The sequence below is a fragment of the Neolamprologus multifasciatus genome, chromosome 10 (genome assembly GCF_963576455.1).
Source record: "Neolamprologus multifasciatus chromosome 10, fNeoMul1.2, whole genome shotgun sequence".
NCBI lineage: Eukaryota > Metazoa > Chordata > Actinopteri > Cichliformes > Cichlidae > Neolamprologus > Neolamprologus multifasciatus.
Window position 1 is genome coordinate 27,265,940 of NC_140448.1, and position 144,179 is coordinate 27,410,118.

At 40.1% G+C, this 144,179-nt stretch overlaps 5 protein-coding genes and 1 non-coding gene across 9 annotated transcripts in view; 3 read left to right on the forward strand and 3 right to left on the reverse strand.

Annotated features, from left to right (window-relative positions):
- Positions 1-698: 698 nt before the first annotated feature.
- On the reverse strand, positions 699-15,812 carry scimp (SLP adaptor and CSK interacting membrane protein). The gene is made up of 5 exons (XM_085175888.1): positions 15,630-15,812; positions 14,786-14,907; positions 9,430-9,478; positions 5,891-5,967; positions 699-2,479 (listed from the first exon to the last, which is right to left on the reverse strand). The coding sequence occupies exons 1-5, from the start codon at positions 15,638-15,640 to the stop codon at positions 1,827-1,829; spliced, it is 912 nt and encodes a 303-aa protein (XP_085032014.1). The 5' UTR covers positions 15,641-15,812; the 3' UTR covers positions 699-1,826.
- A 705-nt stretch (positions 15,813-16,517) lies between these two features.
- Positions 16,518-61,477, forward strand: rabep1 (rabaptin, RAB GTPase binding effector protein 1). Of its 2 annotated transcripts, XM_085175881.1 has the most exons (18): positions 16,518-16,678; positions 23,931-24,059; positions 24,425-24,628; positions 28,385-28,545; positions 30,442-30,561; positions 32,576-32,711; positions 35,159-35,337; positions 36,489-36,599; positions 38,140-38,601; positions 39,423-39,527; positions 39,638-39,754; positions 43,537-43,635; positions 46,273-46,413; positions 50,020-50,209; positions 54,112-54,167; positions 57,659-57,757; positions 58,139-58,255; positions 60,425-61,477. In XM_085175881.1, the coding sequence occupies exons 1-18, from the start codon at positions 16,633-16,635 to the stop codon at positions 60,524-60,526; spliced, it is 2,574 nt and encodes an 857-aa protein (XP_085032007.1). In that variant the 5' UTR covers positions 16,518-16,632; the 3' UTR covers positions 60,527-61,477. The 2 variants fall into 2 exon arrangements, with proteins under 2 accessions (XP_085032007.1, XP_085032008.1); XM_085175882.1 differs by lacking the exons at positions 54,112-54,167; positions 57,659-57,757; positions 58,139-58,255; positions 60,425-61,477 and adding an exon at positions 50,340-51,706.
- A 7,044-nt stretch (positions 61,478-68,521) lies between these two features.
- On the forward strand, positions 68,522-90,648 carry mpzl1l (myelin protein zero-like 1 like). Its single transcript, XM_085175889.1, has 6 exons — positions 68,522-68,679; positions 75,068-75,249; positions 78,897-79,107; positions 81,962-82,091; positions 86,604-86,709; positions 89,201-90,648. The coding sequence occupies exons 1-6, from the start codon at positions 68,607-68,609 to the stop codon at positions 89,294-89,296; spliced, it is 798 nt and encodes a 265-aa protein (XP_085032015.1). The 5' UTR covers positions 68,522-68,606; the 3' UTR covers positions 89,297-90,648.
- A 3,776-nt stretch (positions 90,649-94,424) lies between these two features.
- On the forward strand, positions 94,425-111,701 carry LOC146510415 (transforming growth factor beta activator LRRC32-like). 2 transcript variants are annotated; one of them, XR_014876611.1, is made up of 4 exons: positions 94,425-100,481; positions 102,062-102,155; positions 105,813-107,926; positions 108,026-111,701. XR_014876611.1 is itself a non-coding variant. In XM_085175883.1 (3 exons), the coding sequence occupies exons 1-3, from the start codon at positions 100,438-100,440 to the stop codon at positions 107,643-107,645; spliced, it is 1,971 nt and encodes a 656-aa protein (XP_085032009.1). In that variant the 5' UTR covers positions 94,425-100,437; the 3' UTR covers positions 107,646-111,701. The 2 variants fall into 2 exon arrangements, 1 of the variants encoding a protein (XP_085032009.1); XM_085175883.1 differs by having other exon boundaries at positions 105,813-111,701.
- A 4,031-nt stretch (positions 111,702-115,732) lies between these two features.
- The window catches only part of emsy (EMSY transcriptional repressor, BRCA2 interacting), a 41,062-nt gene continuing 12,615 nt past the window's right edge, over positions 115,733-144,179 (reverse strand). For both annotated transcript variants that reach the window (XM_085174304.1, XM_085174305.1), the window contains exons 14-20: positions 139,618-139,828; positions 139,313-139,480; positions 136,852-137,007; positions 136,474-136,622; positions 134,034-134,612; positions 132,273-132,677; positions 115,733-130,688 (exon numbers count right to left, since the gene is read on the reverse strand). In XM_085174304.1, coding sequence (XP_085030430.1) covers positions 130,506-130,688; positions 132,273-132,677; positions 134,034-134,612; positions 136,474-136,622; positions 136,852-137,007; positions 139,313-139,480; positions 139,618-139,828 — 1,851 coding nt within the window. In that variant the 3' untranslated portion in view covers positions 115,733-130,505. The remainder of the gene's footprint in view (positions 130,689-132,272; positions 132,678-134,033; positions 134,613-136,473; positions 136,623-136,851; positions 137,008-139,312; positions 139,481-139,617; positions 139,829-144,179) is intronic.
- Positions 116,086-116,163, reverse strand: trnay-gua (transfer RNA tyrosine (anticodon GUA)). The gene is given in 2 exon segments: positions 116,086-116,121; positions 116,127-116,163. It is a non-coding gene; the product is annotated as a tRNA-Tyr (tRNA).

Consider the following 144,179-nt stretch of genomic DNA (forward strand, 5'->3'; position numbering starts at 1 on the left):
TTCTCAGCTGCATTTGAATAAAGCACCAAATCTGCACTGTTTTACTTTTAAGCTTAAATTTCAAAACTTACATTTTAACTACTGATTTTATCTACTGTTCCTTTTTTTCTCATTTTATTCATGCTTTTTATTTGTTTTTGTTTTTTAATGTCCCTGTAAAGCACTTTGAATCACCTTGCTGTTGAATTGTGCTATATAAATAAACTTGCCTTGCCAACAGTTAGAAAAAGACTGAACAAGTATGGTTTGTTCAAAAAGTTGCCAGAAGAAAGTCTCTTCTGTCTAAAATAAACATGGTGGCATGGATTAGGGTTACAAAGTTTCAAGAACAATGTCCTTGCAAATGTAAGGACATTGTGCAAAAGTACATCTGGCAAAAACCAACACACTATAGTAACTGTGAAGCACGGTGGTGGAGGGATGATGATTTGGGCTTGTTTCACAGCCACAGGACACCTTTCAGTCTCCCATGAACTCCTCTGTGTGCCAAAGTATTTTCCAAAGTATTCTAGAGTCAAATGTGAGGCCATCTGTCCAGCAGTTAAAGCGTGGCCCAAATTCACTGTCTCAGCAGAACAATGATCCCAAGCACAGCAGCAAATCTACAACATCATGGTGAATAAAAGAAAAAAATTAAAGTGCAGACCTGACCCCGACTGAAATGCTGTGGCGGATCCTCAAGAGAGCTGTGTGTAAACAAAAGACGTGAAGCAACGTTTTTTCACAACCATGACAAAGTCATACACAAAACAGTTACTCTGAGTTATTGCTGCTGAAGGGGAATCTATAAGCTACTGAATCACAAATCAATCCTTAGTTTTTCACAGGACTGTATAGTTACTGTGCATACATATAACCAACCACTGTAATCACTGTCCCTGTGCCCCACTCACTCACTGCTCGGGATCTGATCATGCAAATATGTCATCACTGCCTGCTGATTCCCCCACTTGTTAACCACTCAAATGGACCAACTGATATACAAAAGTAAACAAACCCACCATGTGATCGATAGTCAGACGCCTCACTGATAATGTTTGGGATCTGGACAGGGAGAGACCCCCTTTACACTGATATTTAGTTTAGAAAAGAAGCAAAAAAAACCCCAAAAAATTACATATTAATCTTATATCAATGTTCATGTGTATAAATAAATCAACAAACACATAAAGAAAGAAAAACATCTCAGGCTCTTGCAGCTACAGACTTTCAGATTTCATGTCTTATGTTTAGTTTGGATGAAATTTGAAGTTCCAATAGTTTTTTGTGTTTCATACAGCAAAAACCTAACTTACACTGTTGATCTAGTTGATTCAGCTCATTAAAAAAGTACCAAATCTCGCCAAACTGAGCATAATGAAAGCCTCCAGCAACATGGCCTGTCCTTCTCAAAAAGCATGGGAATGATCTACACATGATATATGCAAAAGCTTCATGTTTAAAACTAAAGATCTTAAATGTCAGAAGAAGACAAAGAAATATAGTTTGATTGCTTTCATGTGTAGTTTGCAAACCCAAATATCATCCTAATCTGGGATCTTGTGCAAGTCACTGCTTGTTAATGTATTCAGTAAAAAAAAACAAACGATTACAACATTCAGATGAAAAACAGAATTTTTTGATATATTAAAAAGAATCACCGTCTTAAAGATCAAACCAGTTGTCTCGACACCACTCGGCAGATTTCAGTGTCTTCAGTACTTCAATTATTTTCTTTTTTTTAATGAATGTTATTAAAAAAATACAAAATGACAAGAGAAATCTTCAGTAAGGATAATCTCTGCTCAGCAGAATTCAAAAGTGTTTCCATCTCGTTGTGTCGGGTTTTATCCCACATCATCATAGTCCTCATCCTCTTCTTCACCCCCGATGTCATCATAGTCTTCCGTGGAGGTGTTGTCTCCTGCTTGATCTTCCTCGTCCATCTTCACATAGTCTGGCTGATTGTCCACGCTCTCCACATAGTCGTTCTCTTCAGCCAGGTTCTCATAGCTTTGGGCCTCCAAAACACTACCGCTCATGCTGTTGACGACTGGAGGAGGAGGAAACATTATGTCTCCCTCCATCTTGACGTAGTCAGCCTGGAGTTCTGTGCTCTCCTCGTAGTCGTGGATGCTTTCCTCGTGGTTGCTTACATTCTGCTCACAGTTGCCATCCTCGTAGTCATGGATGCTCTGGCTCTCCTCAGCCAGGTTCTCGTAGCTTTGGGCCTCCAAAACACTACCGCTCATGCTGTTGAAGATTGGAGGAGGAGGAAACATGATGTCTCCCTCCATCTTGATGTAGTCAGCCTGGGGTTCTGTGCTCTCCTCGTAGTCGTGGATGCTTTCCTCGTGGTTGCTTACATTCTCCTCACAGTTGCCATCCTCGTAGTCGTGGATGCTTTCCTCGTGGTTGCTTACATTCTGCTCACAGTTGCCATCCTCGTAGTCGTGGTTGCTCTGGCTCTCCTCAGCCAGGTTCTCGTAGCTTTGGGCTTCTGAAACAGCAAATTCCATATTTAAGGTTAATTTTATTGCTGCAGTGCATATAGGTAGCTGGTCAGTAGAAGATTGTTACAGATAGACTTGGCACTTGGCAACAGTGGGGAGGAAGAACATCCCTTTAACAGGAAGAGACCCTCAACAGAAAAATACTCAGGGAGCGGCAGTGGGCAGCAATGGTGGTGAGGGGAAAGAGAAGACAGAATTATTCAAGATGTGCTCAGTGGCTAACAATCACACATGTACCGTTCCAGAATCAGATCGGATATCCAGGCACCGTTGTTCCTGCATAATCATTATTAATATTAGTCAAGGATCAACAATCCAATCGACCAATCATGATGTCAAAGCTTTGTAAAGTAGGGAAAATGTTGTTGTTGTTTTAACAATAAAAAATAAATAAATTGTTGTCTACATAGACCTTTCTTCTGGAACAAACCGTAAGGATTTCAGGTGTTATTTTTATTCATTTCTACATTATAATGAATATATTACAAAGTTTAGCTTGCTGTTAGCTTGCTGTTAGCTTACTGTTAGCTTGCTGTTAGCTTTCTCGTGATACCTTTCAATTGCATTAGCTAACTTCTTGGTTAATGCAAACTGAGTTCTCCAAACAGTTGACCAGTCTATGGCAGTGTTGATTCGGGACCAACATTTATTATAATAATGCAGGAAAACCACTAACACAAAGATATCAGATCATACATAAAATCCAATTTCAACACTCCTTTATCAACCAATAACTGCCAGAGTGACTACATCCATCTTATGTACTACCTATGGTTTTATTTAGTGAAGCCCTTCTGGTTGAATATGAACAAAGCTGGGCAAAGTTACTGACAGCCTCAGCAAAATGTTTGACTAGTTTGTTTGGTTTTGTGGCTAAAAACCAAAACTATGAGCTTCCATAGACTCCTTATGGAAGCTTGTTTCCACCACTGGAAAAAACAAAACAGAACATAACATAGATTTTTGGGTTTTAATCTTAAAATTTAGGCTTACTAAACAAAATAACCTCAACTTCTGACTTGCTAATGCCAAAAAAGGACTTTTTCAGTGGTGGAAACAAGCTTGCATAAAACATTAACTAAGCTAGTAAAGTCTGTCACGATGAATGCTTTACCATCAAGGTAAGGAAGCTCCACTAAGTTGATTCTGTTCATCTGAACGCAGCATCTTCAATCCCAGTACTATGGGCAAGAACATGGGTGCACCATGGATTCCTTAGTTTCGCTCAGTGTAGCTAACTTGTAAATGGAAAAAGTAGAAAATAGGGCTCTGTTATTCTTTCCTGGAACACCACTGAGCCATTAGTTCAGGTATGTGGACATGGCTGAAAACCAAACCTCAGCACATATCAGGATTCACTGATTTCATTAACTTGGTGGACAAACATATCAAGTTCTCAAGGGTGGAGTAAAAAAATGACAGGGTAGTTTTCTTAGATGGTGAGCTTTCCATCAGCAATGGGGGACATTTGAAAGTCTGTGTGTACCATAAACCAACAATACTGATCAGTATTTAAAGTTTGAGTCTCATCATCTACTGGAGGACAAACTGCGTGTCATCAGGATGTTACAACATCATCTTCACAGACTTAGCAACCAGAAAAGCAGAAGGGTTCATCTTTCACCATCCTACACTGCTGTGATTGCAGTCATTTCCTAACTCTCTGTGAATGGTACTGATGACCAATGATGAGCAAGTCATGAGCAACGGTAATGACGACTGGCATACCAACAGTAGCGGTTTTTGATACCGGCGACACGGGCGGTTGCCCGGGGCGGCATCAAGGTGGGGGGCGGCATCACGGGCATCGGCAAAAAACCCAAAATTGCTCGTACTCAAGCTGCCCCGACATCAGCCAGCGCATATTGGGAATGGCATAGGCACCGATCGGTTTTCTATCGCCCATTTGCTGGGAGTAAGGGCGCCCTCCGTTTGCCCAGGGCGCCAAACAGGCTAGGACCGCCACTGCATACCAATCATCCAATCATAATGAAACTGACCTCACAGCCCATCGTTAGTCAAAGGTGCTAGTTTTGTTCGTTATGAAATTTTTTATAAGGTTGGGGAAACCTGCAGTTAGCCAAGACTGAAGAAGTCACTCGGATGAGAGACAAAAGCATTTCTTCTGCTGAAAACGCTGCATTCAGATCAACAGAATCAACTTTCTCAGCTTGTTTAACGAGAAAACTCTCTGTTGACCCCTCAGTTTTTTTCTTAAGTGCAATTCTTATTAATAGTAGTAATACTTTAATATTACTACTTGCAAACTGCTGATGTCACATAAAAATTAACATATCGAACTGGAAAAATTTTAATGAGAAGCAAACCTATCTATTGCTGTTGGCCCAATGACTTACGGGACTGTATACGTGATGTTTATGTGTTCTAGGCTTTAGTGCTATACGGCAATTACAGTTATCCGGTGTTGATTTGCCATGTTTGTGTTACTGTATAACATTACTGCAGCCGTATGTGTTCTGTGTTTTATGTGGTTAGCGGAGCACTGTGATTAAGATGGCTGTTTCTGTGCACCACCTCTTGCTGCTGTTGTGGGTGAAGGGGCATTCTTAATAAACAGCTGTGCTTCCTGTAGCTTTGCATTACAGCTAAGGCAGGCATAGCAAGTCAAAATAGAAGTTTTTCTCTCTTCCTTGCCTGAGCTTGCCATATCATTGATGTTTGTCAGCTGCTGGCTGGGCTAAACATCCTGAGGTTATTACTTGTTTTGTGAAGTTCACCAGTTTGACTTTACATTTTTAAAACTCATAAATGTTTTCTGTTATTCAATTCAGCTCAGTTCAGTTTCACAGCAACAGCCGCCTGAAAGGGTTATCAAGAAGATAAAGATGGTCCCTGATCGAACCCTTTATCAAAAAAGAACATTTTAACCCTTATCTTAAAGTTAGCGTCTCTCAAATCCAAACTGGGAGGTGGGATCTTAAAGGTGAAGGCTCTGACTCCTATTCTACTTTTAATAAGTCTGAATTTAAAAATGAGAAGGAGCAGACTGCTGTGTATCCTTCCGCAGTTTGTGGTACAGTTACAATGTCATCATCAAGCCAAAAATATTCTTCGTTTTGGTCTGACTTGTAAAATAAGGAGCACTTTCCTTGTTTGGCCCAAATCCTTGACAAAACAGACATCATAAACACTTCTCAGTAAGTTTGAAACCTTAGCTTGGATCAGAATATGTGGTGCTGTCTTGGATCTGAATCTTGTGCATAAAACTGTCACTGCCATGTAAACTGGTGAACACGCGCTGCCCTTTAGTTTGTGGTTTATGGTCAAATGGCAGACTGGATGAGGCTTTAATTTCAAAGATCTGAAAGTGAGAGAAGGAAGCGCGGTTTCATAAGAGGAGGGGCAATCTGTAGGAGCCAAATATAATAAAGTCTTGCCTGCTATGAGAAACTGTGTCCGCGGAGGTAGAGGTGGAGTGCCCGTTTCAATGTTTCTCTCATGGTATTTGTTGCTCCTGCAAATTTGCAGACAAGAGAAAATGTCAAGCGAAAAAATCTACGTTAAAGAACATAAAGTCTGCAATGTCTGAATCTGGATGTGAGCACACAGTAGTGTAAGGTCAGCAGAGCTTACTTTGGTACAACAGACATGTTTAAGCTACATGGTCCCTTAAATATGGGGAAACATAAATGTTTAAATGCATCATTTGTTTAAATGAATATTGATTATGATAATAATAATATTAATATTAATAATGTATATGGGATGACTTGTACAGACTGAAATGTGGCAACAGAGAGAAAGCTGAGTAAATAACATAAAGAACTAGAATTTATAAATGAAACTCAAAACACAAAATTCCCAACACAGTCTGATGGTAGTTCATGAAGTCACAACTTTTAATTCCTGCTTTTGGACAGGAACTTTCCACTGAACATAATTTTCCATCTGTCTGTGGAAAAGCCAGCTGCTGCTGCTTTAAAAGATCCTTCACAATTTGTGGTACAGTTGCTGTTAAAGAGCCAATAGAATTCTTTGTTTTGGACTTATTTGTGAATTAACAGCACTTTTCTGGTTTGGCCCAAATCTGATTTGTATCCATGTGAACAAAATTATACTTTTTTTTCACTTGCACAAATTTTGTAGGTTGGAGGAATAGGTAGTGGAGCAAGCCAATTTGCTGTGCACGCTAGAGACCTAACTTTGAATACTGCATGTCACAGACTTTCATACTCATTTAACTTTTAAATCTATTATTAAGTGAAAAAACTATCCATTTTTAAATTTTAGCCATTAAAACTGCTGAGATTTAGCACATAACTGTTTTTAACCTACTTATATAACCAACTTTCTTACCTTTGCCTATTAAACCTATTTGGTTTAGAAAAGAATCAAGTGTTTGAGTTAAAATACAATGTTTAACACAATAGTACTTTTAAAGCTCTGGTTCCTTGTTTTTTCTCATTTTCTTGGTTTGGATACATGATGCAGACATGAATTATACTTTCTACTGAAATATATCAGTTACAAAGTCTTGCTGTCATTTTAAGTTTTGTGGTAAGAGCGAGCTGCTAGTTCAATGTTACATTTGGTCACAAGTTTGTAACATTATCAACTGGTTACACTGCTGTGAATAAACAGACACACAGAGATTTTTTTGGAAGCCTTGCAGAAAAAAGTTTCCAAATAGTACAACATAAATGTCATATACTGTATGTTATGCTAACACTCCTATGCTGATCAATACGTGGACTTCCAACTAATGCACAGTACACAGTGTAATAGTTACACATCCTCTAGGGTGAAAATAACAAGGTTTTACTGTTTAAAGTAAAATAGCAATCATAATTAAATCGCTGTAATTTTCTGGATATTTATAATTGTGTTATTTGTATATATTACCGTTATTTCTTATATTTTGTAATTTAGTTCAATCTGCTACTGTTCTTATTGTCTTGGAGCAACTATAACCCCATAATTTCCTTGGGGTTTAATAAAGTATTCTGATTCTGACCTCTGGTTTTCTCCCTATATCTCCTGCCCCATGGCTCTATTGAGTGTCACCGGTGAGTCCTTTTCTGTGGACATGGACAGTCTAGCACAGTATGCCCACTGTCACCAATTTGGGTTTTAAAATGGATAGGAATTTTAGATTTGACGGTCAAGTCAGAGCAGTAGTGAAATCCAGCTTATTTCATCTGAGGCAGCTGGTCAAAACCCATCCTGTCAAAAGATAAATTCAGAACAGTAATGTATGCTTTTATTACAACTGAGCTGGATTACTGTAACTCGTTGTACCTTGGTATTAGAGAGTCATCTTTGACATGAAAAATTACAGGTAACCATGGAAATCTGCTAGCAACCAAAACAATCACTGGGAGGTTTTTGGTTTCAGTGACATCTCTGCAATCAATTTCACCCAGTGACAGCCAGAAACCTCAAAGAACCACTGCTAACCAGTTGGAGAAGGCACACACTTCCCTAGCATCCGCTGACTGTATCATGCCTAGTATGACGGACAACTCTCAAGGAATGTTTGCATGTAAGCGCAATTGAAATCCATCAGTTACAAGCTCATGTAGAACACCCACCCCCCAATAAAAAAAAAAACCCAAGAAATTCATCTCTATGAACACAAAAAGACTGTGTTTTTTTTGTTTTTTGTTTTTTGTTTTGTTTTGTTGTTGTTGTTGTTGTTGTTTTGTTTTTTTTGGGGGGGGGGGGTCCTAAGAGCAGATTGTTATAACAGTGTTATAACACTGGTCATAATTTGGTAATTTTGTAACATTACTGGCTTTTACAGTGCCATGCTTGGAAAGTAACCAAACCACATAGAGATTTTTCTGCAACCTTGTAAAAATGTAACAGAACACCATAAATGTGACATATAAACTTTTAAAGTCTAAATGTAACATATGCTGACATATTTTGTAGCCCTAAGGCAGCTGGGATAGGCTCTGCCCCCCGTGACCCTAACAAGGATAAGAGGAAGAGAATGTGTGGATGGTACTGCAGTGGGGAACTGGTTACTTTTTGTATGTTTCTACGCTACATGAATGGTTACACAGATGTCAGGGAACAGGGACAATGATTTTGATACTATACTTGCCCAGCCACGTTTTTTCATCCCCTTGAAAGGAAAGAAAAAAAAAACGACATTTATAATGTATCATATTTTTATACTGGTTACATCCTGGATGTGTCAGAACATCACAGCCCACAGAGTGAATGGTGGGAGTAGTTTAGCTAATACACTATTTTTAGCATGTTTGCTGTATGTATTATCATATTTGCTTGTGATTTTTTATTCCAAGGAATATTAACCCTCTCGAGGCAGGCGTTGCCGATTTGCAACAGTTAAAAACTAACAACCTGATTACCCCACATACATATTTTATGAGGTTTTTTTACTCAGAAGTACCACTGCAGGACTTGGTTGTGCATTAGCAACTAAAACTTAATTTGAGCCTGAGAGGGTTAAAACAGCTGTAATTCAGTAAGAACTCATGTCTGAAAGTTTGTTTTTGCTATAGACTGTATATATACTGTGTGGTTGTTAAAAATGCAGCTTACAGTTAGCATTATAGCTAGCTATGCAGAGACAATTTAAACACAATATATAACAATCCAATTTGTGCTAATAAAGTTGGTTTAAAATTAGTTTTGCTTGTTGAAAACGCCGTCAGCTGTGTTGGGAATTTCATGATTCAGCACTGAAGCCCTTTTTCTGGTTAGTTTAGCTTAGCGTTGCAAATGAAAAAGGGAGAAATAGCTCCCCGTTTGATAAAAACACTGCTTAATAATAAATACAATAAACATAGAAGCGACATAGACTTCTCACTGAAGCATAAGTCAGACAATAGCAATAAAAACAACAAGTCTGATTCTTTAAATGTAAACCTGCTCCTGTTTTTAGTACAGTACAATCCATTGTGTACAGTCACTGTTATATGATAAGTATACATTTATGCATTACTCAGTTTTGAAGTTGAATTCCTTTTTCGAATTGTGGATTTTGTGTTGGCCTGTTGGGGGGGAAAAAAAGAAAACACAGTTAATTCAAGGTCAATTTGGCAAAAAGATCAATATATTTGCACCTAAAGGCTATTTAAATGGATTTATTCACAGCTCAGCAAGAACAGATTTGGATTGTGTTGCTACAAACAAAGGAGAAAAATAAATGCAAATATGATATAAGAGTATTTAAATAGGATAAAATGGGAAAAAAAGTACTTTTAAGTATGTTTAAAGCATCTAAACAAACCATATTTAAATGCATACATGAATAAACAAACAGCTCTGCTGTTTTCAAACAGTGTTCTTTTATCTCCACATGCTGTTACCTATGATTAGTGTTTGTGTTGTATTTTATTAGCTCTTTATATGTGCATACGCTCAACCAGCACGAAGCCCCGCTTTGTGGTGATGCAGCCCAGTTTCCCCACAGGGATCATTAAAGTTTCATCTAAGCTAATCAGATCCGGAGGGCACCCCCTAATAATAGTAATTCATACAATTATAATAGTTTTTCTTCTGGCTTGCAACGAACCCTTAAAGTAAGTAGTTTAGCTTCTATAGTGTGTCATGGTTTGGTTTCTCTTCCCTTTCCGGCTTATGATTTGTGGTGAACATGTGCATGTGTTGGTTTAGCAGTGAGTTTTTAAAAAAGGAGGTAGTTGAATTAAAAATGAAACTGGTGTCTGACGGTCATTTCAGTTTGCTCTAACTTATTTTGAATCTGAGGGTATAGTAAATAAGTGGAATGAACCAATCCTGTGTGTCAGGTGTCCAGATTTCTGTTTAATGATGCTGGTCGCCAACAGCTTGAAACCCATCAAGGAAAAAAACAACATGAAAGGATTCATAAAATAATGGAGGACATTTGATGCAAAGATGTCCTTATTTTTTCTTCTTGTCAAGATAACATATACCTTCTATAAGATCTTATAACCACTCTGATCTGTCTTGAGGGGCCCCATAAAACTGCTGAGAACAAAAAAAGTTATCTCTGCAGTACAATGTCAGGTCACAGGACTTAGCATTAGCTGGACCGCTTAGTGACACTGAACTTGGAAAACTAGATTTAGATACTATGAAGCTACTTTCTCCGATTTCTGGGGGGTTCAGGCTTTAGAATTTAAACAATATTGCATTTTGACACTTATAATAATGTAACAGCTTAGTTACTTTTACAATGATGTGTACAAAAACCCTGCAGTATACTGAAAATGAGACACACGGGGGGAAAGGGATAACACACCTGTGAAAGCAATCAGCATGGTCCAAACGGTACGAAACATAACTGACACAGGAAACGAAGCAACGCTAAACACCGGGACAAGAAGCTCACAGCAGCCACAGAGGCAGAGGAACAGGTGCTAACAAAAGATGAGACAGTGAAACACAGAGGAAACTTCTTTTTTCAGATGCTCCCTTAGAGGTCATGACCGCAGATCATCTGCCTCCATCTCACCCTATCCCTAACATCCTCACCCCATGCCCTCCTTCATTACATCCATGAACCTCATCTGTGGGCTTCCTCTTTGACTCCTGCCTGGCAAACCTCACATCACAGCAGGTCATGTAAACTGCCTCTTTCAATCTTGCTGATCATCTCATATCACAAATAAAAGACAAAATATCACCACAAAGAACTAGAAAAAACAAAGAAACCACTAGTTTGTCTAGCTCTTTGACTACTGTCCATCTGTCCAAGATTTTCCCCAGCGTCAAACCCCCTGACACCTGCTTTTAGAGGAGCTATTTAAACATTTCATACACTCTAGTGGTTTCTGGTTTGTTTGTTTTTTTTTAAAAATTCTGTATGTTTCTGGTTTCATCATTTTTTTTTTGCAAAACATTTTGTAACGTCTCCTTTCCTGCTTCTGCTCAGTTCGTCCTGACTGTATCTGAATATACAGCCCTGTCCTTCCCCTTAGTCTTTGTTACAGGGAGGACTTGTTGGTTTCTGCCTGTACATTTTTTGTACTCTGTGTTAGACTTTTCAGGATGAATAAAGGTTTGCTGTTATTTGTGGAAGGTCCTGCCTTTGGATCTCTCGCCTCAACACTGATGCAATGCATTTCCAATGGCGAAGTCTCAATGCTGCCCTCATGTTCTGCGTGATTCTGGTGAATCAAGCCTGAAGATGCGTGGCTTCAACTCTTAACTTCCACAAATCTGACCGCAGCTTTCTCTGGAAGGAGCTACGTTTTTCTGAACCGGGTGTTTATTCATAAAGCCTAAAAATCCCAGGCTTGCTTTACAGTCTGTACAGTACATGAGTCATGACCTGGATAAAGAAAAACCTTCCTTCACTGAGAAACAATTTTATGAATGTCTCTGACATAACAGACAGGCACACAACATGACCTAATGTACAGAGTGTACATTTCAAACTCATTTTATTCTCACCCACAGGAGATGGTTGCAATGCCAGATCTTCAGAAATCGGTTATTTAAAAAAAGAAAACAAGCCAGTCAAATAAAAAAAACCCAAAAAAAACCAAACAGTCAAATAAAAGACCAAACCATGAGTGACTAAAAGGAACTAAAAAGAGGAAGGTGATTCAAAACGGCCAGTTGGTGGGCAGATTCTTATGTGGAAGGAAGATTATTCCTAAGTCCAGGATAAATAACAGTAAAGCCCAGGTCACTGAGAGAGGTTCTTGGGCTCATAACCTCAGTTACCTGAGGGCATAATACAGAGGTGAGACCGTACAATACCATCACAGGACAAGTAGTATACTGTAAATATACTGTAAGCAGTATATTTACAGTAAAAAAACAGTAGCACTTTCTATTATAGCTCGGTAATGAAGGGATAATAGTAACAAGGGGGAAACAAGAGGGTTATAATGTGGTAATTTCTAAGTTATTACTATGCAATTAGCAAAGTAATAACTATGTAATATTCAAGTAATATCATGGTAGCAATAGTGATTACAGTTGAGTAATATTATCCTGAAATGTATGTAATAGTATAATAAGAGCCCCAAAACTGGGGGTAATAAAGGGGTAATAGTAGGGTAACAAGGAAGAAAGAAGAACGTAATAATGTGGTAATTTCTAAGTTATTACTACTGAATTACCCATGGTAGTTTCTGTGTAATAAGCAGGAAACAGAGCTGCAAAATGCAAAACTGCCTGTTTCTCTTTAATAACATATGAATAACCTATTAAAGCTAACTTAAAGTGTGGTTATTACCTAGAAATATCTCAGGTAGTTTCTGTGTAATAAAAAGGAAACAGAGCTGCAAAATGCAAACTGCTCGTTTCTATTTAATAACATAATAATTCCATAATATTAATTCCAGGTAACAATCAAACACATTTATTAATAGGTTATTAACAGGTTATTGATGTGCTATTAAATAGATGCAGACAGTTTTGCATTTTGCAGCGCTGTTTTGTGCTTATTACACAGAAACTACCGCAGGTAAAGTGGTAATAATTTATAAATGATCACATTATTACATCATTGTCACTTCCTTTTTACCTTACTATTACCACTTTATTACCGAGCTCTATTGCCACATTGTTACCCACAGTTTTGGGGCCCTTATTATCCAATTACACAAATTTCTGTGTAATATTACTTGGATATTACATGGTTATTACTTTGGTAATTGCATAGCAATAACTTAGAGATTACCACATTATTACCCCTTTATTACCATGCTGTAATAGAAAGTGCTACCAAAAACACATTTAAAGTATCAGAAAAAAAAATAGTGTATGCATTATTATACAGGGATTCCTGTAACTCCATATTTTTTTATTTTTGAACTAGAGTAACTTTGCATCACTCACAGCTCAAAAAAATCTCATTCTGACCAGTCTTACGGTCCCTTAGTTATTTCCTCTGTTTAAATAAGGCATTTTAACTCTTCTCTCTTTAAGTTATCCTACATCTGATTGACTGCCCCTCTTAAACAGAAAGCATTGGTGTAGAGCTATGTCCCTTAGATGACCATATTAGGATGTGACAAAAGTAGAGGGCTACCTACACGTTACACCTACAGGAGCTGTTCAGCCACGGACACCCCCATGCCATGGAGCTCTCGGGACACTCTGAGGAGGCTGCATCAGCAGGGCGTTGGTGAGTTTTAGACACCACACGCCTCAGCACTTAGTGACTACACTCTATAAATGTATGTGGTCTGCCACTTTGTGGCTTCATTGCTGAGGCTCTTAGATGGTGTCATACTTGCAATGATAAGACCTACAACTGATCATGCAGGGAAGAAATTTCACAGGTTGACATGTTGCAATGATGTCATCTTATTACTGTATCAGTCTTGAATTCAGTAAGTGCCATATAACGTTTCCTCTCACTGTCATCACATAGCATCTTAAGACTAGAAAGTGAGTTTAGCTCTATTCTGTTTTGTTCTGGCTTGTTCCAAATCACAAACTGAACTAAGCTCTAAGGTTGCTGAATGAATATATTTTAAAAACACTTTTTGTGCAGATAAAATTACTGGAAATGACACGAGTATGCAAAATATATTGAGGTGTTGTTTCCCAATCTTGCTTTACTTCTAGGAATTTTTTCTTTTTCTCTTTTAAAAAAATACTTTTAGTAAGTTTCATTTTGCTGTGCATATATAGTTAAATAATGTCATATGTGAACATCCAGACTCACGAGCAGAGTTAAGGCCACCACAGATTAAAGCCTCTTAGCGATTTAACACTGCAGAATGGTGGGGTTCTGCACAAGCTCACATCTGGAATTAGATCTTTCTACTTGTGACAGGGAAAAAAATTAAAAGCACATGCATAATTTTTAAGTGTTACCTTATGAGCTTTATCAGCAATTTAAAAAGAATAACAAGAAATTATTTAAGTTGTTTTAATACCGGTAAAAAATCTTAACATACATGGCTTAAAATAGCAGTCATGCCTAAAAAAAGCAAATACGAATGACAAAAATACTGGACTGTTTGGCTACAGGGTGTACACAGTGTATACAGAAAAAAAGGCATCGGTTCCTGAACCACACAACCAGTTTCAGTCTGTCCACACCTTAAAAAAGCTGTCTGACAGCTCACACAACCAAATGGACAAACACCATTCCTGAAATGAACTTTTCTACACAAACTTACAGGAAAACACCTTCACGCACTCTCTAAAGCTCCCAAACACTTGTTGCATAATGTTTTGACATTTCGCTTATCAGGGTTTCAATTCAACATTTCTGCTATAAGAAGGGGAAGACAATAAATCTGTGTGAGAACAGGAAAAAAGCGGCAAAAATGTATGTCGTTGATGTGCAGATGAAGGCTTGTTCAGTATTTAGTGGCAGGTGTGCTGCAGAGATTCAAACCTACCTCTTTTTCTTGATATGCACTTGCAGATGAACATGAAGATGATGCTGATCACCACAGACACGAAAACCATGCCAACGGCCACCCATAACCATAGGTACTTGCGGATAAATGCCATGATCGCACTGTTTGAAGGATTTAAAAAAAGAAACAAAAAAGTCTGAACACTTCACCACGACAAGCACATCTGAGCCGCTGCTTTTCAGTATACACAGAGCTGGGGATCGGAAAGAAGGCCATTCAACCACTTCCTCTTTTTTTCTGTGTTGACTAAGTCCTGGGGTTATTTTTGTGTTAAGATTAGCATTCTGAGAATCAAACAGGCACCTCAATAACCTCCAGGGACTCTTCTGAGCCAACTGCACTGCCAACCATCAAAACGTCTCAGTTTTTGTTCTCACTTCAGACAACCTCAGCCAAAGTATCTGAGCTACTTAAAGCTGAAAGAGAAGGTCAGCTTTAAAGTGAATTGTTTACTCCAGCTGGACGGATGTATTTATGTGCCTTTATCGCTGTGAACGGAATGATATAAATACTCGTTCCCCAGTTTATCTTCATGCCCGGCATCCTCTCTACACAGCCGCTTCCTGCCAACTTCCAGTTACAAATACTGCTGATTCAGAATACAGCCATGCAAGATAAAGTGATATTCGGACATGAAAGCACATAACAGTTTACTGTCTGCTTTGACACATGACACCTTTCACTGCAGTTAGACCTGATAACCACTTTTTAAGTATTATCTCTAATTATGGATAAGAATAGAATGACTTTTATCACAAAAAAAATGCAATTAAAGTGTTATTTCAATACATGTCAACTTCCAAATACTCCAAATACGCCTTACCTTTCTTCCATATCTCTGGTTTAAGAAGGACGGCAGTTTCAGCAAACAGAAGGTGAAAGCGGATGGTGTCTAGATATGACAGGACTCATCATGTGCTGCATCTTTGCATGCCATCGTCTAATTTTCTTACCTAACCAAAGAAACATGAAGGCTGAGACTGGATTATCCCCACCCCCTGTCATGCTCCAGTGACCAAATCATGTGGGTGTTTGTGTGAGGCTATAAGAAGAGTCAGACACGCATGACAAATTTACACATCTGTGTTAATACTTCAGTTGGAGAAAATTGTTTTTGTTTTATTTATTTGGTCGGAATAGAAATGTCATCACACATTTTTGATGTTTTAAAGAGGTTCAAATTAACATTTTTAATACATATTCCTTAAACTACAAGACAACATTGCCAGTGTCAGCACTGAACATTGGACTCTTGTGTAGGTCTCTCACATTTTCAGTTCCTCTTATAAATCATGACTTTACAGCAGTTTATCATAGTGTAATCTTCAGGGAGGTGTTTTCCTGTGCAGCTGCACATTCACAATAATTGGGATTTATATCACCTGTTGATAAATATCTCTTTTGTTTTCTGTTAAGAATTAATTGTTGAAAGCGAGATTTAGTTTGGGGGAAAAAATCAAGTCGATTTTATTTTAAAAAGGTGACACCGGAATTGGGAAACTAACGCTGTTTAGGAAAATGACTCTGTGCCTTCAAAATATTAGCACAAAACTGCTAAGTGGTGGACAGATATGAAAATAACTTTCGAAATAAGTAAATACATGATTATTTTGTCTTGTATTTATTTCTATGTTGGTTTACATTACGAATAAACGCAGGCCTTTTGGAGCGTTCACAAGTTTTGATTTTATTTTGAAAGACAAACCAGAAGTCGCAATCTTTCGTCGCTAGCTTGACACTAGTTGTGATGTTAGCTTGTTTTCTTGGACGCTCCTAGCTCTGATCTCACCGCCCTGCAAATTGCCTCACGCCCCCCTCAGGAAACCATGGCCTCGGAGGCCTCGGGATCCCCTCAGTCGTCCCAACATGACGGTAAATTTCTTGTGTCTTTGGCGGTTTGTGGCGGGTGTGTTGAGGGGCTGGGAGCAGCGAAGCCAGCGACGGCCTCTGCATCACTGGCAACATTAGCTAGTTAGCATCCTCAATGCGACGTGTCACTGCCTCATGCTGGGCATTTAACATTGCGCAGTGGTTCACAAATTTGTGGAAACTTACTGAAGCTCTGTATAGCTGAACATGAGGTGCATGTGTGACATATCCAAGCTAACGTGGTTGTCTCTTTAGTAATGTTACACCTAGCTGGTTAGCTCCTAGCTCTGGCTAGTCTGACTAATTTGATCTAAAGGTCGGCTCTGGCCTCTGGCAGTCCGGCCCTGCACTGACAGGGTCAGTCATATGGGTCGCATCGGTGGCCGTGCTCTGTGGTGTGTACGGGATACTGATAAATCCTGCAGGAGACTTTCCCTTTGGTTATCAACCCGAGGTCCAGGGACCCAGAGGCGGCATTGAGAGCATCTGGAGCTTCAGGAGCTGAACGTGGGGCTCCCACTTTCTACAAACTGTGTGAAGAATTCCAGTCCAGGTTTATGTTAAACAAAACAGACTGCGACAACGCTAATACATGCAAAACAATCTAAGCTTTATGCGTCCTCGGAGGTAATATTACAGACACTCTGTAGCTTGAGAGTCTGTCACAAATCCACACACACATTAGAGAGGGATGGGTGCATCTCCTAGTGGTTACCTTTGTTTTTATGCCGTATAAATAGACCTGTACATAATGTTTTAAGATGGCACTTGGTGAGGTGTGTGGTAGGAGCGATAGATGGGTTCAAGGTGGGATTACATCAGGGATATGCTCTGAGCTGCTTCTGATGATGGACAGGCTGACAGATGAGGTCGGGCAGGATTTTCAATGGACTGTGATGTTTGCCACAGATCCACATAGTGATCTGTAAGGAGAATAGGGTGCAGCCTGGAGAGGTGGAGGTATGCTCTGGAGAGAAAGGAATAGAAATTGTATGTGAATGAGAGGGAGACAGGTGTAACAATGAAAATGCAACAAGTAGAAATAGTGACGGTCGAGGAGTTTACCTGGAATCAACAATCCAAAACAATGAGTACACAAGAGCGATGAAGATGAGAGTGCAACAAGGGTGGTGCCGATGGAGACGAGGGTGGGAGTGAATTTTGACAGAAGGATAAAAGCAAGAGCGAAGGGGAAGATTTACAAGATGACCGTGCTGACTGACAAAAAGAGATGTTTCATGGATGTACTGAGGGAGGACATGAAGAGTGTTGGTGTAACAGAGGAGGGTACTAGGGGCTGGGTGAGATGGGTGCAGATGATCTCCTGTGACGACCCATAAATGTAGCCTCTGAAAAAAAAGGTGGCTGTTTTATTTATTATTTAATTTGGCCCACATGCACCTCTACAAATAATGGAAAGGTCTTGCATATTCGCTGGCGTACAAGCACTTTGTGTTCGGCATCATCTGGTGTGATGCAAAATTGTGTTGTTGGTATTGCTTCGGTTGTGTTAATGACTTCTCAACAAAGCTGTTTTTTTTTTCAATATCATTTTTTTTGGCATTTGACTTTAGGCAGAGAGAGAAAGACATGCAGCAAAGGGCTATGGTCACCTGCTCACCCACTGAGCTGCAGATACCTGTAGATTTTTGAAGAGCCAGGTGTTAGTAATGGTGCTGCTTTGAGCTGAGCAGTCATACACATGTCATTACTTCTTGACAATGGCACCTGTTGAGCAAAAGTTGCTGTGGGAGTGGGTTACAAAGGGTGGTGGTAAAATACACTGAAAGAAACTGCTTCGTTGCGCTTTGATTTTTATCTTAATATATATTAAAAGCAGCCAGAGAAAAGACGGTGTCTGTTCAAAGTGCAAAGCGCTGCCTGCAGTGAGTAAAAGGAGGATTTGAATATTTGAAACAGTAATTAGTAACAGGCCTACCTTCATTCAGTCGTGAGGTTTGAGGGAATTACTTACTTCTGAAAATGCAGGGGCTGTTTCACTTGAAACTGGTATAAAATAGCTTTGACCGCCAATGTGGGTCGCCTGGGGTGACTTTAACTGGTTTACTAGTGTGGGTAAGACAATAGAAAGTTTTGTGGAAGTGCATCAGGGTTCAATATAATGGCTTAGTGGAATGGGAACAGTAAAAATGTACATTTGGCAAGTTGACTGGCCAATGACAGTGTTTCTACTGATCAGTTCACCTGTGAAGCAGACTGACTCACTAATGATTAGTTTTTTTCCCCCACCAGACAATATTTTCACATGAAATTAACATTTAAACAGTCTGGATAGTTAAAATATGAAGGGAAGCCCTGTTTTCTAACTGTATGCAAGGGGTGAGTCAAGGACAGATAGCATTTACTCAGTTTTGTTTTAAAGGTTTAGCAACAATTTTTTTATTCTGATTTAAGTTCTAGAATTGTTTAAATATAATCATGTGACATCAAATCATGTTTATTTGAAAGAAACAGCATAAATGCAGAAGCAGTGTGTGAAAAACTGAGTACACACTCTGATTCAGTAGCTTGCAGAACAACCTTTAGCAGCATTAACGTGAAGTAATTGTTTTTGGTATCACTGTATCAGTCTCTGACTGTGGTGTGGAGGATTTTTGGTCCACTCTCCTTTTCAATGTTGCGTCAGTCCATTGAGGTTGGAATTAAGGTGGCTGGAATTAATTCAATGCATTTCATTGTGAGGTCTGGACCGTTGCAGCACCTTGATTGTTTTCTTTTTCAGCCATTCTCTTATAGACTTGCTGCTTTTTTGGGATCATTTTCCTGTTGCAGGAAAGTTAAGTCAAGTTTCAACTTTCAGCTAGATGCCATCACATCTGACTCTAGAATACAGAGAAGACTGGATTATCATGGTGGATTGCAAGCCCAAATCATCACCCCTCCATCACCGTAATGTGGCGTGATGTGGCGCTGTTCATTGTGGTCACCTCCACATTGATCTCGTATGTCCAAAGGACATTGTTCTTGCAGCTTTGCAAACCTAAGAAGAGACTTTCTCCTGGCAACCCTTCTAAACAAGCCATACCTGTTCAGTCTTTTTCTAATTGTAGTGTTATGAATTAGCATTTAACATGCTAACTGAGCCCTGTAGTCTGAGATGTATTTCTTGGGTGTTTTTGCAGTTTCTCTGAGAATTGCACCACCATTTGACGTTTGGTGAATTTGCTGGGACGTCCACTCCTTGGATTGTCATGGCATTAACACACACCTGAACACCACAGACCAGCAAACAGCCAAGTCTTTTATAGAAGTTGTCACACATGCTGCTGATCAATTAAACAACTGCATTTGATTAGCAGTACTTGGCTACTACTTACCCTTAACTTGTGGAGCAGTAAGGACAAACTTAGGTTTTCACAGAACTGCTTAGAGTACTGTGAAAACTTAAGTTGTATGTCAGCAGGAACTAGGATTATAGCCTTATGTGTGTTTATATTTTGGATTACTCAGCACAGGTTAGGAAGTTACCACCCTGTTTACCTGTGCTTATTTAGGAGGATGCAGGTGAGGCTGGAGCAGGGGTGGGCAATTCCAGGCCCCGAGGGCCGGTGTCCTGCAGGTTTTAGATCTCACCTTGGGTCAACACACCTGAATCACATGATTAGTTTGTTACCAGGCCTCTGGAGAACTGCAGGAGCTAATTTAGGCATTTAAATCAGCTGTGTTGGTTCAAGGACACATCTAAAACCTGCAGGGACACCGGCCCTCGAGTCCCTGGAGTTGCCCACCCCTGGGCTGGAGAGACATACGAAATAGATGAAGTGGTGGATTGCTGCAAGGCTGTCTTTTGTCTTTATTTCAGCTTCCTGTAATGTGTTATTACATTTTTTGTTATTAAATGTCACTTTTTTCCAATACCCCTGCATCAAGACTTGCTTCTTAAACACTCCTTCCTTTGCGGTGTCACATGATATCAGCCACCTTCTGTGTGGGATCTGGTTATGAAGCCTTGATCATTTTTGCCTTTGCTTTCTTGGCATTTTGAACATGGATGTGATAAAGCAAGGTGTGGACCTGACTGTGAAACTGTTGAAAATGAAACCGGACATCTCCTCTTTAGTCCTATTAGCTTTGGACAGATTTCCAGAAGTCTTGTCGTTTGGTCAGATACAACTTTGCCGTTCTGCCATGTTTTTTTTTCTTGGTGAGAAGACACTTTCTACTGGCAGCCCTTTCAATTAAGCCATATTTGGCCCGTTTTTTTTCTAATTATGTTGTTATGAACTTTAACATTTAAGGTGCGAACTGAGGCCTGCTTCTGCATTTTTGGCTTACTTACTAACAAATAGATAGAGAAACGGTGGGATATGTCACATGCTGTTGTTAATCTCTTAGAATTTAAAGTGGGTGTGCTTCCTTTTTACAATAGTAATCTGTTGCCGGGCGTCGGTTTAACTCACCTTGTTCGGCAGATGATCTTATGCCGCTTGGCTTGGTGTTTGAGTCCAACCCAGGGCCCTCTGCTGTGTGCCTTCCCTCACTCTGTCCCCACTTTTCTGTCTCAAACCGTCACTGTTTTATCAAGCAAAGGCAGAAACGCTGCTGTGAGGTTGAGCCTCTGTTATATTTGCATCATCATGAACTGGCGTTGCTGTTAAATTGGTTAATTACTGACTTTCTTTATGCGCTCTATCATGTGATCTTTGTGGCTTCCTGACGTGATCGGTTACACACCAGAGCAGTCGGCTTTTATTTCAATACCAAGAAGGAAAAGATGCAGAGCTTTTGAGCTGAGGTAAGTGTGAGAAAAGGAGCTTGATATACGCTGTGCTTAAATACAACACAAACTTATGAATACGTGGCGATGGAGTTAGTGTTTCCTTTTGTTTGGCTGTCACATGATCATGGTGGAATTGAGCTGAACCGTCCGGCTGCTCGTAAATGTTTCCGTTTGGCTGTCTGGCTTTAAGGATTTTATCTGTATCGCTGCGGTTTTAAATAAGAGATGAAGAAGTAGGAAAATGTAGGACCGTAGGAAAACCAGTGACTGGTTGTGTTTGCTGGCGGGAGGTTTTTATACTTCATTTTATGTGTCGCCTGACTGATATATTGGTGGGCACAATTTATCAGCTGATATTAGTATTGGCCTATTTATAATGGATGGCTAAACAAACAGAAAGGCCCTTTAACTAGGTTCTACATCTCGATGTTGGATAGTTTGCCCACAAGACTGCACTTTGCAACTTTGCTGATGGCAGCATGTGTTTGTAACGCTTCAATATCCAGCTCATCCGAGTTAAGCAGAGCAAGATTTTTAACAAATATCGATTATGGTTTACCATACCATAGAGCGGGTTACAGCTCATTGAGGTCACGTCTACTTAGATTTTTCTGGGAGTTATCCATGTTTGTTTTTTACCTTTTATGATTCAGATAAATCCACATTTCAAATAATTAGCCGTAACAGACTTGGTAAATTCAAAAAGGCTGCAAGTAAGTATTGATTTGTGACAGCTTTTTATGCTATTTTGTGTTTTCCCAACAAATATTGCCTTTATTTTGTTGATGTTTTTATGTGGATAAATCCTTGAGGGGCAAACTTATAAACTGAATAACAGTTAAAAATTTGAAATAAGGGATGTCAATCATGAAAATTGTCCCAGCAGTTCAGTGGATGGCTAAAATATCTTGCACTGCACGTAGCTGTGCTCGGTGAGGTGATGCCAACAATAAAAAAACATTTGAAGGTCTTGTCAAGTTTGAGTTAAAGTTTGATAATGGAGTGAAATATGTTATTCATTTGACGCTGAAGGTTTTGTGCTTTAGTAGATCCACTGTGCATTGTAGCACACATGTAATAAGATGTGCTGTTTTTAATTTAAATGTGGGTGTTCGTCAAGATGGTTCATTAAATGCAAGTGTGTAAGTAATAAAGGTGAGTCTGTAAAATAATCTTTCAGGGGCGTACTTATCGGTTTTATTATACTAGATATATTAAATGATAAAATGATGTGAAGATGTTTTTCATAGTTAATAAGAACCAGATTTATCTGAAAAACAGGGATGACACCACTCATTATTATTAGAAAGAACCAAGTTTTTGTTAACATTACATTCAAAATTTTCTAAATATTTTCTACATATAGATTTTTTAAATACTTATTTGTCCACAGTATCGTGATAGTCCATATTCATAAAGCTATAGTTTTAGATTCTTACCCCCCAAAATAGTAAGTAGCTTTCTCCATATTGAAAATTTTGTGAAAACTTGTGACAGTAATGACCTGAAATATTTCATTATTTCATTTAAGAAGTGTATCTTTCCCCTGGATTTTTTTTCAGTCAAATTGGTGATGGTCACGTGGAAAGTTAAAAAGGTTAAAAGGTTAAAAACAATCAGTAAATGTGATTGTTTATGAAATGTTTATAAACGACTAATGCAACATACATTATATTTATTTTTCCTCACACTTCTCTTATGAGCTTCTACATATGATATCTCTAGAAGTTATTTAAAATTATCTAAGAAAAAGTTTCCATTTAGCTGACTGTTGACAGCCTTGTAAAAGAGGCCACTGGTGGACTTTACTCTGTTTTTAAAGGTGTCACGAGCTGAAACTTGCTGGTATAATAAAAGTTAAGTAACTGACCACATGAAACCACATGAGCTCTCTTATATTAATAAATGACTCTGCAAAAATCACTATTTAGAACTTTTGTTTAAAGTAAAAAGTAGTCTCCAGTTCAAGTTCCCAAATTTTGCAGATTTGCTACTTCGTAATAATAAATTATTTGTTAATGTTTTCATTTCTGTATCGCTATCCAGAGACATTTAGTCTGTAATTTGTGAGTTCTGTACTGTTTTGTCACATTATTACATTAATGATCAGTAGATTAGATAGTACTGGATGTAATAACACATGTTTCAGCCTAATTACATTTAACATTTGCGTAACATTATGGCTGAACCAAACAAGGAATTCAGTGATTTAATCGTTGTACTTATTGGTTTTGTTATATTAGATATATTTAATCATAAAATTGAAAGTTGTCATAATTTCTAAGAACCACATTTATCCCCAAAAGCATCAATAATAATTTGTATTCATATCATTTTAGGGCTTGTTAGCTTTTATTCACCCTCTGATTTGAGTCCTTAGTAATGAGATAAACGACGTAATGAGTGCACTGATTTTTGTGGATGTTTGCCCTTTGACTTGAATGATTTCTTTTCAACTACATGTAATCAGCAGCTGATTTTGTTTTGCTTTTTTCCTCCTTCATTATCATTCAGCGGTGCTACAGCAGCGAGTGGCAGCTCTGGAGCAGGAGAGGGCCGAGTTCATCAAACTCAAGCAGCAACTGGAGGTGGAGTTCAACCAGAAGCGGGCCAAGTTCAAAGAGCTTTACCTCACCAGGGAAGGTGTGGATGGTCATAAAACTCTACACAATGTAAAGTGTCTTGTTGGACATAGCTGTGGAGCATCTTTGGCCTTTTAAACTGTCTGTTTGAATTGAACTCATGCATGCTGAGGTGCAACACTGGTTGCCTGCTAGCTGGCACAGTGGGAGATTCTGTGAAATTCCCCACAGAGAGACTAAACAGGCCTTGTAAATGACTCCAAGGCTCGCACAGTAGAAAGAGGTTCTTCTTTTGAAATATATAAACAATTTTTTTCTGTAATAAATTGTGCTGAATAAGGAAAAAAGTCTGAAATACACAAGTGTCCCATTGTGCATTTTTCCTCTCTCCTCCCATCATTCATTTCATGTCTCACCTCTCTCCAGAGGAGCTGAAGAGGCAGACAGCTGCACTGGAGGACGCCCATTCCGAGCTGAGCTCCGTCCAGACCCAGCTCTCTCAGGCCCGGGCTGAGATAGAGACCATCAAAGCTGTGGCCACCGTGTCGGAAAACACCAAACAGGAAGCCATCGACCAGGTCCGCAGCCAATGGCAGGAGGAGGTGGCCTCCCTGCAGGCCATAATGAAAGGTAAATGGAGCCTGACGCTATGTGAGCAGTGAAAACCTCTATTCCTAATATCATTGCTCTTTTGCTTATTATTCGGGTATTTACTTAGATTGATAACACTATGAATATATATTCTCTAAAAGATTGTTTGCATTTAAGTGGTGTGATCAAAACATTTCTGAAGGCAGGTCCAAAAAACAAAAACAAAAGCTTTACCTGATTTAAAGCTTGTTGATTTCACCTTCAAGGTCCCCTTTATGTCTGGTTGGCTTCCCGTGCAGCTTCTATTCATAGATCAATCCCTGGAAGTCCACTTGGCGCTGTGCAGCCTAGGATCAACTTATGTTTCAAAGTGACTCGGTCTCCCCCTGTGACTCTGTGATTTTCAGTCAACAAGTCCACAGTTTGCAAACTTCTTGTTCGTTCTTTAAAAACGTTCATCAGGTTATGCTCTGTGAATTCATCCTCTAAGTTCAGATTGTCAACATGGACTTCTACCACAAGTTCATGATTCACATGTTTGCCATGTTATGCTGGCTCAGACAGCATTGAAAGCAAATCTTTTTTTGGCCATACTAAAACAATTTGTACTCACCAGCTGGACTAGAGGAACAAGTACAAGGCCACACACAAGACTTCAACTGAGAGTATTAAAACCAGCATCCCTGTTGTAAACCACCTGCAGTGTCCTGCAGGTTTTAGATATCACCCTGGGTCAACACACCTGAGTGTTTAGTTCATTACCAGGCCTCTGGAGAACTTCAAGACATGCTGAGGAAGTAATTTGGCCATTTAAATCAGCTGTGATTGGATCCAGGTCACATCTAAAACCTGCAGGACACCGGCCCTGGAGGCCTGGAGTTCCCCCACCCCTGTTCTAGAGCGTGATCTTTGGTGGTACATCAGACACCTTTTAGTCAGACTTTGACTTTGACATTTTACGATCATATCTCAAACAAATCAAAGTGAGCATATCTGCAACGTGCAGGGACCAACCTGTGCATGAGAGCTGTGCATGTAATAGGAATAAAGATTAACGTAGAATAACATGACCTGATTGTAGTGCAGTCACAGTGGGGTTATTAACCGCTGCTCCAAAATTTAAATTAGATGATATAATCAATGCTTAAACTCAGTCTCGATGTGCTGTTGGTCACAAGAAGCACTCCTAAAGTTTTGTGGAATATTTACATTTTCGTTTTAATCTTTGACTCGACTTTTTTCTTTAGTTGTGAAGTAAATCTAATTGATGTAATCCAGTTTTCTTGTTTTTAGCACTTGTTGATTTTTACTTATTTAAAACATAAAACAATGTTGAAAATATTCATTATATGTATGTTGGAATCGATCTTTTAATACAATGTAATATTGATACATGTTTAACCTTTTTAACAGTTCATTTTCAGTAATTGTTGCTGCTGCAGAAGTATCAAAATGTCATTTATAGTGAGGCAAGTTCCTATAATCCATTGTACACACCAAGAAAAAAACATGTAATTTGAGGAACGTCTAGTTCTACTTCAATAAAACTTTTAATTTAGCGCCTAGATGGATCCAATGTGAGATGCACTGAAAGTTTGTTTGATTTTAAAGTAAATTGCACAAGAACAGTACTATCAACATGCTGAAATAAGCTCCAGTAGATCCTCTGAATATTTGTGATTATGAATGAAGCTGTCCTGTGATTGTCTGTGCAGCAGTAAAGTGTAAATGAAAGCTGTTAACTGTGAAAACAGTGCATACTTATGCCAGGTGTGCTTAATGTAATTAAAGAGGGAGGGACCGAGGCTTCAGGTAGATAATGATCATTTGATTTTAAAGGCATGAAGAGATATATAAAAGCTGCTAATTCGTGAGCAGATTTTTATAACCAGTGGCCTTACTGATGCAACAGCCAGAGGATTTGTGTCAACCCCTGGAACTGAACTAGGGACCTTTGCATTTGTAGATGAATATTTTAAACCACTACACTCCATCACTCTGGTTGTTCCAGGGTTTTTCCCATACTTTAACACACTATACTGGGAAACTCATTTTCAAACTTTATTTGGAATAATTCTAATACACACAACCATAAATTTGGTGTTCTTTTCTAATGTTACCCAAGCTGCCAGGGTTTCTATGAAACACAGACTACACACACACACACACACAATCCATACACTGCATACAATTTCAACTCATCTGTCGCCTCAGCCTGACTGAAGCGGTGTGCAGCTCATCTGTACACAGGCAGACAAACCAGTTAGACAAGGCTTGCTGTCTCAGCTGTTTGTTCGCTACATTAACTGTGAGGTCGCAGTGAAACCATAACACAAACAAATGCGAATAAGTAACTATTGATTTAAAAATATTTTTTATCTTTGTGCTGCCAGACAGCTCTCTCTGAGGGGGAACTGTTATACTGTTCAGTCTCCTTGGATTACAGCAGTAATTTAACATCTCAGATCACTTAATTTGTTGCTTCACAGCTGATTTCCTTGATTTCTTATGCGTCTTTTAACATTTGAATGAATGAGGTAAAACCAGAAAGTTGTATTCTGGTTTTTGTTTTCTGTCAAGCGAAGTTCCACTTTTTGTAAAGTAGTCTGGTGGCCTTAAAAGGCTGTAAAAGTTACGTAGGCATAATCAGGTGTCATAGTAAGGTGTTACTGCCTCTGTTGATGTTCCTTGTGTCTTACTGAAGAACACCCCGGGTAGTCCTTACAAAAAAAATTCAACAAATATGATGACATTGCACCTCATAGAACCAAATTTGCACATCAGTAGTAAAAACCAATCAGAAATCTCCTCCTTCATCATGTCATCATTGCTCTGCATTCACACTGGAAGCATGACCAGTCTGTGCACTAACAACTCCTGAAACTACAGGAAGTGATCTTCAGACAGTGTTGGGGATGCTACTCTAAGAAAAAGGATGTTATTTACACAAAATTTGTTAATTTTTAGTGCGCTTTAACAAATTTAGAAAGGTTACACTTAAAACTTCTAATGACTGCAGTATTACAGACATTGTCATATAACTATCATTTAACAGTTTGGTCATTCCATATAAATTCAACCAAATATGAATATTGTCTCTTCAGATTGAGACAATTTTTCTTTTACTCACTTATCTCAACTTCACAGTGAGAACTACCTGCGACGTTTGTGTGTAGTGTAGTGTCTTCATCTGCTGGCTCATACTCATACTCAGCCCTCTGATCCAGGCCAGTGTCAGATCAGAGGGCTGTAGCGAAAAGATTTTTTCGGCATGGAGGAAATCTTGGCTAGATGATAAACTTTCTATTAAACATGTAGGTAAAAAGGAGATAATTCACGTGCTATCACACAGTTGCTGCAGATTTGTCGGCTGCACATCCAGGATGTGAATGCCCACCGCATCCCAAAAGTGCTCTATTGGACTGAGACCTGGTGACTGCAGAGGTCATTTGAGTACGGTGAACTCCCTGTCAAGTTCAAGAAACCAGTTTGAAATGAGTTGTACAAAACAAGGGTATTATAGACTTTTTGTAAGTAAATTTGAACTAGTTTAAGACAGTAAACCAAGAAAATAGTTGAAAGATTAACTGATTTTAAAAAATAAATGCAACCCTAAAAATCTGTTGTCTACTTGTTTATCATGAATAACCATCACAAAAACATTTCGAAATGAAAATTGTCCCCCACCTATATCAGAAATATTGTTCCTGTTTTTATGTCTTCACGCTTGACTGCATGACTCGATATGGATGTGCTATTGTTTGGTTTCATCGCCTGCTTCCTCTCCCCGTGCAGACACGGTGTGTGAGTATGAGGTCCAGTTCCACCAACGCCTGGAGCAGGAGCGTGCCCAGTGGAACCAGTATCGCGAGGCGGTGGAGAGGGAGCTGGGCGAGCTGAGGCGCCGGCTCTCCGAGGGTCAAGAGGAGGAGAACCTGGAGGATGAAATGAAGAAAGTATGTCTGCTGCGTGCATTTTTCAAAGTTTTGTCTACTCCCTTAAATAGAGAGTTGTTATTTTCTGCTAATATGGAATCTTAACTTTCTGAAGTTTGTTTGCTTCCTCTCAAGTTTCCTCCCCCCCAAAAAATAAAATAAAAAATACAAGATGGATACCAGAGAACAGAACGCAATGTCCCAGATGCTTCAGCCAGCTGGACTCCTTCCTGTGTCTTAAGCAATACTGAGTCTTGCAGGCCAGTTCCAACATTCATATCAGAGCTTTCAAGTTTCACACTGCTCATGGCTGGGACTGTGTGTCACTTGTTGTCAGATGCATTTTTAACTGTGTTTCATTGCCAGGAAGAAACATTCATCCAAATGGTAGCATTATTTTCACATGCTGCAATTTTGACTGGCTGTCTTAAAGATCTGCCCATGCTTAGTAAAAATGGAGTGAGGACTGCTGGCCCTCTCCCTCACCCACGTTCTAAGAGACATCTTAATTAAGACAGGGAAACATTTTTAAGAAGAGCTCTGTAATCAAGATCTGTGCCATTTGTAGTTGCAGAGGAAGCTGTGAAATCTGATAAATATCTCCCAGTGATGTGAGTTCAGTCATTGAGGTGAAGAGTTGGTAATAATTCTTCATTTATTGTAACAAGGTTTTGGTTAACAGTGCAAATGAATGTGTTTCAAATCTTTTTTTTAACATTAAAATATATGTTATCATATTTGTAATGTCCAAATTAATCAACAAATCTTTGTGACTTCAGAGGAATAACATCCCAACTTGGGAGTTGTGATCATCTGAGGAGCACATAGCTGCAGGAACATGCAAATGTTTGAATTGTTGATCATCTGGTTGGATCAGATTATTATTATTCTATTATTATTATTATTTCGGGGTGGCTGTAGCTCAGGTGGGAGAGCAGGTCATCTACTGATCGGAAGGTTGGTGGTTCGATTCCTGGCTTCCCCTAGTCTGCATGCCAAATATCCTTGGGCAAGATACTAACCCCAAATTGCTCTCCGATGCATCCATCGGAGTATGAATGTGTGTGAATGTTATCTAGAAAGCACCTAGAGAAATGTGCTTGTGCGAATGGGTGTGAATGGGTGAATGCACAAGTTGTGTAAAGCGCTTTGAGTGCTCAGAAGAGTAGAAAAGCGCTATATAAGAACCAGTCCATTTACCATTTACCATTATTAATCAGATTATGGACACATTTGCTTTGAGCCCTTAAATGTCTAAAAGCTGAAGAGCTGAAAATAGCTAAAACTCAAGGAGCTGATCTATTGGAATAAATTAAAGCTAATTTTAAATGACCTGGAGGCAGGTATGTTTTCCTGTGTTCTTTAGCGTGATACAAATAAGCTGATGTTTTAGGCTTTATTTGCATTGAAGTTCATGAATTTAGGTGTTGTACTTTGTATTTCCTGTTGATTGGGTATTTTTTCTATATTGTTTTGTGCATTTGTGTGTGTGTTAAGTGTCTGTGAAACTACTGTGGATTTGTACAGTCTTAGGAAACAGATTTTTAACCTCCAGACTCGTATTATCCTGGTTAAATAAAAAGCTTAATAAAAACAATATGCCATTAGAAGACCAGAGTGGGAAAGTGCATGTTTTAAAGTTGGTTTGTTTGTCATTTACTGACTGGCAGCTCTTTTTAGGAGATGCTTTGATGATTTTCAGGTTCATGATTTACCAAATTGAACAAAAATGTATCAAAATAACAACAAAAACTAAAAAAAAAATCATCCAGCCTCTCAACACTCCATCTCTGGTTCTTTTTTTTTATCATCTACATCTACAGATCTAACTAATGATCTGCTGTTTAAAGGAAATAATGTTTCCAGATGTTTCCATGTGTGCACATTTCTAATTATCTTATGCAAATTATTTTGAAGGCCCAGGAGGATGCAGAGAAGCTGCGTTCAGTAGTGATGCCTATGGAGCACGAGATCGCAGCCCTGAAGGCCAAACTGGCCACAGCCGAGGAGAAGGTGAAGGAGTTGGAGGCCTCGAAGGTTAGTTAGCAAGAAATTGATGCTTTTGCATCTTGTTTTTGTTTTTATTTAAATAGGTTTCAGTCCCCCATAAAGGGGAGAATCACAAAAATTGCAATAAAGACATTAATAACTGTTTATTTTTAAGCTGTGAAATAATTTTTAAATAACTTTTGGGGGGGAAAAAAGCACAGACTTTTGATTTGGTAAGATAACAGATAATTGTTGCTTTAAGTAAACTCTGCATGTGCTTAGCTGGACATCTTATTAAGCACTCTGTAAGTGAATTTAATTTGAAATGGCTCATTATGTCATAAGCACAGCTTGCTTTTTAAACCAGTTTATCTTCAGTATTCAGTATTGAGGGTGCTCTTCACTGTTTTCAATATTGGCCAGTTGATTAATCGATTGAGCGTTTTTGTTCTCACTAGTCGGCAATAGAAATACTCTGTGGTTCATATTTTAAACCTGAGGCGTGAAAGACAGCTGTGCATAATCAGGGTGGTAAATGGTAATTTACTGATTCTTATATAGCGCTTTTCTACTCTCCTGGAGTACTCAAAGCGCTCTATACAACATGCCTCATTCACCCATTCACACCCACTCACAAGCACTTCTAAACTCAAGTGCAACCTAAACTACATTCACACACATTCATACTCCGATGAACGCATCGGAGGGCAACTCGGGGTTAGTATCTTGCCTAAGGATATTTGGCATGCAGGCTGGGGAAGCCAAGGATCGAACCACCAACTTTCAGATCAGTAGCTGATCTGCTCTACCAACTGAGCCACAGCCACCCACTGGTGCTGCAGTAAAGTGATGTAGGTCGTGAGTGGGTGTATGTCAGCTGTAACTGCTCGTCCGGAGTGATACATAACCTGCATCATCCGTAAAGCACAGATGTGTGGACGCTAATAAGGAAACGAAGGCTACTGCTGCTGCTAGCACTGCTAATGTTGACTACCCTAGGCCAAACTATTATTATTTTTATATAAAAAACAATAATGGACTGTGTGCGTGTGTGCTGTCGTATACATGGCATCACAGATTTCAGCGACATTTAAAATACTGTTTGATTAGTGGCGCTTTTGATTAATTGTCTTAATGGCTCATTTTTATGTGGGCAGTGTTTGACCTCGTCTTTTCTCGGTGTTTTCAGACTAATGGATTTTGATTGGTGCTTTCTTTCGTTTTTACCATGGGGGGTCCCTAATTTGCACTCGCATAGAAAGTGAGATTTTTATTTAGTGTACAGTAGCAAAAAGAGAAATGAAATTGTACAGCACCTGTAATAAGTACTCAGCAGTCAAAAACAACTGCCAGTTGAAATTTTCATACACAGGCTTGGCTGTGGTTGCTGTATGACTGCTGTACTCTTACTTATCACTAACTCTGCAGTTTCCACTGAGTCGATGGAGTATTTCAGCTTCTTATGGTCGGACGATGTCATTCCAGTTTATTTGAGCCTGTGTTAGAAGGCTCAAATAAGTTGAAAAGTTACTGATTCAGGACAAAAAAAGAAAAATCCCTATAGCTTTCAAAAGTGTTTGAAAGGGGGGTGAGAATGCTGAAAAACCAACACGTTTCTCACCCAGTTGAAGAAATTAAGCTCCATATCTGCTGGATATGTCCGCTGACAACAGTAGCTTCAGTTTGTAGATTTGAATTTGTTCTGACAAAACGGACCGTCATCATGGAGCTGAGTGAATTCACATTTATTTCAATTTGGTAATTCAGAGTGCTTTACAGAGAAGATTACATAAATGAACCCACAGATTAATGAAGAAACATAATCATGAATAAAATATAACAAAGGATTAAAACAAATAAAAAACGAGGCACAGTTTCTTGATAAATCACGTTAAGTAGTGAAGTTTTGAGACTTCATGTAAGTAACTTTTTAGCTGATTTCTGGTGTTCAGCTAAAATTGTTGTAACCTTAGATTATTAGACTCTCAGCTCCTGTTTATATTCCAGGATTTGTTTATGTGCTCTCAATCGTATAAATAATTTTTCTCGTTGTCTTTCACAGGTCAAGGAGCTCAATCACGTTCTGGAGGCTGAGAAGTCGTGTCGTACGGACCTGGAGATGTATGTCGCTGTGCTGAACACGCAGAAGTCCGTCTTGCAGGAGGATGCGGAGAAACTACGGAAGGAGCTTCATGACGGTAATTTCTTGTGGAATTAAAAAAATTAGATGCTTTGTGAAGTCATATCACTGCTGTTCATGCCAGCAGTCACACAACAGCTTATCTCAGAGGTCCTTGTATTGTAAGGCAGGGTGGCCCCCAGTCATTAAAATGTTCTGAAAACACTTTACTAATAAAAGGCTTTCAAAAATAGTAAATTATTTTAGATTAACTTTGGAAAGGTGGTTTTTTTTTTTGTTTGTTTGTTTTTTATTTCCATGCCTATTTTTCTGCACACAGTGCCGCTTTAGTCGCGACTGCATCATTAAGACAAATGTGCTTTTCTGGAAATGAGCTAAACTCCAGCAGCAAAGCACCGAATCACGATTAACCTCTCAAAAACAGCGCTGAATGATTTAGTCTGCTGTAATTAGTGAGCGTGCGAGTCTGGACATATCAGCTGGACAACTTAAAGGTAACATTAAAGAAATTCATGAACTACCTGGTTAAAATAATAGTTCGACTGTCTCTGTCAATGTGTTTTTATATATGTAAAGCTGTAGCCTAATAACCTACACTCACTGGACACTTCATTAGGAACATCTTGTTATTTCTGGGTTGGACGCTCTTTTGTCTTCAGAACTGCCTTAATTCTTGGTGGCAGAGAGCAACACAGTGTTGGAAACACTCCTGAGAGATTTCAGTCCATATTGACATGATAGCATCACAAAGCTGCTGCACATCCAAGATGGTAATTTCTCATTCCACCACATCCCAAAGATGCTCTGTTGGATTGAGAGCTGGTGACTGTGAAGCTCATTTGAGTACAGCGAACTTACTTTAAGTTCACTGCATTGCCATGTGTAATGGGTACAGTATGGTCAAAAAGGGATAAACATGGTCAGCAATGGTGTTTAAACGATGCTCAGAAAATATGCCCCACACCATTACACCACTAATAACCTCAACTGTTAATACAAGGCAGGATGCATCCATGCCTCATGTTGTTTCCTACAAATCCTGACCCAAACATCAAAATGTTGCAGCAGAAATCGAATCTCAACAGACCAGCCAACATTCTCCCGTCTTCTTGGTCCAATTTAGGTGAGGCATGTGAATTTTAGCCTCAGGTTCCTCAGAGAGGCACGCAGTGGCGTCTTCTGCTGCTGTAGATCATCTGCTTCAATGCATTCAGAGATGCATTTCTGCATACCTTGGTTGTAACAAGTGGTTATTTGAGTTACTGTTGCCTTCCTACCAACTTGAAGCAATCTGTTTTTTGTTTTTTCCCATATTTTTGCCCCGAGGACTACCACTCACTGGATATTCTCTGTTTTTCTGCACAATTTTCTTTCAACCTAAAGATGGTTGTGTGGGAAAAATCCCAGCAGATCAGCAGTTTCTCAAGTAGTCAGAGCAGCCCGTCTGGTTCAGAGTCACTTAAGCCAGCTTCCTTCCTTATTCTAATGCTCAGCTTCAACTTCAGCTGATCATCTTGACCATGTCCGCATGCCTACATGCATTTAATTACTACAGTGTGATTGGCTGATTAGATATTTTCATTAACAAACAGTTGAAGAGGTGTACCTAATGAAGTGGCAAGTGAATATGAGTTGTTATGCTATGTCTAAAAAAATACAAACTTCCCCAGTGCTCATATTCAGCGAGCAGTCATGTTGACGACAGAGGTGACAAAAACACTCTTAATTTTTCCTCTTTTTACTGTAAAAAACAATATTCAAAAATGTTTGAGTCATCCACTTTATAAAAAAATGATAAATTGCCTGAGATGTCTCTAGAAAAATAAACCGCAGTAATATATTTCAGCTTTTCCACATTCAGTGACTCTGCTCTAAGTATGTGCACATTACAACTGAGAGATGGAGTGGAAAAGTGGAAAACCTTCCCATGCAGACTTTTTGGATGACTCCAATAATTTATCTTATTCATAACTTCACTGCAACTTTCACACTTAGCAAGGCCATCCAGCTGGAAGGCCAACTCTGATCCTCTTATAGGCCGGTTCTGGCCCCTGGACTGCTTGTTAGACAACCCTGATTTAGTGTTTTCAGTACAACGATGGAAACCCTGAACATGATGAAGCAGAAAGGTTTTCTAGCCAGGCTGCTCGTTGTTGTTGCTTGAGAGTCATGATTACTCTCTCTGGTTAAAGCTGGTGCTTGGAAATGCTTGCAGAGCAAACTGTGTTGTAGCTTAAAGGTGTTCCTTTGTTTGCTTTTCACATTAATAAACATTCACAAGCTCCTTTTACCATTGTGTTCATTTTGAACTGATGCCAGTTTGCATTTCCATTGCAAATTTGGTCTTAAATTAGATTTAAAACGCCAGTAAAAGGGTTTTAAATGTTTTGTATATGATTTCTGTATAGCTGCAGACTCCATGGAGGACGTGTGTGTGTGTGTTCGTGTTTAGTCTGCAGCTCCAACTTTGTCTTTCGCCTTTCTCTCTGCTGTTTATGACCTCAGTCTGTCACAAGCTGGAGTTGGAGCGGCAGCAGCACAACCAGCTGAAGCACACATGGCAGCGAGCTAACGACCAATTCCTGGAGTCTCACCGCCTCCTTATGAGGGACATGCAGAGGATCGAGAGCGTGCTGTCATCAGAACAGCTCCGCCAGGTGGAGGAGATGAAGAGGAAAGACCAGGTACATAACATAACCTAACAAGAGTGTCAGCTCTGCAGACAGTTTAAAGAGGCTTGGCTTTCCACTTGGGAAGCATAATCGTCTTTGCAGTGGTTAGAGTTAACAGAATTATTGGGTTTATCTGCTGTGGAAGTGGGGAAAGGCCAAACAGGCCAGAAAAAGTTGCCAAGAACAAGAGTGTTCACAAACTGTAGCTCAGAGGACTGAAAAAAGCCAAAATCACCACCTTTTAAAGGAGATCTTTTATGTGTTTCCTTATTTTCTGTTAAATATATACAGTTATAAATCTGCATGCTGATGTTAAGCATGGCCAACATTTCAAATAATGAGGCTCAGATTGCTCTAAACACTCAGTTTCAGGCAGTTTGTTTCAGAGAGAAGATAAACTGAGCATGTGCACCAAATACCAGTGCTACATCATGCAAAGCTACTCCAGAAATTAAAACATGGAACTGGGAGTGATCATAACAGTCCATCTTTAATCGTTTCGGGCAGTTTGGGTGGATGCTGATGTAAGGTTTTGAGGTTTTGAGGATGCTCTTGGTCAGGAGCTGGCTCCGACTTGCAGCTTCCACGTTTAAAATCAAGCGTCTGTTAAATGTCTCACCTCACTCTGTGCCCTTTGTCACTAAAGCAGGAATAGTCCAGATCGATCTAGAACCAGTTGCATGTGTTTCAACTAGAAAAATGGCTTTGGTGACAAAAACGTTACGCGGGCACGACGCCACAAAGCTGCTGAGCCAACACTGTTGCGAGTTGCCGTAGGAACAAATTCACCATCGTGTCTCAGATTCTGTCCACCATGACGCACAAAAGCAGAAGTGGTTGTGCGCCATCACGGGCACCGTGTTGTTGACAACGAGGTAGTGGAGTCCACACTTTGGTAAAACTGAGCTGCTTTTGGCACATAAAAGACTAGCTGCGTACCGGGCTGTGGTGGTCATGTGTTACAGATTTAGGACTGTGCTAAGGAAACAAATATATCCTTATAACAATAAAATGTGATGATGATGTCAGTAAAACTCAGTATTATTTTATTTATTAAGGTAGAATCTAAGATTTTAAAGGAGTATCTATTTAAGTGTACACTGAGTGGGAATTTAATCGATGTAAAACAAAATGTGACCAAACATTTTGTCTCTCCATCCAAGGAGGATGACGAAAAGGAGCGCCTGAGTCAAGTGAAGGACCTGCAGGAGGACAACGGAGGAGACAACACCGAGCCTTTGGAGGACTTATTCCTCGGCCTCAGCGTCGAGGAGGTAAGAGCAGAGAGTAATCTGATACGTCCCCACTGAGCAGTCTGTAATTGGATTAGTCTGTAATATATTCGCTTTGAGCCATCTTCACATTCAAGTACCAGGTTATGTGTTGTGTCTTTATCGGTCCTAAATTGGGGAAAAATGGCAACAATATCTTCTGAGAAATATACATTTATGATTCAGTTTAATCTCAGTGTAAATATTTGATCTGATTGCACAATTTCAGTCATCCCTGTTTCTGAAAAACATGTTTACTGAGACATGCTGTAAATCCTGTTGTAACGATGCCATTGTTTTATGCCTTCGAGCTACATCAGCTTTGCAGACACTGGAATAAGTTTGAATCTGGATTTCGTTTTGCAGTTTTCGAGAGTTGTGATATATAGTTGATCTGCTTTTGGAGAGAATCTGTTGGATGTCAGAAATTTATGTTCACTGTTTAAAGTTAGAGCAGCTTGAGCTCGTTTTCCAAAGACCTGTCAGATTGTCGGGAAACTTGTCTTCGCGTTAGTAACGTTTTACACATTACAGCCCAGCTGACCTTGAAGAAAATGGTATTAACTTTGCAGCAGAATCAGGACAGAATCGTGATAAAAATCAGCATCTGAGCCATCTTTATATTGTTGGAGCTGTCGATGGATCAAGTGCCAGTTGACTGGTCCGTGTTGTAAGGCCGCTCAAAAATCAGACTTTAAAATCATGATGTTGTCAATAGTCTCATGTTTTTCCAACATGATTATTTATTTACTTCCCAAACTGCTCAGCATGTGAAATGCCACATTGCTGCTGTTCAAGGAACTTAATTGTTTTTTGGTTTATTTTTAACTTGTAAAGCCGAACACAAATTTTGGAACAGGAAATGCTGGCAAAAACAAAATAAAAAAGAGGAAGCTCACACCTCTGATCATCAGGTTTCTCACTTCATCTTGCACTGGGAAACTAAACCAATAAAACCAAACCCTCACCCCCTTAAAAAGTGAATAATTAATAAGCAGCAAAGCTACAGAAGAAAAATGATATTAGCTTTATATGCACGCGAGTGATCGTCCAATGCCAACTGGCATTAAGAACGAACCAGAGAAGGAAAGCAGGTTAATAACAATGATAGAAAAGGACCAGATGCTGAATATGTGGCAGGCTTGGGCACATGGAACAATGAACTTTAAAAATGGCAACATTGTTACAGGGGATTTCCTTGAACTTGAGTTATTATTCAAATGAAAATGAATAAATAAATGTGGGTCAAAAGAGGTGGAGGCGGTCGGGGATCATGTTGTTTTTGCTAGCCAGCAGCCACCACGTAGAAAGGTCTTTGGGTGCAGATGTGGGCACTGAGAGGCCCACGCTGTGGGAGACTAACACATTAACCACTGGCTTTACAGTAGAAGTGTGGACACTCTGGCGAGTGTTACTGTAAATTATATATTTAAAAGATGAATTAAAAATATTGTCTGCCCAGCTTCATCCCACTTATTAAATAAATCTGATACTATGAAAGATTTTTTTCCTGAAGGATGCCTTTTTCCGCTTTTTCCTCCAGCCCCATGTGAACCACAGCGCCCACGGCTCTATGCACTCCTTAGACACTGATGTGGTGACGGGCAGCCCCATGGACCCTTACAAGGACAACCTGCGGCGAGTTCAGTCCACAGACAGCCTCGGTTCCTCGCTGTCCATCCAGCAGGGTCTTGGCGGCCAGAACCACAAGGCCAAATCAGCAGGCCACTTAGACGAGTCGGACTTTGGGCCCTTGGTTGGGGCCGACAGCGGGGTGACAGACAGTAGTTTTGGAGACACTGCTTCAATCAGCTCAATCAAGCTGCCGACAAGTCACTTCCTGCTGACTAAAGACCAGGAGAAGGCGATCAAAGCCATGACCCCGGAGCAGGAGGAGACGGCGTCGCTGCTGTCCAGCATCTCTCACGCCCCAGACACCGCTTACTTACCGCCTGCCGGCTACCGGCTCGTCAGTGACAGCGAGTGGAACCTACTACAGCAAGAGGTGCTTCACCAAGGCTTTACAACAGCTTTAATGGTCTGAGCGCTGCAGGGGTCAAAGGTGGTTCAAAGGGTTTAATGGTTATGACTGGACGTAACATTTTTACAGCGCATAAGGTTTTTACTTCACTTTAGGATCTTTACTTCCTGACTAGTTCTTCTTTGTACCTCGACACTAGAGCAGCATATGCACGTTGTAGTGCAATTTTGAGTGTTTCTCATTTTTATTTACCAGCATTTAGAAAAGAAAACACATTTTCCTCCTTTTTCTTCAAATTTTTCACCAAAGTTGGGAAAGCTTAAAGTGGCTTAAAGTAAAATGATGGTGATAATGAAATATAATAAATGCTAAACACAGTGAACATGGCTGACTAAATGTAATAAAACAAGAACAGCAAATATCAGATGAGTAGTGTGGCCATGTCACCTGCTTGATATATTTTTAATGGTCTTAATTAAGTTTTTTAGTTTGTTGTAGCGCAATAGTGCAGTCGTTGACACAGCCGCCTAACGAGTGAAAGATCCGTGGCAGATCCCGTTGGGCATTGAAGGCCATGTGGTGTAAAAATCTGCCAAGTCATACATGAAAGCTACCAGCCGTGAAGCGACCACTTGTGAAAACAGCTTCCGACTGAAGCATCCTGACGGATATCAGGAGATGAGCCTTCTCCACTTAGCGCTTTCCCTCTGTGAAATCTGCAAGACTCATTTTTTCATGTTTTCAGTCATAACAAAGTCTTAATTTGTTACATCCTAGAGCTGAGCATCGTTATTGAGTATTAAATAGTTTTTTATCACATGGGTTTCTTGTTTGTCTGTCGCCAGTTAAAAAATGCTGGCAGGAAGCTCGGACGAAGGTGCGACATGTGCTCAAACTATGAGAAGCAACTTCAGGCCATCCAAGGACAGGAGGCTGAGACGAGAGATCAGGTTCGGGTTTTTCTTTTTCATGCCATTGCTTTTTAATCACATCAAGCAGATATTTAAGGTTTGACTTGCAATGTTCATCAGAGGGGTTCTCAATTCTTACTGTCCTACAGGTGAAGAAGCTGCAGGTGATGCTACGTCAGGCCAACGATCAGCTGGAGAGGACGATGACTGAGAAGCAGAATTTGGAAGATTCGGTCAAAGCAGGAAACGAGGAAACCGCTGCTAAGGTCAGGACCATTTGTTCTCTTGGTTCTGATATCCGTGTGGATTTAAAGACTTTAAACCCCCATTTTTTATTCCAGTGTGTCATACTCAAGTCAGAGTTGATGGCATTAGAATAATTACTGTAGAAAAATCATTCATTTGGAGTCTAATGGGATTTATTTGAGTTGCTTTTAGCTATGTTTGTTCATTCGTTGGTTAAATTTGGTGTGAGGTCTGGCAGATTATTTCTCACAGACAAAGCCAACGGTGCAGAGATGGAGGCTATCCCAGCTGTCATACTCAAGAAAGATCTAAAACAGCTCAAGCAAGTTCTTCAGTTTAGTGGTCCCAGCATGGCACTGGTGCTGTGCCGAGCTTTGTAAACACACGTCTACATGTGGTGCCTGTGTGAGGTCAGCTGGAGGCAGTGCCAAAAACATAACTTTAGATTAAGAATTTCTTTCTAGCAAAAACGTCCCACTGCACCTTCTGTCTGAGCTTATTGGTGGGGTTTTTCCACACTTCTTCCTCTTTGTGGTGAACAACACTTTTAATCTCTTTCCTGTTCAAGCCAACTTTTCAGCCAGTCAGCAATCAGCGTACACGTAGCTGCTGTTTGTTTTGTTTTTTTGTCTTTTTGAGACTTCAAAGTTCACACGATGCACGCTCAAGGAAGGGTAGCCATCTAGAGGGGTGAGGGGAACGAGAAGAGAGCGTTGTGTGCTCTGCTGCACGTCCAGTAAGTTGTGCAGAGGGTTGTCAGATCCACTCATTATCTACAGGCTTTCACCATAGCCACAGATGACGACTGCTTCATCGCTCAAATTAACATCGCTGTCCACCCGAAAAAAGCCCCGAAGCCAGGTACAGTCACATGTTTGTCCAGGAAGTGTGAGCTTAGCAACATCTCCATGAAAGAACATCTTACTGTAAAAGGACCCATTTTCTCAGCTAACAATGGCCGGAACAGTTTATCTTCTTATCTCCTACTCTTGGCTTTTCCCCGATATCTCCTCCGGAGCAACTCAGGAAGTATTCAGTAGGATCAAATCACAACAGCAGTCACTTTTAGACACTTTTTATTATAAGGTAAACACCATTGGAACCACAAGTAAACCTGCAATGTGAGAGCAAAGGGCTCTATTCAGAGGTTACAGGCTACCACTCAGAATAGTGGGAGAAAGAAAATGTATAAAAAGTAAAGCAAATTATTCAATTAAAATTATGGATCTACTCAATAAATACGTATTAATATAAGTTAATAATATCTTCAGAAAGCAACTTTTGGAAACAGGAACTCGCCGAAGTAATTAAAAACTAGTGACCCTGATTTAGGTGATTATTATAAGAAAGATGAAAGGTCTACTGTGAACAAGGCAACTGGTGAATAACAAGCTAGTTATTCAAATTATTTAGTGTCACCACCAAAAATGTTGTTACTGTGTAATTATTAAGGCCGTCTTCCTCGGTGTAGTGTATTGGCTCAGTGGAAAGGAAGTTTAGTACTTCCGAACAGTAATGTGTCGATACATGTGAAGGTGCTAACATCCTGTGTGATAAAATGGGCACCATCTGTGTGCAGGTGGTGCAGCTTTGCATCAGCACTGCTTTGATGTTTGGATGACTTGCCACAGCGGGAGGAGAGATAACTGGCAATGAAACTGTGAAACACAGTTTTTAACAGTTTAGCACCGTGCACCTGCTCAATCCAGGGCACCCATACTCACTGTTGCTGTCGCTGTAGTTCACAGATCCACAGAAAGTCAGCTTCATACGTGTTTGTCTGTTCATGTACAAGATCCAAAAAAGTCCTAAATTTAACTTCTGTATACTTGTAGATGCCCTGTTGACCAAATAAATCTTATACATCTGTATTTCTATATGCCCAGTCCCATCAGCTCTCTCATCTGTTGCCAAGGCAACAGCAGCATGGCCAGCAGTTGTGAGCCTGAAGCTTTTAGCCTCTTTATTCAATCCTGTGAGTGCGATGATGAGAAGAACCACAACTGCATCTTTGATTTTACAACACTGAGGTGGTGGTTTACAGGTGGCAGTGTAATGTTATTACATCTCTTAACACTTATTGCTCTCTGTATAATTTTCTTGGGTAATTTAACAGACATTACAATTATAGGGGAAATTTTTGGTATGAATCTATCGAGCCCTGAGGAACACCTCGTTCGGTCAGTGATTGACTAATTTTTTCTGCGAATAGTCGCCTCATGGTGCTGTATATTAAACAAACTCTGGGTTGTCTTTGTAGAGCCTACGATGTAACCAACGTAAGTGGCCAACATTGTAACCGGCGTTTATGCTTGTGCTGTTGCATTGTATATTAATTACCGAGTGGTTACTGGCCTTTTTGTGCCCCTCTCAGTGAGCTAGAGCCCAGCCACTATCTGATTCCTTCAGGTATAACTGGATTAACTGACATCTTCGCCTTTATTCTGCTCTCTCTTCACCACAACACATCTTCATGAATGCTACACCCATCAGTCTGCTGCTTACCTGCTCCATCCCTCCCTCACTTGTGAGGAACACCCTGGGAGATACTTAAACTCCTCCAGTTAAAGCAGCATCTCATCCTTTTCCCTATTCTGCCTGAGAATCATCACTGATCACATGATTGGGTAGCCTCTGCATCAAACTATGTCTGCATACATGTAAAGAGGCGTTCGCACACATTTGAATTAAATAAGTGATAGATATGACTTAACACTTGTTATATTAAGTGTATTTCCTTTGTTTACTTAAAACTGCAGCGTCACTGTGAACGAGATCTGTTTGGGTCAAAGCTTCCACGGCACATTTTCCGAATTTCATCCCTGCTTAATGAGTAATAACAGCCCTGCAGATATTCTGCATATTATGGCCTCACACTTTGACTGAACTCGTTTCTACATTGAGATTTTCCACCCGTTTTACCAGTTACGCTCCGTAGAAATGCAACATCCAGTATGTCCAAAATGTTTACACATCACTAGATGTCACTGGTTCAGACAAATATTCTTGCACTTTAAGAAAACATGAGAGCGGTAATGTAGAAAAGCTTTCCCAGAATCTGCTTCATTACTTATCTGTCTCTGCCCAAATGAGAAAAGGGAAGCTTTTAAGTGTTGAGTGGAGCGGATGTGATCGCCCTTCATTGTTAATATCCTCGAACACACTGTTGTTGCTAACTTGCCCACAGATGATGTGTGATAATGGATTCTTTCTTATCTAACGCTGCTGCTCTGCACACCCCAGGGTGCAGCTCAAGCCTCCAGCAAATCAGTTCAACAAACTGTGCAGTCATGCTCTCTGCACACACATATGCACTTTTCAGAGAGTCATGAAGATGCACTGTTTGCCTTCAGTATGAAGGTGTTTTATTGGGTTTACTTCTAAAAACAAATGCAGTTTGTAGGAAAGGCAGTTCTTTTGCAGAAAGTAATGGAGAAATATAATTTTTTTTTTTTGTTCTTTGAGATCTGATTGCATTTGTGCAGCCATCCTGCAGCGTACCTGAGCGCGGCATGTTGCTTCTGTGTTGCCCCAACATGAAACTCGTTATTTTCTTGTTGCAGAATGTGTCACATTGACCACCAACTTAAAAAAAAAAAGTGTGTGAATGCATTTTGTCACTTCTCAAACCAGAAGTTAATTTAGTGCAGCACGAACTAGTGTACTAGTTCCTGAACCTATGATTTCACTATTTCAAGTAATTTGTGCCCTGTGCAGAACTATTGCATGTCTGCGTAACTGTGGCCTGCTTGCTTTTGTCTTATTGATGGGTTGTTGTTTTTTTTGTGCATGTGTGTTGTAGGTATCTGGCCTCATGCAGAGAGTCCAGGAATCAGAAACACTGCTCAGCACACTACAGCAAGCCTTCAGTGACGCTAAGAGGAACACGCAGGAACAGATGGTGAGCAGCATATTCATTTGTGAGCTCTGTATCGCCTGTTCCTGCCAGCTGTGTCTGGATCTTAATATCAGCTCTGGCAAGTCTGCACATATTCAAATAAATGCTCAGATAACAGACTCTGGGTCACTTATTCGACGTGTTGCCAGACTGAATTGCACCTCAGAGGCACTGATGATTGGATTTGCATTTTTCTGCCTCTACAGAAGTAACTTCACTGTTCCTCCCCAACTACAAATATTTGCTGATGTGACAGAGCTTGTGGCTAAAGAATATTTTGCTTCAGTGTCAAAAAGTTGCTCCTGTCTGCAGCAAAAGTGCACAGCTGAAGAAAATGTTATTTGCATTACTAAGTAAAATTAAAGAGTGTTAAGTCAGCACTGAATCCTAAGAAGACCCAATATTTGCCCAATCAAAAACAGTGCTAAGCCCCAAGATATTTGATTTAAAACAGTCAAAAACACAAAAATATTAAGAAATTTTAGTGTTTTTGAAGTACAGCACAACATTTATCAGTTAAACTAACCAGTTAACTACCCAATGGCTTATTTAATAACCAGTTTAATCTTGAATGATTAAGAAATGTCAGCACATGAATATTATGTATTCAAGGTGTTAATTGGTCACAATTGAGCGTGACGTGTTCATTTAAACGTGACATCCAAAAGGTTGGATCAGATATAGGTGACAATCTGCCGCAAGCAGCAACAATTTGGTGGTATTTCACATCTGCTGCACCAGCAGCTTTTATTTGTGTATTTGCAGCATTTGTTTTACTTTACTGCAAACTGTCACAGTGAACTCACAAGACTGAAAAGACTGAAAACAATTACGCTTTTTCCTTTCTGGTTACATTGGTTCTGTGTATTGCTTGCTGGGAAGCTTTTACGGCACTTAGGTAACAAACATGTTGCCGTTGTCTTGATTAACATGATTTAATTTCTGCTCTCTCTGTCAGCTCCACGTGCCGGCGTGTGTGTGTGAGGATGTGCAGGAAACTGAGATGCTGGTGTGACTGTAAATAACAGCAGTGTGGAGAATCCCGGTGAAATTAGCACTTGCAAAGCGTAACGAGCGTAATGAGCTCGTACTGTGGCAAAGCATCCATCTGACCCTCCACAGTTCACAAGAATCGCTGCTCCTCCTACAGCATCGATCAGATTTTAGAGACCTTGATCACCCAAACTGTGCTCAAGATAGAATTAATTGTTGCAAATACAGCCAACCAGTGACAAAAAGCCTTACCACTGTCTCTCTGCATTTCCCACCTTACAATAACAAGTGAATTATGATGGATCCTGGGCCTGTTGTCATTTATTACTGCACTTTATTCTCTCTAATAAAACCCAACTCAATAAATTTACATTATTTGATGTATTTATGGTTGATTTTATTTTATGAAGAATTGCTGAGTCTCAGACTGGTGTCGCTCTAAACATTAAGACTGACTGAGTCCATGTCAGCAGATAAAATTGAATCAGTGCGTCCCTGCTCACAAATAACTAAATCCATTTTATCAAACTGGTATTTCTTAGTATAATATCTTTTAATGAACTGAATCCGGATGTTAATTACGGTCTTGTTAGTTTCTTCTTTCATTGCCCTCATAAACGCACCGTGTGTGGAACGGAGATGACAAGAGACACAAGAAAGTAAAGTGAAATATTGTGCGAGGTGCTGACAGCATGTTATGTTACTATCAGCGCTCTAAAAGCTTCCTGCAAGTGTTACATGAACGTGATGAGAGTGTGAGAGAAAGCATTGTCTCATCCGAGCCCGTCACTCACGTTGATTCACTTTGACCACAGTTTGCAGTTAATTAACAAAAACATACAAAGAAAAAGTGTAGCAGGTGTAAAATATCTCCCCACTGATGTCTTGTTGTTGTTAGCTCTCTGCTCTGTTAGCTCACAGTCAATGATTTCTAGGTCGGGATCAGACGCATATCCGATCCACATATTGGAGCTTTATATTCACAAGTGGAAACCCTGAAAAGTCATTAAATCAGCCGACGTTTTCCCAGATTGCTTTTTTTTTTTTTTTGTAAGTAAATTTGAATAAACATGTAACATCAGTTGTCGTCCCTACCTCCGTATTTGCAGTTGAGATGCAGTTATTTAGTCTTCTATAAAGGAAATTTAAATACATCTGTCATATCAGCTCATGTACAGAGGTTTTGCAAAAAATCTCTGTGTCAATATGTGAAGTGCATTTCTAAACAAGGTACATTTCTTCTCCGAGCTTATTGTCCAAAAGGAAAAGCAGGAAGCACCTGAAACATGAAGCACTCTCAATAATGAATGTGCCTCTGCAAGCCGCATCAGCACAGGCATCAAAGTAACTTGAAAGACTTTGCAAACAGTCTTGTCTTCGACTGATGAGAGGCATCCCCTTTGCTTCTTGTGGCTTTGATGTGCAGAAGTCTTAGTGTCATAAATTAATTTATAGAGCTACACCTAGCTGAATATTAGCTCTGCTGGGAGATTTAGGTGGAGGTGGCTCTAAAAGCAGACACTAGCCTGTGAGTCACTCTTCACATGGGTTCACGGGCTGATGGTTTCATATGGCAGGAGGCGCCAAAAAAAAAAAAAAAAGTGACACATGACGAGATGATTTATTCTTTGTGCTTGTTTGTTTCAGGCGGTGCTGCTGAAGTCCAGGGAGCAGGTGGCAGATGAGCTAAGTCGACTACAGAGAGATAACGAGAGTCTGCAGGGGAAGCACAGGCTGCATTTAGAACTGCAGCAGCAAGAAGACTTCCAAATGCCCACTACTGTTCACGTACGTGAAGCCTCAGCACCATCCATAACACGTCAGTGGTACTTATTGAAATGTGTCTGAAAGGAGGCATCCAAAGACCAGTTTAAAGTCTAGATTTGTAGTTTTGTTTACTCTGAAATTATTCATGGTTATAGCTTTTATGCAGTTCTTTGCACTTGGACAGACTTTAAGTAAAAAACAAACAAACAGTATTTCTCTGGCTCCTAAAACGAGATCACTACCATCACCTACCATCATGAGCTCTGGGTGATGACTGAAAAATGGGGTTGCAGATGCAAGCAGGGGAAATGAGTTTAGTTTGAATGGTGGCTGAACTCTCCCTTAGAGATGAGGTGGGGAGCCGGGCATTCAAGAGGGAATAGAGCCGGATGCCTGGATGCCTCATCGTGAAGTGTTTCGGGCATGTCGTACTGGGAGAGGACCCTGGAGGACAACCCAGCATTTGCTAGAGGATTAGAAGACGAGGCCGGGATGAGGGAAGTCTGCACTTGTGCTTAGATGGAACAACCTTATCACCTGCTCCCATTCGCTGCTGGTTTGCTGAAGACAGTTTCTGTACGGGGAAAAGTATTGGGTTGAAATCTGAAGAGTCCAGATAGCTCAGTGAATGTTAGTTCGACTGCACTTATTAAACCAAAAGACTAAAGAATTAAAACAATCCCCTCCAAAAAAATCATCTTGTAAAAATCTGAGCCTGTCTTCGATAGCCCCATATGCAAGCCTTTCTGTTAAGTGCTTTTAGTGGACGGTGCTAGAGCAGGGCGATATGACCAAAAATATCTATCACGATATAATTTGAAAATTTGCGATAACGATATAACTGATGATATAATTGACACTAGACAAAATACTTTACAACTCCACATCAAAACCCCATCAATGTATTTTCACTTAAACAAGCAGCTGTTTTTTTATGTGCATTAAAGTTATATAAAAATGTAACAGTGCAAATTCATTGCTGACAGTTTAAGCAAAAGGCATTTCCAGTAGAAATTGGCCGACATATCCTCAGCATAACCATGTAGACTATCCACAAAACTTAAAGAGGTTATACACACAATACGGTAATATTATGTTGAAGCACAGTACGTATCACTCCGCGAGACTCCTGCGTAATATAGCCGTAATGCTCCGACAATCCATCAAGCGGTGCGGGTTTGTAGCTTAGCAAAGTCGTACTAAAACATTTGACAGATTTTTGAGCGCCGTGTACGGCATAAAATCGTTTCGAGGTCAGTAAACACAACCAGAATTCATACATAAGGCACACGGGATTATAAGGGGCACTGTCGATTTTCAGAAAAATCAAAGGATTGATTTTAAGTGTGCCGTATTTTCCAAACAACACGGTAATAACGACGGCCCGCTAGCATGCGCTACCAAAAATAGTGCTTTGTTGTGTATCTGACGGACGAAAGCTAAACCAGTTCCACACCACTGAAGTTGCAGCATTTTTACAAACCAATTCTGGTTCATCCGTTTCATTTAACGATCCGCGTTCGCTCTTCTCATTCTGCGTCGCCGCCATGTGCGTATGTAAACCTAGGCACTGCGCATGCGCGTTTTACCCATATTCTATCGCGATATTTCATTTTCCTATCATTGCCCAAAATTACACCGGTATTACCGTGAACGGTATGATATAGCCCAGCCCTAGACGGTGCTTCTTAATACATCAGCAGGCTGGATGCTGCTGCTTGATGTTCAAATCTAAACTTTGTGCCAGGTTTTAAGAAGACAGACTAAGCATTTTCCTTGTATAAAGTTCCTCCACATTTACGCCGGGTTTCTCCAACTTTTAAGTAAATCATCTCCACCCAGCCTGAGCTGGTAAAGAATACAGATGATGCAGGGTTTAAATATAAAAGCACCTTCACAGCCTGCTGCTCTCGGTCAGTAGAGTCAACTGTTCATTTAAAAGCTGTCGCAGCGTGAGCAGCTCTGTCCGCTCTCACGCCACAGACAGCGATAAAAGTGACACAGACTAATCCCTGCAGTGAAGCGCTCGGCTAATTGCTTCAGTGGTAACACCTCTGTGGCTCCACCAGCTCATATTCAGTGATTAACAGCAGTGCTGGTTACTTTGAGCTGATCTGATGAGGTGAAAAAAAAGTCTGCTGCACACATAAATCTATTATACGTCCGTGGGCTGCCCTCCCGCCTCAAACACACATCTCCTCCCACACTGTTACTCTCAGCCTCACGCTGAGTTACTCTTCAGCATTACAAAAGAGAGCGGACTCATGCTTTAGCGGAGGCTGATGATCTTGTGACATTCGCAACATGTTGGTGGTTAAAACGTAATCGTTTAAATCTGCTTTGTGAGAGCCAGAACTCCTCCAGTTATAGTAGGTGTGCATTCTTTTTCAGCTACTGTTGGATACCAGAAATCATGTTAATGTGATGGGCAATTCATTCAGTGGTTTTCCACTTCTAAATGTGCTTCTAAGCATTCATCATGATGCGAGCAGAGGCAGATTTATGCATTCAAAAGCCTCGTGGATATCCATTACTGCAATCGTTAATTTGCAGTAACTACTAGTTGGATTCAGAGTCGCATCGTTTAAATATAAACGTGTCTTATCTTGTAAAAAACCTCCACAATGAGAAACATCTGTGGCACCATCCAGTCAAAAACCATTAACGGAGGGGGGCTGGGAGGAGTGACCCAATAACTGAGTGGTTTTTGAGCGCATACCCCATCAGCGCCACATCAGCTGAGTCTCCTTTTTTGACAACTGGACGTCTAGACCGCTGCTCTGAGTCATTTAACTGCCCGTTCTCTCTCCCAGCTGTCACATAACTTACAAATGTAAACAGTCTTAGACGTCAAGCGATGGCTTATGACCATGTACAGGTATCTGTTTTAATCATTCGTGTGTGCTTGGATAAATTTGTGTTCTCCAGGTGTTGTTTCGGGTACCTGTCAAATGAGAAATATGATCCAAGAAGTTCAGTAATTTCTCAGAAACCAAAACAGGCCACAACAGTTTATAGTACTCCAAAAGAGGTTTATAAAACTTGTCATGGTGAAATAGAGTCCTTTCAAACATAATAACTCAGCAAAGTATGGTAGAAATAGTGTTCGGGTTACAAATTGGCCCCCTGGAGAGTATGCCGCTGTCTGGCTACTACTGAGTAACTCCATATAAGATCAACCAAATATAAAAACAAGTTCCCATCTAACCCAATCAGAATTGGCCCACTTTTTATACACAGTAACTTTAGTTTAAGCGAAGCCATGCAGTTGGATTCCTTCATCCTACGTATATCATGTTTTACATACATAAGAGTGACTGGAATTTTATTTTTTCCAGCATTTTAAGCTCTCGTAACTTAATTTATACAGACAATAGCCATATTTAATATAAAGGCCGAATCAATATTGCAGACTGTATATATATTATATTTTTAACAGCAAACTGCACTAATTTAATGTCTGTGACATGACTGGAAGTACGTACTGGTACCCTGGATATTTAAGGTTTTCTGATCATTTCCTGCAGAACAGTCGCATCACATCAGAAGAAAATGTTGTGTATACGACGGAGGTGACGGGGATGTCCACATTGGCGGTTGTAAAGTTATTCGTTGATTCTTCTTCAGGAGCTCCAGGGCCTGGTGCTGCGGTTGCGCGAGGACATGGTGGCGTTACGGACGTCGGCCGATCACATGGAGGAGAAGCTGAAGGCTGAGATCTTATTTCTGAAGGAGCAGATCCAGGCGGAGCAGTGCCTGAAGGAGAACCTGGAGGACACTCTGCAGCTGGAGATCGAGGGATGTAAGGAGGAAATAGGTGAGACTCTGAACGATCAACTTGTGTTTAAATCATTGATCAGCTATAGGGTGTGTATTTGTGTTTTAACTGCGACCTTTTTAAACGATCTTCCGTTTCTGCTTTTTGTTTTTCCCCATTTGTCATTCAGACATCCTGGAAGGTATGATCAGCAGTTTGAACAAGCTCACTTTAGCTGCCTGCATGTGTGTGCATTGATGACTTAGTTGGCAGACTAATGATGCAGTCAGCATTCAACATGATGCTTTCCCCTCACGTGTTTTTAATGTAGTTTTCACAGGCCTAGAGACCAGTTAGCCTCTTTGTAGCAACCTCCAGTCCCCCGACTGGTTGGCAAGTGGTTGATATAGGTTGGTGATTGTGCTGGGTGGTGTACCAAAAAAACTTAGAACGGAAAACATCCACCTTCACGTAAAAGTTGTGCCTGACCAAACAAAACATTTAAGAAGATGCAGCTTTTATTTTGAAGGCAAAATAAAGGTTTGCGTCACACTTCTCACAATTTCACCACCGCTTGACAAGTAGTTTGCAAAGGTTTGCAGACAAGTCTGCATTTTATTCTATGCAAACTCCTTGTCACCACAACCAAAGCATTTGCAAGGAGGTTTTTGGTGGAGCACCATGCACGGTAGACGTGCATGTCCTATAGCAACTGCCAACAACCTCCTGCAACCACTTGCAACTGGTCTGAGGATACTAATTTTTCCCTTGTGATTTATGGTTGGTAGATGGTTGCTGACAGGTCTGCAGGCCCGTGTGACTGATCTGTTTTGTTAAGCTATTTGAAAAATGTACCTTGCTGTGTGTTGTCCTTGCGCACCGCCTAGTTTACTGAAACTAGGATGTCTAACCTTCAAGTGTTGTGCAACAAGTTCAATAATCTAGAAGGAATTTAAGTCAATTCAAAAGTCCCACAGGCTGTTTTGGCATTCAATTAAAAAAGTAACAAAAAACATCCAAAACAAACAAAAATCAAATCGTTCACTCAACTCTGGAAGTGTTCATTTAACATTCAGTCATAGTAAAAAACCAAAAACAACAGGTATTCAATAAATAAAACCAGTAATTAAACTTAAGCTTCACTAGCCTAGTGTTAAATGGTAAATGGCCTGTATTTGTATAGCGCTTTACTAGTCCCCCCTAGGGACCCCAAAGCGCTTTACACACCCAGTCATCCACCCATTCACACACTGGTGGAGGCAAGCTACAGTTGTAGCCACAGCTGCCCTGGGGCAGACTGACAGAAGCGAGGCTGCCATATCGCGCCATGCAGCTTTTATTTTGAAGGCAAAATAAAGGTTTGCCTTCAAAAAAAAATCCTGAAATAAACTTGCAGTGAGGAAACAAAAAACAACAGTAAAATAAAAATGTACGACCATTTTTCCATGTTCATGTCTGTCAAGAGCAAGACAGGAAAGCAAAGGGAAAAAAAGTATTTTCTAGGAATGATTGTGATGGTCGATGCTTGGCAGTATGACAACATTTACAACTCACACATTGTGTGAGTTTACGGTGCTTCGACTGCGCGACTGCGGCTCCGCATTTTCATTAATTATAATAAACAAACAAAGTAACCGATTCACCATCAAGTGGAGGCACAACGCTGAATGAATCGGCCGGGTTATTTCACACTGTCAAGCAATATGGCGTCAGTAATTAGTCAACAAGTACGCCAACCACAGAGACAGCAGCAGCGGTGACGCAGGGAAGATGCAGCAGATTGACCCGGAAGTTATGCAAAGTTCATTCCCGCCACAATAAATGGATTTCAGAAAGTGGGGTCGGATGTTACCTTGGTTACACTTAACGCCCACTCACATCTTGTGTCAGTTGATCTCAACAAGTCACATAACAGGGTGAGGCAAGATCTCACAATGGTTTCACCCGAAACCTCTGCTGATAATGCCCCACTCCCTGTTTTTTCCCACACCTTGGCTCATGTGATGAGGCACATGATAAGTCAGCGACCCTCTCAAGGGACGACTCCCACTAGGGCTGAAGTGGTGAGACAGGTTTGTTGTGTTTCCACCTTTCAAGAGAAACCATTTTCTTCTTACAAAAACCGTTCACAGAGATAAAGCGGCTCACTTTGGGAGTCACCGTTGGGAGCTGAGGGGCTCTTCTCCCTCTCAGATGTGTCTGTGCTTGTTTTGTTGTTGCGCTAGGGAATGTAAACTCCTTGTGTTGCTATATCTTTCATTTTACAAGATAACCTATTAGAAGTTATACATGTTATCATAAATGGGATTTCTACTTGCAGCCATAGCATTGTGATGATTTGCAGTGAGTCATAACTAACAGACCTTGAGCAAAGAGGAGAGTTATCATGAGGTACGTGCTGTGACAGGCTGTGGACAAACCTGCTGCTTTTCCTTCCATTCCATTCCATTCCATTCCTTCCTTTCCATTTTCCATTTAATTTCGTAATACTTTACTGTGTATGCAGTTTCATTGAATACCGCCCTTTTAAACCAGCCAACTACAGGATAAATATCTGGTGGAGCTGTCTGCACAAACTCCGGTTTCCATAAAGAGTGTATAAAGTCATGGCATTCGAATATTTTAGAATATCTCTCATAGATGAAGGAAACAGTGCAGGAATGATAAGCACATTAAAAAAAGCAATCATTTATGAATGTAACGGGGTCATAAATACATTTTTATGCATCATCTCTCTCGTTTCAAAAAAGTAAAATACTGTATTTTCTGCACTAAAATGCGCACTCAAAATCCTTTAATTTTCTCAAAAATCAACAGTGCACCTTATAATCCTGTGGGCCTTATTTATAAATTCTGGTTGTGTTTACTGACCTCAAACCGATTTTATGTGGTACACGGCGCTCAAAAATCTGTAGGGTTACCAAAGTTGGGCTAGCTGTATATAATGATGTGCTACATGACCGCTAGTGACACAGCTATGCTAGCATAACATAAACAGTGAAGCTGGAGGATGAACGCTAACTTTTTTCCACTCGATAAAAGTTAACGTGAGGGTTCCTGATGGTTAGAGACAAATGCAATCACATGACAGGATGCTGTAAACGGACCAAACTTCAGTCAGGAGAACAACTGAGATAATCGATCTACAATACGAGGTTAGTCATTAATGTACTGCAACAACATGGGAATAGAGCAGCTGCGAGAGAATTCAACGTTAATGAATCAATGGTACAGAAGTGGAGGAAACAAGAATAAGTTGAGTAAAGTTTGACTTATCTGACTGTTTTGTTTTGCTTAATATGCCTTATAATCTGGTGCACTTATGGTCTGAAAAATACGGTACATTTATATGACAGTGTGTTTTAATGGATCCTTTATCCCTTGTCATGCTTAACTTCAGAGGTTAAGGAGATATTTAACATTAATTTAATGCTTTAGAGCAAGAGACCCAGTAATATTCATGTTATTTTGTTTGCATTAACAGCTGGTTCATGTACACATTATGAAAGGGCTCATCGTTAATTCATTTTCTGATGACTGATAAAACTAAATGTCCTGTTTTAGTTGTAAAACCGAACTGTTTGCGTTGCGCTGCTTTAGACTTCTCTCTCTAGGAGATTTTGACTGAAGAAAGTACACACTCTTTAAAACGTACCAGGAGGTTTATCTCTATTTAAACACAGTGTTTCCCCTTGATGGATGATTTTTGGTGCCGGTTCTGTTGTCAGTGGCCAGTGAGTCAGTGTAGTCATTAACAGCTGGAGTGTTTCATGCTTGTGCTCTTTGTTTCTTTTAGTTGTGCGCTCATTTGAGCTCAACACACACTGCAGCTCCGGGCAAAGCAGCTTTGTTGCATTATTCATAACTTTCAGGGGATCTCGTAATAATTCCTGAGAGAATATCCGGGCTTTGAGATTCAGATGAGCGCCGTGTGATCCTCTAATGATGTCTTCTTCCCACAGCGTCTTTCTCCAGTTTGAAGACGGAGCTGGAGCGAATAAAAGCGGAGAAGGAACAGGTACGTCTTCTGTGAAATTGTCATGCAGTGAAGGAAAAAGATTTGGATAATGTGCTTCAAATAATGCTAAAAATCAAAATACTAATGTAGATGTGGGAGAAATGCACAGGTTTTTATTTTTTTCATGTACCTGCAACTCTTTTAATCTAACCTGTGTTGGACAGAGAAGGTCGTTCTCCTCATCCTGATAAATAAATCTGCACTGATCAATACTTGGATCAAATGACTATGATATAGAAGGGCCGCCAGCCTCCTCGCTGTGACTCATACTCACCAAACTCAACGTTATTTCCAGTTTTACTGGAGTAACTTGTGTAGTGAAAAAACTGTGAGAAACTCTCTTTTAACTGACCTTTCTGTTTGAGATACTCAAACAGGAAGTAAACACAAGGGGAGCTATTAATGAGGATTGTAAGTTACAAAAACGTAAAGAAACATTTGGTCAGGCTTCTTTTAAATAAAAATATTACCTGATTTTAACATTTTTAATGCAAAAGCAAAATTATGACTTAAAGAAAAGCAAATCTGTGATCTCTGAAATGTCTTTTCTGTCATTCTTAATGGTTTTTCTTAAATGTTTCTATTTATTTGTAGTCGTTGCTGTTACTGTTATTATTTATTATTATTGCTGTCACTGTTTTCGTTGTTAAGGTCTTCTAACTCTAACCAAGGTCAAGGTTGCAAATTAGATGTTGCAAAGTACATAGTACTTCTAGTATCAGTTGCATTTTGTTTAACTGCAGCGATGTATCATCACTGTTGTATAAACAAATAAAAAATAGAAATGTATAAAATAGGTATTTAGTGGTTTTACACTATGAAGTCATTCAGCCTGGGTGCTGTGACCAAGAAGGATTAGCAGAGACGAACGTTGCCTTCAGATTCTGTAGATAACGCGGATTCTGCAGCGCGGCGTGCAGACTGAGGGATTAAAATTAATGCCTTAGTTTACTGCAGTTAACCAATCTGAGCAAACGTTAGCTGAATTTTTTGCATTTTGTCACTCATTTGAGTGCTTCAGACATCGCTAACTGCAGGTTTGCTCAAACTTATAAACAGCACATTGGCATAACGACTGAAACTGGTACAGTTTCCTAACAATAGGGTGCTAAATGTCATGACCATCGATCACTGGCCATGAATATCGTTTCACTGAGAGTTGTAAGCGTTGTAAGATGGTGATATGTGTACCCCTACATCCATCCTTGGTTGAGAGATGGTCTTTCCCTTTTCTTCTTCTTTCTCATTTCTTTGTATTTTGCTTCCATGGAGACGTCCATTGAATTATTTTTCAAAGGGTTTTGCACAATCGTTTTTTGGGCTTTCTGAAGGTTTTTCAAAAATTTTTGTTGGATATTAGCTGCTTTTTCACCCACGTTTTATCCTGTCCTTGCACCTGATCATTTTCAAAGGAATGATTTGATTCATTAAAAAATCAAATCAAAAAAGTAGAAAAAATTTAATTAAAACTAAATCAACGGATGAATGAGTGTTGTGTATACAGAAAACTTCACAAAGATCCAGTTTTACTCTGTGTTCAAGCATTTTGTTGCAAGGAGCTTTTCACAAATTTGTTTCCATTTCATATTTTCTTTGAAAAATGCCAAAGATAACAGTTTGACAGGCATAAAATGGTACTTTTTGTAAACTTGGCATATCTCAGGATTGTCTGCAGTGTGTGTAGGAAAGTGGACAAATGGAGCACAAGAGAGGAGGTGACGGGCCAACAAAACAACCTCCACAGCATGTGTTATATCTGAAAGTCATATCCAAATCCAGCAAAGACCTTAACACAGGACCTGAGATGCATTTGAGACAGGAATACTAAATTACACAAGAACTGGACTAAGAATCAGTGACGAGGTTTTATATGCAGTAAGTTTCTGTGGCCACTCTAAAAAAAGATGGAGGCTCTTGCATAGAAAAAAAGGAAGACAACATTCGAAGAAGAGCTTTAAATGTCCTTCAAGAAGCCTGAAGAAAGATACCCGAAGACTAGAAAGAAATTAAGAGAGTTGAAGCTATGTTGAAGAATAATGGTGGTCGCACCAAGTATTGACTTTGAAGCTATCAGAAAGTTAGAATGTCCCTTATGTACTTATTTACTGTATTTACATGGTATGTTTGCACCATTTTCTCGTTTTCCCAGCAAACTATAAAGAAATAAGGGGTGGCTCAAGACTTTTGGACATCACTGTATATCAAAAGAAAATACTTTACAGTAATTCATATTTCAAAAGATTTCCAGATGGTGAGGATCGGCTTTGACCGATTAGTCCACACAGATCGTACACAGGGGGGAAACCCTGCAGATATGGTCTATAACAGGGGTGGGAAATTCCAGGCCTCGAGGGCCGGTGTCCTGCAGGTTTTAGATCTCACCTTGGGTCAACACACCTGAATCACATGATTAGTTCGTTGCCAGGCCTCTGGAGAACTTCAGGACATGTTTAGGAGGTATTTAGCCATTTGAATCAGCTGTGTTGGTTCAAGGACACATCTAAAACCTGCAGGGACACCGGCCCTCGAGGCCTGGAGTTGCCCACCCCTGGTCTATAATCTTGCAAATGGGGTGACACAACAAAGAGAAGTTAGCAACAAACTGGTGTTGTTTTCCCCGTGAGACAAAACAAACATAGCTCAGAAATAACACACACAGTCGGAAGATAAATATTTGTTTTGGGTCCGTTTTTAAGAAGGAGCGCTTCCTGTAATAAGATTGCTTCCAGGAATTGTTGTTTGAACTGTTGTTTGAGTTGCTCTTTCCAAGAGAAACACATATTCTCAAACATCAAAGAAGCACTCTCTTAAAAAGAAAAGAAAAAAGGCTTTTTTCTCCAGGCACAGTCATGTTTAAATCAAAAAATCTGCACAGCAGCTCTTTTCTACCAATGTTAGGCCAATAGAAATCCCCTAAAGCAGGGGTGGGGGAACTCCAGGCCTCAAGGACCAGTGTCCTGCAGGTTTTAGATCTCACCCTGAGTCAACACACCTGAATCAAATGATTAGTTCATTACCAGGCCTCTGGAGAACTTCAATACATGTTGAGGAGGTAATTTAGCCATTTAAATCAGCTGTGTTGGATCAAGGAAACAGCTAAAACCTGCAGGACACCGGCCCTTGAGGCCTGGAGTTCCCCACGCCTGCCCTAAAGAGACCAAAAAAGCCTCAACACATAAAACCGCTAATCTACACACTGAGACACTCAAGTCCTGTAGGTGGCACATTATTTTGCATTTATTGAAATAAATAAATACAGATTAATAGAGAAATTATCATTTGTTCAGTCATTGCAATGTTTGCACATGTAGGACTTTTTTGAGATAAAGAGCTATAAAGTTCACGTACTTGCAGTGCTGATATGATCAGATGTCGTTGAAACCTTATTATTAATTTTACCACTGCTCATAGAATCTGCCTTGATCTTTTATCAACATCTCTGCATCTCATTTATTTGTCGACTGATTATTTGCGTTACATCGTTTTTGTAGCTGGAGAGCAGTTTGGCGGAGAAGACTGAGACACTGAGGAGCCTCCAGGGCCTGAGGATCAGCCTGGAGCAGCAGCTCAAAGAGCTCACCACTGCAAAGGTCCGTGTTTGGCACGCACATTTATCCGCTGATCCACCACAACCACCCCTGTCCAAAAAGTCACTTTAACTCGATCAGTAACATCATCATCGTCATCTAACCCGGCTGTTGTGGGATTTTATACAGTTTATCAGGATCTGACAGATTATGCAGCATCTGATCCACCGAGCAGCTCATATTTCAGTAAAATCCCACCTCGTGTCACGACAGCAGTTTACTGACAGCTTTATGAGACCCAGTCTGTTTGATATAAAATAAAGCACCCATAAAATTATTCAGCAGATGTGTTTTGTGACGTTTCTGTTTCACTTTAGCATTTTATTTTAAATACTGAGACTGTGTAGCTTTTCTGAACAAACCTGTGTGCGCATGTCCTTGTAGAGTGCACTTGAAAGTCAAGTCCTCGACGACAAAGACAAAGCCCAGCGGCTGCAGACCGAGCTGGATGTCAGCGAGCAGGTTCAGAAGGACTTTGTGAAACTTTCTCAGACCCTTCAGGTAAGCAGCGACTTTCTGTTTAACCTCCACCAGGTCAACAACGAGCCAGTTGTTCGGCTTACATTCAACCAAACAGAAGAACCGTGAAGCCAAAAGTTTCTGTTTATTTGTTGACTTCAGGTTCTTTGTTTGTGCATATAAATAACATCTGTAAACTTCTGACCACAACTTTATTTATATGTATTGGAAGCTTCTCAGTCGACTATAACAGGTAAAAATCAGAGGAGAAATATATGGAACGCGTCTTAAAAACAAAAACACAGAAATAAAACACAACACGCCAGTAAATATACCAAACCATTATGAAAATGTTTCACAAACAGTGAATACTGTCTTTAATTTTAATGCAGGATGTTTAGATTTTATTTGAAAATATTGTAGTTAAGAAGTTTACCCAATTTACATCTAATTTTTTTTACCAGCAAATATTCTGACAATCTTCAGAGCCCCCAAAAGGTCATAACGGGGAATGTTTTCATGGTTGTTGCAGTCCCCTCCTTCTGTGTTTTACCTCATGCATACAGTTGGTGGGTTTATACACTACCTGCCTGAAATGTAGCTTGGTGTGAATCTGTGGTGTTCTGAACGTGTGTTTCTGCTGAGTAAACTGTGGTTTGTCTGTAGCACATGTATTACAAACACACCACAGGACCTCATGAGCGCAGTAGCTTCAGTACAGCTTCTGATGCTGCATGTAGTCGGCGTGTCACAGCCCGAGTCATGACAAACAAAGCAGCCACAGCGGCGGGGACAGCTGTCATCATCTGGCTGCAGTCACAATCAGATCTGCAGTCAGTCCCAGCTGTGGTCAGCCACAGAGCTCGAGAGTTAGCTGCTCGACGTATCTCTCTAAACACAGCGGTGCAGGCTTGAGCCGGTGCAGCCACAACTGAGGGAGCAGTGACTGTAGCTGTGGTCGTAACCAGCGGTCTATTGCACGCTACAAGACACTGCAGTATTACAACTGTAACACCGCTGTAAATATTCCAAATGCTTGCCTTCCAGCTGTTGTCGCAGGCCAGATGCTGAGTGAGTTATTAAAGTAGCACAACATTTAAAAGAAGCATGTTTAAGGGCGTTACAGGAGGGATGGAAAAACTAAAAGTAAAAATAAATAAAACACATGCAGGGCAAAGCTTTAGATGGCCGAGGTGTAAAACCATAAAATGACTTTGCATTATGAAGAAGAAGGGACACAGCTGCTTTTAACCGGGTTTTAAGATTACATGCAAAGAAATGGAAAGAGTCACTGTGTCATATAATTAACCCTCAAGCAACCGAGCTGTTTTAGTCATTTTTTTTATCATTTTTATTTAAAAAAAACAAACACAAGCTCCAGTCACAGTCTTCATCTGTTAGTTTTAACAATGCAAATATTTTTTGTTTCAGTAAAACTAAGAGGGAAAAAAAAATGATTTATTGACGTCACTGTCAATTTAACAGCAAACTATAGAAGAACTGGTGACTTTGTAACACTTTGGACAACACATTACTCAAAGACACAAAATATTGAGTTTACTCAAACATACACTCACCAGCTACTTTACTCTTCTTTTGATTTTATTTGTCAGTTACATTTTAAAGGCTTAAAATGAGTTTTTTAATCTTTAATAAACACATTATTTCACATTAGCTGTGGTTCATGTTTAAAAATGACAACTTGCAGCACTTCTGTAGGCCTCAGTGCAAGTCTACCTTAGACCATTTCTCTCTCCCCTCTGTCCTGTCTGCTGCGTCCTCTGTCCTGTCCAATAAAAGGATGTAACTAAATACATCAAGCTCCACCACAAAGGGATTACTTGTGCATAAATGATCCACGCCAAAGACCTTCACGGAATTGCATTAATTTATGTTCTGAGATCTGAGAGGCTATGCAAGGTACTAACCCTTATAAAATAAACACATGAATCATTTATATGTGAATAAAGGGTCACAAGACTAATAAACCTTGTACAAAAATAACATATAATAAAGAAAACAAAATTAAAAAGTACTAAAATTAGAAAGAAGAAAGAAATGAAGAGGGGGATATTTTTTTTTAAAAAGTAACTTTTCTGCATTTTTTTATGTGTAAAACTCCCTTCAGATGATATTTGATTATTAAAGCATTAAAGTACTGTGTGAGAAATCCTCCCGTGTGAATTAATCGCCGTTTGTCCGTGTCCTCAGGTACAGCTGGAGCGGATACGACAGGCGGACTCCTTGGATCGAATCAAAGTAATCCTCAATGACACCAACTTGACTGACATCAATCAGCTTCCAGACACATGATACCACTGAAGGACAACTGCCTTCACTTTCATTTCCCCTTCTTTCTATTTCACCGACCCAGTAACATATTACCCGGCCCTTCCTCTTCCTCCTCCTCCTCCTCCTCCCCCATAACCACCTCGGAAGAGTTTGGAGGGACATGGACAGACGTGGCATGAGGAGCTCATGGCCTTTTGTGTACATTAGAAGTCTCTGAACACACCACACATAGAATAATGAAGAAGAACACTACTAAAAAAATAAAATGTAAATAACTAAATGTGGACGGAGGGAGCGGGCGGAGGTGCTTCTCCCTGTGGGTTCTGTCTGTCTCGTTTCTACTGTAGATACGACTGTCTGTATTAGCTCGACCAAAAAAAGGTTTGTCGTCCTCTGAAGCACTTTTCATCTGCGACTTCTCTTTCCGGGTAAATAGAAAATAATTGGATGCATAAATTTTCCTCCGTCTGTTCTCAAAGCTTCCTTTCTCCTCTTGCTTGTGCTTTCCGTGTTTTGTTTTGGGTTGTTTTTTTTTTTCCTTTTTCCTCCAGTTTTCTTGCTCTTTTTTTCTCTTTGTGACATTTCCACCCTCTTCTGGTCATTTTTAGCTCTGTGACAGCAGCACGATGAAGGATGGAAAATACTTGCACATAATTTAACTGGGATAAGAAAATAAGGAACGTAACAAAATGCGAGCAATACCCTTCATGTCTTCAGCATCCTCTCCTGTGTTTTTGCTCTGTTTGTTGCTCTTTAGTCTCTGACAGAAACCTTTTTTTTTCTTTTTTAAAGCTGCAGAAATACAGTGAAGAAACATTAGTCACGTTCAAACTTGTGTTTTGTTTCTCAACATGTTTAAAAAAAATTAAAAAGAAGAAACACTAGTTAATCCAGGTCATGTCAGGTAAACGGATGTTTAGGTGATGAGGGAAATTACAGAATTAAAACGGCAAAGTAATGGCTTTTAACACACACTTTGTTCCTGGTATTCTTTTCTTTTTTTTTGACTTTCCTTAATGTATATCTGAAGATCTTAATTTATCGCGGGCTTTTTGAACGTGTGATGGATGGATGGCACGCAGACATGTTGTCCCCACGACGAGTGATTTTTCTAAAGTGTAAAGAAACGGTTCATTCATCACTACGAGGATTCTGTTGTCTCTGAAGCTACTAATTAAATTAAATCACCTTTAAGTGTCGGGGTCTTTCTCTCTAAGGACTTCAGTGCACCAGAGGCTAAGCATCAGTGACCTGTGGTTCATGTGTAATTGGGTAAAAAAAAACAAGAATAACTAAATGAAGGTGCTGCAGTTGTTCATGGAGAACACCAAACCAGTCAGTAAAAATCACTTTAGCTGGTTCTACACAACCAAAATTGTATAAATGCTAGGACTAGCTGCCACATCTACAAAGGAAAAAAAAAACTGCAGTCTTCATAATAGCCAGCAGGGGGCGACTTGGTCTCTAGGTAAAAATGTGTTTCCACACCAGTTGGCAAGTAGTTGTTGGAGGTTGCTACTTGTTGCAAATGATGTTTAAATGACGACGATTTGCAGATAAGCCGGTGTTAATCCATGCAAACTACTGCGTCCACAGCAATCTGCTAGCGACCAAAGCAATCGCAGGGAAGTTTTTTGAGATCGTTTTCAGGTTAGCAAATGCCTGCAATCTCCAGCAACCATTTTCCAACAAGTTGCAGAGCACCCAGTGTTTAGCAGGGCGTCACCGACTGGTCTCTAAGCCTGCATGACTGGGCCTAGAGAGAACCTTCTGCAATCACTCGGCAACCTGTTGTGGAAGCCTTTTCTTTAGCAACTGGTGGTTGTTACATTATCAGTCTCTAGGCCTGCGTGAACCTGGGGCCTAATCTTGAAATCAATGGGAAAATAAACGTTCAGTCCCTTTCATCTAATTTAACACTTTCCTGATGAGTTTACAGTTTCACTCACTAGTTTTTTGTAAATTATGGTCCCCATCAGATTAAAACAGGACTTGAGCACACAGCCTCTCAGTCAGTAAACTCTCCAACCAATGACCTCTTGTTTCTAAATGCTCAGACTCAGACAAACCTTATTCAACACTTCTGAGTATCTGACATTCAAATGTGCTTAATGTCACAGTTCTGCTGTGAAAAGCTGAGAACAAACACTTGGATTTATTTACAAAGTTCACAGCCCACCATTAGTAGCAGATTTAAAGGTTACCTACTCTGCCCACTTCCAGCTCTATATCTTTATTCTTGACCCGAGTAGGATAGCTTTGCATGACTGGATGATTAAAATAATACTTCTTTGACTTAAACAGTGCCTATCTGCATTTGTTTGAAATTAGATCTTTTAGTGCCACTGTTTCTTCAGATTTGCTGCCAGCTTTGAGCAGCAGGTGGGTGAGGCTGACCATGACATAAGACAGAGCCAAGACAAGACAAATCTGCCAGAAACTGTGTGTTTAGAGCTTGTAGATATGTTTAATATAAGCATCCATCATTATAACAATACGAGAGAAAATAAAAGCGTAATAGGTCCCCTTTAGATATGAGAGTATGCTTCAAAAACGGTCTGGTTGTCATGCATGCATCTGTTCTCTTTAAAGTCTGTGTCTTGTTGCTGTTTGTGCTTTTCACACACGGGTATATTTGCTAACACTTTCTGACAGCTGCTGCTGGAAGACATTCATCGTGTTGCTTTCATGAAAACTGACAGAAGTCGGCGAGAAGTCGAGTGACAGTTTGCTTCACTGTGAAAGAGTGTCATGTTGATTTTTTTGACATGAACGACAAACTGCGAGCACTTCAACTGCCTTTCAGGAGCAAACTGCCAGGAACTGTGCACCGCTGCCTCCAAATTTAAACTACGTTCCTTCAGTTTTCTCTTTGAAAGCGACCTGGAGGGACATCCACAAACACCTCTCATCTCAGACACATTCCACAAAATTTGTAATGTGACCCAAACTGTTTATTTACTACTGACAGTCAGAGGTTTTTGGACAAGTGGGTATATTTCGTAGCTAGTCTCCATGCTCTTTGGACAACTTTACAAGAACTCCAGCTCTGCATTTTCTTCTTCTAATCCAATATATGGTGATTGGGTGGAGGAAAGATGGGGTACAACATGGCCATGTCACCAGTTTATAGCACAGACTGTCACCGACAGCCAGTTAGCCAGTTCAAATAGGGAGAACATCCACACAGAAAGGCCTCCGCTGGCTGGTGGATTCAAACTTAGGACCACCCTGATATGAGACAGCAGTGCTAACCACTACATCAATGTGCCGCCCACACGGCACACTGCTCTGTTCACTTATAAAGCAATTCACTCACCTCATTCCAGGCTCTTGAGTGTGCAGTGTGTAGCTACATCACTGTTAGTCTCTTTCTATTTATGAGGTTCCAACCAGGGCTATTATAGTTGACTAGTACACTAAAACCAGGTGTGAGACAACATTTTAACTCACTGAAGTAAAAGTAGTTCTAGCATGAGACTTTACTAAAGCTACTCAAATTTGTCAACAAGCATCAGAAGGCTTTGGTTCATGTGTTTTCTATCACGACAGGGATTTTCATGCTGTGATGGACGTCACCTGTCCAGATCCAGGTGTACCCCCACCTCTTGCTTTATAACAGCTGGGATAGACTCAGCTGAGATAGAGTCCAGCATGGTGAGCCTGAACTGGATAAGCTCTTACACGGATGGATGAATGGAGGTGGATGTGTTCCCGTCACGAGGAGTTTTATTCTTATCTTCTTAAATCTCTTAGAAATACAACCAATAATCATAAAGAAAACTAAAATCACCAACTTTATTTAAAAAGCACTTTAAAAACAGCCACAGAAAAAAAAAAGAATTAATACACTAAAAACTCTGAAAACACCAAGAAAAACAACTATAATCAAAACAGAGTTTCAAAAATGGACAACTGTGCAAAGGCGATCTATTCCATAACTGAGGGGCAGCAATCAAGAATGCTCTGTCCTCCACCTGAGCTTGCGCTTAGATTTCTGTATAGGTTGGAGCAACTGGTCATATGACCTGAGGGCTTGAAGAAGTACGACAAGGAAAGACCAATTAAGGATTTAGAACAAAGTACAAGAACTTTTGAGAGTGAGAGAAGAGAAAAGTCTAATCTTGAAAGCCACAGAAAGTAAGATAAAGCTTTTACATAAAAATGTAGAAGCTTTGGTTCAAACCTGTTTTGTTTTGCATGCCCCGGATTGTCGTATAGGCCGGATTAGAAGGTGATAAAGCTGTCAGATGTCACACAGTTGACTGCAGATTCTTTTTCATCGTTTTTAATCCAGACTTTTTGATCATAAGAAGTTGCTAATCAGGAGCTATTAGTGCTCTGATCTGTAAAACAGTGCTGCTCTTTATCTTCAAGCCTCTTTCAAAATAAAAGCATGTGAGTCAGAAGACGTGTGTCTAAGTCTGCATTTGTGCCTTGAATATGGCTAAAACTGAAAATGTGGAAAAACTGGTTTTCTCAGATGACTCAAAGGAGACTTTTTACTTACTTTACTGGCAAAGAAAATGAATGCACAACTTCAACTACATATTTTTTTAAAGATGCAAATGATTTTCCCGGAGCTGGCTCGCTGTGCGATGTTCTGGACTGGTATGAAAAGGCTGGACACAAAGCTTCAGATTCATGGAAACTATGATGCAGGACAGCTTTTCTTCCATTGTAAAAGAAGTAAAGATGTCGAAAGAGTACTCGCAGAGCACGCAGAAGCAGCTTTGGTTGGTTTGAGGAAATATTGATGACTTTTTTTGTATTTTCCAGCCTGCATGTCAAACATTTCCTCACGTTTCGTTGGGTCTATGGGGGTTAAGGAAAGCTGAGACCTGTGAGAGATGAATGCAGTGAGTTTACAAAGTGAATTCTGGACATAATTTCCTCTGAAAGCTTTGTGTTTGAATTTTATTTATGAAGACCAAATAATGCCTTGTCTATAACAATTATTATATTATAGTCTCATATGATGTTAATATGGGATGATTCTCAGCTGGTCATCACAGATTGGACTTTTATATATTAAATCTAATGTCAAAAAAAGAAAAGGATATATAAGTAAATGTTTAAATGAAATTGGTCTAAACGCTCTCACTGTCTAGTGCTACCTGGTTTTTAGTGTAAATAATAACTAATTACTCAAAGTGCACTTTAATTTTGAATTTTTACTGTTAAATTTAATGATGCTTAATTTAAAAAATTGGATTTTGGGTCATTTTTGTAACCAGAATTACAGCAGCTGTATAAAATTTTACAAACTAAAAAACTTGCACTTTTCTCTCAATTAGCCTCTAAAAACTGACTCACGTGCACACTTTGAGCTTTTATTTTCTTGTTATTTTCCTGGAGAACGAGAAAAAGGAGACGAGGCTTTGCACCCGAAACATTAAATCTCAGTTTACTTTCATTTAAGTTAAATCACCGTCTCTCTCTGCAGAAAACAATTGGAAAATCCTCTCATAACCATGTGGATCCAGAGGGGGAAGTGAGATTTCATACTTGCATATATGAGAAAAATAAATGGGAAATAAATAAATGAAAATAGAGATGGCAGAAAAGTCCCGTCATTCTTTAAAGGTCTGGCATCAGAGCTTTGATAAACGTCTAGTTTTACATTGTTACATCCACCCAGTTATTTACAGTAGGTACAACGTTTGTCATCAATCTTTTAGTAAGCTGAAATAAAATACTGTCCACTTTGTTAGGTACACCTGTTGACGTGCTAGTTAGCACAAATATTTAATCAGCCAATCCCACGGCAGGAAGTCAGTGCATGTAGGCATGTACACGACCTACCGAGCATCAGAATGAGGAAGAAAAGTGATTCAAGTGGCTTTAAGTGACAAACTGGCAGGTCTGAGTACTTCATGGATTGCTACAAAACCATTTGTAGGGTTTACAGAGACTGATTCGAGAAAGAGAAAATATCCAGCGAGCTGCGGTTCACTGGGTGAAAATGCCTCGTTGATGTGTGACTGCTTCAAGCTAATAGGAAGGCATCAGTAACTCAAATAACCACTTGTTAAAAAAACTGTGGTATGCAGAAGAGCATCTCTGCAGGCTGAATCTTGAAGCAGATGGGCTACGGCAGCAGAAGACCACGCCAGGTGCCACTACTGTCTGCTAAGAACAGGAAATTGGAACTACAGGTCACACGGGCTCACCAAAATTAGATCATAGAAGATTCTTGAGAAACATTGCATGATCTGATGAGGCTCAATTTCTGCTGCAACATTTGGATGGATGGGTCAGAATTTGGCATGTATCTGACCCAATCAATCCCTTTATGACCACAGTGCACCCATCTTCTGATAGCTGCTTTCAGCAAGACAAAGCACTGTGTCACAAAGCTCAAATCACCTTAAACTAGTTTCTTGAACTTAACACTGAGTTTTGTGTATTCAAACAGCCTCCGCAGCCATCAGCTCTCAATCTGTTGGAGCACCTCTGGGATGTAGTGAAACAGAAGATTCACGTCATGGATGTGCAGCAAGTGTGATGTCATCATGTCAATATGATGAGGAATGTGTCTGGCACCTTGTTGAATCTGTGCCATAAGAAATGAAGGCAGCCATGAGGGCAAAAGGTTTAACTTGGCAAGCTGTAACTAATAAAGTGTCCCATCGCCTGCTGTCATAGGGTGAAGCGTTACTGGTCTGTTGGAGTGCTAACACAGAGAGGCAGACAAGTATTCACACCTACCATGAGATTAACATGATAATGATAATTAATTATCACTAACATGATAATTAACCTGACATGCACGTCTTTAGACTGTGGCAGGAAGCCCAGAGAGAGCTCACTCCGACACAGGAAGAACGGTGGATGCAAATGACCCCAAATGACTCGTGGATTCAAACCCAGCCCCTTCTTGCTGCGAAGGTCTGGTCACCTGTCCTGAAATCGAATCATCTAATCATAATTTTTTTTGCTTAAATATCTTGCCATCATTCATCTTCTATTAGAAGCCTTCCTTCATTTTACCTCCATACTTTTATGCATTACGTTGCATTCAGGCCCTGGAGAAAGGATTCCTCTTTTTAGTATGTATTTATGAGCAGATGGAGCTCTTCACTTCATCACGCCATCACAGGAGGGATTGTAATAAAATGTAGTAGGTTTTTTTTTTCTAAGCAAACTACTGCAGACAGATTTTATAAAGATGATTACAGATCAGATATTTGAGCTGTTAGAGATTCAGGATTGCCCCCTTTCTGCTTCAGCGTGTGCAAACTGTGCTCCATCATGTCACCGATCCTGCCGACTTCAGTACAACATCGAGTGTACTGTGCTTTCTGCACAGCACCAAAAACACCACCATTATCAGTTACAGACTGTAGCTCCTAGGCCATCCTCACTACAGCATAACTATCAGCTGACTGTCATCTCACTGCTTTACAAGCATCACAATTACACATGCACCACATCATCAGATTAAACACCACCTGATCCACCTTTGTCTTTGTGGCCCTTCCTTTTCGGTACGTCTAGCCCCCCAGAACTTCTATTTGCTTTCTTCATATTTCTGACTAGCCCATACTCCTGCTGAATCCTTTTCTGTACTTCCTCATTCCACCACCAAGACTTCTACCCTTTCGTCCTCTTTCCAGACAATGCACCAAATACCTTCTTGACAATTTCCCAGTCATCTGATAACTCTTCAGAGTTCGTCTCAACTCCTCCCTGAACCCTGTGCAACATTCTTCCTTCTTTAACTTCTGTTATTTAATTTTCACTTCCTTTTCTAGCTTCATTCTCCCCTGACTCCCCTGTGTGCCCCTCCTTCCACCCTTATATACCACCCTCTGTTCTTCGGTTTAGTTTGGTTTCATTGAAGAGAAAAAGGTTTAAAATATAGCTGATACTGTTAGCCTCAGGCAGAAAGCACTCACTTTTATTCATGAAATCCTCCTTTTGTTTGTTGTCTGTTGGTGGAAGTTATGTGTGATTCGTCTGGTCGTTCTATAGGGGGCAGCAGCAGCCGCACCCATATGTGTTTGTACCCGCAGCGAAGAAGAAGAAACCACTAGGACAGTGGAGGGTGGAGGAAAAAAAAAAAAGCGGAGCAACTACTCCTGTTTACAACCACATAATGGAGTCCAAATGGCCAGATACGATTCGCAAGCGTATATTATTTACTGGATTTACGCTTTGTGTTGTTTTGGGTGAGTGTTGAAGCCCCGCTTGGGTTAAATTTCCATTTGTAAACGTTTGAGTTTGAGTTCATTATTTTAGGTGGGATCTCAGGTTAGCAGGCTAGCAGCGTTTACACCTCTATTCCCAATCCTTTACGAGTTAACACGCCTTTCTTCAGCCTCGTAAGCGAGAAACTATCTTTAACACGGCCCGGATTTTTTTTTTTACTGGGATATGGGATAGAGACTCCACCTTATGTGAGAGACAGTGTTACACAAAATGCAATCTGTTAAATTCACTAAAACCTGAATGGAGATTGGCACAGGATGGTGGCTGCCGCCCCTGGCCGCGTCGTCCTGCGGAAGGTGAAGGTGGGTTCAGGCGTGGAAAGTAGCGATGCTAACCAGCTGTTTAGCTGAAATAAAAGTCCCTGGGTGTTTTAAGAGCCATGCCGATTTGATTTAAATGTCATAGTAAGGCAGGAGATATTTAAAAGTGTGCGCTGTCGTACATGTAACCAAAATTTAAAGTAAAGCCGTTTAAACGCTGATTTCTGAATAGAGCTTTTGTTAGGCGTGTGTCAACGGTATTTACGTGTCACCTGTGAAATGTCGTCTACTAATAGAGCTACCAATCAATTCTTATTTTATTTACATAATCGAACAGCACACTAAGACTGTTTTTAATCTGAATGCAGGTGGACTAGCACAGCATCCAGCCCCCGCGATAACGTCTCATTTCGTCGTTTGCTAACCGTATTTTGACCCAGATAACGAAGTATGTTGGGTACTAAACACTGTGTACTTAAAGGTACACGTAGCGTCACAACGGCAGGGACATGATTTTTGCGTGAAGTTTCGCTTTGGATAGCCAGATTTGCGTCACTATTTATTTATTTATTTTTTTGTTTTTGGCAGGAAGCACAATAGTGGCTTCGTGTTGTAACGACGTGTTACTGCAGCTGCCTGCAAGTTGGTGAGAGGCACGGACTGAAATGACCAGGGGCCCTCTATCTATTCAGGCACAGGGTATATGTGCCCTCGCAAAGCACACAGTTTGGTCGCATAGTAATATAAAAAGCTGTGAACTACAGCACGAACTTGCATTCATTACTTTGGCTAAGCCGTTTTGTGCTATACATTTAGCAGCTCAAAATGTGCATCTTAAGAAGGAAAACATGCACTTTAATCTAATTTATCTGTAGTTAATTTTTTAAAACATTTTTAACATGCTGAACATTGGAAAAATTATACTTGCATACAATGAGTAGTTTTAACAGTATGTGTTAGGAAAGTGTTGACTGTAATCCACAAATAGTATCTTTCATTTTTTTATACCAGAGAGGAGTTGTAGTAGTTGATCCCTAAGAAAACAAATGTGTATACTTCATCCAGGTCTGAATGTGAAAGTATCAGTTTTTCTCTCAAGATAGTTCTTAATTGGAGAAAACAAGACCAAACAGTGTGGAGCTGAGAGGGATGTTGTTTGGGGTTTAACTGATTTAAGAAAATGCACTGTCCAACATTTCACATGACGAGACAGTTTAAAACAAGTTTTTATGATCAGCAGGTTTCATGGGAATTTAGATCTGTGATGTGGGTGTAGTAAAACTAAATAAATGTGAAAAGCATATAAATGAGAAATGACATAAGACCTAAAATTGAACCTTATGGTGTACCATAAGTTGCATATTCTTATTAGATAGTTTTTTGGGGGGATTTTTTCTAAGAGATAAAAATAAAACCAGGTGGTTTGTCCCTGATCCCAACCCATCTATTAAAATCCTGGAATCTGTTGTATCAAAAACCACTGTTTCTTAAACTTTTGATGAAGGATGAAGAACTGAAGGATTGTATCTAACAGTTAACATCACTGAGACTGCTTAAAACAGCACCTATGGTTTTAGGATCACCAGGTCTCACAGATATATCCTAATGTTGTTGGTGTTGCAATGAAAGAAGAAGTAATAAGAATAAGTAAATGTGGCAGTGAAACTTAATAAAAGTGACCAGCTGGAAGCATAAAAACAGAAAACACCATAGGACCTAAAATTGAACCTTGTGTTACACCACAATTAATGTGAGCTGCTGATGTGTGAAGCTTTTCAAAAGAACTGAATTTCTGTAATTTGTGATTAAAAATGGTAGTTAAGAAATTGGTCCGAAGTTATTAAGAACTGAAGGATTAAGATTTAGTTTGTTTAAAAGATGCTAGACCACACTATATTGATACAATGTATAAAAAGCGGTTAATAATCGATAAAACAATGATTTAATAGGGTTTGTGAAGAAAAATGTTGAACATTTCTCTGCCATCTAATATTTAAAAAGGCAGAAACAGTTTAAAACAGCAGCTTTTAGGATGACTAGGTCAAAGTATGTCTTTAATACTGGTGTACAACTGAAAGAAGAAGTTCTAGGTTCACAAATAGAAAATTACACCACCTAAAAATTGAACCTTGTGGTAAAGCACAGAAAGTATGAAGTTCAGATTATGGAGAGCAACCTTTTTTAAAAAGATAAATTCTCAACTCGAGCACTAGCAGGTCATCTTCTGCATAACCCAACTAATTTTTTCTTTTTTTTAGTTTAGTTTAGTGTTTTTTTTTCACTTCAAATTACATTAAAATCATCGTTTGATCACTCGGCTTTTACAGGCTCAACATGATCTGGCATTTTAGAAAGGATGTGCATGAAATTAGCCGACTCAGCAGTTGACAGTCACTTTATTTGATTTTGGACAGGATGTTTCTGTGAAGTGAGATTAAGAGCAGAAATCACAAACAGTTTTGCCAACCTTAAAAACAACTTTTAAAACTGAAATTTGAAGACGGAAAACAGTGTTCTGCTTTGAATCACAGACTGATATCATCTGACAAATACTTCCTTCCTTTTTATAGATTATTGTGAGATTGCCTCAGCAGTGTGCTGACTATATGCTGCTCTAAGAGTTGCTTTTGCTTTTGTTTTTGAAGCACGGTGTTTCCCCGAGTCTAAATCTGTTGGTGTTCATTAAACAGACTTGGATCTAATGTCTGTAAGAGGCCGAGGCTACTCATTGCTCTGTTGCTTTTATACCTTGGCCTGCTAGCTCTTCTGATTACAAGATGTGGAAGTCACGTATCTCTGTTTGCTAATACTTGTGTGGCTCGATTTGTATTTTCATAGTTGTATCAAAACCTTTCAAGGTGGCAAAAAGGTGAATGTACTGCCAAACATTTCCTACTCACAGCTGCTATGGTCAGGCTATTAATCATCAAGCTGTGCAGTCAGTGTTTGACATTTATCACACAGCCTTTTAAAGAACATTTGTTGCATTTATTTGTCTCTAATGTGTCCAGTATTGCACTGCAGTCTTGTTTCTACAATTTATAGTGTCAAAAATGGTTCTGATTTGGTTTTCAAGGTTGTGCAGTTAGTCAGGGTCACATTTGGGTATCTATTTTCTCAGCTATAAGAACAATCAGATTGAGTATCACATTACCTGATGCAGGTTGCCATGTTAACTTGAACTTAACAGATAATCTAATCTGGTCTGAGCAGTTTAGGTTTAAAATTGGCACGAGGTGCGACATTTTCACTAAATCATTCTAATAATTATGATCACAGTAAAAAGTGCTGGTGTTGTGAATGCTGGAAAAACTTTTCATTAGCTCTGTGTTCATCGGTCTCTAAGAAGTCACACAGGCCTAGAGAACAGTTGGCAATAATCTGGCAACCAACCATTTGCTTGGGAAAAATGTGTTTTCTGCAATTGGTTGCTGGAGGTTGAAATCAATCACAAAGCAGGTGTTGCAACAGAAATTTCCCTGTGGTTGCACCTGGTCGCTAGCAGATTGCCACAGTCACCGACAGGTCGATGAGTTACACGTAAGTCATCGACTTGTGTGCAAATATTCGTCAGCTACTAGCCGAGCGCTAGTATGACTTGAGAAAATGCAACCCAAAGCCGGAAATGGTGAACATTGACTTAAAAAAACACAAACAAAGTAGTGCCTTATTTCCATAGTCATTTCAAAAGATGGAACTTTTTGCCATGTAGTTTCACTATTTCTCAGAGGGTATTCTTGGTGAGTGTTTGCAGACAGGTCTGCTTACCAACCACTCACCTGCTGGTTGGTTATTATACCTTTTGGTGCGGGCCTTGCACCTTTTTTTAGGGGGGGGGGTTAATCTGCTGTGTTACGCTTTGGCCACTGCAGCTAGGTTGAAGACACAAGTGTACGATTGTGTCGGTTTTTATTGTATTCCAGTACAAGAGCTTAGAGATGTACATATATACAGAGGGCGATGTTACAACTGTGGAAAAACCTTGCAAAAGAACACTCGGCAAAGTCGTGCGGACCTACGTTTACACCAGAAAATCTCTGAAAATTAATCAGTCTTTTTGTAGGATGTTTATGGCTAAAAATCTGTGAAACTTCAGTCTCTTTATTTTCAGCTTCAGTGCTGCGTTTTACAGTTTAAAAAAATATTCTTTATATGTCTTTGTCTTATATCTTTATCTTTGTTCCTTTTGATAATGTCTAAACGAAGCAGGCTCTGTCACAAGAGTCATGTGACTCTTGTGACAGAGCCTGAAGCAGGAAGCCTGGTTTAGCAGAGACAGCTGATAATCACCATTGTGATACCTGTTAGGTTGTTTCTGAGCAGAGAAAGCCCGTGTTGCTCAGTTGTACGTCTCTCTTTACACTATGCACAACATCAAACACCAAGTTGCCTTTGATGCAGCCATAAATATGGGATTTGAGGATTCTGGATAAATGAGCAGAGCTGTAAAACCATCCGTCTGTTTTTCCGGTTACATAAAAATAGTTTGAGTAATCTTACAGGTGGCTGGATAAGATACTACCTCTTTCCACGTCTCTCACAAACTGAAGTCGGACTAAACTCTGTGTCAGGCTTGTCTCGCTGCCTGTGACCTCACTTCAGTTGTTTATTTAGTGCTCTGACTCATACATATGTGTTTTCCCACACAGAGGCCAGCTAAGAGCAAGCAAGAAGTACTAAAACAACATCTCTACAGGACAAGCGTGAGGAAGTTTAGAAGGGTTCAAAGATCAGTGGCATGAATGTGTTAGACCGTAATTTATGATTTTGGGGCATGCTCACAGTAATCATTACTACCACTGCAGGGTTTGGACGAAATCTTTTTAATTAGGGACACTTGAATAATTAATTCAGTGAAATTAAAATTTAATAGGGATACATGTTTGTTTTTTTTGTGTATGTGTTGTGCCCTTTGTGTTGGGAGAAGCAAAATAAATCTTAATTTGAAAAACAAACAAACCCCTCAGCTCAGCACAGGTTTATTCAGGTTTAAGAATTTAAGAATATTGACTGATACAGATGTTTGACTGACGAAGTTGTCCGCCCTGTTTGATCGATGGTGCCATCTGCGCTAATACCAATCTCAGTTTTTACATATATATGTGTCATGATGCCAGAGAAGTTATTTTAACTTCAAACAAAGCAAAATATTTTACAAACTGTGAAAGAAAACATTTCCTGCTAGAAGTGGTAACAACACTTAATTCACTACTTGAGGCAAAAACACCATTGGAGTAAAACCAGGCCTCAAAGGATGAGAAAACTAAAATGCACGACTCAGCTGAGCACTCCCTAGTTGGACTCCAAATGACAGGAAAAGCAAACAGAGGATTAAAATTACTGATGCAGATGGTAACGAGAATAAGAATAATAATAATTAAAAGAAAACCCAATCCAAGATAAAACATCCCAGGTAGAAAATATTTTCCAATTTCAGTTTTATTATGTGACAAACAACTAATTCAAAAGCCCTTCTGCACGCACAAATAGTGTGCTGGAGTTGCATTTAATTGCTTTTTGTGGAATTTTATGTGACAATATTGTGCAGCTGCTGAAGAGTTACAAGGTTAAGTTTTATCAAAGTGTTAAGCAGGTACGTTATATTTCTGCTTAAATGTTTGACCACCTGGGATAGTTTTAGCAGTACTGCTGCTCTATAATGTTGCTGGTGAATGATGAAAAATGCCTCTTGTTTTGTTTACCTTAATAAAGGATGCTTTCTGCAAGCGACAGTTACGGAGTTCCTAAAAACTAAGAAAATATGATGTAATTCTAAGGTGCATTGACCACACTAACTCGTGTGGACAGATTTTGTCCCTTTTTATCTATACTGTGGGACTGCACCAAGCTTCCGATTATTAACTGATGATTAACAAGGCTATTATAGTTAACTAAAACTAAACCTAAAAATTACTTAGGAAAAAAAATAATTAAAACTAACTAAAAACCATTTTGGAATGTTGGAAGACTAACTACAGAATAAACCAATAGCCTTTCTGGATTGTAACCTGCTGGCCGTGGTGTTGGTTTAGCCCTGAACCCTTGCTGCTTTGTGCGCTTACACTTGTTGTTTTGTGTTCATAAACAGTCACAAGACCCACGTCTGCGATCGAGATACACGCTGATTCTGAGGTGATAGTACAGAACGGTACCACGGGGATTCTTCGATGCTCCTTTAAGTCCAGCGAAGTGGTCAGCTCGGCCACCACGGTGACCTGGAACTTTCAGTCGAGTCATCCCGAAAGTCATTTCTACAAATCTCCATACGTGGTAAGTCCCCGCTGGTTGTGTCCGCTCTGGGAAGATTTCCCACAGTTTTTAAGGATGTTTTCCTGCGATTGTTTTATCTGTCGTGACACAAGAAGAACGGATTCGGCTGTTCCCTGAGGGATGGGTGAGAGCACATTGTTATGATTTGGTTTCAGTAGGCTTTCAGTTTAAGCGCTAGCCTTTTTCTTTCTTTTTTTTTCCTAAAAATATATCAAGTACAGTTATACTCTCTCCATGTACTGTCTTTACATATCTACATATTTATTTTTATCTAATTTTTCCGTTTGCTTTCATCTGTTCATGTTCTGCTGCTATCTTGCTTGAGCATCGTAATTGGATCCCGTGGTATGCTTTCATTTTTCTCTTTAGTTCTTATAGCACTTTGTCGACTTAAATCTCTTTGTAGACTTTAGTTTTCAGCTACAGATTTTTCCTACAGTGTTATTTATTACTGCTGAGAATTGACTTGTGGTGATTAGCTTGAACTTATTAGTGTATATTCCTCTAAAACTCTTAAGCAGCTAAAAAAAAAAGAAAAGAAAGAGGGACGTTTATGTGGATCATGTCCTATCTACAAAGGCGTTTTGTTTACAGTCCAGTCGGGCTGGGCGGGGCCTGTCTGTCTGCTGTGATCTGACTCATGCATATATAATGACATAGCTGAAGGGCCTTTAATTTGCAGAGCAGTCATGGCAGAACACATACACGCAGTCTACACTTGGAGCATGTTGTAACATCGAGCTGTGTATCTTAAAACATCGATCTCTCTGACGTTTCAGACCCATCATTTGCAGAATAAATACTTCTCTTCCTACAGAAATGATGCTTGTCCAAAAAAAACCCACCAAAAAGCTAAGATAAGGGAAAGCTGCTGAGTGAAGGAAAAAGGCTGTGCAGCAGTAATGTTGAAAAAAAAAAAAGGTCTTTCTAGTACCTCAGATATTCTGTGATTAATCCAGATGTCAAAATTGTCCAACACACTAAGCAACTGTTGTCATTGGCAGATGGCAGGATACCGAAAATCTGTAGTTGGTGCATGCGTTTCAAATTCTACGCATTTCAGTACAAAAAAAAAAAACTAATCAAGAGTGACCTACTTTGCCTGTAAACATCTGCAGGGCCGTGTTTGAGCTGCCTAGACAGGTTTGAGATGTTCCCTCCTTTTGTTTAAGACATTGTGCAGTGAAAGAGGTTCAAAGTTGGCTTGAGACCCAAACTTGACATTAGTGAGCAGCTAGGAAAACAAAGGGGACATGCAGGAAACGGTCCAGGGCGTCAACCAATAAGATTTTAAATTTAATTAGGCTGCATTAGATTTGGCTTTCGGTGATTTATAAAAACAAAATTGCTGGGATAACACGATCATTTTCTTGCTTTCATTTTGACTGCAAAGGAGAGCCTTTAATCATCGACTTCCATCCAGAGAAGAAGTTGTCAATCAGTACTGCCTAATGTTGCATTACTAACCCTTAAAACATCTGAAATGAGCTGCAAGACAAATTGAAGCTACAGTTACAGTAACACAGCTTTCACCATTACTGATTGGTACAAATAATTACATTACAAGTTATTTAGTAGTTGGATTTTAATTACATTAATGCTATTTTTTGTTGCATTTATGTTTATAAAACTACGAGAATGAAACCGGTTTACTGCTTTAATTATTACTAATAAAACTGAATAATTGTTATCATATTTAATCCTTCTTTATAGTTTGATAACAATATGAAAGCCACTTCAAGTTCTGTCTGTTTTTCTACAAAAGAATCAAATTATCTGACATCAACTTTGAGAGAATTCTTTATTTATTTATTGTTGTGTTAATTTTTGAAGGTAAAGAAAAAAACCTCAGCCATAATAAAGAAAAGGAAAACTGCAAAACAAAATTTGGGATTGCAGTAAAGAAGAAAATCTAGTTGAGTTGTGGCAAAAAAAAAAAGCCTTGTTTTTGTATGATGTGTCATGTCATCGTGACTGAGCCAAGGCCAAAGACCACAGAAACAAATGACAGAGGAAAAACTGCCGTCTATGTTATAATCGTAGTAGCAGCAGCAGTAAGTTCAGTATCATCATACAATTCACATACATGATGCTTGATGTCCTGTCAGTTCCATGCAGCACAGTGTGGCTGCAGTGAAGACTGTTCAGTGTGTAGGTGTCTTATGACAGCTGTTGTTCCTGTATACAGGAATATTAGTCACAGCCAGGAAACCAGTTTGTTTGACCTCTTTGTTTACTAAATTATGGAAATATTTATCTATTACTTTATCTATGTCAAATATAAGAACAATATTGCTGCGGTGTCTGCAGTGTCCAAAAAAAGTCATTTTATTTAGCGCATATGAACACCTTAGATGTTGACCAAAGTGCTGGACGATGAGTGAAACCCAATACAAAAAATAAAAGGACAAAAAAAGAATAAAAATTATAATTTTAATTAGGGCAGGGCGATATGACCAAAAATATTTATCACGATATACATTTGAAAATTTGCGATAACGATATAACTGACGATATAATTGACACTAGACAGCATAAAAATGTATAATATCCACAAAACTTAAAAAGAGGTTATACACACACAATACGGTAATATTATGTTGAAGCACAGTACGTATCACTCCGCGAGGCTCCTGCTTACGATAGCCGTAATGCTCCGACAATCCATCAAGCGGTGCGGCTTCGTAGCTTAGCAAAGTCGTACTGAAACATTTGAGAGATTTTTGAGCGCCGTGTACGACATAAAATCGTTTCGAGGTCAGTAAACACAACCAGAATTCATACATAAGGCACACCGGATTATAAGGGGCTCTGTCGATTTTCAGAAAAATCAAAGGATTGATTTTAAGTGTGCCGTATTTTCCAAACAACACGGTAATAACGACGGCCCGCTAGCATGCGCTACCAAAGATAGTGCTTTGTTGTGTATCTGACGGACAAAAGCCAAACCAGTTCCACACCACTGAAGTTGCAGCATTTTTACAAACCAATTCTGGTTCATCCGTTTCATTCAAAGATCCACTTTCGCTCTTCTCATTCTGCGTCACCGCCATGTGCGTATGTAAACAAAGGCACTGCGCATGCGTGTTTTATCCATATACTATCGCGATATTTCATTTTCCTATCGTTGCCCAAAATTACGGTATTACCGTGAACGGTATGATATAGCCCAGCCCTAATTTTAATAAATACAAATGGAGTACAAATATAAAACGATGGTAAGAAAGCAGTAAATATTAGATATTTTTGTTCAAGTAATTGTCAAAAGAATGTATTATTATTGTTTTTAGTACCTGGAGATTTGTTTTTTGTTTTTTTTAATTATTGTACACTTTATTGCATTTTGTCTAAATGTCTGTTCTTTTACTTAATCTGGCATTACTGTACTTTCATACATTTTATTTAATAGTAAAAGTCCATGTTACAGTATTGCTTGGTCTGTTTTTGCTATTCGAAAACAAACACATTTAATCACATTGAGGGGAGAAAAATATGGGATTGTTTGATCAATAAAATCAGGTCATTTTAGCCCGTTGCTCGGTGGTTGCTAGAGAACACGGCTGATCTAGATGAGAACCTTCAGAGGTCGGAGATGTCCCCATTTATATATGAGTACATCTTCACCAGTATTTCCTTCCTTTTTGTAGATTTTCTACTTTACAAGTGGGAGAGGATTCCCAGGGTCAGACGAGTTCAAAGACCGCGTGCAGTTTATCGGGGACATCAACAAGAGGGACGTCTCGATACAGCTGAGCCCGACTTATTTCAGCGACAACGGCACGTTTTTCTGTGACGTGAAGAACCCCCCAGATGTGACGGGGACGCAGGCTCGAACCGAGCTCAGGGTCGTGCTGAAAGGTGAGTTTTTGTCAGATTTACATTGAAATTAATGCACCAGAGTTAAATGTTGGAAATGTAGAAAATGTATAAAAAGAAAAATCAGTGACAGGTTGAGTTAGTGTGGCTGGGAAAGATGTCTTTCTAAATGCCTCCTGCTACTCTGCGGCCTTGATCACACACTCGTCAGTTCTTTTCACCCACTCAGCAGGGCTCTGCTCACACACATGCTGATTGGATGGCGAGAAAACACAGTGTAGCACAGTGTGAGCCTCTGCGCACTATCGCTTATGTTTCCAGGCAAAGAGGAGACATTTCTGTTTCACTAGCCGATCAAACATGATGGACTGGATCGTGGCCATCTTAACCACAGTGTGTCGATTGCACCACCTGTAACAAGTTAAATCCTGGACTACTTAATGGTTTATCTAGGAATGCTGTTGCGACATGCTTTTGCAGTTCAAACCGGATTAATTGCAAACTTTCTTTGAATCTCCTGTTAGGCATCTGTAAACATTAGATCCATATCGCCCAAATTCAAAAGATAAATGAAAGACTGTCAAGAATAAAAGTGCTACTCTGCCTGCTGGCACTAAACAGCACACAGTGAAGTATTTAGCTGCAAAAATGCTTTTCTTTTTTCTTATGGGCTCACATTTATTCCCTCGCATGCCCTAAAAAATTGCTTATTACACGTTAAAATTGAGCATTATGTTACAGTGTTGCTTGTTCATATTAGATGTGGGTAAAGTTATGATTAATTTAAAAAACAACAACGGAAAAACAACGTTTGGTGACAAGCTAGTTAGAGATTTATTGATGCCATCCTGTTACAGGAAAAGGACGTTACCTTTGGTCTTTTGTGAGAGCAGGTTTCCACTTGCATTGGCATTTTTGTGCATTGCAAAAAGGGGCACACGCATACTGTTTTTATATGCTGTGTGAGTGATAGACTAAACCCTTTCACTATGTCTCTCGACAGATATTTGTGTTATTCTCTCTCATATTCCTGATCAGACTGATTTGTAAAGTTGCAATTGCCAATCAGGAATGAAAAATGCAATCATTTTCTGGCTTTACCCCATAATTCACCAGGTTTTTGAGGCCCTTCACGCAACTTTAAATCACACCAGGAGTGTTTTAGCCTCTAGTCTGCAATGGCGCCTTTTATGGACTGCTCAAATCGCAGAATTTTGACCACAAGAACTGTGATTTCATCACCGAGTGGGTGTGACCACTCTGTTCCCTGCCAGAGAGCTAGTATTTGGGTAACTGGGCAACAAACATTATCCATATATCCCCGCAAGCAGCAACAGGTCCTGTCTAATAAACTGCATGTACCTCAGCGTATCTCTGAATCTTGTTCTGACTAGGTCTGTCAGCCAGGGTTCACATTGTAGTAATCTGAGGTGGAAAATTGCACTAAAATAAAAGCCTTTAATGTTGCATATACAATTTTCCATTATCTTTGCCACATCAATGGGCCAAATCCTGTAAAAGAAAAACAAATGGAAAAGAGAGGAAACTATAAAAAGTTGTAGGAGAAGTAGATTAGACGCACATTTTTATGATTAAAATGATCACAACGGTACATTCACTTACATAGCTGAGGTCATAAATGACTCCATTTGATCAGTTAAAGGTGAAATTCATTAAAGGTACAAAATAAACACATCGAATATCATCAGTTAATGAGAAAAGACTAATAAATGCAAGCTATTCAAGCACATACTGCAAATCGCTGCACAACCACTGTTTGTGTTCACTCAGCTGAAGGCCACATGTGCATGTGATGGCTTGTCTGCTTTACATGTGGCTGCACCTCTACGCAGGTTGAGGTTTTTCTTTGTACCAAACATCTGTATCTAGGAAGTAATAAAGAGTCTAAATGGAGCATGTGTGTTGTACTCGACTATGTTTTAGCCGCAGTTTCTTTTGGCTCTCACAATGAGCTGCCTTGGTATTGTTCCAGCTTTTGTTGCTCAGCTTTCAGTGATACGCCCAGCTGTGTTCTTGGTTTCCAGGCCCGAGGGTTCAAGTTTTGTGCTTTATTTATGGTAGCATAACTGTATTTATACATGATGAAGGAACCGAGTCAGCCTTGTCCTCACAATCCTATTTTTGTATTCTGAAATCCACTTTTTACTTTAAAATGATTATATATATACATATATTCACACAATTCTGTTTATCTTCACACGCTTTGGCTCTAGCAAAGAGCTGACTTAGTGTCTTAGAGCTTTTAATACTACTGGATACTCAGGTTTAAGCACCACTCCCATCTGTGATGTTAATTTCCAGGAATGGGGTTTAAAAGTGTTTTATTTATAGTAGCGTAGCTTTATTTACAGTGACTGTGGGTCTTTCACATGAAGTCTAATTTGTTTTAGTTTGGAGGACATTCTGAAATCCATTATCAAACTAAGTAAGATGAAACTCTTTTTGTTGTGTTTGTGTGTGCAATATCAGTACATTTCACAATCTTGGGCAGTTTTGTCATAATCTGTGAGTAATTAGTCCAACATTTTTGGAAACTCTGGACCACTTTAAAACATTGCAAAATAGTATGTTAGTTGACTCAAGACTTTTGCACAGTCCCGCAGAGCTGTTGGCCCTGCGCGTCGAAAGAAGCCAGTTGAGATGTTTTGGGTATTTGGTTAGGATGGCTCCTGGGTGCCTCCCAAGCATGTCCAACTGGGAGGAGACCCTGGGGTAGACCCAGTACCCGCTAGTGAGATGCCTTGAGAAAGCCTCAGAATCCCCCAGGATGAAATGTTAGGTGTGGCTGGGAATGTCTGGAATATCATGGATGTGTGGACTGACCTTGAATGTTCTTCATTGTGTGTGTTTTTTTGTTTGTTTTTTTCCCCCCCAGAGTCTTATTCGCAGAACAACACCACGTTTATAGTTGCAGGAGTTTGTGGTGCTTTATTGGTGCTTGTGCTGATTGCTGTGGTGGCCTGCATTGTCATGAGGGTACTTCACAACCGCCATGATTACGAAGGGTAAGTGAGCCATTCGACTTTACGCTGTTCCAGATTACCGATGACCTCAACTACAGTGAAGCTGCAAAATTTTCGAAAGTTTAAAAACTATATTCAGAACCTAAAAGTAGCTTCACTCTCACGTTATGCAGTTATAAGCTGAATGCACATTTAATAAATCTAACACATATGTACACGTGATAAAACAACTATTTGGTGATGCACTCATATATATCCAGACATAGTCGCAGTCAAACTCTTGTTAGTTTATTTTTGTTCTTAGCAGCTTTAAGCTCCATATTTATATTATAGATATAAAAATATAAAGATGCATCATGAAGAACAATAAAGTTTTTGAAGTTGGTAAATACTGAATACTACAATTATATGATTTACACCTTTATATCTGTACTAGTAGTTTCACTATAAGTGTGACACTATCATTATATTTAAGTATGAAATATTGATCTTGTGTGAGCGATGCACACGTGATAATGATGTACATTTTTCTGACTCGCCAACTCTTAGATTTTTTTTTCAGTATAATTAATTACTTTCGTTCTCAACGTGACTCAGTTACTGCAGTTACTTTTTTCAGTTTTCTACAGAAAGTAGTTAATAGTGAATTTTGTGTGTTATTTAGTTATTTATTTACAGTTATAAACCCGGATCCATGCAGGGTCTGCAGGTGTTCATAAATACAGTTTAGACAGTATTAAAGTTTAACATTTCTAAAAGATTTGAGAATATTTTGTCTTGTGTGCCACAGACAGTGGTTTCACCTGTAAAATCCTTTATATCTACAGCTGTATGAGATGTTTTAAATCCATAAAGTAAGTGCTTCATCTGCACATCCTGTAAAAATGACCTGTAACAATAATGATAAACAGCAAGGGGTATTTTAATTGATAGCTAGCAATGAGAATATGTTAACGTTAATCTCCCTGTGAATACAGAAAAATACCCCCACTGACTGACTGAATTATAATTGGGTTGTTTTCTTTGGTTATTTGTGTCTGTTGATTGTAACTTTACCTGATTTGTTTGATGTTTAATGCTCACTTTATGTGTTCATTATACTGATGTGAAAATTATACTTGATGCTGTTAAAATGAAAGGTAAGTTAAACAGATGATACTGGTTTCCTGAATCAATGTTTTGTTTTCAGTAATATTTCACTTGAGAGGTTGTTTTTTTCCCCGTTAGACCGGTAACCCTCTGTATAGCTCTAACACTTTACAGTATCTGGTGTTTGGTGGGTACTAATTATTAACACGTTTGTTTATAAAAAAGTGTCAACTCCAGACTTTGCATGCCTGAGGTATTTTTGACCACGTCTACCTCGCATGCCATAGAAACTCTTTCTTCATCTGAGGTATAAACAAAAGAGCCACAAATCTGAGAGATGTCCCTCTTGTCCACCAGGAAGGTGTCAATGAGAGGCCAGGTCTGATATGCTGTGTTTTGAGAATTGGCCCACTTTGTTAAAAGGTTTGAACACTAAATGTTGCAAAGCAGAAGCTGCACTCGCTGAGAGGTCTCTAGTTTTGTGCTCAACCTTGAAATTTGTGGAGCCATGTCAGTGCTAATGCTTTGTGTGGAAACAGTTCTACTTCAGGCACTAGCACTGGCTTCTCACTGAGTAAGAAAAAAAAATCGGGCACCTTCTGCTTGGCTGCTGAGTGGGTTGAGCCTGTGAGCTGAGCTAACAGGGATCTGTGGGGTGGCTGTTTTCACTGGTGCCAGTCATTTTTTTTCCCTCCATTAAATTGTATTAACACCACTAACTTCACAGCAACACCTTCTACAAGCATGTTGAGCTTGTTGCCATTTAATCTACGCATTGTCGTTTAATGCATTTATATGTAATTAAGTAACCTGGTTACAGTCAATGTCTCCTTTAGGCAGATTTACTCTTTAGAACAGTTTAATGTTTAATGTTAGACAGGATTAATGTAGAGCCATTAACCTGCTATGATACCTACACTAACCTATCCGATCATCCTGACCCTCATTTACATAGAATAAAGAATACTTTTAATTAATTACCGATGTACGTAACATATATTAGCTGAGAAGATTAAACTTTAATTCTTTAATTCACTTTTTTGACTATTTTATTTTTATAGGCAGCACGGTGGTTAGCACTGTTGCCGCACAGCAAGAAGGTCCTGAGTTCAATTCCAACATCAGGCCGGGGTCTTTCTGTGTGGAGTTTGCATGTTCTCCCCGTGTTTGTGTGGGTTCCCTCCGGGTACTCCGGCTTCCTCCCACCGTCCAAAGACATGCAGCTTGTGGGGATAGGTTAATTGGAAAATCCAAATTGCCATTAGGTGTGAATGTGCGAGTGAATGTGAGCGCGAATGGTTGTCTGTCCCTGTGTGTTGGCCCTGCGACAGACTGGCGACCTGTCCAGGGTGTACCCCGCTTCTCGCCCTATTACAGCTGGGATAGGCTCCAGCACCCCCCGCGACCCTGAAAAGGATAAGCGGAAGCGAATGGATGGATGGATGACTATTTTATAAATAGGACAAGCTAGAGGCAGCCTAGTCTCCAGGCCGATGGAAACCATTTAAACATGTAACCAGGTTATTTAACTGTGTAGAACTTTTATCCATCGTTTGCCACTAACATACAAAACTAAACGGTGTCTTTCTCATCTGCTTCAGTGACACTAACCCATCATCAGATTTTTTTCTCTCATGAAACATGTTTATTTGACAACAGTATTTACAGATTTTCTTTTTTTTGGCAGTGTTCAGTCATCTTAATGGGCCGAAATATTGGCCTCTCATTGTTCATTTAGCATTCATGTTGTTATTTTCAGGTAAACTGCCTCTCTCCCCTGTTGCCTTTACTAGAGTTGCACTGATTGGCTGCTTGACTTACAACCCTTAGACTGAGAAATTAAATTGGATCAAATAAGTATTGATTCACGCACAAACGGATTGGCATTTTATTGTTTTGTCTGTTTTATATGTTATACGTAAAATTAAAATTGAATACATTTGTTGAGAGGTTTGCTTGAGCTACTGATTAAAATCAAAAATATTTGGTTTACTCTTCATACTGAGGAAGAAATAATAAAACTTAGTATAAACATTTAGATTTATAATCTTTTGTTTATGTAATAATTGATCAATCAGTCTTTGCTTTTATGTGATTAACTGTCATTAATTAAGATATTATTACAATAGAAGAGCATCTAATGACTGGTTATGTTATGTTTGCACTAACCTTTTGTAAAAGTATTATTAATTACTAATATTTATCCATAATTTAGATGAGTATATACTCCAAATCAAGTACTTCAGATGCAGTACAGTAAGATAAACAATGGAGAATGTTAATAAACTTTATTGGGTTAATTTCTATTGTACTTCTGCTCTACATATTAAAACAGTTGAATCAGGGGCTGTATTTGTTGCCCTGCTCATTACATTACATTCAGCAATACTGATTGTTTTAGTGTTGAATGTTGGAAAATAGTAAATGTTTGTACAGTTTTCTAGAGCCAAAGCACAGACCTTCAGATTTCTAGATAAGTTTTAATTAGTTAAATAAAAAAACAATTTTATTGAGCCAAGAACCTAATCCGTAAGCTCTCAAATGGAATAAATTCAGTATCAGAGAAATCACCAGGCTTCACATTCAGATTATAAACCACATATTACAAATGATAATGTAATATAAGATCTCCCACATGGTCACACTGGGGAAAACTGGTTGGAGACGTGCAATGACCCAAATTATTGCAGCTGTGTGCAGTGAACTTGCAGTCTTGTTGACCTCCTGGAAAGAGATTTGCAAAGACACTAGTTGGACTCATCAGTGCAAACTTACTTTGCTTGATTGCGATGGGTTGGCAAGCGGTCTGCATTTATAAACTAGATGACAGTTATTTGCAAACCTTTGCTAATCTGCCTGAAAGCAACTGCAGTCCGTTTGAGTCGGATCACAGTTGTTTGGAGACCAGTTCTCCTACAGATGAGCTGTACAGTTGGCTTGTGACTGTAATTGTCCCAACTGCTTGCAGCTGGTTCAATGCAATCACTAAGCAACTACAAATATTTTTGTAGTCAAATTTTCAGTCCTGTTTTTTCATACTAGTGTGACTGAGCCACAATTATTACCTTGTTGTTGTTGTAAAAAAAAGTAGATAAAACTAAAACAGCTAAACTGTTATGGATGGAGATAAGGTTTATCTATAAAATTAAAGAAGCTAAATTATATTACACTATGAATTAAGTACAAAATTATAAACTGTAACCTTTGTGCTAAAGAATCAGTCATAAAAATATTCATCAAAATATCTTAATTTGGATTTTATTTGATTGCAAATGTGCTTCCAAAATTGCAGACCCACCAATCTGATATGGTCTAAATCCCATCGGTGCACCTCCAGTCGGCGCTCAGCTGCAGCGTTTCATGTTCTCATGTCTCATGATTTTGTTTTTGTCTTGTCCATTATTTGTGTTCGTCTCACTTTGACTGTGCACCAATGATTGCTCGACTCCGTTACACCTAAACTAGCTGTACGTCCTTGGAAAGCGTGAACTCTCAGGCTCCGCAGCCTCGAAAGAAGGTGGAGTCCAGAGTGGAGGGCTCCAGATCTACCAGTCCCTCGGGTCCGCTACAGGTATGAGTTGGGGGACGAAGGGAAGGAGCAAAAAACCAGTGGCTGCCTCTGTTTTACTGGAAGGTGGTCACATTTATGTGGACAACGTATCCAAATACAACTGAAAATAATTTTTTATCCATCCGTAATATTTAGTTCTAATTTCATTTGGTACGTAATCTTATTTTCAGTTGTTTCCATTCATGTTTTTATTGTTTGGCCAAAAAAAACCAACCAAAAAAAGGGGGAAATATTAAGAAGAAATGAATGAGGAAAAACCAAAAATAAAATAATAATGGATTGGATTTATATAGCACTTTTCGGGACTCTCAAAGCGCTTTACAATACCACTATTCATTCACTCTCACATTCACACACTGGTGGAAGCTGGCCTGGGGCAGACTGACAGAAGCGAAGCTGCCATATCACGCCATCGGCCCCTCTGGCCAACACCAGTAGGCGGTAGGTGAAGTGTCTTGCCTAAGGACACAACGACCGAGACTGTCCGAGCCGGGGTTTGAACCGGCAACCTTCCGATTACAAGACGAACACCTAACTCTTGAGCCACGATCGCCCCAAATGCTATTGTTAGTTTACTTTTTTAGACATCATGAACAGTTATTTATCAGGTGTTGCATTTCTTGTGTTTAGCTAATAGACTGAAATTTTCTGATGTGTGTTCTCCCTTTATTGATATTTCTCAGATTTCTCAGCTGAATAATTGATCTGTTTTAGCAAATCAAACAGTCAACTCGCCCTGAGAAATCTTTAGTGGGCTGTCTTAATACGACAGAGAGCAGAACTAATCTTCAAACCTGCAAGTGAATTTTGCTTGAAATGAAACAAAACAAATTGGATTTGATTTCTAAAGTGTGAGTGAAAGGTGGCAGAATAATTTAACAAAAACTGAAAAATGTAGATAAAATGGAAAAAAGGGGAAGAACAGTTATTTACAGACTATAGAGCCCCCACCCAGTGGTCACAGTGAGAATTTATTTATTTATTTTTAATCTTAGGACAGATTTTGACTATTTTTAGTGAAGTGTTTCCTCTGAATAATACATGAGGGCGGGAAAAAAAATTAAATTTCTGCTATATTTAAATGTGAAATCATCAAAATCACTTAAACATGATAATAAATAATATTAGAAAAATCTGTGCCAAGCACAACTTTTACATTCGTCTTAAGGCCAGCATGTCATCGGTTTTATCCTGATCAACCAACCAACACTAAACAATTTTAGGTTTACTGTCCAAAAAAAAAAAATCTTATTTTCTCAGTAATAGTTATGTTTGTTATTATTAATTTTTATTTTTCTTTTAAAAAGAAGACTAGACTATCCCATACAGACACGGGACTGCTGTTCAGTTTTCGAGTCTCTTAAAGCGTGGGGTGTTTTTGGTTGTGTTTTGGGGGGTTTTCCCTTTAAATTGATGTTTTGATAACTTTTGCTCTACTTTGCAGTACTTTTTTAACCCTCACAATAACGTTTGCATTTCCTGTGACCCGTGCAGAGCCGTTTTTATGATACAGTATCGTGTATTGTGCAGCACACGTTCCCAACTTGCGGCTGCGCGGGCACCGGTCTGCACCATTTATATTTAGAAAGAGAAACAGAGGAGCTGGTTCACCAGCTTCTCACTGAGAGATGCTGTCACTGTAATTATGACTGCACCCACGGGATGACACAGCTGTCTCTGCGGCTGTAGTCACGGCTGTCACACTCTCACTACACTGTACTGTATAGTCTGCGTGCATTGATGATCCTGTGGCAGTCCTGCACTTTTGTGGTGTATTGGTCACGCTTCTCTTTAGGAAGCACCCAAGGCTCTAAATCTCAATCACGGCAAGTCTGAACGATTACCACGGCCAGCTGTAGCTTGTCCCTTAAAATCATCTTAAATGCAGTAAGATGAGATAAAATATTCAGCATCTGTCCCAGAAGTTTGGAAACTATTGTATCACAGCTAAAGCCTATCAACCGAATACAAGTATCAAAACATGAGGTGCTAAAGAGTCTTCCTGTCTTTGTGAGACACATGTTAAATACTTGTATATCGAGTGACACTCCATATTTTGGCAGTGTAATGTTACTATTATTATTATTACTGAATTTAACCAGTGCCAAAGCTGTTAATAGGAGTGGGAAGGAAATGTGGAAAAAACTAATATAAGCCACTTTTCAGAGGCCCTGTAATTGCTAAGTAATTATCCAAATACGGACTAATTATCTAAGCCTTTTTATCTGCGTGTGTGTTGCCCTTACATCTTCACAGCTAAGCACTAATTAAGTCAAACTATAAGAAACTGTTGTCTCCCAATCAGAAGCTCCACTTACAAAAACAAACAAACAAAAAAAAACACCTAGGTTTCTAACTTTGGGCTTCTTTAATCACCCATGTGCGTAAAGTGATATAAAGGTTGCCGTTTATTATTTGCTTCTTTCTGTATCTACTTGTATCATTGGCTGACTGTGTTTCTTTCCTGCTCTGCATCTCATTTGTCCTCCAGGGCCCGGTGATATACGCCCAGTTGGATCACTCAGGCAGCAAAAACTCCTTCCATAAGATGGAGCCCGTGGTCTATGCTGACATTCGTAAAAACTGAAGAGGAACCGGGGACCAAATAAAGAAAAAAAAGTAAACAAAAATCCAGTAAAATATGAGACCTCTCTATCAGCTGCTCTTGGGAAGGGTGGGGATATCTCAACAGGGACACAAGTGGTGCAGTTTCTCTCTCTCTCTCTCTCTCTCTCTCTATTTCTCTCTCTTTAAAATTTTGTCCTCTGAAAGCATGATGATATTATACGATAAAGTAATGTCTCCATGTGCTTTGTTGTAAAAACAAAAGAAAAAAAAGCTATGAAAACACTCCAAGTCGATGTTCCACCACTCCGTTACATCAAAACTGTTCTCTAAAAAAACCAGGGGCACACATAAAAACGAGAAAGCCTTCGGTTATCATTCCAAGTATTATTTGTTTGTTTTGTTTTTGTTCTTGTAGCTTTGTGCCCCCCGTCCCCCATTAAAGGTTTAGCAGGCTGTTGCACCAACTCAACAGTCCTACTTAAGATGCTCACACCTGAACCGAGTGAGGCCCGTTTAATAAAACGAAGCGAAACAAAAAACATTGGTGCGTTAAACTGTTTCTTCCAGAGAGATGATGACGTTATAGAGCAGATATTTGAACGATACTCTCACTGTTTCTTACATCGCCTTATTGATCATGTTCATTGATCACTTCTGCCGAAACTTTGGTGCTTTTATTGGCCGGTGAGACTGGTCTGAAACTGTACAAACAGCAACATCAGTAAAGATCAAAGAAAATCTACCAACGTCAAAACCTCAAGTTACATCTTTTTGTTAGAAACGGCAGACTGTAGTCGTCACAAAGTCGCACCTGTGCTCTCGTCTGATCCAAACTGTGCCGCATTTAGATCAATGTAGAGATGTAGTGTGGTCCAATGTGTGTTCACAGTGTTAAAAGTCCCATTAATGAGCCGGGCAGACGCTCCACCGTTTTATCCTCCTTTGTTTACGGGCTTCTGATCTCTGCGCGTCTCTGTCATCCTGAAAACCCGATTGGTTCATCAGCAAGTCAGAGTTCAGACTGTGCAAGTTTTGCCTGTTCTGATTGGTCACTGTGTCACATTACATGATTATAGAGTCATAAAATCTTTCTACACCTGAGACGATGATGGCACTGAGAAGGAGGTGCTTGTAATTTCCAGGAAAAGAAAAAAGGAAACACGTGGAGTCAACTGAAGTGGTGTGTATGACACACTATGACTCACTCCTTCAGATAAAATTTGTAACTTCTGTTCACAGAGAACAGCTTGTGCAGTGCTTTTGGACAAATTTCATACTTTTTTAAACTCCCGTCTAAACGAGGAAAGAACCCCTGCATTCAGTGATCACTGGAATATTAAAAAGAACGTAATTTGTAGAATTAAAGCACAATTTTTTTTTTGCATCTTTACAAAATGTGAAACTTCAAGCTGCTCAGTCCTGAGAGCTAACACAATGATCATAAGTACATTTACCGATATTGTTTCTATGATAAAGAGTAAATATGTCTCCCAGCATAGTGCTGGTAATACACAGCATCAGATTTTGTCAGTTATGCCACACTGCATGAGATAAAATGACCAAAGTTTGTGCAATGTGTCATCTCAGATTAGAAAGTAATCAGGGGTAATATGTGTTGCCTGAACTCAAACCCAGTCAAATTAAAAAGGAAAAAAACTACTTTGAGTAAAAGGATTAAATCTTTAACAGCAGAAGAATAATTTCTGACTGAAACAGCAACATTTTTTCTCCTGGTAGAAGTTTAGACGTACTGTGAGTGAGCGGTGACCCTTAAAGCGGACTCGACCTGTACTGTAACTTCTGTCTGTCTGCCTTCATATCTCATCGACTTTGCTAACAGCTGGTGCAACAGTCTGCCGAAGCCACGGCTCCCTCTCCATCGTCTGGCTCTTCCATAGTGATGTTGTTCTGTAGAGGCGAGTGATGTAGATTTTTTTTTTTTGTTGTTGTTGTTTTGTTTTTTTTACACCGCCTTCGGTAACTTTGCATGCAGATATAATGACATCTAAAGAATAACTTTGGTACTGCTTGGCTGATTTATTTAATTTTTAAGAGCAGAAGCAGCCGTCTGACGTTGGTGTTACTGTGAATGCTTCACTTCTCTGTAAACTCCCGGCATGTCGTTGTGGTACCGGTAAAGACGCCGCATTTAGATTTTCACCTCAGTGGAAAATTCCGTACGTTTAAGTTTCAGTTGCTGTCACTTTTTTTTAATTTTTCATTGTCCCAGTTGTGTACATATAAACACATGGACAATGCAACCCAGGTAGATTTATGTGATTTCTTTGTTTTTATTAAAGAGCCATGGGCAGTTTATTTCTTTATGTTGAAATATGCATGTTAGGTTCAATTGAGGTGAAAGATCTCCTTCCTATGAAAACTGGGAGATGTTATTTTGTGGAACAATACACAGATTTGCATGCAATTTACTAACATAACACGCATTATTATGAGACTATCCGTCCTCTTTTTCTTATTTATGCATAATATAAAGCTCTTTGTTTGTCAAACTAATGGGCCAAATATCTAATGCCAACACTTTCCGATTTCAGATGCTTTAAATACATTCCAAAACTTTTGTTTTCTTCCAAAAAGCCAAATTTATGTTGTAATTTCTTTGGTTTTTGTTAACGCGAATATTTGTGTTGCCATCTTGATTCCTTCAGCTTCGTCTTGTGATTCCAAATGCAGTAAAACTCCATGCTGACCAGTGTTTGTATATATTTCTTGCTCCTCGTGTAAGATATAGTGCTGTTATACTGTAACTCATTCCAGTGTGGTATGGCTGTGGATGTCTTTCCTGAGAATGGAAGCGGTTTGCTCGAGAAAGTTGGTGGCATGCTTTGTTTTTCTTACTTAAGTCTTAATTATTTGTCACCAGACACTCTGACATGTGCATAGAGCGCCTGCAAGAAGTGTCGCAACACCAGCCGGTTTAAAGGGCTCCGGCTTAAGTTTCTTCAGCCAACAGTCTGAGCAGAAAACGCTAATAAATGTGGCTTGATTAAAAAAGCCTTTAAGTCCATGTTTGTTTGGTGCAGAGGTATCCTGCAGAATAATTTGGGTAGGCTTCACATTTGCTCTTAAAGCCTAAATCCTTCAAGCCTCCTTTAGATGTTGAGATCCAGAGGAATTATTCAAGTACGATACTTTTCATTTTATACTGATGAAGGGTCTGTATCTCCTTTATCTGTCTTTTTGCAAAGCCAGAAATTTATCAGCAAGGCTGTAAAGCTCATCAAATGCCTGAAACTAAAATGTGTAAGAGAAACCCAACTTTATTGACCTGCTGGGGCCAGTAAATAAAGTTCATTTATTGGAAATGGGGAGCAAATGTTTCCTGTCAGTGTAAAGTCGGCGCTTTGATGTAGAAAATAAGAGGCTCTGCAGAAACGTGGACCCGCGAGGAAGGCTGCCGGTACTGACGATGATTAATCACATAGAACCTGACTTGTAAAAATTTATATTCCCCAACTGGTTGGAGAGTGGTTGCCAGGTGCTGCACCACAGCTGATTGCTTTGGTTGCTATTAGATTGCATGGAAAACACCAACTTGCCTGTAACGCTCACTAAGTATTAGTGCAACTAGTGTTTGTCATCAAAGTAAAAGTTGTGTTTTACTTTTGAAAAGTAAGGCACAACTTTTACTTTGAAGGTGAGCCTTCTCCGTTTCCAGTTTCCGTTGCGCTCGTCAGCTTCTGCACCACTTGGCGCGTACTTGTCGAGCATGTGGAGACAGTTTGGTGTTTTCTGTGCAGGCTACCGTTGACCAGGTTTTTGAGGTTTTTGGTGCAGCAACCATGTGGCTTTCTGCCACCAACCACAGCCAATGAACAGCCAGTTGGAGATTACCTATTTTTCCCTATTGACCAGCGATTACCAGGGGGTTACTGACTGGTTGTTGGCTTGTCTGCCCTTTGGAATGTGATAAATAATTTTAAAAGGCTTTTGAAAATGTACATGCTGTAATTGTGTGGACTGGATTTAACTTCATCTGTTAGATTTGTGCCCAATTGTGATTGTTTTCTTTGACTTTTTAAATCTAGTGAAGTAGTCTGGTTAGTTACCGGGGAAACCCCCGGGTAAAAACAGCCTAACGCAGGCCGACATCCAAGCCTGTGTTTTCAGGACAGATTTGACAACTGTGGTGAAAGAGTGTTTCCACAAGGAAGGAAGTGTTTGTTAGACCTCTTCAGATGTTTCCGTGTCTGCGCTGACACATAAAAGGGAAATTACTCACACGTTTTGTATATTTATCCCAAATTTGTGAAATCCTCTGACACAGCAGTAAAACTTAATGGGTCATAACCAACTTCAGGCTGAAGAAATCCAGGCTTTGCCCGCTTTGACCCGACTGTGGTTGTGACATCACAGCCCACAAGCACCGCGATGTCTTCCATCTTTTCCTCTCTGTTTCCTTTTTTTTGTTTTTGGGTTGTGTTTTAAAAACACTCTTGTTTGCAGCATGCATTTCAAACCAAAACAAAACATCCGTGTACAAACCGTCAGCTGCTGGTCGCTTTGCTCCTAATTGTGACTCGTTGCAGTGTTTAGTGCCGTTGTAGAAATCGTGATGTAAACTATAAATTATGAAAGATTTCCGATGTGACGGAGCTCGCGCGGTGGCGGCGTTTGGTGTTCTGATTGGACGCGGGTCTTAAAGTGCGTGCTCGGTGTTTATCGATGGTAAATAGTTGTGTGTTATTTGAGAATCGTTTGGTATGTTATGTTGTAAAATCTGCACTATGTCTGGCATAACAAAGACAACAAAATGCCCTGTGATTATTATTATTATTGTTATTTTTCATTCGTCTCTGAATGACTTTGGCCTCTTTTTGTTCACCGTCTTTAAAACTGGAATGTTGTACATTTAGTGCCTTTTACATTTCATCAGCTAACTTGAACATCTGCTCAAAATAGAAATAAGATTCATTTATTTTCCTTTTATTGTATGTATTTTTTTATACACATAATATCACCTCTGTATCCACTGTTCAAATTTTATATAAAACTTATTCCTGGCCAACTATCCACGTGTTTCTGTTTATTATTATATTATACTCACAAAACTGTCAGATTTCTCTTCTATTACTTTTCCCCCATGAATATTATGTATGTTGGTTAATTTTAAACTACTGTGTGTAAATATTGTGCAAAAGTCTTCCATGAAGCCAGACTTTAAAGTGGTCTTGAGCAATAGTTCACATACCTTTGTGAATTTCTTTGGACATTGGCTTCTTTTTCGCTCATTTTCAGTCCAGTCCTCGCACCTGACCATTTTCACAGGAATGTTTTTTGTTTTTAAGCCACTTAAAACTAATCCGAGTCAGTCAAACATATAAGAAGGCGCCGAACCCAAAGGATGAACCTGTGTTGTCAACACGTAGCTTATCAGCCTGATTTGATCCCATTTCTTCACCAGAATGTATAAAATGTGCCAAAGATAAGAGTAAGAGAGCCATAACATTGTATTTTGGCACCAACAAGGTGATTCTCAATAAGCTATTGAATAAAAACTTGGCATATCTTAGGATAAAGTAATGTCCCAAGTAATGCAACCTTAAAAATTTGAGGAAGTTGATCCATCTACTGTTCACTGACGCCTCATCAGTAATTCTCTCAGTGGAAGGCTGGCTGTCAACAAAGGCTGAGGTATGGCCCATGTTGGGCCATTACACAAGAACTGGACTGAAAATCAATAACAGGCTTGATGGGGTCATGAATGTAAATTTGTTTTTTGGTTGAAATTGCAAAAGAATACAGAGGAGGTCAGAAGAGTGAGTGCCTACAGTAGAAGCCGGCATATATTGGCTATATACTGATACATTAGATTAAATGAGAATTTAAAAACTGAAGAAGACACGTGAGAAGCGTCTTTAACCACATTATGAGTGTTGATTTTGCAGTTTGTCCACCAGAGGGCGCTCTGCAACTGTACTGTTGGCAGCGCTTCATAGAGCAACCAAAACCTAAAGAACAGCTTTGAATGCCCTTCAGGAAGCCTGGAGACTATTCCTGAAGACTACTTAAAGACATTACAATAAAGCTTGCCTGAAAGAGTTCAGGATGTGCTGAAGAATAAAGGCTCATACAACTTTAGAGCTGTACAAACTCTGTTTTTGTCTTGTATACTGTTTTTCTATGTGTCACTAAATTACTGCACATTCCTAAAACATAAAGGAGGGGTATCTCAAGACTTCTGCACAGTACTATACAAAGTTTAATGCTTTTACAATGGACAGAGCCTCCAGGTCTGTGCTCTGTTGTGGTGATGGACCTGATGGTCCACTTTCCAGGAGGTGGTCTGGTTCCAGAACCAGAACTTATTACATGAAAAAGCAGGAAACGTGAGGGTGCTGCTGAACAAGGAACAGCGAGTGTCTCAGTGTAAATGTGACAGATGCAAAAGCAGTTGATGGGACATAAGAGAAAAACAAATTTCTGCTTCTGGTGTGTGTGAGATACATCAGACTATTTTCCACCTTTAAGTTGCTAATCTTTAGTTTTATTTTGTGTACCAACAAGAAAAGGGGTCACATTTTTATAATTACTTATGACGTTGGTATCCAAGAACCAAGATAATTTAAATTTAAACTTTTTGTTTTCTCTGAGCAAATAAACAGAGGTGGAAAAGTCTGATCTTCTACTTCAAGTCACAAATTCAAAAGTAGATGTTGATCTGGATATATGGCTATTACGTAGTACTTTATTATATTTCTAGAGAAAAATGCATTAAAATTTCACTGTTTAAGTCTAGTTTACGCCGTGTTTTGTTTATTACAGCTTTGGCTCTGAGGTCGTTTTATGCGCATAGTCAAATTTTCACATAGGTGTGCTTTCTTCCCATGACCAGCAGGAGGCAGAGTGGTCCTTCCCTTACCTTCAGGTACACCTTACCTGAGTCGTCCATAATCTTAGCTTTTCTTAAGCACCCTTCACCTGCAGGAATAACATCCCTCTGATCTCACTGTTTTTCCAGGAAACAAATATCTGAGAAATAAAGGGGGGAAAAAACCACCCCACACACCCGCGAGTAATGGCGACCTTTTTTTTTTATGAAATGGAAACAAAAAGTCCGGGAATCCCGGTGAATATGTAAGGGGACAATCCCCCAGGGAGATCTGTGACACACACTCACATTGTGTATTTGTGTGTAAACATGACACCTGATAAAACATGGCAAAGAGTGAAAGGATAGTTAATCTGAAACTTAACCTGCACATGAACGACAGACAGCAGACCAGGTAAGGCTCCTTCTTACGTGACACCTGTTTGCTAACGCGCGCCTGTGTTCGCGCAGCTTTACGCTGTTTTTAAAAAACTCACGATTAGGACGATAAAACTTGTGCATTAGTATAGATCAGCTGTTATCCGCGTGAAGCATCGAAAACAGCAGGAGCTCGGCAGCTTTTCAACACAGCGTTTCATATTTGCGTCCACCAAATTCAGAGATGGAGATCATAGTTTTCGCCAAATACGACGAGTTTTTCTTCTTCGACGCTTTAAAGCGGCTGCTGTCACCACATGTGCCGTTACAGTAGGAGATGCTTTTATTAAACAGGCTTCAGATCCTTCTTTCTACTTTTGGTTCAGGGTGATGTCCTAAACCCTCAAACCTGTTTGTGAGGGGCAGCCAATCAGAAGAAAGCTGGCTGAGGGGTCAGATGCACTGTGAGTCATGCAAAGCTACTGTGTTGGAGCCCCTTAGTGGAAAGGCTGAGTCTGAATATGAGTGCAATGAGTCCACTTTAAGTGATTTTTTTGCCCATATCATCTCTGTAGGGCAAATGTATGTATAATATACATGTTTGAATGCAGAACATTAACCTGATGCACCATTTCACCCTGTGGTTTTGTAAATATTTCTAAATAAGTGTTCGTAGTTATGGATAAATCAGAGTCCACCTGCCAGAGAGGCGATATGCTAAAAATCAAATTAAACAAGGAGTGTTTGTGTATTTTCACACTGTAGATTTGCTCCAAAAAGCCACTTTTACACTTTCACCCACTCTACATTTTACACGGAAATATATATTTATATACAGTAAACCTCTAAACCGCAGATCTAACTTAAGAACAAATTCCAATATTTACACAAACGATCCAAACTAATGGTCCGCTTGCACCTGCTGAGTATTTCTGGAGCTTTCAGCCACATAACTCACATAATGAGCCCACGTGAGCTGCTGGAGATCTAAACAGAGCGCTTGTTTTTTAAGTTTATAACGTGCCGGCTTTAGAGAGTGTTATATGATGCTGTTCTGTCAGGTGCATCCTGCAGCTCGCCATTACCTGTAAGGTATCCTTTGGTGTTGGTGCTTTTAAGAGATGCTTGAAGTCTACAGGAGGTGGTTGGAAAATGGGAAGGACCACCTTATCCCAGATTAAGAGCCAGGGGATTCTGGTTTTCCTCCTGTTAGTGCCGGCTTTGTTTGGCACTTTATTTTTTCCCTCACACTTTGCTCTCACTTCCTTTCACTGGTTAGGTTTCCATATAAAAACTACTTGGTTAAAGAGAGGGAAAGATTGTGGTGTGAACCTTAAGAAGAATAATCTGCTGACTGGCTTGTGCCGTAACCCAGCGCGTCTGTGTGGTGCTAATATTTGGTGTGCAGGTGTTCAGTTTGAAAGGTTATTTCAGGTGCAAGCCTCGTTTGGAGGCATCCACCGGTCTTTAGTGGATTTAGGTTGTCTGTTGATCTAATCCTAGACCGGCTCCATGAAGTCCGGGTCACAGCTCTCTGTGTGAGGTGGGATTTGTTCCTTTTTTTTTTTTTTGGAGGAAGATTGCTCCAGGCTGGATGTTTGGGAACGCTGCGGTGCGTGTGTTAGCTGTCCAAACTTTTGGAAATGCTTTACAGGCTTAAAAGCTGCACACGCACCAGTCCACACAGCTGAAATGTGCGTCTGATGAAGCAGGAGAGGAAAGCCAAATCAGGAGGTGCTGAATCCAGAGAGCGTGCTTCTCGACAAGGTCAGGGAAGAGAAAAGGTTACGAAACACATCCTGAACACATGCAACCAACGTATTCATGATAGATGTGATTGTGGTGATAAGAAAAGGGTGAAAGTGTCGGACCACATAATGAGTGGACAGTGGCTTCTCTCTCAGAACAGAAAGTGAAGGCTCTCAGCTGCAGGTGTGCCACAAGAAGTCATTTACAATTCAAAAAACTAAAGAAAATTCCACCATGTTAATTCAGGTAAAAACTGCACCTAAATATTTACATAAGGGGGGAAAGCAAAAGCAAAACCAGAGAATTTAATGGTGACATCTTTATCGTCTCTTTTTGATGGCGAGCTCATCTTGTGTCGCGTCTTTAGCGGGAAAGAACCAAAACTGAGCTCAGACGCCACAAAGTAAAGCTGATACTGAAGAATCAGACTCAGCAGGCAAATTATCAGGAACTCGGAAAAACTAAGAAAGTCACCTAAGGCTTGTTGATGATTCGAGGTGTCAACACAGTTTTAAGTAACTGTTCAAAAAAAAACATGTACAAAAATGAACTGTAGGGTCTGTCATCATTTCAGTGGGGCAACACGGGGCGTGAGATCCCACGTGTGAGAGGAAAGGTCGAGACTAAAGACAAGCGATCCCCCCAAAAACCTCAGAGAGCCGAGGAGAGAGTTCCCCTCGCTCTGCAGGTCGATAGTCTTGTTTCTTTGGTTTAGTTGGTCAGATTCAACAGATTTCTATTTGTGCACGATAACTTCAGTAAATTTAACAAAGCCTTTCAAAATGTAACCTTCATCCTGTAAAAGATTTTCAAAATTTCAAGCCCTCTGGGTAAATTTCTTTCCAGCGTAACGACGCGAGAAACGCTCCGCAATCAGTTCAATTTCACACACCTCCAAAGTGCCACAATCTGACACTAAAATCTAGTTTTTATTCAACGTTATTTTTGTTCTAAGTCAGTGATGATGCAGAAACAGAAACCAGCTACTCTGCATACGCGATCTGTTTTCTGATAATTCACTGGAGAAAACTTCAGAAGGTGGGTAAAGATTTAGAGAGTTATGCCACCACCTGGTTAGAATTAATTACAGCATATTTAATAATAGAATGATCCTTTAGCTGCTTTAGCTTCTCCTGTTTCAGTTTCTAATATGATTGTATTTATGTTTGTGGTTGTGAAACAGATAAACAGCATTAGCATCCTTAATACTTTATAACAGATTCAGATTTGTTTGATTAAATGTGGAGTTTAAACACTTAACTTACACAAAAGCCAATAGATTAAGAAACACCTGCTGATATAAACTCGGAGATAGAACGCTTACAAATCCCTTTATAAATTGCATTTTTTCCAATATTCGCGTCCTAAAACAGACTGTAGTTTAGAAACAGTCTGATTTTATTTGTTAAAAATAGCATTTCTGCTTCACATGCAGCGCAATCTATCGCTGAAAATCTCCAATGATGCAGTCAGAGCTCGAGAGCCCTTTATGGAGGCGAGAGTTTTACTCATGCTTTTTTCCAGCCTGTCTAGACACGCAGACATTCGTACAGTCATTTAAAACTGATTGTCTGTACGTATGAACTGGTCTTATTCATTATAATTAGAGCGATGTTTGTTTACAGTAGGGCAGACCAGAGAAAAGCCACATGACAAGTCTGACTTACTCCCACAGTCATAAAAAGGATGTGTGATTTTTCAGCGCACCCACACGTCTCTGTGAACGCTATCAATAAGAGCTGCTGACGTAGAAGCATCAAAAACAGCTCGACTTGTTTAAAAAAAATAAAGAAAACATCCATAAAACGCTGCTTCAGAGATTTCAAAGAACGTATTCGGCAGAGCTGAGGCTTAAATGCCTCAGATTCCAAATGGAGTCTGGTGCCTGTGAGAACGTTCAAACTATTCCTCGAGACATCCAATTTTAGGATTAATAGATGGCATTTTTTTTTTTGTGAGGTTGGGGAGAGAGGTTAGGGTTGAGTCTCCTTGAAGTTACAGCTCAAAACTAGAATTCCCAACCCAACCCCCCCTTATATGGCATTTCCCCGAGAACAGTGGGAGGGGGGAAAGAGGCCAAGCCATGCAGGATATTCTCACAGGATGTGAGGATGGCCGGACAGCAGCCGGCAGCCGCGGGGAGAGGAGCGTCGAGCTGAAAGGAGCGATCGACCTGTGTGGGTGTGTGAGGGTGTGAAATCGACATGGTCAGGAGGCTTGTGAAGATTAGTCATCAGCTGAAAGCGAGGTAAAAGTTCATTTTGTTGGGCTGTTGCTGCAGAGGTTTTTGGAAGGTTCTCGGGGTCTCAGTGACGTTTGTGTACTTGCTTACAGTTGTAGAGGTGGACAGAGTACAAATACTCATTTTGTAGTAAAAGTCCTGCATGTAAACTCTAAAACAGAAGAAAAAGTGCACAAGTTTTACCAGCTACTAACTCAGCTGTATTGCTTGCATGGGTAACAGGTCTAAACAGCTCTCTCAAATACTTTTAAATCAGCGTTTTGAGGACTTTAAAGGCTGGAAAAGGCTGATTTTCTGTCTTCACTGTGATGAAGTTGCCGTGTACCAACACGTGGACTTGAACTCTACGTGCTAAAATATTATTTTGTGTAATAGAATCTTTAAAAAAGTTGTGATTCTGCCAAAATAAAAGCCTCCTGGTTCACATTTATGCAGTAAACTCCACCACTGCAGCACTGTTACGACTACTACTATCTGCAAAATGTACAAAACTTCCTCTTTTATAGGCACTCTGGCGTTTCTGAAACTAGGGGTCACAAGTTCTATAATAAGGTGGACTTTTTCCTCACCTTAGTTAATACATCCTACATTACATAATGTCTGATGGCCTCTTTAGTGCCTCAGATGTTTATATAAGTGAAACCATGTGAGGAATTTTGAGGGGAAACATTTCTTTGGTGGATCTGAAATCTGAAGATGTCCCCCTGTCAAACAATGCTCTGTATCTCTGGGATAGTTTAAACAAATGCAGTGAAATTTCCCTGTGGTGGGGCCGGAAGTAGAATGGGAATTAAAATGGGAGGAAGAAAAAAAAAAGGTTGAATGGGAACATTTAAAAGTCCAAAAGTGTGGATCTTTTTTGGCTGCAGCTTAACGGCTGTGGTGTTTAACAGACTGTAAACATTTCCTTTTTTCTATGAGATAAACCTTAAAGTCTATTCGACTTTCATCAAAGCCCTGCAGCTCTGCGATCCGCCTTAAAATCGGAGCAAAAGGCTGATTCATTCAATTTTTTAAAGGTTTCTCTAACACTAAATGAAGGATGATTGTGCGCTCCAAGCATCACATGAGAGCACTGTGATGAATTAAATTAGAGCAAACTGCCTCCGTGTTTGTCGCTCATGACTTTAAACCATTCTTAGCCTCAAACTGCAAACCTTTTGTTTCCCCCGTAAGTTTCCATATGAATATCAGCTTATCAACCCGTCCGGGGCACAGCGTGTCTGCCCTATAAGGTGACATAATGTATTGTTTTGTTTCTAAGTAACCTATCAGGAAACAGTGAAGCGCTATAAGCGTGACTCACTCGCCTCAAACAGTCGCTAATTTTTTAAAAACAATAACAGTACAAAGAGTTAATGGAAACCCTTTTTTTTGGCTTAGTCATTCTTTATGCTAGAAAGAAGAAAAAAAACGGCATTCAGATTAATTGCAACAAAAAGCCCCTGTTTTCATTGCATAATAAAAAAACAACAAAACGCCTTCGTAGGTCACACTGTTACTCCTTCCCTTTTTAGTTACATATACAGCATCCTTCCCACATTCATGTGTTGCTCACTTGTGTGATCTGGACTGTCTGCCTGCAGCACCATGGACGTCCTCCAGCTGTTCTTCCTGCTGTTGGTCAGCTGCGTGGCGGCATCCGCGTACCCTCCCCAGCAACCCCCTCCATGCCGAGTTGTAAGTAAACAGAGACACGCACGTCTGGTCTTTTCTCTGTTTTTTTTTTAACGGCATCTTTTCTCTGTTTTTTGTTCACTTACATTTTACATGGTATGTGCGCTTTCTCTGTGCATTCACATCAGCTACGGGCAGTTTATTTTATAATTATTTGCAAGTTTAGACCTGAAGAGAGTTTGTTCACGAGTTGCCAGCTTTAATAACTGGGCATTAAAATGTTATTTGTCTTCAGTGGAAGTCATGCTGATAGAGGGTTGGGCGGGTTTTTTAAGCACAGAGGGCATGTGTCACCCAGCTTTGTCATTGTGTACAGTGCTGCGATTTCTTTTTCATGATATTTCTGGTGATTGATCTTGCAGAAATATTGCTGTAATCAAATGAAATGAAATGAAAAAGAAAAATACATCACTTCCATTAAGCTACAGTACTCGCTTTTCTTAGGAAAGAGCCGGAAATATATAAAGAAAGCCTTTATAGGTTAAAGGTTGGATCACGTAGCAATTGGTCAGAGTCATTAGTGTTAGGCTCAGATGTGTTAGCTAAAAATAGCCAGATAGTGAAAGCGAAAGGTGCGTCACCCACATTTGATGTGGTCATCAGTGGTTCTATAAATACCCAGATATCACCGAACTTCTCTGTTGAAATCGGAACGGTTTTCAGAGCATCACACTTTCTGAATGAAGTAAAAAAAAAAAAAATCCTAAAGCAGCACAAAGACACTACTGATGAGACATATAAGGATATGCCACAAATCACACTTTGTACACTTGAGTCTAAGACATTACAAAAAGGCTCTGTAGTTCCCTGAAGTAGCTGATTAGTGTCGCTCTTACAAAATGTTATTGAGACAGCAGCAAATATTGCATTTGTTAAAGACTATTTTGGGCTGTGGAGTAATACCTATTTGCTTCACTGGTTGGTATACTTTTGGAATTAGAATAAACTAGTCCTCCATTAATCATTTGTTCCCTCTAAGCTGGGGATGTCTCATGGGCCATACACTTAAGTGGGCTTAACTTAAGTGGGCTGGACAAGCGACGCCCCCCCACTTCTGTCAGTGTAAAGAAGTTTAATTACACAGTTGATTCCTTAGATATCTCGATATAAGTAAAAGAAGCGCAACTCAAAAGTATGTCCTAATTTTTTACCTCATGATAAAGAAATGTTGCTGCAGTAATTGAAATCCATCAGCATGACTTATAAACTATAAAAAGCATGTAAAACTACAGAAAAAGTATATATATGTGTACAATCCATTGAAAAAAAAGATATGTGAAGAAACGATAACTTTTCTATCATTTTTTAAAATATATGACCTAATTACTTTGGTCTAATGTGAATGGCAGTTATCAATAAAGATCCAAGTCCAAAATTTATGCCCTCCTTCATGTTTTTTAAAGCCATCCAATGGGGCTGGATTAGAATCTTTGCCAGGCTGATTCTGGCCCCCTGGCCTTACGTTTGATACCTCTGCTCTAAGAATTGCTGAAACTACATATAGTTGTGTTTCCACTGTAAAATGAAGAGCTGCTTTTGAGTGTGAGACCACTTTCAAGGTTTTGGTACCAAAGGCAAGAAAAGGTGATGCTTTTGATTAAAATCCAGAGTTCGGTCTTAAGAACTCATCATTCGCTTCATTATAAGCTCTAACAAAATTAAAACATTGTAATAAAGGTTTGTGAACAAATTAATGTAGTTTTTATTCTGGAGGACTGTCACAAACCAAGGTTCTCATTCTGGACGGTCACATGATGCTGTTTAGCCAGAGTCTCCACGATGATGAAGGTGTTTTTTAACCATCGATACTGTTACACAGTAACTGCAGCAAGAATGTCCCGAGAAGTATATAAAACACTCCGTTTAAAATATCAACAAAGTAGGGTGATGGCATAAATCTCATGTTTACCAGGCAGGAAACCACAGTTTACAACCTGCTAGGATTTTTTACTCAATACAAACTGTTTACTTGTTTTAAGAGGGGCATTTCAGATCTTTATTAGACAGGACCATGAAGAGTAGGCTGGAAAATGGCAAGAGGGGGAGGGTGAAGCATAGCAAATGGTCTGGAGCAGATTCAAACCAAGTCTGCTGTAGTAAGGCCCTCAGAGAGTCACCTGCTTAACCACACTGCATCTTCCAGTCGGTTCGTTGGGTTTAGGCTCTGAAAACTGCCTGGTTTAGAAAAACATCGTGGTTAAGGTTACAATAAACCCATCACCAACAATAAAGCCTCGGCATGAAAAATGACGAGTGCTGTGCACAGCCACGAAAGCACACTACAAAACTGCGGCACACCAGCGGTTTTGATAAACAAACTCTGTATTTTGTACACTGTGAATGAAATTATGAATGTGGTCACAGTTTCTGGACAACAGTGGAGATCTGTGGTGTGGAAGCGTAAGATACAGTGTTGTTCGGAAATCAGCTGTTAATCAACCGTAAGGGGGGTAAAAATCCCCGTGTTTGGATGTCCATAGATGCTTTTGTGATTAAAAAACATTGTGTAGTCCTCTCAGTCTGACTTTATGAAACCAGATAGGTATCTTCCAGCAATAAAGTCTTTCTTGAAAGCATATTTTGGCCTTGTTACAGCAAGTATCTATAAGAGAACTGAAAGTGGTGAGATGACCGATAATGAGGGGATAGAGAGATGGGAAATGGAATGAAACTTGAGGTTAAGGGCACCCCCCCTTGGCTTAATGGTTGCGCGACTTTTGTGTCCAGTTTGGTGACATTTGTTGCACTAAACACTCTCATTTACTGTCATCTCTGAACTGTGAGCCATTAAATAAACCACTAGCAGACCGTAAAACAAAGATCACCTAATTGGGGATGTTGCACTTTATGGTGTTCTAGCCTTAGTAGTTGAGCACGACTTTAGCAGTTTCTCCACTTGGTTCCCATTATTTACACAAGTATTAGTCATTTTTTTACAGTTACTCTGACTAAATGTGCCGTAAACCGCCTCACACGTGAATCAGATAATGTGGAGTTAAAGTCTGACTTAGTCTGACATAAGCAGTTGCGTGCCACACGAGCAGTATTGCTAATGACACGCAAAGTCATATAGGAAACATACGTGTTTTTTCAATGATAAAACTTTTCTCCAAGTGTGACTGATTTGTTCCTGAGCAGATACGAGATGTTCTGCCATCCAGTTCTTATTTGTTTACAGGCAGCTATGCAATGCCCCTTCCACGATACCACAAATACGCCAAGAAGCTAAATGTACTCTGACTTAGAGAGTAAGCAGAGAGGGAGACAGTTTTATGAGCTGTTTTTGGACATGTGGGTTTTGTGGCCATATGGTTTCAATTATAAACTGCACTTAATACCTCAAACGTCTAATAGGGAAGAAAGACGAAAGAAGAAGTAAAGGTGTGAGGTGTGTTTTCTTCTTGGTTTAGGAACTTTTTGTTTTCTTTTTCTTTTGGTTGGTTTTTTTAAATCAATTCAAGGAGAAATAATCATAGTTTAAACACTTTAAAAAAAAATTCAACACCGGGTTGTCTTGCTGCCAAGAACATGCCTTGGGCCTTGATACACTGACTCATAAATCGACCCTCCACATCCACATGTGGTCTGTGTTGTGTCATGATCAGTCAACCTGGCTGTATGCCGAGATAATCAGACTCGTGTGTTTGTCTTTGTTCGTAGGTCCAGATGGATGTGTTTTGCAGCGATCTGAGCCTTAGAAGTGCGCCACTCAACCTTCCCGATGTCGTCCAAATGCTGGACCTTTCACGAAACCAGGTGCAGAATCTCACCCAGGAAACTTTAGCATACCACACCAACCTCCGGCATCTGAATCTCCACTCCAATAAGATCCACTTCATCCAGCCCAGGCTCTTCGAAGACATGAATGATCTGAAAATCCTGGATCTGTCCAAGAATCATTTGAATGTTTTTGCCCACTCCAAAACAAACATCGGACCTCTTAAAACTGTGGAGTCACTGGATCTGTCAAACAACGGCCTGTACACGGGGATGTCAGACTATTTCTTGGCTGACTCTCCCAGGCTGGTGAACCTTTCTCTGAACAGCAATAGCATCACTGAAGTAGCAAAAGATACCTTCAGTGGATCCTTGTCCTTGAGGAAAATCAGCCTCCACAATAATATCATCTTGAAAATTGAAGATGGAGCTTTTGACATTTTATCTCATTTGACCGAACTTGATTTGTCCAAGAATTCAATAAGGTGCATCGACGACTTCAATCTCGACAAATTAAAAGTGTTTAATCTCAGCCAAAACAGCTTGGAGTCATTCCAAAGCGCGCAATCAGACACTCCATATGAACTTGCCACTTTTGACCTGAGTCGAAACAAAATGCTCTTCTTTCCCCGTCTCCCGAAAAACAACTGCCTTAAATATCTGGACCTTTCAAAAAATCAAATCCAAAACATCAAATTCATGGGAAACATAACGTTTAATTGCCTCAGATACCTTGACATGAGTTACAATCAACTCAAAAAAATGCCTGAAGAGTATTTTTCCATGATGGGATCACTGGAGGTCCTAAATGTGAGCAATAACTGCATTACCTCATTTTCTATTACTGATGGAGGCCTTCTACAGAGAGTTAAGATCATCAATCTGAGCTATAATCCACTGCAGAGTCTGACATTTGGAGAAAACACTGTGCAGTCGCTGGAAGAACTCTTCTTACAAGGAAACGACCTCACAACCCTGGACTATCAAATATTTCAGAGACTCGTCAACATCAAATACCTGCATCTCCAGCAGAACAACCTGCAAGTCTGTGACTCTGAGCCAACAGACCAAAACCACAAGGATCCTCAAAGTTGTGTGTCCTTTTTATCTGTTCCAAAATTGGAGGCTTTGTACCTCTCTGAAAACAACCTGAGGAGTCTGCCCGCGAACATGTTTGCCAACACCCCATTGAAGGTCTTGGATTTGTCCCTGAATCCAGGCTTGGACATGCACAAAGACTCTCTTTCTGGTCTGGAGCACTCCCTGGTTCACCTTTCCATGAGGAAAAACAACATTTCCATTCTAAAAGCAGACCTGTCCTTACTGAGGAGCCTCAAATACGTTGATCTGTCCACCAACCAGTTGACCACTCTACCGACGTGGAGCAAAGAGTCCTCCATTGAGTCCCTAAATTTGCAGAACAACCACCTGGTGACACTGGAGTACAGCACCATCCTTGCTTTGAAGCACTCTCTAAAGACTCTTTACATGGGCTCCAATCCTTTGAGCTGCTGCAGCAACCTCAGATTCATCATTATGGTGCAGCAGTCCGCCGTGGTCATTCCTGACATTGAAACGGTGACCTGCGTTCACGAGGACTACTCTGAGCCGGTCAGCATCAAGAAGGTGACCCAGACAATGTGCCATGGACCACCCGTCCAGAACTATGTTATTACAGTTATAGTGATATTGTTACTTGTGATGATCGTGTTCGTGCTCTTGGTTAAATGTTGCCACTCAAGGAGGCGGAAACATAACAGAGGTTTTAGGGCATAATGAATGAAGGTTGGCCACAGAAAGCCATGAAGGAATTTAGGAAACAGCTGAAGGTTTCAGTCAGACGCAGCTGAAAACGTGAATGTAACTTCTGTGGGGCAAACCAAAGTCTCCTGAAGGAACAATGTGAGGCTTTGAGTTGTTTGTACCACTACGAAAAGCTACCATTGATCACTGGGACATCTATAAACAAGCAAGCATTCCTCAGTATCTTCCCAAATGAAGAAATCAATTTTAAGGAGATTTTAAGGACCTTATGGTGTGCTGAGACACCAAACAAGGCAGTGTGACAATGCAAAATCAAATGAAAACTACAAAACTGAGTGTTTCAAGAGTGATGGCAACTCATAAAAAAGCCTTTTCAGTGACTTGATAACAAGTAAAGACTGCACAGAGCAGATACACCGGGTGCATTGGATGTTAAGCAGCTGTGTCTGCTTGCAGGACACAAAGTGGAAACTTGTTTTGCTTTCTGTCTAAACACAACTTTATGGCTAACCCAGTTGTAGAGCCATGACCGCACATTATCTTACTGAATGTAAAATGAAGAATTAACACTAAAAACATTTCCACAAAAGAGTGGCATCAACAAGCCTGAAATGCAGCAATAAAAGTTATTATAAGTGTTTGGCCTTTTGGAAAATACACTTTGATTTCAGTGTGAAACTTTGCCTTTTTTTACTCACTCATTGGTTTGTGGCATTTGCCTTGTGGATGTTAGCTCTGACAAACAGGAAAGCTAAATTTGGCTATCAAAAAACAAGCTTGCCAGAAGAAATGTGCTTCAGTACAAATAAACATAGGCTACACGCACACTTTTAAACCTGTGTTTTTTAAAACTGGGATTTTTATTTTTGGAAAAATATCTTCATTCATATTAAAATGTAAAAAATGATCCATGTTGGGGAAATCAAGCCAAAGAGTGCCAAAGAAATTAATAAAACACAGAAATGAGGCTGCATTTTTGCGCTTCCAGCATTTTTTTGTAATGTTTTTTTTAAAGGTTAGATTTCTAAAAAGGGAACTTAAAGAAAAGATTTAGCCATTCTAATCTAAGCAAATATCCCCACTTGCTAGCAACTTATAAGTGTTGCTAGCAAGAGAACTTGCTAATGTTGCTAGTAAGCTGTCGGTGAAATTACTCATTATCCCACCGAACACGGCAGCTCAGTGTAGCGAAACTTAAGTTTGTTCATGAATTAATGTTAACCTTTTACTTTTGGAGACTACGTTTGCTCTTAAAAATTCAAATTAAAATGTGGCACTCACCTTCACTAACAAAACGTACTTCCGATGACCAGAGCTCATTTCTGTTATAATTTTTGCCTAAAGAGAAGTCCACTGGGTTTCAGTTTAGCGAACCAAGGCAATGCTACAAAAAAAGCATCATCCCTATGGATGGATTATCCCAGAGGAATAAAATAAACACCTAACATATTTTTTTAATCTCATTTTTTTGTGCGTAAGCTGGCTTGTTTCCGGCTCATTCCACACCTTAACTTCATACTGAAGTTGACTTTCTCATTTAAATCACAACAAGAAAGCAAAGTTGTGTATTTTCCCAAAGCGTCACTCACACTCATTTAAGGGTAGAATGAAGGTTTGTTGAAGATGGATCAGTGACTGAGACGGTGAAAGATGAAACGGGGCGAGGGAGCATCGAATCTCAGACAGATGTCTTCACTCAGACATGTTGGAATTTTCCTTTAAGCTAAAAATAAAGACGAGAACACTACTAAAGGTCATGAAACAAGAGGCTCTTTATTCGTGAAGTAGGATTAGATGAAGGTTGTTTTTTTTTTGTTGTTGTTTTTTTAAGACATCCAAGCCGTCACTTTAACCTTTATTTATAGTTTGCACTTTAAACTTCCTCTTGTATGTGTGACTGTATCTGACTTTATAACACTATAAGACCTTAATAATGCTACATAGAGCAGAACATATGATGACATAAGTTATTTTTCTTCTGTTTGTTTATATATATATATATATATATATATATATATATATATATTAAAAAAAAACCCTATAAAAACAAAGCTGGAAATATTCCATAGTATGTTTTCCATACTGATACCAGGCCCATGGTGCTCCACCTATTAATTTGACTGATTGGAGTCATGTAATGTGTTGGCATAACATGTGTGTTTGTGTTGTTTTTACCACATTAATATTATATAAAATGGTAAATCTAGCGCTGTGCTGTTGTGGGCTACACTGGGATTCACAGTTTCATGTGATTTTTACTGTGTTTAATCCTAAAAAGCAAATTATTATTGATGTTATTAGCAAAAACCAAAGTTAAATATTTTTTCTCATCATGCCATGTATTTTTGTGAAGTGTAAGTTTTTTGTTTTTTTTTAGTAAATGAAGGACAATTTCTTAATGTGTGTGTGTTATTTGTTATTTTAACATCAACTCAAATATTGTTATTAAAGATTACACTGTCTGTGTAGTTATGATTTGTTTTTTTAAAATACAGCACCAAATGACAACAACAATCACCTCAAGTCGCTTTATATTGTAACGTATAACACTCTCAGAAATGTATCCTAAAGATCCTACAAATATAGCCAAGAGTGTTTCCAGGGCTTTTTAAATAGAGGTTGAACAAGTATTTTGGATACACAGACCTCTACTTAAAGTCTGCCCCTTAAGTGCATTGTTAGCTTTCTTTTTGGTGTATTTTTGGGTACATGTTGCTCTACAGCTGCAACTGTGCCATTTTTTTTTATTAACAGTCCAAACTTACATGTGTGCTGGACAGTGTTGGGGAGTAACGGAATACATGTACCGCCGTTACGTATTTAAAATACAAAATATGAGTAACTGTATTCCGTTACAGTTACCGTTTAAAAAGGTGGTATTTAGAATACAGTTACTTTGTTGAAATAAATGGATTACACGGCGGTATTTTCCTGTTTCATATTGTGGTCAGGACTGTTTGGGTTTTGTTTGACAGCTACGTTCTGTTGTTCCAGGCGGCAGCGTTACGGTTGCCATGGTGACGCGCTCTCTCTCCGACTGTGTGTTTCCTGGGTGAGAGGGCGCCTTTTTTGTTGTTGTTGTTGTGCTAAGCTAATAGGTAGAACGCTACAGGCATAGCCCTAAAGAATGTAGCCTCATGGGCAGTGTAGTCCGTGCTGCAGGGAGAATGGACTGCCATACCCGTTATGTGTCTGTGAGCGAGGGAGGAAGAAAAATGACAGTTATCATCGAGCAGAAACGGGAGCTGGAAGCATGTAAATATAATAATAACCACTGCAGCCAAGAAGAGTGCCTGACGAGCCCAGTTGTAAGTAAGCTATTAAGACTCGACTGTACACCGTGTTCGTGTTTTCCTCCGAAACAATAAGTTCCGTTGCAGCAGCCTTTCAACGCCTCTCTCTGCCTCTCGCTAGCAAAGTTGATCCAGACAACAAAGTAAAGCTATTTTTCGGCTATGAGCCCAACACGAACCCGATGTATTAGCCAGAGGTCCCTTTACTAAGGTTCGGAGCCGCGGACCTTCCGTAATAGTAATAAATCACAACAATAGTACATTCATGTAGTTGTAGAAAGCATGATAATATATTAAGTAATCCAAATAATTCAGAATACGTTACTCTCATTGAGTAACGTAACGGAATACGTTACAAAATACATTTTGGGGCATGTATTCTGTAATCTGTAGTGGAATACATTTTAAAAGTAACCTTCCCAACACTGGTGCTGGATTCAAATTTGTGAAGACCTGAAACTCACACTTGGGTCGTTTGAGTTAAACAATACAACTTTATTTATATGGCACATTTAAAAACCATAGATACACCAAAGTGCTTCTCAATAATACAATAGTATGAAATTAAATTAAAATTACATAAGGATGTGATAGCAAAGTGCAAAGTACACTACCAGATGAAACAGAGCACCAATTAATCGGCAATGCTAAGTTAAGTAAGTTATTAATCGGAATTTAAAGGATTGAATAAATTCAGACGCTGGAATATCAACTGGAAGATTATTCCGGTAATACAATAATATAAGTTAAAATTACATATGGGTGCGATTGCAAAGTACAAAGAAGACTACCTGATAAAAACACGAACTAGCCGGGAATGCTAGATTAAATAAATTAGTTTTCAATCGTAGTTTAAAAGATTGAATAGATTCAGATGCGTGAATGTCAGTTGGAAGATTTTTCCAGAGGTTGACTGCAGCACTAGCAAAGGCACGGTCACCTCTGGTCCCTGGACCCTAGGTTGCACCAAGAGCAGTTGGCCCGATGATCTTAGGGCTCTCCTAGGGGTATACAGGCTGAGGAGTTCAGTTAAGTAGCTAGGTGCAATATTGTTTACGATTTAAAAAGTAAGCAATAACATTTTAAAATCAATACGGTATTTAATGGGGAGCCAATGTAGGTCAGCAAGAGCCGGAGTGATCGATACCCTTTAGTTCCAATTAAGAGGCGTGCCGCAGCATTTTGAACAAGTTGCAATCTATGAAGAAGGGCAGATTGGAGGCCCAGGTTAAGGGAGTTGCAGTAATCTAATCTAAAATTAACAAAGGCATGGATATCCTTACATGATATGTAAGGCTTAGCCTTAGAAATTTGACGTAGTTGATAAAAGCTAGATTGTATTACGGAGGACACTTGTTTATCAAGTTTAAAAGAACTATCCAGAAAAACACCTCAATTGCTTACTGTATCAGAGAGGGAATAAGCAAGGGGCCCGTAAGTATCGACTAGTTGTCCCTGAGGAGCGTGGCAATCAAAGACAATGAGTTTGAGACATATGTGCAAAGCTGGCAACTCGTTTCTCTGTAGCAAACAGTGCTTCACTGGAATTGTACCTTGGCCTTTGTTATTTCTTTAATTTAGGATTTTTAAAAACGCTGTATTTTAAAATGACAGTAATTCTAGAGACAGGACTCACACTTGTTTGCAGAGTTAATACTTGACAGTTAAAAAATGTCTTTCCTTGCGCGGTTTTAGTTTATGAGTGGGGTAAAAGCTCAACATATTTGTCTTCACCATTTTACTGCTTTAAAACCTGATGTTGTGGGTGAGGGGAGGACCTTACTATGAAACCGCACGCTCAGTGCTAACAATGTGATGTCACAAGTCGTTCGCCACTAGGCACACTCAAGATAAACCTCCCTTGTGACCATTAAAATGACCAAAACAAAGTTCCTATTTCATGAGTGATTGAGTTAATCAACTCCGCCATACTGGATGTGATACAACCACTGGTTCCTATGGAAAAATGTGTATTCCCCAGCTGGTTAGCAGTGGTTCCTGAAGGTTTCAACCTGCTGGGGAATACTCATTTTTCCCTCAAGACAGGTGGCTGCCCACTGCTTCGGGGAGTCTTTGGGCCTTTGTGGTTTGTTTTATTCTCTTGATCCTACAGTTTCGCCATGATTGTCACACATCCAAAACAGCAGACAAGTTAACTTCACATGGGTAGCAGTCACGTGGTTAGTGGTCATGTTTCTGCAAAACCTTCGTAAGGCTCTTGGAGATCAGAAGTCCCCCTCTGGCAGCCATTAAAGAATACATATATATATATATATATATATATATATATATATATATATATATATATATATATATATATATATATATATATATGGCTTTAAGGCACTTTCCAGAGGCTCCATCCATCTTTTGTCTGTGTTGACACCATGTAAACTTGTGACATGAGTTAAAAGAGCTCTGATTAGCAGAAACCATGAGCTTAGCGAGCTAATTCTGACTTTGTGGATATGAAACAGGATGATTACCCACCACAGAGACTAAGTAGTATATACTGCTCTCTATATATGATGAATTAATGTTCCCAAAGGCAGCTACCTTGAGCCAGAACATGAAATGAACAACTTATCAGGTTTTATATTTGATACATTGGTTAAATAAGTGTGAGTTGTTGTCGATAACATAACAGATGTTGCTGCATGTATTTTGGTTTCAATTTGGAGTGGTGCATTCGGGTAGCTTATGTGGAGTGGGAAATTTCTAACCTTATCAAGGCAAAGGGGTGAATTCCAGTATGTGTTGTAATTAGCAGTGATATTTCTCTGTAGCATAAAAGGAACATGATTATTAATGATTAGATCATTAAATCTTCCTCTTTGCTGTCACCATGTGTATAAATAAATCTGTCCTTCTTGTTGAAGCATTGTAATATGTTGACTGTTGACCTTAAATACATCTGGTGAATGAGTCTTGGGATTTTTATGACCTGGTTTAAATGTTTTTGATTTGTCTCTAAATGTTAGATGAGATCATCGATTTTGCCTGTGGAGAATGTAGATAGTTTGTTAGCTTAGTTTAGCACAACGACTGGAAGCAGCTTGTCTCTGGTAACAAAAATAGGAACTTGAATGCTTGTTAATGCTTCTCTCAGAACACTTTATTAGCTACCTTGTGCAGTTTAATATATTCCAATACCTATAAAGTCTATCTAATACCATGCTTCTATATCAAAAATACGATAATATGGAAAAGCACTTCAATTTTAGTTGAGCCAGTGACCTAAGGATATCATCTTTCTATCAATCTACAGTCCTCCATGCTACCAACTGAGCTATTGTTCAGTTCTTGGATGCGCAAATTTGTTTTGCAATACTGAAAAGTTAACCAAAAATGTTCATAAAGTACTTCAACGTGGTTTTTACTCCTACAAAGACCCTCCTTTGAACATAGATCCTACACCTAAAGTCCTCCACACCATCAAAGAGCAAGACTAAGTTTCTATCTCCAGGACTTAAAAATGAAAAGAATGGAAGTCTTACAGCTTTTCCACTGTGACAGGTTTCAAATAGCCAGGGTTCATCAAGTAAGCACCCACCTACAGTCCCCCACCCGACCGCGCTGATGTGTTGAAAACAATATGAAATATTTAACTATTTTGGATGCAGAAACTGATGGTTAACAGCAAGTCTGCAATGAAAATAATCTGAATATTAAATCAAAACTTAAAAAAATATAATGCTAGGTTCCTGCCACTCCCTGTGAGCCAAAGTTGAACCTGCAACCTAAGGATACCTGTGTAGCCCGACTACCGGCCTCCATTCTACCAACTGAACTGTCAAAGAGTTCATGTGGTGTTGAATCGTTCACCTCTTGAATGCGGAAGTTTGTTTTGCAAGCAAACCACAAACTTTCTGTCTGAGTGAATGATGACAGTAAAAATTAATCATTTTTCTACACATCAATCATTCCAGTCAGACAGCGACATCACCCTCCTTTAACAGGAGTCCACCCAGTCGAGCAGAAGTGTTGAAGACTATATGAAATGCTAAATTGGTTGAGTCTTGGATGCAGTCACTCATTTCCTTGTGATTGAGATATAGACCTAATTTCACCTTAGTTGTTCAGCTTTTGAATGTTGAGCATGATGCTTTACCATCCTGATGCTTGTTTTGTAGGAATGCTGGCTCCAAATATTAAATCAAAATGAGTTTGTATACAAAGGTTATATCACTCTACCACTGCTTGGTGATTATAGAAAGGTGTGTCTCGCACTGGCTGCACATGTTATTTTCATGGAGATTTAGTTGAATCTGCAGGACAACCGTCTTCCTCCTGTTAACCATCTTTGTTACTCATTTAGTTCTATCTAAAGTGCTCCACTCTGTAATACAGTCGTAATATCATTCCAAGGCTACCTCCTTTCTTTATGTATCCTGTCTATCTGAAAGGTTACTGACTGCAACAGTCTTTTCTGCCTTCACACCTTTCCAGTTTGTATAGACACAAAACGTGAACACAGACTGTTGTTTCTACCTACAGTGTTCCACTTTATCACCTACAGCAGCTCAGTAATAACAATTTTTCTAGTATTCTGATTTTTGTCCTACAGAAAACTCCAAAGAAGTCTTTGCATTTTTTCATGTTGTGCAGACACACAAGAGTTTAACCTAAAAATACCAGTTTCTCCCACCTGCAGTCCTCCCACTAAAGGGTGTGTGTGGAGTTGGACTGTTCACTCCTTGGATGCATAAATTTATTTTGCAAGACTGCAAAGCCAGCCTCAAACCTTCAGTCAGAGTAAATACTGACGACAGTTCACCTCTAGATTTTCTGTTCATTCCAGTCAGATTGAGACATCGCCCTCCTTTAACCATCATGTCGTACAGTTACACACAAAAGGCACCCCTTCAAGCCAGTATCGACCCAATGACCTAAGGATACTTGTTTCTCTCACCTAGTCCTCTGAAGGGTGCATAAGGTGTAGAATTACTCAAGATTTGGATGCAGAAACTCATGCTTAACCACAAGTATGGGAGACTGAACATCTGGCTCTGAATATTAAATAGAAAAAACCACAAACTTTCTGTCATAGTGACGACAATTCCTCCTGGTTTTTCTAGCCATTAATCATTCCAGTCAGTCAGAGGCATCGCCCTCCTGTAACGTCATCTCTCTTTGTACAAGCACATTTAAAACTTGTGTCCTTCGAGCCAGAGTTGAACCAGCAACCTAAGGATACCTATTACAGCCCTCCGCTCTACCAACTGAGCTATCAAAGGACACACATGCCTCAACTGTTCAAGTTTCAGATGCAGAAACTTTACCAAAGATTTGATTTGTTGAACCAAAGATTTACAGGACTCGATAATTACCTCTTAATGTTAATCAAAATAAAACAATGTGTGCTGCCAGTGGACTACTGTACTGTGGCTAGAGGATTGCAGTTATCTGTATTTTTACTACAAGTCAGTTTATCTGCCAAGAATCCCGACAGAAATGAACTGAATTGTTCAACTTAAGGTTGCAGAAACTGATGCCACAATTTGCTTTGTTGGACTGATCAACCGCCTTCAAATATTAATCAAAGTATTAAATAATATATGTATATGTGCAGTGTCATTGTGGCGTTACAGTTGTTCGTTCTGCCTTCACATCTCTATACATCATATCATCTTTATGATAAGGCTGATCAGCTTCATCGTTCTAGTTAGTACAGATCTGCAGATCATCGCTGTTCTTGAAAATCTGATCAAGATATTGTCCTTCTCTAACTTCTTATGTGCACACAAAAGCCTCTTCTTTCAACAGCAATCTAAAGATTCCTGTGTTAGCCACCCACAGTCGTACACTCTACCAGATCCACTATCAAAGGGCTCGTGAGTGGTGAAATTGTTCAACTTAAAAACAAATGGTTGCCCACAAAACATTTTGCAGGACAGCACCAAATATGAAATCCAAATGAAAAGAAATCTGTCTGCTATATAATATCCTAGTGTATTAATGCTTGATGATTATGGACTTCTGGTCTGAAAAGAATATCTGCAGCTAAACTCAAAGAAATAAAGTCACTTCCTCTGCTTTCACATCTCTAAAAATCATAGACGCCTACAAAAGCTACCAACCTTCAAATGGCTCCAGCAACCTATGAACAGGGGCGTAATTTCCAGGGGGGTTAGGGGGGTTGTGACGCCCCCAATAATCAGACCCAACCAATATAACTCCCCCAGTAAAATTATGAATTATCTTGCATAAATAGGTTGTTGATTTTCTTTACTCATTTCAGTTATTGAGTTGCATGTTTAATCATCTGGGAATTTACCCAGATTTATTTTTTTATTTAGACAGAGATCTTGACCCCCCAAATGTTCAGCACAAAGTGATGCCTATGGAGCCCTTTGACCTGAGGTCCTCCATGCTAGCCAGTAAACTACTGAAGATAACATACACTGCACATACACAGTTGGATTCACTCACATCTGATTTCACAAAGCTGGCACTCAGCTCAACATTTCAGAAACTGGACTTTTTTATTCTTTATACTGAATCTGTGCTAATCCCTGCATCCTAAAAGGCTAACTACAGGAAAACTCTCCAGAGTCCCAAAGATAACTGTCATTGCAGACTTAAAGTTATCCTCTCTGCCTTTATATTGTTCCAAACAGAAAAATATCCCCCCAGAACACATCCTTTCAGCTGGAGTTAAACCAGAAACCCGAGGGCTAAACCTAACTTTATTATTTTGCCTTTAGTTCCCAGTTAAATTTACAGAGCCAAGGCCTTTAACTCGATAGTGCTGCTCTTTTCCCAGCCTCACTACCTCAGCTTTCTTCCTCAGTTTACTTTTGGGATTAAGTCTTTGGAACTGCGAAAATGCTGTTCAGCACGAGCAGCTTTATCTTAACTGTCCAAAGAAAGCTTTTTACCCTCAGTGACTCAGACCCTCCACCCCTTATTCCCACCAGGAGACAGAAAAATAGTTACTCAACCTAATTTACTGTCCAGGGTGGTACAGGAAGTTGTCAACGGGGCCATCCTGTTTTATGTCAAAGGGGAAAAAGCCTCTTTATCTTTGTCAATGCAAAAATCACAGCTAGACGTTGGCTTTTGTGTTAATAATGAGGCATCGTGTTGGTACAGGCTTTGGTTATCCTTCTATTTAGTCTGTCAACAAGCCTTCTGGTGTTTGTGTTTGACTTAAACACTGTCCTGATTTACACCGTGAAGTTATTTAAAGTCTTTCAAGTGCTAAAGTAGAATATTCAGTCTAAGTTGAGTGTCTCGTGCTAAGCCGTTGTTTTTATATTTTCATTAGGAGGTTGGGGGAGGCTGGGAGATGCAAAAGGACGAAGACATAAATATTTATATCCAAATAATAATTTGAAACATAAAGGTTATTTAAGTAGAAAATATATATTAAAGATCCACTTTTGTGAATAAATCCACTGTGGCCCTCTTTGTTGGATTTGTGAGTAAGAGGTTGCTTATTTGCTGTGAGGAGTTTGGATTTACAGGAAACTCCAACTGTAATCTGCATCTGTTTTATCTGGAATCTGGAACTGTCTAGACTGTGTTTACGTGGGGAAAATTACATCTGCTCATTGACTTAATAAACAAGTGCAGCCTTTCTGTTGTGTAGCTGAATACTTGAACTGAATGGCTCCACAATCTGAGGCAGTCCTTTTTCCTACTGATTCCAAGAAACAGGCACTTTTTTACATTTCTGGCACTTCATGATCAGGGGAACCCCATCAACACTCAGCCAATGCAAACAGCAAATTCGATGGTGATCTGCCTTTTACATTACGAGATGTTTTGTGAGAAAAGTTGTGATTTTGGCCCGAAAACCGAAAGAGGATCCAAAATGGAAAGTTAACTTCCTCGAGGGATTTGAAAGGTCATGGCACTATTCCCTGTAGATTTTAATATTTTTGTATGTTTTATTTTTGTATGGTTGTAAATATCTATGTTCAAAAGGTTAAAACAGCATTTTCCATGTATTTGATGTGTTCCCAAGAAAAAGGAGACCGTGATTCGTGTCAGTAGCAACATATGGATAGGTTGATGATTTTTCTTGTTAAAAGTGAAGAACTTTTAAATGGTTTATAAGTCAAATCACACTAGGACAAATTATTGTGCCCTTTTTCACATCAGAAAACACTTCAAGAAGCAATTGAAGTGCAGATATTAAGCTTTAATTAGAGGGGTTTAACAAACTTTTTGCATCAACTGTTTAAGAATTACCCCCATTTTTATAGACAGAGCCCCATTTTCACAGGCTCAAATCAAGTGTGGAACTCAGTTTGGTAGTTTTTTACTGCAATGTTCAGTAACAGGTCTAAACACTTTTCAAGAAAATCTTGAGGAGATAAGTGTGTAATTATCAGGGTTGACAATCAAGAGACACCTTTATGAATGGAAACAAAGATGGTTTAGAGCAAGGTGCAAACCACTGGTTACAGGTAGATTAGATTTAGACCAGAAAACATCTAAAGGAGCCTGCACAGTTACAAAAAAATATTCTTTGGACATAGGAAACCAAGATGAAGTTGTCTGAGAGTAAATATGTAGAAGGAGTCCAAATCATACCACATCATCTGTCAGAGTCGTTTCTTCTAAGCCTTTTTAAAAATTGCAGCACAGAGAGTAAACGACAAAGTCATAAAGAAAATGAGCTGGTAAAAAGTGATATTATTCAACCAACCGCAGCTCTGCCAAATCTGATGCGAGTGAAATGAGTGGATAAAGTTCATCAAGTACAGTCATCTCAATAATCTCTGAATATGCCACAGTGGAAAAACTTCTTTCTATTTAAAACGAAACCAGCCTGGTCTCTGTGAAGCGGGATTATGGGTGGAGAGGGTTAACGCTAGTACCTAAACAAACTATATGTCACAGTTCTTGTTATTTTCATTGGTTTTGTACTCTTGTGTTTTCAGTTCTCCTTTCTCTGTCCTCATGTTTGCCAGTTTAAGCTGCTACTTTGAAGGATAGTTTTTTATGTGGCTCTTTGTATTTTTTACATCCTGACTTTGTTTTTTCAACCTGAGTTTTGTTTCCCAATCATTGCCCTGTGTTGCTGTACTCTTTTCTTTTCTTTTGTCCTCTCTTCCTTTGGTTTTTCCCTGAGTTAGCTCTAGTGATAATATCCTACCTGCAGCACTTTTTTACTTTTTTTCCATTGATATCTCTTTTTTTTTACCCTCAGCCTTTTCGCCTCTGCATAGTCCTGCATTTGTGCAAGTTTAAGAACCTTGGGTAAATCATAAAACCACTTCTGGGGCTTTGGATATCAAACTCCAACTCTACCAACTGTATGTAAAAGGCCTTGGAAACAGGTCAAAAGAAACACACTTTCCAGCTCCACAAACGAGACCCGATTACAGAAAGACTTTGTCTCACAGTTTATTTGTAATCAGTGAGCAATAGCAAGACTACTGAAGAGGCTAAGAATGAAGTCAAAGTTGAAGTAATGGCTTAGAACGAGTTTACTTGCAGGGCTCCACATAAGTGAGCCACTGGGAAATCAAATGAGACTACCACACTGCAGCTCTGTTTATTTTTCCAGCACCGTATTGCCTCTCCTGGGCAAAGTAAAAAAAAAAAAAAGACAACACTGGGAGCTTCTCTTCCTCGGGGAGATCATACACCCACCGGAGGGAAACAGTTTTCCTCCCAGCTTTGCCCCTTCACAACGGAAAGACAAAACAACGCGCTGGTGGGCTCTTGCCAACTCTTGCAGCTGTACCATCCTCCCAAAAGGCATAATTTCCTTCCAAAGGCCTTTCCTCTTCCCGTTTTGTGGAATTCCACCATGTTGTTTTCTATTTTTTTTTACCTCTTGTTTATTAGATGAGCAGCGATACAATCACAGGAGGCCTACGGAAAATATTTTTGGTTCCTAAATTGGAAGCAGACCTCCGTCACTTTTCCTCTCCTCTGTGACCGGGCATTGAGTCATAATTGAACCTGTGTTTATCATAGCGTATCACGCTGAGATCAGAACAACTCTGTTGCAAGGGGGCGGCTTCATCAAAGCAAGGGCAGCTCGCTTAGTCACTGATGAACAATCGCAAAGAAAGTGGAAAGAGAAAACAAGTCTTGTCTGACCATCTGCTACAGATAAACAAAAAAGATCTTTGTGTTTCCTTCAAAGGAAATATGGAGGTTGGCCTGTAAATAATCTATACATTACTGTGAGATCACAGTTTCCAACTTTGCGTAGTTTGATAAACTCTGTGAAATGACCTGAATTCTCTGTTGGCTTAGACATAAAAATGTCATAGGAAATACATGAATTTACAGCATTAGTTGAAAGTTTCATATCATTTATCAAGCTTTCTTGAACATTTTGCACATTTCCCATCAACCGGTCTACAAGACGTGGTTAAATTTACCCCAACTTTCCAAGGGAGGGTTCAGATCTCAGGTTGTCCCAGCTCTCAAATGCATTTGAAATTTTATGTCTCAGTAAAACAGTCGCAACGACCTGACAACCACTTTTTGTTTTGGTATTCCCTGATTGGGCGTAGGAGATTGCTGATAGTCATTGTGAAGTTAGTCTTTAAACCCCAGCCTAGCAGGCCTAAAAGCCGGTCAGTGACTCCAGGTAATCATTAGTTATTAGAGAAAAATGTCTACTCCCTGATTGGTTAGTGAGTGGTTGCTCGCTATTGCCAGATGAAATTGGTTGCTAAGAGGTGCTGCCCCCAAAAAACTCCTTGTGGTCGCTTTGGTTGCTGGCAGATTTCTGTGGAAGATACCAACTTGTCTGCAAACACTTGGCAACTACTTCCTGAACAGTTGTGAAAATGTGAAAATTGTGCCGCGAACTGGGAATGGAGACCGTTTGCTTACAAAGCCAAAAAGTTGCACCTTTTCAAAACATGTTGGTTTCCGTGGTAAGGCACAACTTCTGTTCTCTGTTTCCAGTTAGTGTCACACTTTTTCAAGTTTCACTGCTGCTTAGGGGTTAGTTAGCAAGTGTTGGCAAAATCGTCATAATCTTTCCTGCGAACTCCAGATTACTGCAGCAACCGAGCTGCGACCAAAGCAATCATAACCACAATTTCTGTTGCAGCACCCTCTTTCTGACTTTCAGGAACCATACATATTTTTTCCCAGCGACCGGAGGCGTTACATTCGTCATGCTAACATTCATTTTTAACACATGGAAGTGTTAAAAACGGCAGTTTATTTAGTTCCTAAAAATGTTCACAGCCAGCTACAAAAAAGGTTTTGGGTAGTTTTTCCATTATAAAAACTGTACAATGGGTGATTTTAAAAGATAATTCATCTGTTTGGACATAGATAAGGTTTAAAGTTGGCATTTTATTATAGTATTCTGTTACTCAGCACCAGTTAGCAGATGTGTGTGTCTTGCATTTGTTAGGCCTGCAGGTTGCAACCCAAACTTGCTAGTGTTAGCGGATGACTTTCCAGCAAAGGCCGACTTAAGCATCTATTCTATGTGGAAACATCCTCAGCATTCATCTGCATGTGGCTCGGATTTTGTAGTCGTACCACCAGTTTTCAACTCAGAAATCAGGGTAGGTTCTCAACTTTTTGCTGGGTTAGCTCTTTATCTTATTAAAATATGCTTACATCGCACCATCACTGGTCCAAACTAGCACTGAGGTGGCTGTGTTCCTATTTTTCTTTCTTATTGGTTCATCCTCAAGAGACTAACTCAGGAAATACTGTTTCAATCTGAAGTGTCTGCCAGTAATGATGATTCACTCCCATTTCCATCTGTTTCACATCATAAAAACATCTCTGGGAGTATCTTTTTTTAAAGGTGAATGCCTATGTTGCCCCTTTGCAGAGATTAGCTGTGCCTTGCTCCATGAGGTCGTGCCTCATCGACTGGTAAACTGAAAGAAGATAGCAACCTATTATTCATCCACAGTAATCGCACCCCTTGCTCCCTCGCACGGCTCAGTGTCCTGATTTATCGTCCGCAGCCATGGGAAAGGTCAAAGTTGACTGTCTACGTCCTGTAGCTACATGAATTGATGAGATGCTTAAATATGTCCTACATTACTTGTGCTGTGGTGTTGTAACGTTGAGAAGGGCAGGAGACCAAATGGGAGCAGGAAGCACACCCCAGGACAATGGTATCATGCATCCTGCATCTGCTGTTTGAGCACATTAACTTACTTTGAGGTCCCTCCAAGAAGATTGTTTTTGAGAGTTCAGGTGGATTCAGTTTGGGGTTTGGCTGTTTGTTTTACAAGCAGGACAAAATGTTGGGCTTTAGGCTGTGAGAGAAACAGGGAGTCGGGCCAAATTTCACATTTATTGTCCACATGCTGGCCTAAAGCTGGCTGGCACTACAATAGGATTATGTTTTTTTCCCCCTCAGAACATAACCTGGATCTGTTACTAATGGTCATGTCATTATGAGTGTGGTGTTTGCCCAAAAACAGCTGCATCCAAAGTTGCCAGAAAAAAGCTGAGTTATGGCACAAAAACCAGAGGCAAAAACAGGGAAATATCATTCATTCATGAGTGGCAACATTAAATATGATTTTCTAATATGAGGTGTAAATAACTGTGTAAAACCTTTCTATGTCGGCCATGAGGAACATAATCTGCAGCCATGGTGAATAAATGGCAAGAAGTGCAGTCAAATAAACTCAAGCCTGAGGAATGCTGCTTGGGCCCCAGTGATAAATCACAGGCATTTTCAAGGAAACTCCTACCCACCCCTTTACGCCCATAATCTTTCCTACTGAGGTCTCCAACAATGAAAACAACAACTATTGTTGAGAACAATGCAATCAGACCACCAAGCACACTGCTGCCTTTTATGGTCTTAGTCATTTGCTCTGGGTCAGTTTAGTTTAGTTTCGCAGATGTTTCATCAGACATACTTCAGATTTCATCAGCACTTTAAGATTAATGGGATTAATAGGAAAAATGTGTTTGTAACAATTTGCTCATTATGTGGAACAATATCCAGGCCTTTCATGATATAATCAAGACAAGTATACAAATGGAGGAACTGCAGGTTTCAACATTACTGATGGCTTTGTGACAGCTCACTTCTGTCTCCTAAAATGTATGTTTGCGTGGTGAAAATACTGTGCACATGACATTTGTTGGACACTACAGAGGCGATGGACAGGCTGCCAGATAAGGTCAGGCAGTAGTCTCCAAGGACTGTGATGTTTACAGATGACGCTGGGATCTATGGTGAGAGAGTGCAGGGTGTATCAGGGTATCTGGGATGATAGCAGTAAAAGTGAAAAGAAATGTTTAAAAGTTGGTGGTGAGACCTGATATGGGTTATGGTTCGTAGACTGTGGGGCTGGAAAAAAGCATCTGGAGGTGGCAGAGCTGAAGATGCTCTTAATACCTTGGGGATGAGCAGGATGGAGAAGATTAAAAATGAGTACAACAGAGGGACAGCTCAGGCTGAGCAGTTTGGAGAAAAGGTTAGAGATGCAAGACCGAGATGGTTTGGACATATGCAGAAGAGGAAGAGAGGATATGCTGGACAATGAGCAAAGAATGGCAGGCAGGAGGAAAAGAGGAAGATCACTAAAGGAGGTTCATGGATGTAGTAAAGGGGGACATGGAGAGGGTGGATGTGGCAGAGGAGGATGCTAGGGACGGAGTGAGATGGAGGCAGATGATCTACTGTGGCTGAAAGAGCAACTGAAAGAAGAAGAAGGAAGAAAGACTCTGGAGGAGGATGCTGGGGTGGATGGTGGGTGTACAAAGTTTAACTGACTCTTGGTTCCGAGTCCCATTTGTGGTTAGAATTAGACAGCAAAAACATTACACATAAAAAATGGTTGTTTGAACACCATGTTAAGATGTCACGTTCACATCAATAAACTGTAATTACTCAATTTTGTACGAATGTTTTTAAAAAATTCACATTTTGAATTTCATGTCGAGGATAACGGTTTATGTAGGCCTCGATTGTTGTTGTTGTTGTTTCATAATTCACTGCAGGCAGGCTATCTGAGCACTCAGGCTCACAGATTTGCTGCTTGAAATAACCAATATTTAGATGACAAACTTCATAAATATCATCTAGGAAAACTTTGAGATCTTCCAGGTAATCAGCTCGAGGGACATATGGAGGATATGGACATCCAAGTTCAAAAAAGATGAATAAAAATTGATGTATTGAGGGATAGTTTATGGAAAAAAGGGCTGCTGTCATAAATAATAAGATACAAATCAATAAATTAGGATAACTAGTTTACCTATCAAACCTTTCGTCTAAGGAGCTTGGAAAGAAAAGCTTAAAACTTAAAGAAGTGGCTCAGTGCTGTCTTGCTGAAATAAAAAGACCTTCCATGATTCACCTTCACAGATATCCGTACTTGGCCACGTGTGCTAATCCTCCAACATATGGTAGAGATGATGGCTTTTGAGCTGTGCACTCATATCAAGCTGGATGAGCTGCATGTATAATATTTATATTTATTTATTATTATTTTGAGGCAGCACAGTGATGAGCACTTTTGCCTCACAGTACATGAATGAAATGAGGCATTTCCCTCTGGGTATTCCAGCTTCCTCGACGGTCCAAAGGCGTCAGGTTAACTGATGATGACATGATAAATAGACTGACTCTGTGTTAGCCCAGCTCGAGGTGACGCCGCCTCAGCAATCTCTGAAATAGATGCACTCTGCCTCTGTTATCATCAGTTCATCTTAAACAAACTCACACCTGAAGAAGGCGAGGACCTCACAGGACGGTCTGTTTTTGGGTTCTGGGGCACACAGACAGTCCACGCTGTGATTTCCACTACAAAGCCATGTCTGTTTTCAGTGTAATGTTGCCTCAGGGCCTGAAGATCACAACCTTTTCATACTGTTTTTCTGACCTTTTTCCTTGTGTACAGAGACTTCCCCGAATCTTTAAATAATATTATGTTCTGTTATCTGTGAAATCCCCGAATCCTTTCTAATTTTTCTAAAAAATAACATTGTTCATAATTTGTTAAACTACCTTCCCACTCAGGCTTTCACAGTATGATGAACCTCTCACGTCTCTAATCTTCGGAAAGACTAGTCCTCTCTCCCACTCATGCTACTGGTCTGATGCCAGTTAACCCAATCTGATGGGAGATCCTGTGACGAGTGTAGCCAATGTAGCAACTTAAAAAAAACGTGTTGCTGACATTAAGTTAACACTTCCCAGTATTTCAGCATTTCAAGTCTTATTTATGAAACAACGCTCTAAAAACCAAGAAGCTTAAAACAACTTTATGCTCATGCTTCCTAAACACAGAGGCTGTTCCCTGAAGCGGTTTCTCAGTCAGGTGAGTAAGCAGAGCAGAGTAAACCGTGTTTTCCTGTGGGACTCTGGCACCGCTTGCCCAGCAGGGGGGCAGGATGGAGGGACGCTAAGTCAGCACGCTCCTAAACAGAGCCACATGTCTGCAGGTTGAGGCCAGCCAATCAGACTCTGCAGGGTGGATCTGAGCCCTTGAGAACCCACTGGATCATTTACACCATGAAGCAGGAGAAAGCACCGGTGCATGGCTGGGCTCTGCAAGGGAGTGTGCGGTTAGGCTTTTACAAGCGACAAACTTAAATAAACAGGAAACCTGGCTCACATGGACATCACAATGCAGTAAATAGGTTTTTATACTTGCCTGCAGGAGCAACTATAAATCCTGGAAACATTTTGGAGGCTGCCGTAGCTGTTTACAGGCCAAAAGTGAGAGGATGTATGATGGTTACGTACAGCCAAACAGGGCTCGTGTCACTCTATAAAAAACGGTTTGTAATGTGTTGCAGTTCAAGAGGTGGAGAATGTGTAAATGAAAAAAAGGACTCTTGTCAAACTGTCACTGTGTGCAAGAAAAAAGATGTGAATGTTCCCAATTTTAAAGTCTGGCATTCACACTGGGAATGACACAGCTGCCCGGTATAAAATGTGTACTGCTCAGTTTCCTGAAGCACCTGTAGAGGAAAAACTGGTTATCGCTAAGCAACAGTCTGCAGCAGTCGCTCAGCACATTCAGGTTACAGGTCAAAGGTGAGAAAGAAAAGTATGTGGAGGATATTTCTCTTTGCTTTTCCAAGCAAAGCAGTTCAACATGACAGAAAGTGCATGTGTAATTCTTTCGTTTTGTTTTGCCAAGCGGGGAAATCCCCAAATTACCGTTTCAATAAAGCCTTGTCACAAAAGCGCCTGGTTCGGAAGAAGTGGTGAACTAATGTGTTTTTATTGGCCACCAATTCGTAGTCATTGCATGTGGAGGTCATCCAGCTGTCCTGATAACCTTCATTATACTTCCCTTAAAAGAGATCGGGTGGAGGCGGAGGGGTGGGCGCATTAGACTCCTCCAGCTTTAACTAAAGAAGTCTATTACAAAGTAGAATATTTAGACAGAAAACTGCGTATAAAGGCACGAGCTTTGAAATTGTGAATAAAAAGCAGTAGAAATCCTGATCTGTTAGAGCAGGGGTGTCCAACTCCAGGCCTCGAGGGCCGGTGTCCTGCAGGTTATAGATGTCCTTGATCCAACACAGCTGATTTAAATTTCTTGATTACCTCCTCGACATGTCTTGATGTTCTCCAGAGGCCTGATAATGAACTAATCATGTGATTCAGGTGTGTTGACCCAGGGTGAGATCTAAAACCTGCAGGAAAGGCCTGGAGTTCGACACATCTGTGTTAGAGCATTAGACTGAGCGGTGCGTTTTCTATCCAGGTTTGGTTTTACTGCTGCAGTAGTGCGTTTGGGATCATTGTCAGGCTGAAAAATGGAGCTGTTGCCAATCAGATACTTTTCACATAGATTTGCAGGGAAAATCGAAATCTTATGGTAATTTTCAGCAGCCCCAAACCATGACAGAGGCTCCACTGTGTCTCACAGACGGGTATTGTTGTAATAGGGGTGCAGGTACCTCTCCTCTGACTCTCCTCTGTACATACTGACAATTTCAAATTTGGATTCATCGCTCCACAAGACCTGTTTGCACTGATTTTTAGTCCACTTCTTAGCAAATTAATATAATTTGACATACCTCAACCTTTTCTCCCCATTTCCCTTCTTTAAGAATGGCTTTTTAAGGACACGCTGCACATCATGCTTTTTGCCCTTTGGGAATCACCTTGTTGTTGCAAAAATACTTTAAAAATGTAAAACCCTGTCTGAAAAAAATAAAAATGGGAAATTGTGTTTTTTTTAGTTCCTTGTGTGCCCTCATGTGCTTAAATGACTCATAGATCAGTGATTAGTGGCGTAACAAACAAAAAACTTTCCTCTGAAAAAGGTCACGAACAAGGCCTGGACTAAAAATGAGTGAAAAGCAGCCAGTGTCCAAAAAAAAAAAAAAAAAAAAATTCAGGAAGTTTGGCTTGGACCCAAAATCTAAAGAAATGAGGGCTGTGAAGACTTTTGCACAGTACTGTATGGTAAAAAAAAATTAACAGTGTGTGAGTAGGTAAGTAAAAAGCTCCCTTTTTAAGTTCTTTTTCAGCTTTTTACCTGCTCAGCTCTCTAAAGATTAACTTTATTGCTCTTAAATGTGTGAAATAACAGAACAGATCTGTTCACCCCATCCTTGCAAGTTTGGGAAATTGTTTTCATTAAATACCAGTAAAAACAGGCTTTTCTAAAACACACGGAGCCCTCCAGACAGACACAGACGTGCGTTTGCAGCCTAATCGCATCCTGATCGCTTTGGGTCGTTTTCTGTTTTGCTGTCAATCACCTATCTATGCCTCACAAGCAGCGACATGAAGATTATAGGCGTTTAATGTTAAACGAAAGAAAGACAAACAAACAAACAAAAAAGCAGGTGTCTGTGCCGCTTTTTCATTACAGCAAAAGCTCCCTCTGAACAGGAACTTTACAAGAAACGGGGTAGCTTTTCTCTCAAAGCTTCACATATCCCAGTGTCGTTAGAAAAGAAACCTGAATGTGCACGGTGCCGATGTGCTGGTGTTTTTGTGGCGTGAGGTCAAGTTCATCATCATGTTTTTCCAAAAGCCTGAAGGGAAAATGAAAATGGACAAACCTCATCAGACAAACATTATTCAAAGCAGAGGAATTTCTCCCTGTCAAGGATGGACGGGGGTTTTTTTGTTTGAAACTCTTTGTTTTCAAACAATTGGACCGAGACAAACACAACCGGCTGTACTCAGCTGATTTATTGTGCAGATTAAATTTTTTTTCATCTAGTCAGACAGTTTGAAAAGGTAGAAAAGAAATGCGTACTTATTGAAATCCTCACTGCAACTTTTTGGACTCTGGAATACATCTTACAAAAAAAGTACATTGCTCAATTTGCTTCTTTTCCTTTTTTTTTTTAAGCACTCCAAAATTACACTGAGCAGCAACTCTTACGTTGGACGTTATTGGTCCTCCAGGACTCTTTTTGTGGTTCTGCGTCATGTTCCTCACAGAAGAAAAAAATAATATATATATATCAATCTGCACCAGCTCTGTTCCCTCCTCTGAAAACCCTGTAAAGTGTTGGAGAGTTACAAAATGAGTCGAGAAAAAATACAATCCGTCTGACGCCAAAAGCTGTCCATTTACGAGTCGCCGCTCAGGAACGGCGTGAGCTGATTTTTCCAGGACGACGTTCCTCGGAGAAGTCCCGGTCTAAATTAAGTTCCGAGAATTATTTCTGAAAGCTTCCAAACTTCTGGGGTTGTTTGGGTCTGCAGACCTGATCGAGTTCCCTCTTTTGTGTGAATTATCAAAGCCCCTTTCAGACATCCTTTCCGATCATCCGATTTCATATCCAAAACAAAAAAAGCACCCGGGGCACTTTTCTATAAAACACCATGTGAGATTATGACTGCATGTTGTTAGGGGTATGACAGATTTTTGGATTTTATATCGCCAACTATGCTCCTAAGTTTAAATAAAACAAAGATGTTGTGATTTGTTTTCATGGGAGGCTCGTTCCTCTGAGCCTGTGTGTGACACACTCGGTCTTTGGAGAATCGGCGCAGGTTCGGTTGAGTCTGCAACATTATGAGCAAAGCTTTTGGGAATTTCTGCAGAAGGAAAATCACCTTCGATAGAATTTCTTGGGGGTGAAAACACGTCAAACCGGTTCTTGATGAGACATCGAACTAGTGTTAAAGTTGTAATAGGTGCAAAAGAGGCCGTGAGGAACGTAACAATAAAGGTTTTATTTAAAAAGATGGCTGGGGGCAGTGATGTCACGCATAATGTCTAAAAAGGGCTTTTACGTCTGGTGTTTAAGGCATTTTCAATATCTTTTCTGCTGCTACTCATCTCTATGACCCCCTCAGAAGTTGCAGGTCCTTTGGGTTGACTTTAAATGCAGTGTACTTGCTCAGCTGTATGTTTATGAAATGATATTTAAATGTCTTAGAAAGTAGAAAGTCCCCCATACTGTAACATCGTATGCTGGGAGAAACTGCTTTCCAGCTCTCTGAAGCCGGACTAGAACTAATCCTTTCACCTCGCTCCCACATCTGGTGATAAAAACCACATGTGCCGTTAGCTGCGGGGACGAAAAGAGCCTAACAAACTAATACTTTACACAAAATGAAACACTAACTAAAGTCCACTGTGTCCGAGGCCTCGAACAAATCGCCAGTCTGCTTTTCCCAAAGTGAAAATGTGCGCTGCACCCGTCAGGGTCTCTTAGCATGGAGTGACTACGGCTGGTCGGGGGGGCTGGCGGCGGCGGCCTCGTCGTTGCTGCTGTCCACCTCCTGCTCCATGGGGCTGTCCTCCTCCAGCTGCTGGCTGGTGTAGTTGGTGATCTCCAGGAAGCCGCTGGGCTCCACTACCACGTTAGACTGGCTGGAGTCTGGCAGGATGGAATACTGAGGAATCACCTGCATGTATGAGAAAGATCGGGCTCAGAGTAGGTGAAAATAGTCCCTCTCAGACTTTTTTTTTTCCACTCTAGACTCTGTGTGACATCACAGAGAGGGGATATCCCTAATATGGTCCTCACTGTGTACACAGAAGCCCCTCCTACTTACTGTTCAAGCCTGTTTGTGAGGGGCAGCCAATCAAATCAAAGAAAGAAGAGCTAAAGCTAAAGAAATGCGGAGCTGCAGTTGAGTACACGATAAACGAGTCCCAGAATAAACAATGGAGCTAGAAATAAGCAACCAAATGTAAGTTATGTCAATACTGAGCATAAAGGTTTTCCCTTTTCCTGTTCTGGGGGAATCACTCTATTTTCCAACATTTGAGACTGTGAGTGCCTTCTTCTGGGCTTTATTATCAGGTAGTGATGCTTTAAGATGGTATTTTCCATCCTTGTTGACATTTTTTCAGCTTTGACTTAAAGAAACAAAACAGGACTTTCAGGGAAATCCACCTGTTCACCTTTGTTTCTGAGAATTAGACGAGAAGATCGATACCAGTCAGAGAAACTGTTTAGGCTTCAAAGACAAAAACCTTTTCATACAAAGGATACTTAACATAGTAATAGTAAAGCTGGGGAACAGTGAATGACATATTCTTCAGTGGCCAGGTCAGTTACCTGATCGCAGCCTAACAGAGCTGAAGACAGCTGCAGTAAACACCTGGCAGAGCATTTCAAGATATAAAAAACAATCCTTGGAAGTTTTTTCCATTTTTTGAGCCTCTGAAAATCAGGGACTGTGTCTTAAAATTGCAGTTAACGCAAAATGTTTTAAATTAAAGCTGAAAGTCTGCACTTCCGCTGCATATTTGTTTGTACACAACTCAGCTGATTTTGAAATCACAGGCAAAAGCACAAAACTGTCAGTCCAAATACTTATGGACCTAACTTCTTCACTCTTTCCCCCTTGGTTGCCTCGGTAACCCTCGTTTCAGCCCTGCTTTTAGAACAAATTGACCGACTGTGCATAAGAGGTTAGTGAGGGTGTTCCACGTCTTCACTGACGTATACTGAGGTGTCAAAACCCGTCTTTGAGGGTACGGAGAGGTCGTCAAATGTTGCCCTTGTGGGGGAAAGTGTTAAGAAAAATGTTTGCTTAGCGTGAGATAAAAACACAGGACCAGCTGCTCCATTAAACGAGCATTTGCGAATAAAATCTGTTGGCATGAAAACCTGATTTAAAAAAGGCGTTTAGCATGGGTGTGTTTGTTTGCGACTGTGTTCATTTAAAAAAATTAATAAATAAAGCCCTGTCTTTGTTGAATCTCTTTAATAGTTGCACATGCTGCCTAATGAAGGATCAGAGAACGGCGTTTATGGTTGTGGTAAAAAAACTTTTCAGTGTTGGCTGAAAATCAGTTGTTTAGTTAACCGAGGACTTTTTAAAGTATCTGTGGTTATCATTATCCACCATCCATAAAAAAAAAAAAAAACACTTGTGTGCTTTCACTTTGATAACGTGGCCATATCATGTGTTCTTTGTGCAAAAACGTTTATCTGCTGTGTGATTTATCTTCTCAGTAACGTACAATACGAAACGTACCTCTATGACTTCCAGGTCTTCCTTGCTCCTCTGCGCCGCGAGGCCCTGCAGGCAGCTGAACTGCTGCGGCTTCGAGTGGGAGTGATGCATGGCGGCCCCGGAGCTGCTGATGAACTGGCCCGAGTCCAGCGTGCCGGACACGGCCTGGACCTCCAAAGCTTTCCCCAGAGGGCCGCAATCGCTGGAGGAATCCACCACCATGGGCTCCGTGCTTGGATCGATCTCCGCCTCCATCATGGAGATCTTTAGGATGTCCGACACTGAGGGCTTGTCTCCAGAAGGCCCGGAGCTGGACTCTGGGATCAGTTTGGCAGAAGCCTCCCCGCTGCTGAAGACGGGCGACGAGTGGTGGGAACTGCCAAAGGTAATCTTGGTGACGGTGGCACTCTGCGTGATGATTGGCTGCTGCAGTGACAAATTAGAAGTACTCGTTATTACTGAATTACTACAGATGACCTCTGGCAGGAGGAGAGACAGTAACCAAAGCAGGTCCTGATAAGAAGATCATAATGAACTGAAATGATAATCAAAGGCACGTATGCAGGCTCTGTATGTGCTACAGCTCAGCCAAAGACAAGATAAGTGTTCATATTTAAAAGTCAGATAGTAGGAAAGCTTGCTGTATGGCTCACAAGCTCCAAATATACAGACACAGAGCTCTTGCTTCAGTCCAACTGTGACAAATGAGCTGATTTGTTATTTGTTCTGGCCACCAATCGGCCTTTGGTTGCCGTGACAGATAACAGAGAGAAGCAGCAGCTGCAGCCAGCATTAGCACAACCATAAATTAATTTCCCCTTGTTTATCAGTGTGTCACATGAGGAGAAAAAAACAAGAGGTTCATTCCATTTGGCTCAAACGTAGGGAAATCCCAGCACCGAAACATGCACTGCTTATTATTAGATGCTGAGAATTACTTGGGAATGCTGTGGATTCCCTTTTGTAGACTCAGGGAAGCTTTTAAGAACAATAATCCAAGTTGGAATTTTGAACACGTCTAGAGGAACGGTGTCAAACTCGTTTTAATTCACGGGCCAAAACCATGAGCCAAAAGTTAAACACACCCTTTACCACATTTAACTTCATAATGTGTCATTTTAATAACTACTTAGAAATGAACAGGAAGTTTAGACATGATATAAAAAGCACATTTCCTTTCTTTACTAGATTCACACCTCCACATTAACATCTACAAAACCGCACGTTGAGTTTTCATTAATAATGAAAGTATGTCACATTGTTTAGTGATGTTCAGAATTTAAATTACCTCAGTTTGAACTTTGAATTCACTTCTATTCTTGTGTTAGATTACAACGACACCATGCAATTAAAATAGAGAAAGCGAGCTTTGAGGGCTTCAATCTGGGGCCTGACCCACATTTGCCATCGGTGCTCTACAGTGATGTTATTGAAATACTGCTCACTGTTTTTAATAGATGTACAGCAGTTATTTAATGCACTGAGCAGCAAAATGCAGCTGATCTCTTTTGATAAACATAAGGTGTCACTCAAATTGATATCGCCCCCTGGGAGAGTGGGAGATATCTCCTAGTCATGGGACTGGATGTATGTGTTTGTGGTCGTGGATCGGGACAGAAGTGAAAATCCACTCACGTGTCACCCTCGACAGGTTTTATCAGGTGACTTAACAGGAAGTCATCATGACAAAATAAAAAACAGGAATTTCTGAGGAGGAGAAGCTGTGGGCATCAGCTGCCTCTGGAAATTTACTCCTGGTGAGCAGGTGTAAAATCCACTCACCTGGCTGGAGGCGGTTTTGTCGGTGCTGACGGGGTGGTGTGCCTGCAGCGGAGGAGGGTGGGACATTGAGGTGTGCAGGGGCCGGTGGTGGGATGTGGGGGCCTGCTGGAGCTTCGGGAGCTGTGGCGTCAACATGGGCTTGGTTGGCGTGCTCGGAGTGGCGGCTTTGGCCCCGGCTGGGGTCGGTGCGCTCACAGGTCTGTCTTTAGGGCTCTGGGTTAAGGTTTGGGGTTTGGGCTGACTCTGCTCTCGTAGCTTGGGGATTTTCTTAGTCAGAAGAGGAGTAGAAGGGAAGGTGGTGGAGGAAGAGGAAGGCTGGCTGATCTGAGGTTTGCTCTGCAGCTGCGGCGGCGGTGGCGTCTGCTGGGTGGACGTGGAGGTGGAAGGGTGCCGGCTCTGCTCGGCCTCGGCCTGGCTCAAAGGCGGCGGCTGAGCGCTTGCAGAGTGGGCGGGTTGCTTGGTGGGTTCTGAAGCTGGTTGGGTGGAGCGGTAGAACAAGCCTGTCTGGGGGTCCAAAGTGTCTCCTTCCAACTCTCCCGCCTCTAATCCAGCCTCAGGTTTACCATGACTGTCAGAGTGCTGGAAAAAAGACACATACGTGACGCTGTTAACGATCAGCAGGACAAAAATACGACACAGGAGAATTTTAAGGAGAAAAGACTGTACAGAAAGATGGACGTAGCCATCGCTCAACCAATTGATTTGCGAATTATTGTTTTTTCCATCTTGACTTTTTGAAACAAGATGCACCATTGAAGTGTGGCTCTGACTGAGAAACGAGGGGCACTGTGCACCGATACGATAGTGACCTGTCAATCAAAAGGTAGACCCGCCCTAAAGCGTTCCCTGCTGTATCATTCCTCTGGAGGCTAACGAGAACCATCATTTACTAAATTAATTCATGTTGCATTCAAAAAGGCTTGAAAGTAGCACCTGAGCCCATAAACTAATCCGGAAAATGTTTTCCGAGGTCTTGGATGAAATAGGGCTGTTATTTTCCACACACAAACCGGAGGAGTCGCCCCCTACTGGTCACTAGAAAGAATGTAGGTTTTAAAATGCACTTCTGCATTTGCTTCGCTTTTCAAAACCATTTACAGTCATGTCAAAGAGTTCTCACAGGAGAAATTAAGAACAGCTTAACCAAATCCACAGGATTTAAGAGGTAGGAAGTTAGATGTCCAACGACATCCAGCAGGACAGATACGATTTTTTTTTAAGATAAGAGCAATATTGGAATATGTCAATTAACTAACTGAGCATTTTATGGCTTACAGTGTTTTCTGAAAACCGTAAGTAATGACCAAAAGACGATACTAATATTAATGAGTGTTTTTAAGTTGATTTTAAAGATTAGGCACAAGAATATTGATAAATCATTAATTTGTGCGTGGAATGTTCATACACATTATGCATAGATGGGCCAATGTCCTGTGGAGAGACAAGACTGATGTGGAGATGTTTGGCCATAATCCATAGCAACGTGTTGACGCTGCACTTCAGCACAAACACTGCATACCAACTGTCAGCACGGCAGAGGATGGCTTATTGATTTGGGTTTGTTTCACAGCCACAGGACCTGGGCACCTTGCAGTCACTGAGTAAAGTATGCATGAAGCCATCGGTTTGACACTTCAAGCTTGGATCATGTAACAGAACCGCGATTCCAAGCACAGCAGGAAATCTACAAGACAAAGTCCAGACCTCAATCTGATGGTAAAGCTGTGGCAGGACCTTAAGAGAGCTGTGCACAACTGAATGATCAGTGAACTGAAGCAACTTTGTAAAGAAGAGTGGGCCAAATTTCTCCACAACGATGTGAGACAAAGTAACGCACTGATAGAAGTCGTACAGAAAACAGCAACTCATGTTATTGCTGCTGAAGGTGAACCTACAAGCTACTGAATCACATGGATTAATTAGATTTTCACAGGAAGTCCATAAAGGGGATGTTTATTTAATTTAAAAGGTTCTCTGTGCAACATTAAAAAACTCATCAAACTCAACTGTTTGTTTTTATACTTTTTCAAAAGCTGAAGACGCTGCACTTTGTGGCAACTTGCTCTCGGTTTCTGTCCTCTGACACCAAACGATTGTTTAAAAAAACAAACAAACATGGAAACCAAGACAAAAACTGCAACATAAATAAGAAAAAACTGCACTGCCATGCTTTCACAAAGAACAAGAGAAAAATTCCCAGGAAGCATTTTGTCTCCGGTGGTAATCCACCAAAGCAGATGAAAGGTTTGCATTGAAACTACTACTTTCACGCAGAGAAACTGTTCCAGTGAAAGCTGTTTACACCAGTTTTCTGTGGATCGGAGAGGAGCTCAGATATATTTGTAGAATATAAATGACACAAGGTTTGACCCGTTTCTCTGCAACAAATTTATACATTGATATTTATTTTGTACCCTTAAGACCAAAGTCCAACCCTCACCACGTGTGACGCTGGAGCCGCAGAGGAGACAGCAGCAGGTTTGGTTACCACAGCAACTGTGCTTGTTTTATATGGCTTCCCCAGCTGCTGACTGGAGGACATAACCACCTCTTCATCCTGCGAGGGCACTCCCACTCTGGTGGCTTTTCCTGCAGTGAAATTAGTCATGCTGTCAGATGATGAGGTATTAATAGTAGTAGGTTTCACACACACACTTCAGCTTCCGTCACTAAATGACCTAAAAAGGAGAACCATGTTTCACAAGCTGCCCACTGCGAGGTTTTAGTTTGAACTGTATTTCATTCCACTGAAATCATGACTGGCACCGAAAACAGGAACTGCAAAGTGCTGAATATGAAGCATGATGGAGAGGACTACCTCCTGCGACGTATTCAGCGGTGGGTTCGGCCTCTGAGGTAGAGGGTTTGGGGGATTCAGGGCTGGGCTTCTTCTCCTGGGCCAACTGGATGGGCACAGCCATCTGGCTAAGGTCGATGGTGTGCTGCCTGGGTTTGGGTTCTCCCTTTTCCTTCACTGTCAAGACGAACAACAGTGAAATTCAGCATCATTTACCAATTCAGTCATGTTTACAGCTCATATTCACTGTTAACTTCATCTGATTATTTCCAATTTGTGCTCGACTTTAGGCCCGAGCGAGGGCTAGCAGACAGAAACTGTTCCTATAAATGTGCATTTAAAGTTTCAGGGTTTTTTTGGCACCATGCCTGTATACGCCGGGGTTAGAGCGCCAACTTTCTCTCTGAGCAATCACTTTAGTTTTAAATCCAGCTGAAATCTCGGCACGATTTTTGTTTTTGACACTTGAACGGAAAGTTCTGTTTGCCTGCATAATCCAGATTTCAGTGGTGCAGACCAGCTGCTTGACTTATTTGGCTCAGTAAATAGCATAGTTTAGTAACACTAAAGCAGATAAAGCAAGTGTTAGCTTGACTAACTGTAGGCTATATTTAGACTTGCTGACAGAGCTGCTAAGCACCACAAAATACAGCCTACACTCAAACTGACTTTTAAATTGGCTAAAACACATTTTGACGCATAACTTCATAACAGCAGTGTGTTTAACATCTGTGTCTGCGGCATGTAGTGATTCTCCCCTTCACTCTTAACCTGGAAGAAGTGAGCAGCGAGTGGGCGAAAGTTTCAGCGCACTGGTTACCTGTTTGCAATGTCACAGGTGGAGAAACTTATAACTGCTAATAAAGCTGGGAGGCGGTCTTGTTTCCGTGGAAATGCAAAAAAACAACAACTAAAAAAAACCCTAAAAAAACCCAATGATGACATTGCAAATAGCATGTTCATGATACGATACACCTTTGAGGTCTGGTGTACCATTTGCCACGAGAAGCTCTTTGTTATCACAGATATAATTTGTGTTTTGATTGTTGAATCCAATCTAACACGGAGGCGTGGACAGGAAACTACAGAAAGACGCTGAACCGCAAACAGGCAGCTTGTAAAACAGGTTAAGGTGACTGTGTGGAAACCCTTTTTATAGAAACGTAATGAAAGCACAATAGTTTCTTTACTCGGTGGTGTGCAACTCTTTTTGCTGACTAGCTAAAAACCGTGGAGGCTCCATGAACGTGCATTTCACTTAAAGCGTTTCAAAAGTAAGTAAAGGTTGACTGCCACATCGGTTTTGGAACAGCTGGAACAAATTAAAACCGTTTCTTATAATAAGGAAGATCTGCTTTCCTGGCAGAATCGGGGGGAAAACAACAACAAGATAATTACGATAAAAATCTGTGTTTTTTCAGTGAATCATGTCTCAGGTCTTTTTTGTAACAGGAAAGTTATATTAGATCTCCAAAAAAAAAAAAAAAAGAAGGCAAATTGGGGGATTATACCCCTGAGCTGCTGGGTGGAAGGCTTTTAATTTGAAACATATGTGCAGGAAGTGTTGAGTTACACTGTCTCCTCTTTAAAAAAATCCAAACAAACTGCAAAGTAAAACCAGAATTGGGATAAATGAATATGTGAGACCAATATTAACGATAAATTGAGCAATACGGCAGTTTTTGGACCGCTGTGCTGCAGAAATATAGTCTATAAACTCAAATATGATGCTATGACCTGAAACAGATGCCTTTAACACTCCGAGGTCTAAAAAACACCCCATCCCCCCCAAAAAACAAGACATCATCCAAACACAGGGTTAGGTTAGATTAAGGTTACTTCTTTGCCGATAATTTGGACCTCATTTCGTTAATGTGATCTCATTTTAAAAACACAAAAAAAAGCTCGTTGTCTCCAGTTCATGACAGCTTTATAAAAATTTATGTATTTTGAGTATTAACGCTCTAAAGAGTTTTACAGACAACACTGGGTATTACCTTCATTATGGATCAGGTTTTGCGCACTAAACAGCAATTACCTCTTTGGGAATTTTCACTCACAGCTAGATAAATCTATCGGCTGCTCCGCGGTGCCGCTAATGTGAGTATTTAAATATTTTAAAAAAAATTCCCACCTTCAAATATTCCATGGGAAACCTTTACCTTTGCATTTGCTTACATGAGTCCTGTTCCACAGGTCTGCCATCCAATGAGCTCACTATCTAAGCAAAGCCTCGAGCACGAAATGCATAATTACTGTTGGCCAGCAGCTCTTCGTGCTTCGGCAGTTTCAAGAATGTGTTGAAAATTAGTTTGACACTTGAGGCGAACACCACCTGTGTTTGTATTTCTGATGAAGCTGATTCGAGCTGTTTTTTCGAGCTCCTTTGAACTCTGCTGAATCAGCATGTGCACTGGTGGTAAACCCCCACCTCTCCTCTTCCTGTGACACCTGCAGCTTTTTCTGTGACGTGATGGCTCACCTGATGTCTGCTGAAGTTCAAGAAGAGCTTTTATGGTGGAAGTGGCCGACTGGGATTCCCCGCCAGATACCTCCTGGTAGATGATGGTGGGGCTGGACTCCACAGCTACTTCCTGCTCAGTCCAATCCTGCTCTCTGGAGGACACCACGTGCACTACAGGCTGCGCTTCTGAGGAGCGGACAGTTTTTGTTTTTTTAAACCAGCGGTTACACGTCACATTTCAGTCAACAATCCTGAGGCAAACACCACAGAAGCAGTAGTTTATCTCCAATCTCTGCGTCATGGAAAAGTAAAGGGAGGCGTACCTTGAGCGCTGCCCTGGGAAGCCTCGCTGACTAAGCTGCTGGCCTCCGCGAGGCTGCCGGCATCATCCTTTGCGGCCCCGTCCTGGCCTGGGGTCTGACTCTGACTCAGTTCGGCGGAGCGAGTCACCTGCTGCAGCGTCTCAGTGACCAGCTGCCGGGTCTGCTCGCTCACCACCGCTGTCTGGAAGACCGGCTTCGGTTTGATGAGAACCTGCAGGAAACCAAAGGAGCATACAGTGTCCTGAAAGCTGTTGACTGGTGTGTGCTCCTCATTATACTTGATAAGGAATTATAGTCCTAATGAGTGAAAACACAGGCCTGAAAGCAAGCGTTTGTCTCTGTAACCTCCTGTTGTGGCAGGCCAGATGTTTCAATATCCGTTTAGACTTCAACTACTTTCCATCTCTCTCTTCCTCCACGCAGCCGGTCACAACGAGTCTTTCAATGTTAACATTTTACAATCTTTTCACTCACTTTTTTATATCAATAACACATCAAAGGTCAAACCAGAATGTCAACACACATCTTTATTGATCTGCACTAAACAACCTCTTTATCATCTTGTTTGTTATCACTTTATTGTAACACAAGACCACCTGTGATTTCTTGGCTGCTGTTCTGCTTTGCACTAAGCCTTACTGGGATGTAACTGCCTCCATCGCCCTAATCCAACGCTTTTACGCAGTCCAACAGCCTCTACCTTTAATAATAATAATAATAATAATAATGGATTGCATTTATACAGCGCTTTTTGAGACCCTCAAAGCGCTTTACAATTCCACTATTCCTTCACACACTGGTGGAGGCAGCTACAGCTGTAGCCACAGTTGCCCTGGGGCAGACTGACAGAAGCAAGGCTGCCATATCGCGCCATCGGCCCCTCTGGCCATCACCAGTAGGCGGTAGGTGAAGTGTTCACCTACCAAGGTGAAGTGGTAGGTGAAGTGTCTTGCCCACGGACACAACGACCGAGACTGTCCGAGCCGGGGCTCGAACCGGCAACCTTCCGATTACAAGGCGAACTCCCAACTCTTGAGCCATGATCGCCCTTTTTTGTTTTGTTTTTTTAAGTAAGACAACATTTGATCAGGGATGTTTTGCTTCCACGAGCATCTCTAGCTTGCTTGCCACCATCCTCGCGCAACATCAGTGAGCTTCACCTGACTGAACCGGTCAGGTGAATAACTCCCACTGTCTGGCATCTGTTTGAACAGAGTCACCATCGCTGAACTTTTATAAATGATTTATTATGATATAGAATTTGCTTCTCTGTGGGAAATGGAGAATTAGGTTAAGTACACAGTGACTCAGTGGTTCCTCAGTAGCATTCGGGAACCATAGGCCCATGTTGCAAATCTGCTGCGTCACAATTGTGTAAAGATTTGTGCGCGAGATCTGACGTGTTAGGCGTTGTTCCTACGACGTCATTATTAATGCTTTTCATGGGTTCTTATTACAAAAGGCTCACGTTATGTCATAGCTTTGCATGTTCCAGGAAGAATACTACTTCCCCATAATATGGCCTCAAAATAATGCACAACTAATGTGATAACGTAGGCAAAGCAGTTGTGTCATGTAGTAGACCGCAGACGAGACAGCCTTGAGTTATTTTTGAAAAGGTAGATTTCTGAAAACTAAAACTAGACTAATTGAAATAAAATAAGTCAAACCTGACTTTTCGTTGCTTTTTGACGGGACATAAATTCCAATCTCCCAGGTGAAAGGAACCCACAAATCCACCACAACCTGTTAAACTGATTCTAATCTTTGCATCGTGGTGTTTACGTTTTCCCCTTAAAGCTGGCCCTGGAACCACATCATCATACGTGAGCGCCAGATGCATCGTGCATCACACACGCACAACATCTACCAGGAATAGCCCTCCTGGAAGGATCCTGTCATTTATATTCTCTCATTAAAAGGGAGACTCCTTTGCAGTTTTATTACAAAACTAAACACAGAGGACAGGATTTCCTTGAACCGGTGCAGAGAACCAGAGACGGATTGGCGTGAGAATAAAACTGGCCACCTTTAACATAGTTTACTGTGTGCACGAATGGAGAAACACAACTGTGTGGGTGCAGCTCTCACTGCTTATGTGCAGACACACTGTTGCTGCTGCCAGGAAGTGCTTCCTTCCCTCTTAATGGTAACAAGAGATGGCTACATTGGTCAAGCCATCCTCATCTTTACAGTTCTTCTAAGGCTTCTCGGTTGTTGTTACATGTGTAACCCTGGTTAAGGATAATAATAATAATAATATGTATAAAGATATTATAGATTCTTTTTAAATTTTTTTATACTTCAGATTTATTTGTGTTGTGTAGTCCAATGACGAGTAAAATGTTCCAAAATATGTGCACCATCTAAAGAGTCTGTTCTGAATGACAATGAAGTGGCTATTTTATGTAGTGGGCTAATAACAGCCTCCACAGCCAGCTTAATGTTTGTGGGATTCCCCTCAAGAAAAGACAATTCTAAAAACTTTTTTGCAAATAAACAATGACATAAAATATCTGATGGCGAGGCCTGATAAAAAAATTTAACAAAAAACCCAGAGAGCGTACAGCTCTTAAATGTCCCGTAAGGCTAATTTGTCATTAGCGACACAATAAAGTTCACTTTATAAATAAAGCACAGCTTTGCCTCGAGTCAGACAGCTTATCGGAGGCAACAAGTTGCTTCTTATCAAACATTTTACAGCGGAGTTAGTCGGAAGACGTTATTTAGACTACGAGTTTCTTACTCATGAACGCTGACATTAGCTGAGTCATTTTTCCGTCTGCTTCAGCGGCTGCTGAGTAACTAGGTCATAAACGTCGAAACTGACTGCTTGAGAAAAACAGTTTAAATATTACAGAAACTGGAAACAAACTTTGGTAAACAGGTGTCATGTTCGTCACTGGAAAAGAGAAAAGAGACGCTGGTATTTAAGCCAGTTAAGAAAATGTGGCAATTAGTGGTTTCACTCCAACTGCACAGCAGATTAGCACTGTGGGTGTTTAACTCGGTAACTACAGTACTCATTACTCACTGACCACAGTTTCCCCTCGATGACTAAAAACGAACCTTGAATTCTGAATTTAGACCTTTTTTTTTGAGAAGTCTGATATTGAAACAATGACAAAGTATTTGTGAATCAATCTGAAAAAGATAAAGAAAAAAAATCTGCAGGACTTGTGATTTATGTTTTTGTTATTAGAGAGATATTTTTAACACGGTGTGGCTGACAGCTCGTGTTTTCATTAACCCTTCACTTTAACTTTGTGTGTTTGCAGCACAAAACGACCTGGAAACCAGCGTAGTGGGACTTACCCTCTCAGAATATTTCTGACAATTTTATCTTGAATTCAAATTCCCCCAAAAGGTCTAGAAATATCAGGCGGAGGCTGCAGGCTTTAGTCTGAACAACCTTTTTGTGGGTGTTTCTTCTTAAATTACTACATATGCTTTCGCTAGTCATTTAACATCTGTCAGAAATCTAAGAATTTCTCCAGAAGTTTTCAAAAATAGACAAAATAAAACCCCCCTAGGAACTGAAAGAGGTCAACGACAGTGGCTGATTTCAAAGCTGTGGACTTTGAACTGTAGCTTCTGCTAAAAGAGGGCACAAAAAACTAATTAGAGCTCAGGAGATACTAATAGCATACAAAATACAAAAAGTCCACCGGCCACAATACCTGTATCACCTCACTCTGCAGTTCCCCTCTGGTGAGCTTTAGCCGCTTTCAGCTCACTGTTTTGGCTTTTACAACCTCCAGTTTGAATTCAGGCTCAGCTAAAGTCACATTACACACAGATTCAACAAGTTGCTCCCTCGGAGATAATGGTCCATATTGGCATCACAGCATCACAGTTTCTGCACATCCTGCTGCACCAGATCCCAAAGGTTCTCTAGTGGAGTGAAATCTGGTGACTGTGGAGGCCATTTGAGGACAGTGAACTCATTGTCATGTTCAAGAAACAAGATGATCTGAGCTTTGTGACATCCTGCTGGACGCATCAGATGTTCTGCAGCAACACTCAGGTAGGCTGTGGTGTTTAAAATGTTCAGCAGAAAGTCTGACCCCCCCACAGCATTACACCAGCATCAATAGCAGCTCGGAGCCTTTGATAGAAAGTGGGACTGATCCATGCTTTAATGTTATTTGTGTACTGCCCAATAAATTCTGACCCTACAATCCAAATCGCAGCAGAAATTGAGACCAGGCAATGTTTTTCCAATTGTGTACTGTCCAATTTTGCTGAGCCTGTGCAAACTGTAACCTGAATTTTCTGTTTTCAGATGTCAGGTGATCTTCTGCTGCTGTAGCCCACCTGCTCTTCTGCATACCTCGTTTGTAACAACTGATTATTTGAGTAACTGTTGCCTTCCTATCAGCCTGAAGCAGTCTGGCCATTCTCCACAGACCTCTGACATCAACAAGGCACGGCCATTGACAAGATATGTTCTCTTTTTCCAAGAGAATCCAAGTAGATCAGCAGTTTTTGACTGCTCAGATGAGCCCATCTGGCACTGACAATCATGTCACTTAAATCAATTGTCTTCCTCAGTGCATGTA

Excerpts from the sequence above, each read along its gene's own strand:
- scimp (XM_085175888.1), bottom strand. Across the intron at positions 9,479-14,785 it reads GTGCATATCAAGAAAAAGAG|GCCAACACAAAATCCACAAT; the intron begins GTAGGTTTGAAT and ends CCCCCCCAACAG. Across the intron at positions 2,480-5,890 it reads GACACAGTTTCTCATAGCAG|AAGCCCAAAGCTACGAGAAC; the intron begins GCAAGACTTTAT and ends TTGCTGTTTCAG.
- rabep1 (XM_085175881.1), top strand. The coding sequence starts at position 16,633 with ATGGCCTCGGAGGCCTCGGGATCCCCTCAGTCGTCCCAACATGACG. Across the intron at positions 16,679-23,930 it reads TCAGTCGTCCCAACATGACG|CGGTGCTACAGCAGCGAGTG; the intron begins GTAAATTTCTTG and ends ATTATCATTCAG. Across the intron at positions 46,414-50,019 it reads AAATGCCCACTACTGTTCAC|GAGCTCCAGGGCCTGGTGCT; the intron begins GTACGTGAAGCC and ends ATTCTTCTTCAG.
- mpzl1l (XM_085175889.1), top strand. The coding sequence starts at position 68,607 with ATGGAGTCCAAATGGCCAGATACGATTCGCAAGCGTATATTATTTACT. Across the intron at positions 68,680-75,067 it reads TACGCTTTGTGTTGTTTTGG|TCACAAGACCCACGTCTGCG; the intron begins GTGAGTGTTGAA and ends GTTCATAAACAG. Across the intron at positions 82,092-86,603 it reads AACCGCCATGATTACGAAGG|CTGTACGTCCTTGGAAAGCG; the intron begins GTAAGTGAGCCA and ends CACCTAAACTAG.
- LOC146510415 (XM_085175883.1), top strand. The coding sequence starts at position 100,438 with ATGGTCAGGAGGCTTGTGAAGATTAGTCATCAGCTGAAAGCGAG. Across the intron at positions 100,482-102,061 it reads AGTCATCAGCTGAAAGCGAG|CACCATGGACGTCCTCCAGC; the intron begins GTAAAAGTTCAT and ends GTCTGCCTGCAG. Across the intron at positions 102,156-105,812 it reads AACCCCCTCCATGCCGAGTT|GTCCAGATGGATGTGTTTTG; the intron begins GTAAGTAAACAG and ends CTTTGTTCGTAG.